The sequence below is a fragment of the Salvia miltiorrhiza genome, chromosome 3 (genome assembly GCF_028751815.1).
Source record: "Salvia miltiorrhiza cultivar Shanhuang (shh) chromosome 3, IMPLAD_Smil_shh, whole genome shotgun sequence".
In the NCBI taxonomy this organism is placed as follows: Eukaryota; Viridiplantae; Streptophyta; class Magnoliopsida; order Lamiales; family Lamiaceae; genus Salvia; species Salvia miltiorrhiza.
Genome location: NC_080389.1, coordinates 44,129,078 through 44,273,256, shown reverse-complemented (window position 1 = coordinate 44,273,256; position 144,179 = coordinate 44,129,078). Strand labels below are relative to the sequence as shown.

Below are 144,179 nucleotides of genomic sequence, written 5' to 3'. Positions count from 1 at the left end.
CGTGGCTCACTTAATGCCTTCACTCAAGTGTAGGCACATTAGTCAATAAGAGAGAAAATTCAAAAGTAGGGAAATTAGATGAAAGAGCCGACCACCAAACTTCCCACTAACTCCACTCCACCAACTCCACTCAATTATTCATTCCCTTTATACTATCAGCCACCACCCTTTGCTCCCCACCCAACAAATGCAATATTCACTCTCATTTCATTTTCATCCAAAAGTTCAGAGGATCAGTTCCAGTTCATTTCAGCCGAAGCTCTCAAGGTAAGGCTTGGCTTCAATGCTTTCTTCTCCTTTGATTAAGTTCATCCTGCAATTGTTAAGCAAATAAGCAATTTATTTCAGTTTCTATCCACTGATTCAATAGCAACAAACAACCACCAACAACAAGCAATTACAGGTAAACACTAGGCTCAGCTCATTCAATCCATTCGTATTTCATTCAACAAGCATGATCGATTAAAGGATACTAAGCATACAATGAGTATATTCATAAAGAGACTTAGCAAACTCATATAATCTTTAGGCAGAAATCAGTATGTATATGTATTCTTTTCATGAGATATATATGCATGAGAACTTTTATGATGCAGTAGCAAAGCCACACGCCATTAATCCCTTGCATAATCGACAATATAGAAACTAAGAGAGTTGAGTTATGTACTGCCAGACTAGAATTTCCTATTAACAGTAGAGTATTACTAACTTAGCAATTAAGAAGAAGAGGAAGATAGAACAAAGACTTAGCTTATGGAAGAAAAGAGAGGCCGACTTCCTTGTTCAGTCCAGCTGCAACGACGGAGATAACGGCGACAAGCTCCTGCTACCTCATCGTAAAACGGGAACAACAGCAGCGGTAGCAGGCGGCGACTCCGGCGAAACAGCAGCAGTCGGCGGCGACTCCAGGCGAAGCAGCAGCCACTCCCAGACGACGACCGGCGCCGTTTGAGTCGCCGGATTCAGACGAGGATGTGACCGCGGCGCTGATTCCAGAGATAGGGATCGGCTGAGTACTGCGCGGAGAGGGATAGAGGACGTCGCCGGGGTTCGACGCGTCGGCAGTCGACGCTGACCGGAGAAGGCGGCCGGAGACGATGGTGGCTGAACGGCTGAGGAAGAGGAGAGCCAATTTTGAGAGAGGGATGAGCAGATTTTGGGAAGGAAAGGGAGAGAGAGATCCGACTAATAGGAAAAAGGGAGGAGGCACGACCTTGCCGGGCTTAGGCGGCGGCGACGCCGGCAACCTCGTCGGAGCCATGAATCGAGAGAGAGAGCTCGATTGGATTTTCAGCGAGAGAGAGAAGAAGAGGGTGAGCGGCTCTTGAAGAATAGAGAGAGAGACCGAGAGTTGTTAAAGGGAGAATGAGATTTGGGCTTTTACCTATTTTAATTGAGTTGGGCCAAAATATTTGGGCTTTATTTATTTTAATATTTGGGCCAATTTTAATTAAAGTTTGGGCCTTTATTGTTTTTCCTTGGGCCGAGTTTATTAATGAAAGCCCAACTACATTTTATTCAAAATGGGCTTTGAGTTGAACTGTTGGGCCATTACATTGGGCTCGAATTTTTTTTAAGGAGTTGGGTTGATGCATATTTTATGATGGGCTATTATTCTAGTCCCATTTATATTTCGTTGGGCCAGTTTAATTCATCATTTTGGCCGATTAAATTGCCTTTTTGGGCTAAGATTAATTCTTTTCAGTCCACATTAATTATTATTTGGACCCCTATTTTAATTGTTTTGGGTCGAAGACTTTTTAAGTTGGGCTTTAATTCTTTTAAAGCTTGAGCTGAAGTTACTCCTTTGAGCTAAGCCTAGCAGTATCAATTTTTGATGGAGCCCAATTATTTATCAGTAATGAGCCGCCCAGTTTATTAATTAATGTTTTTGGACTTCCGACTTTAAAGCAAGCCATTATTGTTTATTTCATTTAAGCCACTGGTTTATTTAATTAATTGGCTACTCTCTTTTGAGCCTATTAATTATTTGAGGTTACGCTAGTAATGATGCTTCTATCGAAAAGCCCGATAATTTCTACAAGGTCACACCTCGTTTAAAGCCGAGTTAGTCCTTTTTCAATCAAGTACAAATGCGAGGTTTATTTCACGACTAGAATATTCCGATGAGGAAGGAAGAATCACAGTTTTATTCGACCGCGCTAGACGAGAATTAGCTAAATCTATTAACGAGGATTAATAGTAGAATTCCCGATTATCGCTCAGAGTATTAGTTCATGCATACCAGATTCATGCATAGTTAAATTACGCTTTCTCATTAATTAAGAATTTTCCTCGAGGCAATGTCTTATTTTATATTCTCGTGATTAAGGTCAAGCGCGAGAGTAAGAACTACACAAGGAGTTAGAGTACCTTAGCAAAACTTTGCTATCAGGTGGGCAATTTCTTACGTGTAAATAAAATGCTATGCAAGTGTTATGCTTTAAAATGCAAATTGGATCTTCAAGTATGGTATGCTTTATTACGCTTAAATGAGTTAAGCTTTATTATGCTGCACGTTACATAATTTACGATGTGCTGTTTATACTATTTACGCCCTATGTAATTTACGCTTGATTACGCTTATTTACGCTTGAATGCTTTACGCTGATAAGTTTATGCTTATGTGATTGATGCTTGCGTCTGTTGGGGGAGGCCTCCCTCAACAGTACGATGCCGTGTCCGCTGAGGAGGGCCTTCCTCACGGCGCGATGCCCGTGTCCGCTTAGGGAGGCCTCCCTAGCGGCGCGATGCCAGTATGCAGTATGCCAGTATGCCAGTATTACAGCGTCTATTGGGGGAGGCCTCCCTCAATAGTACGATGCCGTGACCGCTGAGGGAGGCCCCCTTCAAGGTGCGATGCCCGTGTTCGTTGGGGAAGGCCTTCTCCACGACACGATGTTTGTTAATGAAGATTGATGATGAAGAATGCCCTTATGCTATTTATGAATTTGGAAATGTTAATGAGCAAAGGATATGAAAGAAACTCATGCCTCTTATGCGATATTGTGAAATTGTTAATGATGTTATGTTATATGCTTGGCAACTGCCCACTAAGTACTCTTGTACTTAGCCCTTCGATGTTTATGTTTGTGCAGGTTGAGCTGTGATGGGCGATGAAGTGTTGTTGCTGAGTGGAGTTTTTGTCGAACTTAAAGTAGGCTCAGAAAGGATACATGTCTTCATACATGTATCTCAGTTATGCATTCCGCTGTAAACACTGATTATTTCAGTTACGCCTTCCGTTGCAAACTCTGATAATGTTTTAGCCAAGCCCCTAACGATGCCTTTTTCCTTTTAAGGAATATAACGCGTATACAAGTTCTTTGAGTACCATTTTTATGCGAACTATGCCTTTTTCCTTTTTAAGGAATATTTCACGCGTATTCAAGCTCTTTGAGTATTCTTTTATGCACCCCTTTCTAAACCCGCTTCTTAATTTCCCTTCCCCAGTCATGGTTTTCCCGGATTAATTATCCTTAATTAAGGCCGGTCGTGACAGAGTGGTATCAGAGCAGTTCGTTTGCTCTGAGCCTAAGAGTTTATTTAAGCCAAACTTAGAATGGATCACTAAAGTGTCTAAAGTTCAATCGACAAAGCTCAGCACTTCATCGCATCACACTCAACGAAGCAGAATGGTAAGCTATTCCAAGTTTTGAGTTAATGTTTACGAAAAGTGAGAATTATCGTAATAACAAAGTGAGAAACTGTAAATAGCTTTGTTATGTTGTTATTGAATGAAATGATTTACGCAAGTGCGATTAAGTATGCCTATGGAATGAATCCCTATGAACATAGAGCTATTAAGTTATGAGATCACCACTACGACAGAACATAGAAGCAAACATAGAAGAAATTAGATTGTATCTTTTGGTGGCTATAGTGAAGGCAGCAAGATAAGTGATACGTATAGAATAATTCTTAAGCTCATGATTTTATAGCCACTATAAATCTCCATGACTTATGCTTAAGTATCCAGTTTAGATGATGTGATATTATATGCTTAAGGATTGTTATGACTCATAGATTTGAGATGCTAAGGACCCTTAAAGCTTACTACATCAATGTTGTCATTGGAGTTATGACTTGTTTACAAGTTAGAATAAGTTAACCTGTACAAGAATTCTTTTGAGGCTTGTATTAGATTATGCTAGAATGTGTTAATTGACACATCCCTGCTATCAGAATGCCGCCTAAGATAGGACGCCCTGCGAGAAACAATAACAATCGCAGAAACCGTAACGCTGTACCCGAAGAACCACAAGATGCTCGAGGACATAACCCATTCCCTCCGCCCCCAACTAGGAGAGTCGAAGAACTCTTTTTAAGGCAAAACCCACCTACGTTTGACGGAATGAGTGAACCGGCTGAAGCTGAGATTTGGTTGCGTGCAATGGAACGCATTTTCAACTTTCTACGTTGTACTAATGAGGAGCGTCTATCTTGCGTCTCATTCCAGCTAACAGGATCAGCTGATTTCTGGTGGGAAGCACGACGAAAAATTTTGACACCTGAACAATGGGCAAGTTATACTTGGGAAGATTTTAAGACAGGATTATATGATAAATATATTCCGAAAAGCTATAGGAAGAAAAAAGAAGCTGAGTTCTACGAGTTGAAACAAGGAAAGAAACATGTGGTTGAATACGACAAGGAATTCTGCAACCTGTCGAGGTTTGCTCCACAACAAGTGGACACAGATGAGAAGATGGCAGAGAAATTTTGTGCCGGTCTGCGGTACAAGATCAGTATGGCTCTAGCAAGCCACGGAGGACTCTCATACACGGAGTCTCTGAACAGGGCACTTGACGTTGAAGCTGCAATGCCGTCGGACAAATCAGCCCCATTGTTGATCTCAACGCCAAATGATCCACCAGTAGCCTCACATACTCTCAAAGGGAAGCGCAAGTGGGACAACAACGAAGACAATATCAATCAGACTAGTAAGAAAGTATGGCAAGAATATGAACGGGCCGAACAGTTTATTCAACCAAGGCACGAGGCACAGACTAACCTCGAGTCAACTGGAGGTAGCCAAAGTTAGAGAGGAATTTCACCTTGCCCAAATTGTGGTAAGATGCATAGGAGTGTTTGTCGATCTGGGACTAACGGTTGTTACAATTGTGGCCAAAAGGGTCACTACTCCACGCAATGCCCCAACAGACAACGAGGTTCATCAATTGAGAACACCCGCACCCCTTGCCAGCAATACGTGGACACTTGCGAAATCAGTCTCAATCACATCAGTGAAAATCTTATGGAGACACCGCAGACAAGAGAAGCTACGTGGAAATTTGAAGACAAGATGAAGGAAAAATACCCCGAACTGTTTTAGCAGAGATATGCAAATTTCGGGACGAAATTTTTGTTAAGAGGGGTAGTATATAGTAGCCCGCTCTTTTAATTATGATTAAAACTAGTAAATGCAATTTTTATAAATGAATCCAGTTTATGGTCCTGATCAGAAACGGAGTTATTATTTTAGCTTTATACTTTTATAACATATGAGAAAAACGCGACGAGGATTATTGAACCATTCAATAATTTATTATCCAGTTTAATAACTGACTTAGCAAAGTCAAGTTATTAATTTATATGCGATAGAAATATTATTTCTATTATTTACTAGAAGTCGAGGAATTATTCCGACTGCAACGCAGATTAAATCTACGGATTTAATTTAAGTTATATTACAGTTTATCAGCAGGCAAGGAAAAAGATATCAAGCAAATACAGAAATGCGATGATTTAAAATCGAAGCCAGTATTTATTTACAGTTTATAGATTACAGGCTAGTTCCCAACTTGGGGAAAATCGTTTAGTATATTACAAAGGATTGGACTCTACGTGGCTCACTTAATGCCTTCACTCAAGTGTAGGCACATTAGTCAATAAGAGAGAAAATTCAAAAGTAGGGAAATTAGATGAAAGAGCCGACCACCAAACTTCCCACTAACTCCACTCCACCAACTCCACTCAATTATTCATTCCCTTTATACTATCAGCCACCACCCTTTGCTCCCCACCCAACAAATGCAATATTCACTCTCATTTCATTTTCATCCAAAAGTTCAGAGGATCAGTTCCAGTTCATTTCAGCCGAAGCTCTCAAGGTAAGGCTTGGCTTCAATGCTTTCTTCTCCTTTGATTAAGTTCATCCTGCAATTGTTAAGCAAATAAGCAATTTATTTCAGTTTCTATCCACTGATTCAATAGCAACAAACAACCACCAACAACAAGCAATTACAGGTAAACACTAGGCTCAGCTCATTCAATCCATTCGTATTTCATTCAACAAGCATGATCGATTAAAGGATACTAAGCATACAATGAGTATATTCATAAAGAGACTTAGCAAACTCATATAATCTTTAGGCAGAAATCAGTATGTATATGTATTCTTTTCATGAGATATATATGCATGAGAACTTTTATGATGCAGTAGCAAAGCCACACGCCATTAATCCCTTGCATAATCGACAATATAGAAACTAAGAGAGTTGAGTTATGTACTGCCAGACTAGAATTTCCTATTAACAGTAGAGTATTACTAACTTAGCAATTAAGAAGAAGAGGAAGATAGAACAAAGACTTAGCTTATGGAAGAAAAGAGAGGCCGACTTCCTTGTTCAGTCCAGCTGCAACGACGGAGATAACGGCGACAAGCTCCTGCTACCTCATCGTAAAACGGGAACAACAGCAGCGGTAGCAGGCGGCGACTCCGGCGAAACAGCAGCAGTCGGCGGCGACTCCAGGCGAAGCAGCAGCCACTCCCAGACGACGACCGGCGCCGTTTGAGTCGCCGGATTCAGACGAGGATGTGACCGCGGCGCTGATTCCAGAGATAGGGATCGGCTGAGTACTGCGCGGAGAGGGATAGAGGACGTCGCCGGGGTTCGACGCGTCGGCAGTCGACGCTGACCGGAGAAGGCGGCCGGAGACGATGGTGGCTGAACGGCTGAGGAAGAGGAGAGCCAATTTTGAGAGAGGGATGAGCAGATTTTGGGAAGGAAAGGGAGAGAGAGATCCGACTAATAGGAAAAAGGGAGGAGGCACGACCTTGCCGGGCTTAGGCGGCGGCGACGCCGGCAACCTCGTCGGAGCCATGAATCGAGAGAGAGAGCTCGATTGGATTTTCAGCGAGAGAGAGAAGAAGAGGGTGAGCGGCTCTTGAAGAATAGAGAGAGAGACCGAGAGTTGTTAAAGGGAGAATGAGATTTGGGCTTTTACCTATTTTAATTGAGTTGGGCCAAAATATTTGGGCTTTATTTATTTTAATATTTGGGCCAATTTTAATTAAAGTTTGGGCCTTTATTGTTTTTCCTTGGGCCGAGTTTATTAATGAAAGCCCAACTGCATTTTATTCAAAATGGGCTTTGAGTTGAACTGTTGGGCCATTACATTGGGCTCGAATTTTTTTAAGGAGTTGGGCTGATGCATATTTTATGATGGGCTATTATTCTAGTCCCATTTATATTTCGTTGGGCCAGTTTAATTCATCATTTTGGCCGATTAAATTGCCTTTTTGGGCTAAGATTAATTCTTTTCAGTCCACATTAATTATTATTTGGACCCCTATTTTAATTGTTTTGGGTCGAAGACTTTTTAAGTTGGGCTTTAATTCTTTTAAAGCTTGAGCTGAAGTTACTTCTTTGAGCTAAGCCTAGCAGTATCAATTTTTGATGGAGCCCAATTATTTATCAGTAATGAGCCGCCCAGTTTATTAATTAATGTTTTTGGACTTCCGACTTTAAAGCAAGCCATTATTGTTTATTTCATTTAAGCCACTGGTTTATTTAATTAATTGGCTACTCTTTTTTGAGCCTATTAATTATTTGAGGTTACGCTAGTAATGATGCTTCTATCGAAAAGCCCGATAATTTCTACAAGGTCACACCTCGTTTAAAGCCGAGTTAGTCCTTTTTCAATCAAGTACAAATGCGAGGTTTATTTCACGACTAGAATATTCCGATGAGGAAGGAAGAATCACAGTTTTATTCGACCGCGCTAGACGAGAATTAGCTAAATCTATTAACGAGGATTAATAGTAGAATTCCCGATTATCGCTCAGAGTATTAGTTCATGCATACCAGATTCATGCATAGTTAAATTACGCTTTCTCATTAATTAAGAATTTTCCTCGAGGCAATGTCTTATTTTATATTCTCGTGATTAAGGTCAAGCGCGAGAGTAAGAACTACACAAGGAGTTAGAGTACCTTAGCAAAACTTTGCTATCAGGTGGGCAATTTCTTACGTGTAAATAAAATGCTATGCAAGTGTTATGCTTTAAAATGCAAATTGGATCTTCAAGTATGGTATGCTTTATTACGCTTAAATGAGTTAAGCTTTATTATGCTGCACGTTACATAATTTACGCTGTGCTGTTTATACTATTTACGCCCTATGTAATTTACGCTTGATTACGCTTATTTACGCTTGAATGCTTTACGCTGATAAGTTTATGCTTATGTGATTGATGCTTGCGTCTGTTGGGGGAGGCCTCCCTCAACAGTACGATGCCGTGTCCGCTGAGGAGGGCCTTCCTCACGGCGCGATGCCCGTGTCCGCTTAGGGAGGCCTCCCTAGCGGCGCGATGCCAGTATGCAGTATGCCAGTATGCCAGTATTACAGCGTCTATTGGGGGAGGCCTCCCTCAATAGTACGATGCCGTGACCGCTGAGGGAGGCCCCCTTCAAGGTGCGATGCCCGTGTTCGTTGGGGAAGGCCTTCTCCACGACACGATGTTTGTTAATGAAGATTGATGATGAAGAATGCCCTTATGCTATTTATGAATTTGGAAATGTTAATGAGCAAAGGATATGAAAGAAACTCATGCCTCTTATGCGATATTGTGAAATTGTTAATGATGTTATGTTATATGCTTGGCAACTGCCCACTAAGTACTCTTGTACTTAGCCCTTCGATGTTTATGTTTGTGCAGGTTGAGCTGTGATGGGCGATGAAGTGTTGTTGCTGAGTGGAGTTTTTGTCGAACTTAAAGTAGGCTCAGAAAGGATACATGTCTTCATACATGTATCTCAGTTATGCATTCCGCTGTAAACACTGATTATTTCAGTTACGCCTTCCGTTGCAAACTCTGATAATGTTTTAGCCAAGCCCCTAACGATGCCTTTTTCCTTTTAAGGAATATAACGCGTATACAAGTTCTTTGAGTACCCTTTTTATGCGAACTATGCCTTTTTCCTTTTTAAGGAATATTTCACGCGTATTCAAGCTCTTTGAGTATTCTTTTATGCACCCCTTTCTAAACCCGCTTCTTAATTTCCCTTCCCCAGTCATAGTTTTCCCGGATTAATTATCCTTAATTAAGGCCGGTCGTGACAGATATGGTATAAACTGAGGCTAGTGCCCCGAATTCATACCACTCCTTGACCTCCTGAGGATTGGCTCCGGTGGTCATCCAGATACGAGGATATTTTCCTCCAACATCAACCCGGCTGTATCCCGGATTGATACCCTTTCTGGTATTGATCTTCTCCCATCTAGACTGGTACAACTGCCAAACATGAGATATTTCAATAGTGTTAATATCAATCTTAGATTTGCCTGTCAGTGGCCTAAGATTGATCTCTCCCTCTTTTACCCCAGAGGTGGAGGGTTGACATGTTGGTTCGGGCGGTGAGGCCTTAGCAACATCTTTTTCTAGAGGATTTGGTTTTGACACCTTAGCCTCAGAACTTGTGCTAGAGGTATTTGAATCCCCTTCTACCGGTAATCCGGCCGGTACGGTAATGCCTGCTTCGATCAGGGGAGCCCTGATCCCGCGCAGGAGCGGCTCGTGGATTGTATCATGAAGATTTATCATCTTCTTAATACATTCTCGTATACGGTCGGATACTCTGGTTTCATCATCCATTTGTATCCTTCCAGCTTGTTTGGCATGGAGTACACACTCTTGCCATTCTTGTTGTAGCATCTCCATATTTTCTTGGAACTGCATCTGGTTTTTGATGATGACGTCAACCTCAGTTGGCTCCATCTCTTGTTAGGAAATCTGCAAGAACATTATCATTAGATTTCAAAATGATAATATCAAGAATGTCAAGATGCAGTTAATAAGGTGTTCTCTGCTTGGGATGAAATATCCATCGAACTCAAGAATGTCATTAATTCCTTTGTAATTAATAACCAATCTTGGCTTTCCTCGCTTGATCTCCCCATGATTTCTCACCAGAAAATCCAGGACTACTGTACGGCGAATTCCCTGGTTCGATCAGCTTTAAATCAAGATGTTCCTTGATTATACTCCTCATATCCTGTTGATCTTGGGTGTTCATCAGGATAGGTCTGAACCTTACGAACTCATGCTCCTTTCCAGTTTTAACTTTCAAGGTAGCTTTGAGCTGGTTCTTGTCCCACCATGCTAAAGGATCCTCGTGATAACACTTCTGGATTTTTCTTTTGACATCGGCTATGGACACTTGTTCTTCTACCCTAATATCTTTGTGTGATATCAAGGAAACTTTGAGAATTTGTGTTTCTTCCTCGGAGAGATATGGGAATCCCTCAGCCCTGCATTTGAGCAGAACGTCTCTGAATCTCCGTTGATCCTTCATTTGTGGTCTCCGGAGTCTACCATCATCACCACGCTTGCTGCAGAATTTGACTGGCATCGAGCGATTAAAAGCTCATTCGAGCCTTTGCACAATGATTTTGTGGTCACAATTGGTTGTGAACACCAGCCTTCGAGCTTCATTGTCCTGTGTATACCTCTTGAAGGTTTACAGAAAATTGTTGCCGAACAAAATATCTGCTCCAGTATCATGAAAATAGATTGGTGGAGTCCTAACCTTGTACCAAGGTGTTTGTCCTGCTCCACCGATCAATATTTCTGTTTGTTTTACTCCTTTTGATAAGAGTAAAATTTTCTTTGAGAAATCCCTTCCCGCAATTCGAGGCAGTTCTTCTTCAACTTCTGCTGGAAAGACTCCTCGTTTTGCTGTACAGATTCCTGCTCCTGTATCGACATAAGCAGTAAAATATTCTGCTTTGAACTTTTCGTATAACATTCCTACAGAAATGTATATCGAGAATGGACTCGTCATTGGATCAGCAACCTTCTTCCACTGATTGTGATCTCCATTCCACTTGCTTTCCGTGGATGATAATTGTCAAGGAAATCACGTCCTAAGATTAGGATGTCAGCTTCTTGTCCGGCTTTGCCTTCGACCTGGATCTCAAAGCCTCCGATTTCCAGAATTCCGATATATCGGTTGCTTTCTGGATTTGCCAAATAATACAACATTTTGCAAGGGAACTGATTTTTCCTTTCAGTTGTATAGAACCTTGTGAAAACATTTCTCCATCCTTCGGGGCATTTGAGTTTTACTCTTATGCCAAGGGCTGATGTTTCCTGGATCGCCCTTCTCTCGTATGAGTGAGAGAAACTTCTTTCTAAAGGCCTTGAGGTCAGCCTATCTCATTGGAATGATAGCATTGGTGCTCCCAATCTGAGATTTTGATCATGTTTCAGCACCTACTTATCTCCCACTTGGATATCAATTTCCCTTATCAAGGGAATCTCGACTCGGTCAAGGCTTACTGCCTTGGCTACTTCTTTGAATATCTCGGGGACTTCAATAAAATTCTTCCCCAGAAATAAATCCGTGTGGTGGGAATTTGATAGGGCATACGAGACTTGATATGTGATCGAGTATGGCCTATTTCCTCCTGTTAATAGATCCTTCCTCTTGAAGTTCTGTTAGAGTGTCAGGGCTCGACTGAAGGATGAATCTTGAAGATTATAAGCGATTTGTGGATATAATTCGGTTATAATCTTCTTGGCGTAGAGATTGCCTGAAAAGGCTCCTAGTACTGAATCTTTCACATTTGTGACCCTCTTGTCACAAAGTGCAACATCAATTGGCGTATCCGTCCCTGGTTTAAGACCGGACTTGATTACCAATTGGATTGCTCCAATATGAATCCATTTCATCGTTCTGGCGACTTCTGGCTTTATTTTTCTGAGATCCCTCCGCACATCTTCTGCTGGAACTAATTGGATCTCCACCTGGTTGTTTGTTATTTCAATTGGAAGTGCCAATTCCTGACTAGTAGTGCCGAAAAAGACATGATGCTTCATTTTGAATGGACTCAAGCTTTGTATAACTTGATTTATCCTTCCACTTGAAAACCCTTGGAATGTTTGTACATCCATGGATTTGTCTTTGAGTTTCTTCACAAGCTTATCCACCACCTCTTTTTGGGGAATCAGGAAATGGCTGGTAAATCTTTCCTGATCCTCTTTCTGAAAGTGGGTAACCTCGTCCTCCTCCTTAGTCTGACTCGTCTCCGGATGATCCATCAGTCATTTCCGAATCCTCAGAGCTAAAGACTTCTTCCTGCTCGTATATACTCTCGTCAGAGGATATATCTTCGAATTGATATACAGGTATCAGTTCTTGGTTGTAGAGGGCGTCTTCGATATCTGGTGTGGATTCGAACTTCCCTATCCCTCTTTTTTCGTTGTCTGGGCAATTGGTTGAAATATGCCCCTTTGCACCGCATGTCCAGCAGTTGCAATCTTTGAAACTTTCATTGGTTTTGGCTTGGGTACGCCTGAAAGTTTTCCTCACTGGGTTTTGCTTTTGAGATGAAAACCGGCTCCTCGATGGTCCGCTCCGTTGACCTGATTTGTAGGAGCGTGCCTTTTGTCTGGTCCACAGAGTTCTTGGTTTCCAAGAACTCCGCCTTTTCTTCTCATAGGGTTGATATCTATGTTTTTTCTTTCTCCTTTGGTGATACAGCAACTCAGCTCCAATCTCTGTTGGGAGATCAAGATTGTTGCACATCAATGGAGATTCTTTATTGAGTCTTCTCAATTTCTTAAGATTTCTCTGGTCCGCCGCCTTTTGGCACCATTCGGACAACTTCTTGTAAACATATGACATCCTTCTTGATGCACTGTCAAGTGGATAATCTCCTGGTGACACGTACTCGTTGATGAGCATTTCCCTCCATGGGCTTGGGAACTTTGTGAAAAAGAGATCCCTGGCGGTCTGATCATCAACCAACCCCATATGTGTATATAGGGCATAAAGGCGCAGAAACTCATCGAGAGCTTTTGGCTCCAGCACTACCAATCTTAGATTGTAAAGTGCTTGTCGATATTTTTTGCGCTTCTCCTCTGCTGAGGCTTCAAAGAAACCCATTCCACGAAAATGGATTTTAACCTGGTGTGCGGCATTTTCGAGGATCTCCAAGGCTGATTCTTTATTGAACAACTCATTCTTGCCCTCCGTTGATGCCTTATCCCAAAATTGTTTTGTCATCCCAGCAAAACTTGCCTCGAAAATTTTGATAAATTCATCTTTATCATATTCGATCGTGGCAATCATAACCTTCATAGCTGAAGCCCAGTCATCGATGAGAACTTCCCAATCTTTAAAGCTGGCTTCATCGAGGTTGAGAATCAATCCATAAGGATGGATTGGTTCGAGTGTGGCCTTCCCTACAGGAGTATCCTGCATCTTGGGCCGGCGTCTTCTGGTTCGTTGATATTGACTCGATTCCTCACGAGCGGCACCTTTCCTGAATGATTCTTCTTGTGGGTGTTCGGTCTTGGGCACCTCTCCTCCTTGGTTCATCTTTAGATCAACCATTTTTAAGTTAGCAAATGACTCTGCTAACTCTTGTAGATCCTCTAATCCGATTCGATCAAGGTTATTCATATTTTTTCCCTTTCACGATTCGGATTATATCCTCCGGCTGCAGTTCCTTGGGCGCTGCATTAAGTGGTATTGGATACGTCGGGTCTTTAGACCATTTATTCCGAAGTTTTCCGGAACATGGTTTCCGCCTTTCGATGTCTTCCACCCTCTTCTGAATATCACGCAAGAGTTTTAAAATTTCCTCTTGTTTGAGTGATATTTAGCTCATCTCTATCGGTAGATTGTATAGCTTGATGCCATAGTATTCCACCGTTCTCTGGATCTCCCGCAAGTTGACGTTGTCGGAAGAATTTGGCTCGATCTTTTGGTAGCTAGGATAAGCTACCCCCGCCTTGTCCTTTCGTTCCATCAATTATGTAGTTGGTGGAGGTTGGCTCTGGTTCGTTCATTTGCCGATTTGGCTTCGGCAATCTCTAGTATGGCATCAAAATATCCCCTAATGTACGTGATAATCTCACAAACAGTCTCCTCGTCCTTAGTAATATGAACCGCAAAGGCTCGACAATACACTCGTAGTTCGCCAAGTAGGTGACTGTTTTCTCTTTCCAAATATTAGAAAGAAACCTTGTATACAAGACATCTCGGACACTCGTCCGAATCCATAAAATCTAATGGAGTCTCCTCCCTCATAGGTTAATCATAAAATAATTTAAATATAATATAATTCCTCAAAAAACCCGCTCTGATACCATTTCTGGCGAGCGTGGGTATGCATATGTTATAATTAGGGTAATAAGAAGTTCCAAAATTGGGGTTGTTGTGCAATTTATTTTGTGATGGGGTCAATTTCAAATATTCAAGATAAACAAGGGTATAATTTTAAATAGTCAAGAATAAAACCATGGGCAATTTGAACACATATCAAAGTATTTGATATAATTTGGATTTTTAGAAGTTCATGGGGAAAATGGATTTTGAGCATAGTTGGTGATATTCCATGCAATTATCCCTAATATATAAGAGTACCCACTTTTATATAGTAAAAATAAATTTTACCCACTCAAATAAAAACATAAAAGAATACCCACTTTTTGTGTTAAATGACTAAATTACCCTTCTATATAAATAGGCAAACCCTAGCCTCCTCTCATTCTCTCATTTCTCTCTCTCTCTCTCTTCTCTCTCTACACGCTCTCTCCTCTCTCTCTCTCTACACGCTCTCTCCTCTCTCTCTCATTCCTCCCCCCGCCAGCGCTCTCGGTCTCTTTCTCTGCCTCAATCAAAATCTGATCGTACTTCACGATCGGCCAGAACTCATCTTCACCGCCGCCATCATCTCCCTCCCCACCGGAGCCGCCGCCTCCTAGAGGAAACCGCCCATTCCCACCATCTCCATCGCCACTGTCGTCTAGTTTTGTTTCCTCAAAATCCTCTGGAAGACTAACCTTCTCCGTTGCGGCGTCCGGCGCGGCGTACTGTATCTGGAACGGATTCTCCGTGTCTATCCTTAATGACGGCTGATTGGAGGGAGAAAAGTTGGCAAAAATGTTAAATTTCAGTGAGACGTTTGTGCAAGCAGGTTGGTGCGGTGAGCTATGGAGCTTCGGAGTGGTAAATCCGCCGGTCATAGGACAAAGGGACATCGTTTCAATCGAGAAATCGGTAGAAGAAGTTGGTGCGGTAGAATTCCGCCAGCGGCGTCGCCGATTGTGCTGGTTTTTAAGATTAGGGTTAATTTTTATTCAAAGAAATTATCACTTCTTGAGAGATTGAGATTCTAAATGAAGAGAAATTTGAGGAAAAGTTGAATTCAATTTGATGTAATCGAAAAAACATATAAGTAATGAAGAAATTGATGAAAATCGCGCAAATTTTGTACAAATGTTCTTTAATTCACAATCAGGTTTATGAATTCACAACTGAATTATCAGCGTTGGTTGTGAATTCACAATTGAAATAGTGTTGGTTGTGAATTCAAGTTTCATTGGTTGTGAATTCACAATTTGAAATAATGTTGGTTGTGAATTCAAGTTTTATCGGTTGTGAATTCACAACTTGAAATAGTGTTGGTTGTGAATTCAAGATTTAAAATCCTTGCAATTCTAGAGCTTCTAGCTTTTAAAATATACATTCTACGTGGCAAATTAATTCCACGTATATATTATTTTTATTTTATATTTAATATTCAAATATAATAGATTCAAGAAACATTTTATCACATCTCATTCTCCAAGCTCCTATCGTCGCCGCCCTGAACTCCGGCGAAAGATGCCGACGACGAACCACGCAAGAATCCTTAAAACCTCACATCTCACCCTCCACTTTTGTTCTCTAAAACAGCAACGCAAGAATCCTTAAAACCTCCGCTGCTTCCTTCCGCCGATCTGCGATCTGCCTCCCACCGATTTCTCCGATCTGCCTCCTACTCCACCGATTTCACTGATTTCCCTTCGCCGCGCCAGCCACCGCGGAGATATGCCACCTCCATTTCCCCCTGCTGGCGATTCGCCCCACAGGCCCCAGCCGCGATCTGCCACCTCCCACTGCTACGCCGCTCCTCTTTCCGCTCCACCACCGTCTGCCGCCGCGGTAACCCTTGATAAACATGCATTTTTACCTCTTGGTGTGTCATTTTTGATGCTTAGTTGTGAGGATTTTGTGTGTTTGATGGTCTATTTGAGCTTATATTCGTTTATGGTCAAGAACTTGTTACTTACTTGTATTTGAACGAATTTTCAGAAATAATGAAGCAGAATTTGGAAGAATTGTCTGAAATACAAGTTGTATTTCGTCTCAAGAGGAGTTCGTGAGCGCAAACGGATCATAAATCTGAGTTCGGACGAGAGAGAACGAGCCAAAACAAAATCGCTGCGCAAAGCTGTCAGGAGTTCTGTTTCGTCACGCGGGCCAGCCATGCGGCCGCGCGACGTGGCCGCGCGAGTCGCCGTATTTCCGCCCAAAATTCATTGTTTTAGCGATTTGGGTATTTTTGAGAGCTACAAGACCTAGGGCATATAAATAATCCCCAAGAACTTATTCTCTGCACCTTTTTATCATCTTATATCATATTTTACTTTTCCTGAGAGCTGTGAGAGACGGAGAACAGAGCAAGAGCAAGATTGAAGATTCTCAACTCTACTACGGTTTTATTGTTGAATGTTTATTTGTATTTTTGAGATATTGATTTTTAGTCATATGTCTATGTGTGGCTAGAATCCTTTTTCCCAGAGTTTAGGGAGTAGACATGATTTGAATTTCTGACTGTTTGATTCAATTAATTGAGATTGTATTTTCTTTTTATGTTCTTGTTACAATTGTTTGCTTTATTGATTGGCCACCAATTTAGCATAATCATAGGTTTTAATTTGAGATCGGGAGATGATAATTATTACCTGAACTAAGAACATAGAACACATATATTTAATTCTAAAGGGAATTTATATTTGTGAGGGCGTTAATCCTATGAGCTATTAGGAGTTGCATGTTAGAAGTGCGATCCGGGGACGGTAGCCTTGCATGTAATCAACGGTTTGTATGCCACGGGAGTGGGTATGAACTAGCTTAGAGATTGTCTTAGGAATCATCAGATTAATTGAATTGAACATGTTATTTAGGAGAATCTGTTGAAACCTTTGCCTTGGGAAATCTTGTCTTATGTGTTTCTCTGTTTCGCAGCTTGATTTATTTTCTTTCCTGTTGTTTTGCTTATTTTGTTCTTTAAAAACAAAACTCTCAATTTCGTTTGTCCAGATAGAGTAGAATAATTTAGGATAGGAATTTGTTAAATCAGTCTCTGTGGAATACGACCTTGCTTGCTACTGTACACAATTGCACTCGTACACTTGCGGCGTGTTAAAAGAAATTAGCGAACAACCCTCTCTTCAAATCCCTTCCAGCGTCGGTTTATCGCTGCCTCCTCTGCTATGGTAATTGGTAAGTATTCTATTAGGAAAGATTAGAATTGTAAATATAGAATTATTTTTTTACTTTATAAAGAACAGATTTTGGAAAGATTAAAAGTATATACAATGATTTAGGTAAATGTTTAACAATGAAAACTTTAAAACCTAGATTTTTAGTTATAAATTTATTAGTTTACTGTCAATTCTGCCGCATCCACTCAATTTTTGCTAAAAATCAGTTATTTTAGTTCTGCATACCTTGTGTTTGATAAAATGCTTGAGAGAACCTGTGAATTTTTTTCTTCACTTTCTTGCTGATTCTTTATGTTCTTAGACGTTTTTCATTTTTTTATATATATTATTATGAATAACTGAAATCTATCATAATTTGTAGAGAGTTTCTGCTCAATACTACCGTTTTCAGAGAATTAACATAGAAATCAGTTACCTTTTTCTTTAATTAGTTTCAGAGTTGAGGCCAGTGCCGGTGCTCTCACTAATTTTGAAGTGCTTGACCTTTTGAGATCAAAATGGGCTGGAAAGGACGCGTCTCGAGCTGTTGCAACCGTATCTCAATTTGAGTTCAAGGTTGGGAATTCGTAGTTATGATCATCAAGTTATGTTAGAAATTTATCGCATCTCTCATATTTTTCGTTTTTCGTTTAGGTTTTTGATTTTCTAGAGGGATTGTTGCTCGCAATCAAACAAGGGAAATTATTGGTAACTTTGTTGAAGAGTGCTAAAAATTTGACCTGGCCAACGCAGATATGTTAGGTCCGGAGGGTCTCGAATAGGTGTATGGGGGAATACACCTGTAGGCTATTTTGACTTCAAAAAGAATCAAAATGAAACTTCAAACACAAACTCACTCAACTTGTTTACTGAAAAGAGTTTCGACCAAAACAGTGTTGACTACTGATACTGAATACTTTTTAGTAAGGAGTTATCAGTTAAGTCAAAGACCTTAACTGATACACGTAAGGCTTCAGTCGAGTTTGATAAACAGAGATATGTTATGTATCTTGCTGACTATCAGAAGATAGATCAGTTAGACTGATAACATACGCAGCGGAAAACTTTGTTTCGAAATAGCCTTTGTAATTAAACACGTTGTCAGTCTTTAGGTTTCTCTTTGCAATTAATCAGTTTTCAGTTTAAGGAGATAAGAGCACAAGTAAGAAAGTAAATACTGAAAGTTATAAATAACACAAAGATTTTTACGTAGTTCGGAAAACACTTCCTACATCCACGGTCGTTTGATCAGACCAACAACTTCACTGGGCAAGTGCTTACGGGTGCACTGCAGACCAATCTTCGTGCTTACGGGTGCACAGCAAACCTGAATGTGTGCTTGTGGGTGCAAACAAACTGAAACAACTGAAGATCCAATCTTCAGTACCAACGCACCTCGTTGGATTTCTCACTCCTAGCACACACTGGGCACTAGGACCTCACGGAGACAGACCACATGTCTGAACTCCTTTTCGGCACAAACATGCAATTCGGTTGGTTGAAGAGAGGTTTGAAAACTTGCCAACTAAACCACAAAGAACAAGTTCTTTGCAGTCAGTTTTACCTAGGCTTTGGATAAACAATATTTGCCTAAGGTCTAAGAGAATGTATGTAATCAGCAGTGACTGATTTTTGGCTTTGTAATTCTCTTCTTCGATTCAAACTTTGGAGAGGCTTGGCTTTAGCTGAGCAACAATTTTGGCAGCGTTTCAGCTTATGTCGTTGAATCGGTGAAGATTGAAGTGATCCTCGAGCGCTATTTATTGGAGGCGTCTTGAATAGATCTGTTGGCGGAGATGGTCTTTAAGATTTCTTCCGTTAAAGAGTAATTTGAACTTGGGCTGAGGCTTCAATATTCGAGGTTCCTTGTTTGGTGAGAACGACTACTTTGAAGAGCAGGAGATGCGACATCTCTAAAAAGGTAATCACCGAAAATGAATAGCCTCTGCAGAGAAAGGATGATCCTGAGATCTCTACATTTAATGCGGCTGTACTTCTGGAGTGCGTGGCTTCCTTTGAACGTTGGAGGTTCAGTCCGAGGAAGAATGTTTAACTGATAATTGACTTTAGTATCAGTCCGCTGTATCCACGTGGCATGCATTAAGTAATCAGTCGAAACTGATCCTTCGACTGATACTTCAGTCGTCATCTTCAGTCTTCAGTCCTTCGTTCTTCAGTCTTCAGTCTTTAGAACAACAACTAAACTAGAAAAAGAACTCTAACACTTGAGTTCGAACAGTTCTAGTCTATTACACTTGAAGCCTATTGATTTTGGTATCATCAAAACTAGGATTAGGATATTTCATTAAGTTCCCAACAAGATATTCTTAATATTGTGAGTATAAGACCAAAAAGTGAACATGAGCTTTTCCCGGTAGTCTCTGTCGTTTGTTGTTATCGATTTCCTTTTCATTGGTGTGCTTTTAATCCTTGTTGAGTTGTGAATTGCCATGAAGATACTATTTTTCTGAATCAATTGAAATGTTATGTCTTTGGTTTATGAAAATGTATGACGAATTTGATTGAGATAGCTGCCAATTATTTGGAGTTAGTTTGGTTTTGGGCAGATTTTGGTATTATTATTTTATTTTATCTGAATTTCAAATTTCTGATGGGGCTAAAGTTTTCTGTTTTCTTCTACTCCTTATCTTTAATTATGGGGGTGATGGATTTATTATTCATGTAGAGGATATGTTGCATAAATGTGATATATTTCCGTTTATACCTCATAGTGATACTTTGTTCTACTTGATTGTGTGGCTGTAAAAAAAAACCTTAAATCTCATCAGAAATTTGAAGTTCAAAATTTTAGATTGTGAACTACAATGAGAGGAGAAACATAAGCAGAATCAGTGTTTTTGTCTTGGGTAATATTGGAACTAACTATACAAGTTTCGGTGTTTTCTTCTTTTGTTTTAATGTTTCCTTCTTTTTTTAACTTTATGGATCAAGCTCAGATGTGTTGTTTTGCATTTCATTCTTTCTTTTTTGTAATTGTTTTGAATCTCAAGATGCATTTTCGCACTTTAATTGTCTCGAAGTGATTGATACATTATGTTTTCATTGACAAATCGGTTTTGGCTGTACAACTTAGATAATTTTTTGGATTTTCTGTTTCTGACTTTGTACTTGTGTTATGACCAGTAATTTTTGTTCGATTTCGGAGTTGCTTGTGTTTAGCGTATTTTAGTCTTGAGTAAGCGTCAAACTGTAAAGATTAGGGAGATTGGATTTGCAATTTGTAGCGTTGATTCGAAGATATAGAAGTCAAGTTGTGAAGATATATTTGATTGAACAAATACATTAACATATTACCGTTTTTTAGTTTTCTCTTGGCTATTTGTTTCATTCCTTTAAATTTATCTTCATGTTTACGCAGCCTAAAATTCATAATTGCTCTGTCGATAATTATGATGTCCGATTGTCTCATGCATGTTATAGTTTGTAGCTTCCTAAGATAAATTTCGGTTATTTTCTGCAAAGTAGTTCTTTTGAGTTTTGATGCATAACGGAAAGTTCTTTTTTACAATCTCTAATGTCTAATTGCATGATCATTCTTAGGCATCCTTCGGCCTTAATGCTAATCCTGTCAAGTTTCAGCCAAGTATATTCGGGGCTAATTTGCCAGTGGAGTCTTCCCCACTACAGTTCAGTGAATGTTTTTATTATTAGCTCATTGTTGTTATCATGATTGGATATCTCAGTTGAAACTAAATTTGGAACTTGTAGGAAGATTAGTGTCCGCTCTGTTCGTCCTGTTAGAGCAACAGCAACAGAAGTACCTCCCACCATCCATAGTAAGGCATAATGGCCTATAAATCTATCCTTCAATTTTTTTCAAATGATCTGATTTTTATTCTCTTTCTGATACATTTGCTTTATCTATCCTTCAATTTTTTCAAATGCTCGAGTAGAAGGCAAAATTGAAGGAGAAAGCAATATAAATATTCCATGTTCATTATAGTCCCCAATAATGGTTATTAATGGGGACTATCGAAAATCTTAAAGTTTGTATTATTCTGATTTCGCTTTCTCAATTTTATATTTGATTATTCTCATTTTTCTGCAAATCGATTGTACAATCACATGTATTTGATTTGATTGAAACATACACGATTAGTCCATTAGCATATGTGAATGGATACACTTTTAGTGGAAATATCCATTTCAATAATAGGTAATGCTAATTTTGATATCTTATTATATTTTACCAACGTAATTGTTTTTTTTATAAAAAAGTGCAACAATGCATGAACCGATGAACTGTTACATAAAGCAGAAAACTTAAATGATAATTAGCATAACATAGTTTCATAACTTTTAAAATTCAGTACTTAGTTTCATAACATATTATTATTATGGTGATAATTAGGCATTGAAAAGTAAACCTAGGATGAGAATAAGGGGAAGTGTTCCAAATGAATCTTTATTGAGTCGGTTCCTACCCACACATCAAAATTATAACTAGGGATGGCAATCCACAGGTACTCGACCCTAATAGGTGAGGGGCATTTAGATTTAAATTCTGATTCGCGGGTGGCGGGTATCCACGGGTGACGAGTGTAGGTGGCAGAAAGAACCCGTCGCGGGTCACGGGTCAGGTAGCGGATACTGCCTTGGCTCGCGGGTACGGGCAGGTGCGAGTTTGAGGGGCATTTGATATCCATGGATATCTTCGTGGTTAGAATTCATTATCCATTTAGTTCACGGGTACGGGTTTAGATACTAAGTATCCGTACCCGCGAAACCCGTTTACCTGCAAAAAATACTTACGAAACCCTATTACCCGTGAGTTAATACCTGTAAATAATAACCTTAGTCAGCCCGACCCACCCCTAATGGGCTTTGTACGTGGGATATGGGCTTTGTATGTGTGGTGCATAATCCAACATGAAGTTAATTTTATTTTTTGTGTTAAATTTGTTATTAATTTAATTTAAATTCTGATCCGCGGGTAGCGTGTATCCGACGAGTAGCGGGTTAGCAGATACTCGACGGGTGGCGGGTATCTGTGGGTGACGGGTGTAGATGGCAGAAAGTACCTGGTGGACGTCGCCAACCACCAAATAATTCCTGCGGAATTACCAAAATAAATTAGTATATTGGTAAGCAGGGTCGATCCCACAGAGAGCAGTTAAAACTCATTCAAATCCCTAAATCTATAAATTCGGTGATGCCACCACGCCTTAACTTTAAGAGAAGTTAATTAAACTAAGAATGCAGAATTAAATAAAATACGCTTGAAATAAATCAATAAAAAGGTAAATCGGCTCAAATAAATCCACTCTAATTCAACTATGATCCTCGACGCAATAATTAATCAATCCCTATCAACCAACCAGTTATAGGATACCGTGATATTCACTGACATACCCCAATTCCTACTTACTATGTCGAGAGACAGCTAGATACACTAGTCTTGTCTATTTCCCTTATTAAAATATAACCTAGCTGGATACGCCAGTCTTAGATTTAATATTCTAATAGCATTAAGAGGAAGGAACCCAATTTAGACCAATTATCCTAGATACGCTAGTAATAATTAATCCACCAATTTATTCCTACTACAAACATGGTAGTTTTGTCACTAATCAGCCCTATTCCAACAATTACGGATTGGCGGTGCTAATTGACTATAATCCAATTAAATCTAAGTTGATCAGACTTAAATAAAATCAGAATTATCATTGAACCTAGGAATTAATCAGAATCAATAGTAATCAATTTTAAACCAATTAGGTCTCACAGATAATTAAACTAGAGTTTCATTATTCTCGCCGAATTAAAAGTTTAGCTACTCATGCTTAAATTAAGAACAAGCAAAGAAATAAAGGTAAACATAGAACAAGAGAATAAATTAAAACGCAAGGAAAATAAAATAACTACTCTGGAATGAAAAGAGAAATCGTCTGTACTGAAAGCTAAAGCAAAAGTATGAACGTAATCAAAGTAAACCAATAAGTCTAAGTCTAAAGTTGCGGCTGCCAAGGGAAAGATGATCTCCAGGAAAAAAAACGAAAATTAGGGCAAAGAATTCTATATGAAAGACGAAAACTAGGCCCTATTTATAGACTTCATATCCTTCTTGATCACTATGGAAGTTGCCATGCAAAGTAGAACTCTAAAGGCAATAAAATCGTGCAAGATAAGGCAACTTCCAGCTGGCGTACTCAGCAAGTAATCTCCACTCTGGTGGAAATCGCGGCTCTCGCCAGAGGAACGGCTGTCGTCAGAGAAACGGACCTCGCCAGAGAAATGGCTATCGCCAGGGGAACGGGTTGCGCCAGAGAAATGGCGATTTCTCTGTCACGCCAGAGAAATGGTGATTTCTCTAGTGATTGGTTTCTCTGCTCTGGAGAGTTGACTTCGCTGCTCTGGACTTTGATTTTGCTGCACTGGCGCTTTGATTCCTCTGGAATTTCTCTCTGCTGCTCTGGCTTGTGATTTCGCTGCTCTGGATTGTAGCGCGGGCTTCGCTTCTCTGACTTCTTGATTTCTCTGCTTTGACTATCCATTTCGCTGCTCTGGAGATTGGTTTCTCTGACACGGGGCTTCGGCTGACTTCTCTGGTCTGGTCTGGAGCACGGGCTTTGGCGACAGAGCTATGCCGCTCTGCTCTGGCTACAGAGTTATGCTAAAAACACTCTCTTTAGCCCCGAAATCTCCAAAATTGTATTATTCCATCTAAAAACCTAAATCTCCTGCAAAGCATCAAACAAGCCATAAAACGCACCAATTTCCAGAAGATTCTCTTAAAATAAAGCTCATATGAACCCCAAAATTTAGCACAATTAAGCATAAATCAGTACCCATCGCGGGTCATGGGTCAGGTGGCAGATACGGCCTTCACTCGCGGGTACGTGCATGGATAGCCACTATCCGTGCTCGCCGTACCCGATTGCCATCCCTAATTATTACTGATTATTTTTCAAGTTCATTTGACAACTTTTCGAATATATGTTTTACTAAGTCATGTTAGGGTGGATGAAAGTCCTCTTTAATATACTTTTTATTTTAATTTGACATGTTACGTAGACCTATGTCATGTTAACACTTATTTTTGAATAATATCCATCAATTATAAATATATTATTTGTGTTAATTTCTACATTTTCTTTTATAAATTATAACATCAACTAATACTCGTCGAATTTCGACGGGTTACACACTAGTATTGAATAAAATCGAACGGTCTATAATTAATCAATGATAGAAAAAATAGTCAAATTTCTTATTTTTCGTAATTTAGATACCCTGCCACCACCCTCCACCATAAGCAGCGTGAAAGCTCACAACTCCAGCGGTAAAGTTTCACATTCCTCTCTGTGTCCACAACAGAGAAGTTAAGGGCTTAATGTGTTGTCATGGTTGTTTCTGAGGTTGAAGAAGAAGAGCAAGAACGCGCGAGTGCGAAGAATTGTTTCAATTGAGACATCGTACAACAACAGAAGCGACAACAGCCACGACGACCGAAAGGTCCCAAGCTTTACTTGTTCACCGCCACTTCAACCGCCGTTGGGATGGGGAAGACGAAGCGGGTTGGAAAGAAGGAGTTTCAAATTTTAGATTTTTTTTTTCAATCATATGGGGATCTATGTCATTTTTCTTTATCCAACATGGATTTTTATTTAATTATTTGGGATACAAAACAATGTTATGTAGTGTCATGTTAGAATACATCAAACCATACGGCGAGCCATGTCAAGATTTTAAAATTGAAAAATTGAAACATGAGATTCTTAGTATAAAATTGATGGATCACGATTTAAGTAAATATTCTTTTTTATAATTCAAGATATATATTTTTTTAGAATTATACGAGGTGTCTAATATATAATCAAATAAGCAACTCGCACGCAGACATGACCTCTACACCACACAAAAAGTTAAAAAATAATCGTACGCAAGCGGAACCACTACTCACACAAAAGTGCAAAAATTACTCGCACGTAGACGGAATTGAACCTAAGACTTCTCACAAATGAGAGTTTTTGGGTGCCTCAGCTTTGTCACTTGAACTAGGCCTCACTGACTTTATAATACAAGATGTTAAACTATAAATTGAACCATATTTGTGAATTATGAAACCGTGGAGAAAACATACATTCCATAAATCTATGTAGCCCTATTTATAGAGCTTTTACAAGAGAAAATGGTGCACGAGAGTGCATGCATATGAGATAAATATCTCGTAACTAACTATGCCAGCTTAAGCTATCAGATTGGCTGGTCTAAGTGCTACATACCTTATCGTCTAGCTATTATTCTCTCTGTCTCATTATAAGTGGCACAAAATTTTTATGCTCGCAAATTAAGAAGAATGTATAAATTAGTTAAAAGTGGTACATTTTTAAGGGTTAAATTTTGTTATTTATGAAAATAGACCACTTATAGTGGGACAGTCCAAAATGAAATACATATCACTTTTAATGGGACGGAGGGAGTATTACTTTAATACAACCCCAACATAAACGAACTATCCCTTTTCAAGAGACAACTTGGTCACAAGTTGTTGAAATCTTGAACTATAAACTAGCTTGGTAAATATATCTACAACTTGCTCATCAGAGGAAATATATCGAACATCTAGTTCCTTCTTTATGAATTTATTACGAACAAAATGAGCATTATTTCGATATGTTTGGTTCTGGCATGGAGAGTAGGATTTGCAGCAACAACAACTAGGGCTGTAAACGAACCAAGCCGCTCGTGAACTATTCGAAGCCTGACTCGTTTAAATCACGTTGAAAATTTGTCCATCTTCTAAACGAGCCGAAGTCAAACCAAAAACCAAGCTCGATAAAATTATCGAGTCGAACTTGAACCTGCATATGTTTAGCTCGTAAGCTTGCGAATATGTTCACGAATAAGCTCATGAATAGGCTCGTGAATATATTCACAAATAGGTTCATGTAAATAAATTTTTATATTATCAATTAGTGTATTTATTTTACTATTTAATTATCAAAAACTTACTCTCTAAATTTTTATAACTGTATATCTATTTTTTTAATCAATTCTCAAATAATATCATCAATATTTAATTATCAACAATGTTAAGGTTTTCATTATAAGCGTGTTGGTGTGTTACCAACATGATATGAACATGTGTTTGTTGGTGTGTTACCAACAAGTTTTGTTGTTTGTTAATTGGCTAACTAACAAATATGAATTGTTAGTTGACTAACTAACAAACATGAAAACCATTACTCATTTTTAACCACTCGAATTTTTCACCCTTTAGGTTTATTTAATCAGTTTATCTTCCTATTTTGTGTATCTCTTTAATATACGGTTTTATAGGTTATACAATAAAGGGGAGGAGCAGTTTTAAAAGAAGTGGGCAACGGCGGTTATGGAGATCATGGAGATAACTACCGAAAGAAGTTACCTCAACTCATGCAACTGATTATCCACGAAGTCCACGATCTGTGGAACGTCTATAAATACTAGAGAAGACCTCATTAACGAGGTTATACATTTGGAGATTCAGAACCCTTGCTGCAAATTCAAGAGCTCCTCCAAGTTCATCATTCTACCTACTAGTGTTAGCTGCTGCATCTTCCGCCAAAGGTGTTGTGAGTCCAAAACAGATTATGAAATCCGTGAAAACTTCAAGCCCATTTCTTGCAACGTTTTAAAGGAGCAACACATGTGTAGGTGGTCTTAACTTGATTAGTCGAAGACTGATTGATAACACTCATGTTTCCATAGTTTTTAATGTTCATATGATGTTAATTTTATAGGAAATTGAGTGTTAAGTTATTTTGTGCTTAAATTGCTTTATCTTGTGAAATATGTTACTTGTTCGTACTTTGGTGAATTTTACAGAAATGTGGGGTTCGAATTTGGACTATTGGTCATAATAAAGTTGTAGATCGTCTCGATACAAGTTCGTAGGCGCAAACGGTTCGTAAATCCGAGTTCGGACGAGGAAGATATGGCCAGAACAAGAAAGTCGCGCGCAGCAGTAAATAGTGCCCAACGGGAATTTCTGAATTTTCGGGATTTTGCGGAATTTTCGGATTTTATCAGTATTTTCGAGCTATGTACTGTATTTATCTCATGTGCCTATATATAGGTCCTTTTCTTGACCTAATAGACACATCTCTTTACCTCTTTTTACTTCTTTTCTTCTTCTTTTTATTTTTAGACTTAGAATTTTATTGCTTCCATACATTAGCTTTATTTTTTCCTAAAAGAATTCAGCTGTCATTCAACAACCTCAAGAGTCCCCTGACTCTGCCCTCCTTCAGAAGATGTTTAGTGATCTTCAAGAGCTGAAAAGTCGACTTCCTCCCGATGATGCCAAAAGGGGGAAGAGGATATAATGAAGCGCATCCGAAGGGAAGAGGAAATGATCCCTTCATACTTTAACAGGGCTGAAGAGATTATCTCAAAGGTTGCTCCTACCATTTCCTCAGTCGAACTCAACAGGAAGAGAGGCAGAGAAAGCTCCTCAAATGAGCCAGAGCTGAAGAAGACGAAACTCGATTTCGTATCAACTCTAAAGGAAGGTCAAAAGCTCGAACACTACTTCAGTAAAGGACTGATAGTATCATATTTGGAAAAGTTTGAGCGACCAGACAAATGGATACCGTCTGAGTTGAACGACTGGTGGGAGAAAACTAAGGAATGCTACACCAAATGGATGGTTTTTGCAAACATCCAAGGTGACAGGGATTACAGGAATGATGCCTGGAAGTATTTCCTGTTGCAGCTGCAAGAACGAGATTTGGTCTTACAAATGCAAGATGCTCAAAGGAAATTCGGAAAAAGCATTCCTGACCCTCAGAAGAAAATTGTGACTCCACCAAGGATTAAGAATGGAGTCAACAGAGACAGAATCAAGACAGAATTCAGAGCCATATGCAAGATTTGGAATTTGCATCCAGACTTCAGTGAAGCCAGAGAGATCTGGGAAGCAGTCTTCAAGCTATACAATCAGAAACCGTGAGTCTCTTGGTTGTCTTCTGTATTGTTCTTTTTCGATTCCAAATTGTAATTTAGACTGATGGCTTATCAGTCTTTTATTAATGAAAAGAACTTCTTTTTGATCTCAACCTGAAGACAATGACTCTTTGTCCAGGCTCTGATTATGTTTTTCTGTCTTCTCCTTGTTCTGTTTTTAGAACTGTTTCGTTCTTAACTCTAAGTACAAGTTTTTAGGTTCTATTGTTAAGGGGAACTGTTTTCACCCCAGGTTTAGAACTTGTACTGTGAGTTCAGTCTTTTTGTTGTCTAGAACTGCTGTGTGGTTTTGGCATCATCAAAAAGGGGGAAATTGTTGGGAACCTTGTGGAATATCCTAACCCTTGTTTTGATGATACCAAAATTCATAGGACTTAATTGTAATAGACTAGAATTGCTTTGAACTCAAGTGTTAGAGTTCGGTTCTAGTTTAGCTTGCGGTGTCGAAGACTGAAGACTGAAGACTGAAGACTGAAGAACGAAGGACTGAAGACTGAAGACTGCAGATACCAACTGAAGTATCAGTTGAAGACGGCTTACTTAATGCGCGCAATGGATTGATACTAAAGTCAAGTATCAGTTGAACATTCCTCCTAGGACTGATCTTCCAATGTTCAGAGGAAGCCACGTACTCACAAAGTACAGCCGCATTAAATGCAGAGATCTCAGGATATCCTTATCTCTGCAGAGGTCATTCCTATCTGGTGGTTACTTTTCAGAGACGTCACATCTCCTGTCCATCAAGAGAGTCGTTTCCACCCAGACAAGGAACCTCAAAGATTGAAGCCTCAGCCCAAATTCGAATTGCTCTCCAACGGAAGAAATCTTGATGACGTTCTACGCCAACGGATCTATTCAAGAGTTCTCCTACTAATAGCGCTCGAGGATCACTTCAACCTTCACCGATTCAACGACATAAGCTGAAGCTCTGCCGAAATTGCTATTCAGCCTAAAGCTTAATCTCCCCAAAGCTTGAATTGAAGAAGCGAATTCCAAAGCCAAAATCAGTCACTGCTGATTACACATATTCTCTTAGACCTTAGGCAAACCTCTGTTTACCCAGAAGCCAAAGGTCAAACTTGCTTCAAAGAACTTGTTCCTTGTAGTGAAGTTGGCACTCGTTCAAACCTCCCCCCCAAAAGAGTGTTTGAGTGATTCGGAGTTCAGGAAGGTACTCTGACTCTGAGTGAGAAGTCTTAGCACGGGTTGTGCTGAGCAGAGAAATTCGACGTGAGTGAAGCGTGGGTCCTGAAGAAGGGTTTTCTTCAGTGGTACGGTTGTGTGCACCCGGCAAGCACACGGTTTGATTTGCAGTGCACCTGTTAAGCACTTGCGGAGTGGATTGTTGGTCTGATCAACCAACTGTGGATGAAGGAAAGGGTTTTTTCGAACCACGTAAAAGTCTCTGTGTTGTTTACAGCTTTCAGTTTTACATTCTTACTTGTGTTATTTCAATTGATAAACTGAACACTGATTAACTGCAAAGAGTAACCTAACAACCAACAACGTGCTCCACCAAGGCTATTGCGAAACTAAGTTTAATTTCCGCTGCGTATGATATCAGTCTGATTGATCTATCTTTTGATAGTCAAGAAGAGTGTTATCATCTCTGTCTTAGCAAACACGACTGAAGCTCTTACGTGCATCAGTTAAGTTCCAACAACTTAACTGATAACTCTTTACTGAAGAGCTTTCAGTATCAGTCGTCAATCCTGTTTGGTCAAAACTATTTTCAGTAAAACAGGAGTATGTGTTTGCATGCAAAGTTTCGTTTTGATCTCTGACTGAGATCCCTCTGATTGAGGATTTGAAAAATAGCCCATAGGTGTATTCCCCCCCCCATACACCTATTCGAGACCCTCTGGACCTAACAGTTAGTACCTATTTACCTTCCAGTTTATGATTCATAATTCCTGGTGCTTGAATTCTTGTGAATTATCTAATCAATAGTTTGCATATGTAGCTATTTGGTTTGAGACCTAACGAAGATAACTGTTTAGCGGATTCAGGAATGTATGATATAATCTTAACCTTGAGACCTAGCGGAGATAGGTGGATCATAGGGAGCTATTCTTAGGAGCTATTGGGAGTTAGTAGATTTTCTTGAGACCTAGCAGAGATAGAGAATTTACTAATCTACGATCGTTTATGCTCTAGCGAGAGTAATTGATTAATTAAGCGATCTCTCATCATAACTGGATTAAAATTGGTTAATATGATTAATAGATTTATTATGTGGATTTAGTTAATGAATTTACCACCCTATGACCAATTGTCTTTATTATTTGATTTTTCTACGTGATTTTATTTGCTGCTGTTTGAGTTTAGTTTTGATTACATCTTCCTTATATTCGTTTGTCTGTCTACTGTTATAGTTTGTTTAGGAGATAACTAAAGTTATTTCATTGTTTCAGTCCCTGAAGATACGATACTCGATTGCTACATATATGCTACAATTACACCGTGTTAGTTGCAGTTTAGTTGCTAAGTAAATTAGTGATCACTGATCATGTTTTTCATTGAGAATGACTTAGGCAGTTTTATGGCTCTAAAGTTGTTCTCAATTGTGCTTTTCTGCCTGCCTGCGTTAGCAACTCCATCTTCTGACAGAGGCGCTGTTAGTTCGGACAGATTGTGCAATTTGTGTGATTCGAACAACACGAGGGTAGGTAGCCTTATTTAGATTGTTCCTAGAATGATCTTATATTTGATTTGAGAATTTCTTAGGCAGATTTTATGTCTGTAAATTTTGTTCTCATTTTTGTATGTTGTTAGACTAGTCTAAACTTAGATTAGTTGTTATTGTATATTCTCCGAGACTAGGTTGTAGGATCTAGAAGGTAGAATATGTTTGTTTGAGAATTCCTTAAGCAGATTTACGTCTGTAAAGTTTGTTCTCTTTGTTGTTTGTTAGTTCAACTAGTCTAGACTTAGATTAGTTGTTATTGTATATTCTCTGAGACTAGGTTGTAGGGATCTAGAAGGTAGAATATGTTTGTTTGAGAATTCCTTAAGCAAATTTACGTCTGTAAAGTTTGTTCTCTTTGTTGTTTGTTAGTTCAACTAGTCTAGGCTTAGATTAGTTGTTATTTTATATTCTCCGAGGCTAGGTTGTAGAATCTAGAAGGTAGAATATGTTTGTTCTACTATGTTGATTCGTCATAGTAATTTACCGTCATCATGACAACCGCAGATTTATCAATGTTGACAAATCTGCACTAAGTATTTCTGGGGTCATTTTATTTTCCGATGTTTGTTATTTACCGTGTTAGTAACACTCATGATGACACATGAACTTTCAACTTATGTTTATAAGTTTGTTTTTACGAAATTAGTATGTTTTGTACAAAACATGTTTTTGTAGTAAATTTAGGCACTAAAGTTCTTTCAAAAAATGAATTTAATTATATATTTTCATATATATTAAAATGAAAATCATAAAAATCAATCATTTATCGTTATAATTTGAAAATAAGATGCATATATATTATAACTTATAGTATAAGATAAGAATATTCATAATAATTGGATTAAGGTTAATACCGATGGTTCGGCAGCGGGGGCACCGGGTAAGATTGCAGTTGGGGGCGTTTTTCGGGATAAATATAGTGTGGTGCATGGTTGCTTCCACAAGAAAGGCGGGATTGGATTTGCCTTTGAAGCAGAGTTGCTTGAGATCACCACGGCGATCCAAATTGCTCATGATAGACAATGGCACTATCTTTGGGTGGAGGCTGACTCTACTTATGTCGTTCGTCTGTTACAAGAACATTCTTCGTTGGTGCCTTGGCGTTTCCTGGCATTGCGGAAACGTATTCTTATCTTACTTTAGCATTTTCATCTTCATGTTACACATATTTTCAGAGAAGGCAATACCGTTGCTGACATTTTAGACGCCGATAGTATGGAGGAAGGGTGGTGGCCGTTTGAAATTGACATCATCAAGACAGCGGTGCGCCGCGACATCTCCAACCATAGTTATGTTCGCCAAATCCGATAATTGAAGTCTCCAGAATTTCTGCTTTGCGATCGCTGCTCAGACCTCGGCTTTTCATTGGTGTTCTGGTCTGTTCGTGTTTCAGAACAGAGCCTTCAGAACTCAGTGGACAGATCAGAGCTTGGATTCAGCTCTGGACTTTTCAGAGCTGATTGGTCATAGCAGAGCCATTTCGCCCGAGCAGAGCATAGCAGACCGTTTCGCCAGAGCAGAGCTGATTGGATTCAGCTCTGGACTTTCCAGAGCTGATTGGTCAGAGCAGAGCCGTTTGCCAGAGCATAGCTGTTTCGCCAGAGCAGAGCCGTTTTGCCAGAGCAGGGCCGTTTGCCAGAGTAGAGCCGTTTAGCCAGAGCAGAGCATGCCGTTTCGACAGAGCAGAGCATTCGGCATCCAGAGGTCAGAGCAGAGCATGGCTTCAGCTCTAGTCTTTCCAGAGCTGGATGTTTAGAGCAGAGCAGTTTTTCTATGCCAGAGCAGAGCAGTTTGCCAGAGCTGAGCTCCTGGTTCCTTGCAGAGTCAGCGTTGAGCGCAGAGCTCTTGCTGCATTTTTAGCTTTTGGTCGGCAGTGAGGGTGTTGACGGTGACAGCGTCTCACCGGCCGTGTATTTACCCTTGCTGTTGGGTTTTGGCGGGGTTGGGTTGGTTGTTTCTTTTGGGGGTACAAACGGCGACGGCGTATAACCGGCCGTGTAGTCTCCCTTCTTTTGTTTGGGCTTGTTGGTAGTTGGCAGAAGCGACGGCGTCTCATCGGTCTTCTGCCTTCTGTGTTTTTGTTTGTTTGTTTGGGTCTGAGCCGAGATTGTTTGGGGGCGATGGTTCGGCCGGAGCTCCGGTAACTTTCTTTTCCGCTCTTTCCTTTTTTTGTTTTCGTCTGGTAGACGAGTACTCTTTTTCCTTTTTATGGTTTTTCCCTTTGGGTTTTCTGTAAAAAGGTTTTAATGAGGCTCGGCCCTTAGTCTGCTTTTCTTGTGTTTTCAAGGGTTTTTTAGGTTTTTTCTTTTCCTTTTTTAATAAAATCGCAGTTTAATAAGATAAGAATATTCATATATATTTTTAGTATTATATAATATATAAAAGTTAAAATAAACAAAAATTAAAATATTATATTAGATGAAAATAGTTATCAATCGAGCCTGAGCTCGAGCTCGAATAACAGGTTCTATATTTTATTCACGAGCCGAGATCGAATTCGAGCTCGAGTAACATTTCACGAAAAATTGTCAAGCCAAACATGAGTCGATGTGGATCTCGAGCTCGCTCTAATCGAATAATTATCGAATCGAATTCGAACCAAGCTCGAACTCAATATTTATCTGTCAAGTCGAGCTCGAGCTCAATTTAAGGCTTGGATTCCAACTCGAACCTAGTTTGAACAGAATAAAAATTTCACAAACCGAGCCCGAGCTTGAAGGTATTCGAGTCAGCTCGGTTCGTATACAACCCTAATAGTAGAAGTGTTCTTTTTGTTGCATGAAATAACGTGTTGGAAAATTATTGAAATATCCTAATCCTTGTTTTGATGATACCAAAATTTATAGGCTTTAATTGTAACAGACTAGAACTGTTCGAACTCAAGTGCTAGAGTTCTTTTCTAGTTTAGTTTGCTGTTCTGAAGACTGAAGGACGAAGGACTGAAGACTGAAGACTGGAGTTACCAACTGAAGTATCAGTTGAAGAATCAGTTCGGAACTGATTACTTAATGCGTGCCATGTGGATTCAGCTGACTGATACTAAAGTCAAGTATCAGTTAAACATTCTTCCTCGGACTGAACCTCCAACATTCAAAGGAAGCCACGTACTCCAAAAAGTACAACGGCATTAGATGCAGAGATCTCAGGATCATCCCTCTCTGCAGAGGTCATTCCTATTTGGTGGCTACTTTATCAGATATGTCAAATCTCCTGCTTTTCAACATAGCCGTTCTCACCAAACAAGAAACCTCGAAGATTGAAGCCTCAGCCCAAATTCGAAAAGCTCTCCAACGGAAGAAATCTTGAAGACGTTCTCCGCGAACGGATCTATTCAAGACCTCTCCTATAAATAGCGCTCGAGGATCACTTCAATCTTCACCGATTCAACGACATAAGCTGAAACTCTGCCAAAATTGTTTCTCAGCCAAAGCTTAATCTCTCCAAAGCTTGAATCGAAGAAGAGAATACCAAAGCCAAAATCAGTCACTGCTGATTACACACATTCTCTTAGACCTTAGGCAAACCTCTGTTTATCCAAAGCCTAGGTCAAAACTAACTCCAAAGAACTTGTTCTTTGAAGTTTAGTTGGCAAAGATTTCAAACCTCCCTTCGAGTTACTGAATCGAGTGTTTGAGTTGAAAAGGAGTTCAGGAAGGTACTCTGACTCCGTGAGATCCTAGTGCAGGTTCGTGCTAGGAGTAGAAAATCCAACGCGAGTGAAGTGTTGGTACTGAAGATTGGATCTTCAGTTGATTCGGTTGTGTGCACCCGGCTAAGCACACGGATAGGTTTGTAGTGCACCAGTTAAGCACTTGCGGAGTAAAGTTGTTGGTCTGATCAACCGACCGTGGATGTAGGAAGTGTTTTTCCGAACCACGTAAAAATCTCTGTGTTATTTACAGGTTTCAGTTTTACATTCTTACTTGTGCTCTTTCCATTGATAAACTGAACACTGACTAAATGCAAAGAGAAACCTATGACTAACAACGTGCTCAACAAAGGCTATTACGAAATAAAGTTATTTCTGCTGCGTATGTTATCAGTCTGACTGATCTATCCTCTGATAGTCAGGAAGACTTGTAACATCTCTGTTTTAGCAAACTCGACTGAAGCCTTAACGTGCAGTTAAGTTCCAGTAACTTAACTGATAACTCTTTACTGAAGAGTATTTCAGTATCAGTCATCAACCTTGTTTGGTCAAAACTCCTTTCAGTTAACAGATGTCTAAGTTTGCGTGTAAAGTTTCGTTTTGATCTCTATCTTGAGATCCCTCTGTTTTTTAGGAAAACTAGCCTATAGGTGTATTCCCCCCCCCCCCCCATACACCTATTCGAGACCCTCCGGACCTAACATAACGAACGTGTGTGGCAACGTGTAGCCAAGTTCATGTAGAAGGGACTTGATCCAAATGATTGACCACTACAACAGAATTAATCTGCAACAACACGATACTATGATTCTATTGAGTTGCGGTAGACAACATTTAGCTTCTTAGAGCTCCAAGATAGCAAATTTTAACCAAGATAAACTAAATATCCTCCTGTAAACTTTCTATCCTCCAGAGATCCAACACATTCATCACTAGAGAATACATTTAGGTGAAGATAAGGAGATGAGTGAAAAGCAAGGTTGTGATTGATGGTGCCTTTGAGATATTTGATCATTTGCAGGCTTTCCATTGTAGTTTAGCAGGAGCTTGTAGAAATTGACTGAGTTTGTGGACTTTGCATTGTAGTTATAGCAATGTTCGGTCTACAAAGAGTGAGATATTGAATGACTCATATTGTATTACAAAAAGTGTGTGGGATAAGAGAAAAAAACATTATCATTGGCATGAAATTTTGAGCCACTGCCGTTTATGGTGAGAGATGAGGTTGGTTGTTACTAAGATTGGTTTTAGCAAGAAGTTTTCTTATATACTTTGACTGATTTAGGAAATAAGAATGAGAGGAAGTTTTGGTGACTTCTATGCCTAGAAAATACTTGACCAGGCCAAGAGTTTTAAGAACAAAGTCAGTGGATAGATGATGAATGAGTTCAAATACTAGATTATGAGCTTCTCATGCGATTAAAATATCATCAACGTAGACCAAAACCGGTATTAACTCTCCATTCTTGCGCATATGAAACAAAGAGTGATCAGAGGTGGAGAATTTGAAACTAGATTTCATCAAGTATTGTTCCAATTTATCATGTCAAGCTTGAGGGGCTTGCTCAAGATCATATAAGGACTTTTTGAGTCTGCACATATGATTTGGGAATTGAGGGCACTACTAGAAAAATGCACAAATATAACAAAAAAAATGCACAAATATAACAGAAAAAATCCATTATCTATGCCTCCAAAACACTATCATATATAATGGTGTTATGTATGATGCACTATATTTATTATATATATATATATATATACCATTATGTATTATATATATATATATATATATATATTTCTTACCGTTATGTATTATATATATATTCATCATATTTAATGATTTTTTGTACTTTACATAACAGTTTGAACCGTTATATTTGTCATAATACATAACAATTTTTTCACTACAAAAAAATAAGTGATTACCGGCGGCATTTCCCGCCGGTAAAAAAGGGACGGCCGCCGGCGATTCAATTACCGGCGGCAACCTACCGCCGGTATTCATCTCGTCGGAGATGTGAATCCCGGCGGCGAAGCTCAGCCGCCGGAGATTGGCGGCGGCCATACCGCCGGTGGAGTTTCTCGGGAAGCTCAGGTGGTTTCCCGAACGTTTACCGGCGGTCTTTGCCGCCGGTAATCAGCGGCGGCTACATGCCGCCGGTAACCAGCGGCGGTAGCTTTGCCGCCGGTGATCACCACCACTACACCGATGGTCGTCGATGTTTGGAGATTACCGGCGGCCCTGTGCCGCCGCCAATTACCGGCGGGATAGTGCCGCCGGTAATGAATTAATTATTTAAATTATTTAAATTATTTATTTATTTATCTCCACTAATATTTTCGTATTTATACAATATTTCAAACCTGAGGCGAACTTCCCAGTGGGTCACCCATCTTAGTTGTGCTCTAAGTCAAGCACGCTTAACCTTGAATTTCCTTTTGAATTGTCCCCAGTAGAGAACACTCGTATAATTGATATATCTATTGCCTATTAAATCATTTAAAGGCTATTTCAATATACAATATATATCATATATTCATAACATTTGAATATGAGGAGATTATATCCAAGTAATGTTAATTACGGACCAGTCTCGTGCCGCCCGTATTTTTATGGCAAATAAATATTTATTTTTTAATTTTTTTTAATTTTTTTTAATTTTTTTTTTATTTTTTTTAATTTTTTTTATCAATATAGTTTATTAATCATAAGTATTTTAATTTGATAGTTTTAATGTATTTTTGAATTCATTTGCATATATGTCTTTATTTTTATGTCGAAACAATATATCTATTTATTAATCAATATGTTATTAATTTTTTTTTATCAATCTACGTTATAGAATATAAGTATTTTCATTTTGTAATTATAATGTATTTTGAATTCATTTGCATACCTTGAATTCACTCACAATAAATAGAACGATTTGAAAACATAAAACAATTAAATTGTTCAACAAAACACAAATGTTAAACAAAGTTCAAGTGTAATTGTATTTGTTCAGAAACATAACATAAAAAAAAAAGTTCAACATGATATAGATACATAGAAGTGATGCTCAAGGTAGCTGACCCGACCGCCTCAGTATCTCCTCGAACTGACTCATCCGCTGCTCAAGGGCCTCACGTGCTGCTTGTTCGGCCTCACGTGCTGCTTCTTGGGCCGCCCTATCCTCCTCAGCCTTTTGGAGACGCTCCTCCAGTGTGGAGATCCGAGTCTCATACATCCGCTGAGACATCTGGGAAGAGCATGTACTGTTGGTAAACCCCCTACTGAACTGGCTCACGCCGGCACTTCCAGTGCCGTACAGTCGTGACCTACCGGGACGTACGAGCTCCAAGTAGACCTCATCGAGTCGGTCCTCTCGTCCTGTCTCAGCAGCAACACGATGAATCTCAGCCTAATTCATACATAACAATACACAATTATTATAAAATAAATACATTTTACTATGTATTACTAATATTTGTTCAAACTTAAACATTTACATCAAGGTTGGCATCCTTTTCTGACACAAAAGTTCCATCTGCGTACATGTGTGGGCGGAGGAAAGTGTTGTAGTTAGATGCAGTTGGGGGGACTTCACCATCCACGAGCTGTTCATGCATTTATATAAGAAAAATAAGGTAATATATATATATATATATATATATATTAATATTTATATTTATTAGATAAATACTTAATCGATAATTACTAACCAGACTCTGCTGCAGAATACGACTCGACTGAGACCCTCCAACGTGCCGACTGATCCCTGTACCAACTCCATCGGGCTCAGAGTATCGGTTCTCACGTGCGCGCCTAGAAACGGCCTTAACCTCATCTTGATCCCAGTATGCCTTTAGTCCCGTCCAAAAGGTGTCGGACATGCCCAGCGGTGTCTCCATGATCTCCCCTGCCTCGGTCTTCTGCTTGAGCTGTCTCTTATACTCGCTCATGTTGTCACTATACCTTTTGCGGGCCTTTTCTAACCACATGTTTTTCACATCAGCCTCATCATCAGGGTTCCAAGTAAACTCTTTCTGTTGAATATATTGGTGAAATTAATATAACATTTTAACAATATATAATGCTAAATTTATATATAGTAGAAATTCATTTACCTTAAATTCCTCAAAATACAACTCCTGCACCGTTGGCGGAGTTAACTTCCACGTGTACCCGCCTGGGTTCGGAATCCTCTTAAACGAGTTCGTGCAGCAGGTGGAGATCCCCGGGGGCTCGATCAACTTACTGTACCAATACAACATGCAGTTATTAACGCAACAATCAATCTTCTCTACTGGCAAACCCAACCCGCGCAGATTTCTCTTCGTACTGTAAAAGCTGTCAGGGCAGTTGTTATCCTTCGGTAAAGCCTTTTGAACCATCTCAGATATCTGATTAAAACATCTCTCTGACATGTGATTTTCAACCTTTATGCTCATCATATGTGTCATCCAGGATAACTGTGAGTAAGTATCACAGTCTGGGTATAGAGGACTATCGGCTGCGTTCAACATGTCATAAACTTGTTGAGCGTCAGGATTAGGCGGCTCCTCAAGATTTGGAGGATCTTGATAATTACTAGGTCCAGCATGATCATGCACCATCCTTTGGTAATTACTGTATGACCCATCATCCTCATCCATTATAGTATGTTCTGCTGGCATATACACTGGTGCTTCCCCTTGATAACACCAGTTCGTGTAATTGTGGACAAATCCACGCCTAGTAACATGTTCTCTGACTGTAGGTACAGATGCAAATACTTTATTCTTACACTTCCTACACGGGCACCTAATGTTACCAATTCCATCTGTATACGCTGTTTGATTTATCGCAAACTCGAGGAAACTCTCAAGTCCCGTTTCAAATGCAGCACGATCATTGTATCTCGCGTACATCCACGATCGATTATCACTCATTCTTGCAAATTCTAATTGAAAATAAAAATAAATCAAATACAATAAATTACTTGAATCTAAGAAAATTTCGACAGCATAACCCCACTATCCTAACTACCAAGTGCTCGACTCTACCAGCAACTATAGTGACCATAGTGGTCCTAATTTACTAAACCTATACTAGGTCTACCCGGCCCCCCAATGTCGAAACAATAATAAAATAACATATAAAACAATAAAAAAATAAGGTAATAAAAGCAAACACAATCATTTGTTGGGAGAAGATCCTTAAGAAATAATCAATTTCTATCCCAAATGGAGAAGATCCTTAAGAAATTGATTAAATCTATCCCACAATATATAATAACATATCATTTCATCCAAAACAGAAAATCAATTTAAAATTAATCTAATTAACAAATTAATTTCAATTAATCTAATTAACAAATTAATTTCAATTAATCATACTTTAAACATCCTATAAAGTAACTATAGTTAAATCAATTCATAATTAATCTAATTACCAAATTAATTTCAATTAATCATACTTTAAACATCCAATAAAGTAATTATAGTTAAATCAATTCAAAATTAATCTAATTACCCAATTAATTTCAATTAATCATACTTTAAACATCCTATAAAGTAATTAGAATTATGTTAATTTTAATCAAACAAATAAATAATAAATAGCGAGGGGGGGATCTGTTCTGGAGGAGAGAGGGTTAGGGCACCTGATTTTGGGCTTTAAAATTAGCGGCGGCCCATTACCGCCGCTGAAGCCCGACCCGCACTCTTTTTACCGGCGGCAATCTTACTGTCGCTAATCACCGGCAGTAGGTGTCGCCGCTATTTGTTAAATAGTAAAAAATAAAATTAAAAAAACAAATTCCCGGCGGCCTGAATATTTACCGGCCGCTATGCCGCCGGTGATCACCGGCGGTGACGTTGCCGCCGGTATCAACGCCATATATTCAAAAACTACGGGTCGGCAGCTCCGCCGTCGGAAAGCCGCCGGTAATCGCCGGCGGCGAGGCTGCCGCCGGTAAATCCTGCCGGTAAATCGGCGCTTTTTTGTAGTGTTTACGGTTATAATTTTTCTATTTCAGATGATAATTTTTGGTTCCGCTACAACATTCAACATATTTAATATTTTTTCCAATTATCATTTATTTATCTCAAAAAAATAATAGATAATTCTAAAACAAATGGATATCATATACTCCCTCCGTCCACTAATTCAAGGCCTAGGAGATGAAACACGAGTTTTAAGAAAAAAATGTATGTTTATTAGTTGAGTGGAGAAAGAGACTCACATTTTATTAAAGTCAAACCAAAAGGGCGTGAATTGAGTGGAGAAAGTGTACATTTGTGATTAAAATATGAATAAATACTTACTAAAAATAGATAGGCCTTGAATTGGTGAACATACCAAAAAGGCAAGCAAGCCTTGAATTAGTGGACGGAGGGAGTATTATATATCATTCCTAAACATTCATACATTATCATCTGAATATAATGAAACATCACAAATGTTCTATTCAGCTATATGTCTTAATTAAAAAAATAAAAACATATTATCAATGTGCGCAGCTTGCTAGACATTTGAAACGACGTATGTTTCTTCGTGCTCGTACCGTTTTAGAAACCGTAGGAACCTTCATAGCATATCATCTTCACGATAGCATCCAAGGTGCCCGCACATTGTGAAATACAGCTCCTACTCATCACGTCCAAGTTCATTGAAAAATGAAATTAATCTATTCTTATACTTGTAGATGTATGTTTGTAATGTAAGCTACGGAATAAGATTAATGCTAGTTGTGAATTCGTGAATAATTGTTAAGTTTTTTATGTGAAGGGTAAAATGGTAAGTGTGACCAATTATTAATTTTTTTTATCTTAGTGGTCAATTTTTATTTTTACTATTCTAAAGTGGATATTTTCAAAATCCACTCTTTACTTTATGTCTCTCTTACTTTTTGTCACTCTATCTATCACTCTCCTCATTTACTTTATCTACATTTACGCAATTTATGTACCCCATTTTTTAGGACGTTATTACTGGGATGGAGGAAGTATTATTTTAACATTTTTATTCACTTGACTATAATTTTCTATTATTGTATGTCATTGGCACGGCTACTATGAAGTGCTACCTCCTTACATAAGCCCAGGTCTGGTGTCGGATTGGTGCAGTAACCAACCAAAAAGCTTTGACAAATTTTTTTAGCACAATTGAAGCTTAAGGGTGTGTATTCGGTTTTCGTTTCCATTTTTTGCTGAAATCAAGCTAAATTAAATTTATATTAGATTTTTAAAAAAAATGAATCCAATCGAATTAACCGAATGAACCGAACCAAAAAATTAAAATTTTTAGAACAAAAATCGTACCAAACCGAAAAATCGAAACAATTCCAAAAAAATGAAATAAACAAAAAAACAAAAGCAAAAAATGAAAATAAAGAAAAAAGTAAAATTATATTGTATTTAATCTCAAAATTATATTTATATATATAAATATATATAAAATTAATATCAATATATATATATATATATATATATATATATATATATATATATATTCAATGGAGAAATGCAAATGTTGAAAGAAATGATAAACAATCTCAACCATTAAAATAGTTCAATCAAACGGTCAATAATTAAGAATAAATCTCGTGTCCAGATTTTGATGAACATATCAATAATTGTGATAAACATGTCAATAATTTTTTATGTGATGAATATGTCAATAGTTTTTTATTAACGAACGTATTTGTTGAAAATCTCGCACTCCAAGATTTGAACTCTAAATGTTCAATAAAATTATTGGTATGTTCATCAGAAATTATTGACATGTTCAACGCTTCTAAATTTAACAAAAAAATTAATTTCTCCATAGAAAGTTAGAAACTAGCTAACCACACACACACACACGTATATATATATATATATATATATATATATAGGGTGCGGTTATAATGAGAACCACATTTATCGTTAGAACATAAGAACAATTAAAATCAATGCATATGCTATATAAATTAATGCATTCGCTATTAAATTTAATGCATCCGAAAATAATAAAATTTTTGCTCCCTTCAGGATTCGAACCCAGGATCTGCATTCATCCACCAAGATGATGCATCCACCGTAGATCTTGATGATCGAATGGCTTAAAATGGTTCTCCGTTCTAATTTTATTTAGTGGTTCTTATTTGAACCTCTCCCTATATATATATATATATATATATATATATATATATATATAGGGGCGCGCTCCAGTGAGACCCCCTATTTTTCGTGTAACATGAGTACAATGAATAAGACATATAATACTAATGAACAAAACATATATCTAATGAACAAGATGTATATACTGATGAAAAATAAAATTTTAAAAATTCGTAATGAATAAGACATATAAACTGATGAACAGAGTCGTATATACTGATGACCAATGCAGTATATACTGATGAATAACAAAATTTAAAATATTCTGCTCCCTCCAGGATTCGAACCCTGCGAAAAAAAATCACCCTCCAGATACAATATCAGCCATAGGATTGATAAAATAAACGCACCAGATCGTGCCCTAGATCTCACTAAAATTAGAGGGTCTCATTGGAACGGCCCCCTATATATATATATATATAAATATATATATATATATATATATATATATATATATATATATATAGGGAGAGGTTCTTGAAAGAACCATAAATAAAAGAAGTCCGGAGAACCATTTTCAGCCATTCGATCATCAAGATCTACGGTGGATGCATCATCTTGTTGGATGAATGCAGATCCTGGGTTCGAATCCGGAAGGGAGCATTTTTTTTAAATTTTTTTAGTGCATTAATTTTAACAGCGAATGCATTAATTTTTACAGTGGATGCATTAGATTTGATGGTTCTCCCGTTCTCACAAATAATGTAGTTCTCTCTAGAACCACACCCTATATATATATATATATATTTCAGTTTTTTTTTTCGATTTTTACAGAATCAAATCGAATTCTTTTGAAAATGAAATTGAACCAAATTGAAAAATCAAAAAAATCGAACCCTATTTTATTATTTCGATTTTGATTACTCCCTCCGTCCCACGAAGCATGACACAGTTTTCTTTTTGGTCTGTCCCACGAAGCATGACACGTTTCTAAAAATGGCAAAAAATTTACCTTTTATTTACATTTTCACTTTTTCACCTACCACACTTAACACAAAAAATATCAATTTCTTAATTCTCGTGCCAAAAAGAAGTGTGTCATGCTTCATGGAACGGAGGGAGTATTTTACTTACCGCTACTGAAGCTGCATGAATAATTTGTTTGAATTTTGTCCACACCAGCTGGGCAGTGATGTCCTAATCCTACCTTGAAACAACAAACCTAATATAATTACAATACTGATTGATAAAATTAAGTTTAATTAACCGGAAAGTAGAAGATTGTCTCACGTGTTGCATTCGCATCACATAAAACGTAACCAAAAATTTCATTTCCATCTGTACATGTATAGATGATTGTTGCTTCTAGGTACAACAAAGAATGAATAAATAAATTGAATGGGGTAGAAATGTAGGATACAATTTGTACACCTCTCTACTTAAACACTTCATCTTCTGTGCAATTTCTCACTACTTCTTTCCTGAAAAGCTTCCCTAGCTGCATTTTTAAGCTTCAGAGACATCGATGCCAGCCTACAAGATTGCTTGGCAAGTTGGCACAGAGATGAAGATCATAACTGCTATGATCAAATGGGATGCAAGAACTCGTGTAGTGACGAGTGAGATTCCTAGAGAATTTAGACAGCGGAGCGCGACGTCGTGCCATTGCACATGCACTCTGGGATCGGGTACTTAGTGACATCCCTCCCAGATTTGCTGGTCCTGAGCTCCGGCTGTCCCATGGAATCCTGGTGCAAGTCAAGAATCACTCTATTGAACTCGGATTCGGGAAGCGAAGGGTTCAAGAAGTATGGTATCATCTGTCTTTTGTTAGGGATAATAGTCTTCTTGTGCCCTGCATAGGCTCTATGCCCCTGAATAGCATGCCCCATATTCCCACCATGCGAGGCCATGAACACATCACTATTCTCAGAGACTATGTCGTCCACAGCTGCCAGAAGGGAGGGCTTGTTTGCTATCGGCTCGAGTTCACCGGCCAATGCAAGGTCTTCCTTGTTGTAGAAATAAGGAAACTCTGAGGTGAGTGGCAGCAGGGCTTCTTTTCCACCCAACGGAACGCCTCCTGCCCAGTAGATTCTCGTGCTCTTGGGGGCTCCCAGAGCTTTAAGCAACCTGAGCATACGAAATGCCGTGCATATGTTTAGAAACAACAGTCATAATAAGGAATTTTACGCCATTTGTGAATTCGAGCAGTAGAGCAAGACTTACCTAGCAACTTCCAAAGCGTTCAAGGGGCAGAGGCCTGCGAGTTTCCTGTCATGATAGGTCATGTTTGATCTTGAAGTCAAGAGCTCGGGGCGTGCCTTTCGTTCATTGTTTATCATCTCATCGTAGTCATGAGTTAGGCCAGGAAGACAGCCAGTCCTCACCCACACATCCTTCTCCATTCTCAAATGAAGAGCAAGATAAGGTCCCTTGCTTCTCATTCTCTCTGTAAGTTTGTTACCAAGTTCCATGATACGAGGGGAGAACCGCAAAGCATTAAAAGCCACCTACATGTTGCATAGGATGAGAACATACAAATCTCGAAATGTACAGCAACAGAATAAAAAAGTACAAGTATGATGTCCACAAAAGGCAGTTGTTTCTTCAAAAAATACCTTGCAACGAAGCTTTTGGAGATCGGAAGGAAGATCCTTAGAGAGCCTCGAATCCAGGCCGCGTAGAAGTAACACACCTTCCCTTCTAAGCTGCAAGACACATTACTCCTTTCAATAATTTGTTATTAAGTATACCAATATTTAAGTTTGTACTCAATTTCATCATCACCTTTCTTAACATTCTAATATGAGTTTCAAAATATTGGAAGAGTCAAAATACATTACTAGAAACTCCAAAAACGTCTAGGCCGGCCTGTCGAAATAGGAGGCTTTATATCATTTAATAAATTAGTGATCAATACCACTAACTTGTCTTGGCCAAGTTGTCTTCTTTGAACGATTCAAACTTTAGAGTCATCTCAACAACTTTTGCAGCTCAAAATTAAGTTCAAAACTGATAGCAATCCAGATAATAATACTAGAAACCTAGCTCTAGTCTTAACACAAGTAGATAGTAAGACCAAGAAACATAATGTGATGACATGGAAAGAAGTAGAATAAAAGAAATTACCTTTTTATGATAATGAGAGCGAATCCAATCAGGCGATGCATGAAGGGGAGTCCTCTTCTCCTCGACCGGCCTCGTCATCAAATGTGTCGACGGAAGAGATGAAACTATTCTCACATCATTCGCCAAAACACTCTTGAAATGATCCAAATCGAATATATCACCAAACTCACTGCAATAACCCCAAAAAAAAAAATCAAAATGGAAAAATTATTGCGAAAAACACAAATAGGATTTGAAAATTGGTGAGAAAAGCAAACCTTTCGTCAGCCCAAATAACATTCTTTTGTAAAATGGGCACAACCAAAGCTGCACCAAGAATCCTTGAGATGACAACAGCATCAATAATCTGATTCCTCTGCTGATTCATGCCTCCAGCAACCACCACCATCAAATACTTTGTCCTGTCCTTGACAATCTCGCCGCTTTCTCTTCGATATCTGCCGCTGAAATCCAAACAAGGCCTGTACCCCATTCCGTCAGGCTGCTTCCAGAACTCACTCTCATCACCATTTTCTAACTCAGAAATCGAAACGCCGTTTGTGATTGCCGCTTCACTCTCTTGAGATACAGAACAAGGAAACTGCGAAAAGGGCATCGAGGCGTCGAAGTTGAACAGCATCTTCAACATCCAGAGGAAGCCCAGCAGACAGATGAGGAAAATGAAGAATCTTGAGCTCTTGAGGAAAACCCTAAGCTTTGAACATGAAGTTTGCTGCTTCTTTTTGGGGGGCTGCAGCAAAGAATCGAGCGATGACTGCGAGATGGAGTTGATGATCTGCGAGGGAACGGAAATGTAGCTCTTCTTGTTGCTCTTGGACACCGCCATTGCAGAGTTGATGAAGAAACGTGTGGATTTTAGGAGGAGAAAATGGTTGGAACAGTTTTAGATGTGACTGTAATTAGTGATTTATTAGTGTTGAGGATTTTTGTTGAGCTTTCTAGGAAATGTTTTAAGTTGACAGAGAAAGAGAAAAGCGAAGTCCCAATAAAAAAGAAAGAAAAGGTTGGCAGAGTGAGGAAAGTGGTGGCGGCGGGAACGCGAAAACCTGTTGGATTACGCGTTGGGTCTCTGTTTCGTATTGGTTAATTAAATCGCATTATTAGGAGAAGGGTGTGTGCTGTCACAACTCTCTCCTCGATTTTTATTTTTATTAAACTACCGTCACAAAAAAAAAAAAAAAAAAAGTGTTAAATATACTTAAATATTTATTTTTCATTTTTAGGCGATTTTTATCCCTAGGTATTACTCCATTTTGGGTCAGAATAATTCCGATCAACTAATGAAACTATCTATTCTAGCAATTTTACTGATTATAAGTGCCTTTTAGAATTTAAACATAGTACACCACGTTTTTATTAGCGATTTAAACAAACCATTGGTTGCAAACAACTCGATTCGAAAAAAGTTTATTTAAATTCATTTAGTGAAGTTGACAAATAAATAAATCAAATTTAAGTTTGATAGTATTCAGATCGTTAGCTCGTGAACAAGTTCGTTAACTGACTTAACTTGAAAATTATAAATATTTGTATTTATTTATTAAAATTAATAATAATTGTATTAAAATATCTAATTAACTATGTTTATTAAATAAAAAAATTATCATTTTGAATGAAATATTTCATTTTCAAAAAAAAAATTAATATTTTGAATATAACTTTAGAAAGTTTGTATAGACTCGATTAAACTCATGAACATCAAAATATTCAGTAAACAAAGTTTGGGATTCGATTCAATATTAAACAAATCAAATTTGAGTATATACCGTTATCCGGTTCGTCTTGATTCGACTGTACCCCTAATTTTTATCATTATTTTTTCGTTTTGAAGATGGAAATCATGCGGAAACTTTGCTCTCCTAGTAATTAACTAATTATAGTGTCTCTACATCTTTAGATTTTTACTGATATTATTGCATTATTGAATATTGAAGATGAATCATTATATTTTCTTTTTTTTCACTTTTGCTCTTAACAATAGTCAATAGCTCTTTAAACTATAGTCCTTGCTGATATCTTTGTGCGCTCGCTTTTAACCCACTCAATATTTATTTATATGTTATTTAAATTTTATAGGGTTAAGGTACAGATACCCCCTAAACATGACCCCCCTAGAGCGTATACCCCCCCATTCTCCAACTTGGTACAAATTACCCCCCAAACTCGACGGAAAGTATACATTTAAGTCCAGGCGTTATACGGACGTCTAACACCGTCAAGAAAAAAAAATTGCCGCTGCAATTCCGGGTTTGGGATCTTCGCCGCCGCGTCGCCCCCTTCTGAACTCCGGCGAGGGGTCGCTATCTCCATCTCCATCCCATCTTCATTTATCCTCTCTCGAAATCTACCGAAGAAACGAAGAGAAGCCTCAAATCTGAACTCGAATGGAGCCCCAGTTTTCCAAAATTTGGGATCGCCGCTGCAACTCCCGGCCATCTCAGTCGCCGACGGCGTCGCCTCGAGGAATCTGGTATTGTCAGTCGTCATTCGTCCTCCTCTCTTTCTCTCTGGACCTAGCGCCACCGATTAAAAATGATAGTGTCTCCGTTCTTCATACGATTTCCGGCGAAGCTTATAGGTGTAGCTCCCTTCTTTATTTTCACAGCTGCCTGCGTTTCTCCGGCGAGCGGAGAAAGGTCCATCATTGCTACTTTCTCCTGGTCGATGGCTCGACGCAGCCGTGCTGCTGCTGGATTCGGGGATGGTTACGCCGCTGCCGCCGTTGAGGACCTTCTCCGGCGAACGGTCAGCCCCGTTGCTCCACTTCCGGGCCCAGCATTAAATTAAAAAAAAAATATTTTCTTAACGGCGTTAGACGGACGTCTAACGCCTGGACTTAAATGTATACTTTCCGTCGAGTTTGGGGGACAATCTGTACCAAGTTGGAGAATAGGGGGGTATACGCTCTAGGGGGGTCATGTTTAGGGGGGTATCTGTACCTTAACCCAATTTTATATATGTTTATTATTTATAACTTAGTAACAAAATAATTTGACAATTATTTATTATTAATATAAAAGATAGTAATAATTATTGCATAAATATTATTATAATAAAATTAACAAATAAAAAATTATTTAAAATTAAACGTACACCACAAAAATAATTATATAAAGGCATGCCACTCAAAATGATTTAGAAGAAACGTGCATTTCATTTAATTGCTTTGGTTTTTTTTTTCAATTAAAAAAAAAGAAATGAAATAAAAAGAAAAAGTAGCAAAAAATTAATAAAAAAATTACATGAGCCCAATTTCAAATGATGCAATACCATCCATATCCCCTCTCTCCTACAACCACCTGCACAAATACTAAGTGTGCATATGATAGTCTATTAGTAAAATGATTAATATCTAATGTTAAAAATCTTAGTATTTATATTCATCATAACACAATTTTTTATCTTTTTTATTTAATATTAATTTGTTAAAAAATACCCCTAATTATAATTTTTATTTTTGAGAATTCCCTAATGAGAATTTTTGGGGATGCATGATGCATCTACCCAGCATCCCTTATTGAAGATGGTCTTGAGCGAACAGCTGCAATTGATGCCACCTTTGTTGATGAATCTATGAATTTCCTTATTCGCCCTTTGAAAAGAAAAACATTTCATCGTTATGTTTGTATCACATGATTCACATTGATAAGTTTTTTATTTGTATAATTACATCTTCCTATTAAACAAAAACCCTCAAATTATAGTTTAATTTCTTATTTTAATTTTCTTGTGCAAGTTTCGTTGAGGACATTTGATATTGGCTTCTCAAATACACTAAAATATCTAAATAACATACTTTATTTAATTATCCCATGAACTTCAAAAAAAAAAGTAATGAACGTTTACTTTGATGGATAAATTATCCATGGAAAATGATAGGTAACAAAAATTTAGGCCTTTAAATGTCTCCTTTCTTTTCCCACATTTTACACAAAAGAGAAGTTCACATTTTTTCCTTCTTTATTTTCACTTTAAGGATGTATAATATTATTTCTCCAAAAATTGAGGGATAATATTATCCATCCTTGAAATGAAAATAAGGAAGAAAAATGTTTTTGTGTCAAATATTGAAAAAGAAATGAGATATTTAAAGGTATAAATTTTTGTTATCTATATTTTTTCATGGATAAATTTATCCATCAAAGTAACCGCAACTTTAAAGTAATTATAATAACTTACCATTGAAAATTGTGCGTGCTTGGGTGCTACCGTGCTAGTCCCTTAAGGGCTTTTTAATTGATCCCCATTCTTAGATAGTCTTTCTTTAACATTCAAGTTCAACATTCAAGTTCTCTTAAATTAGGCTCTCTAATTTTTACTTCTATCTTTTTTAATTTAAATATATTCCAAAATTAAATTAAATATTAAATTTAACAACAAAAATGTCATAAAAATTAAACTTAGACTTTACATTAATTAAAAAAATTACAATTATAAAAAAATTATTACAATAACTAAAAATATTACATATTCCATTCTTTCTGCCGACAGTAAATTTTCATAGCTAGATTTTTGTGGAAATCAAATTCTTCTGAACTCATTCTAGACGTATCTTTGCTCATAATTTGGAGTCGGCTAGGTTGTATTGCTCCTGGCTAAAAACATCTATAGATTTTGCCACGTTTTCCATGACCGCGACGTATTTATCATTTTTTCCCCTTTCATTGACGACATACTCGACTTTTTTTAGGGGTTAAGCAGACCCAACTTGTAAAAAAACGTCAACCAGTATCTCATATATGATGATGTCCAAAAGTTACAACGTCCAACGGAATCAACAAGGGGAAGAGGGGAAAAAAGGATAGAAGGCATACATAGGTGTGTCTTTTACCTTATATCGCTTGACCGTCTTTTAACCTATAGGGCTTGTTGTGATGCATGAGTAGGAGGACGTCATCGTGTACCCCCCCTTCGAACGCTTCGAAGAATGGACGTTGTCGCCAGTGAATGCGAATATTTGAGATTTGCAGAGAACACGCCACGCCCCTCGGGTATTTGAATAGATCCTCATGTTTGAATTGGAAAATTTCTTACGTCGACGTCGTCATTTGGTCATCACTCATGTTGCTCCCCAAATTGACTCGACATATTTCGTGGATGGACTCCTAAATCTTGATGTATTTTTAGACACGTTGAAAGTGCGACTTAATTTTCTTGTTATGACATATAATTATGTTGGGAGGTCGTTGCTCGTTAAAATGAGCCAACAATTCTTTCTAAACTACAAAAATAAAATAATATAAACATTAAAACTTTGGCCAAATGAGTTATTCAATATTTTAAAAATTTTGATTGGGCCATGCAATTCACGCGCCTCGTCTCAAGCTCCCCCGTAGCTCGCGCGCGCCAACTAGATGCTTTGAATGCCAATAGTAAGAGCAACTTGCCTGAGAAAGTTACTGAATTTGCAATATTTTTTCATTTACTATTAAGGGATAATTGCGTGAAAATACACAAATTTTGCCAAAAATCCATATTTGACGCGAAGTTAGGCTTTTACATTTTAATACACCAACTTTTGTTGTCGTCTAAATTTGACACGACTTATTCTTAAAAATTCAAAAAACAACCCATTTTTGTAAATAATTATACAAAGACCCACTTATGCTATTATTTGGGACATTTAAACCAAAACAAGATATTTCCTTATGATGTTTTCTTTTAATCTTTGATCCGCGCCTAAAATGGATTAAAAGAAAACATCATAAGGAAATATCTTGTTTTGGCTTAAATGTCCCAAATTATAACATAAGTGGATCTTTGTATAATTATTTACAAAAAGGGATTGTTTTTTGAATTTTTAAGAATTAAGTCATGTCAAATTTGGACAACAACAAAAGTTGATGTATTAAAATGTAAAATCCTAATTTCGCGTCAAATATGAATTTTTGGCAAAATTTGTATATTTAGGTGCAATTTTCCCTACTATTAACATCGATTTCGTCAAAGATTGCTCTAAACAATAATTAAAAAAAAAAAGAAAAAAAGAAAAGGGATTGCTCTAAACACTTTTAAATGAGCTTTAATATTGTCAACGAGGGTAGAAAAAAACATGACATGAAGGACATTTCTGAAATTTAACAAGGTTTAGTAAGTAAATTTTGATGGGAATGTGGGTTTGTCGAGTCGAGAAGAAGCCAGCTGTATTGCACTATTCTACTTTGACAGCCATGCTCTTTTGTTGGGTCTATGTTGCTTTCCTCTTTGACCCAAACAACCTACACCAATTATTAAGTTGTTAGCCCTAATAATTTTGATGCCTCATTAAAAAAGTACTAAGTAATAATTTTTAGGGTTAATAGTGTTTTACGTCCCGAACTTAATTTCAACATTTTTAATAAAATGTCCCGAACTTTCATTTTTTCCTAAAACGTTCCAAATTTTCAATTTTTTCCATAAAATGTTCCGCTATATAAAATTCGGTGATGAAAAGATGACAAAAAATTTCGAACTTTCAACATTTTCCACCAATAGTAGTTCCTACTATGATTTTTCAACAATGAAGATTTTCAAAATATTTCATCCACGCAAGATAAGTTATCTTTCTGTTACCAAATTTTATATAGCGGGACATTTTATAGAAAAAGTTGAAAGTTTGGGACTTTTTATGAGAAAATGAAAGTTCAGGACATTTTATGGAAAATGCTGAAAGTTCGGAACATAAAACAATATTAACCCTAATTTTTATGCATTTTTAAATAAATAATAAAAATATTTATTTTTTATTTTGAGTTCCATCCGTATATCATGACTTACAATCTACTCCCAATGGATAATAGGTTCATAAGTTGATATTTAAATCCAATCAGTATGAACTTAGGGGGGTGTATTCGTTGTGGAATTTGATGGATTTCTATGGATTTTAAAAGTTTGGGTGTATTCGTTCAAGACTTTTAAAAGTCTGCAGAAATCTAGGTGTATTCGTTCAAGACTTTTAAAAGTCCATATAAATCTGGGTGTATTCGTTTTAGACTTTTTAAAATCCCTACAAATCTAGGTGTATTCGTTATTCCATTGACTTAAAATCCGGAATGACTTTCATGGATTTCATCCAAAAAATACACACGACGAAATCCGGCCAAGAACCATGAGAATTGAAATCCATGAAGTTTTAGGGGGGTGTATTCGTTCCGAATTTTTATAGATTTTAAAAGTCCGTGGATTTTAAAAGTCTATAGAATTCTGACAGATTCTTAATGATTTTGAATGAATTCTTGATGAGATTTTTAATGAATTAGCGAGAATTTGACGTGATAATTTCGGATTTGAATTCCACAAATGCAGCGAGCGCTGGGCACCCACGGGCGATAGAAACGAAGCCAGCGGCCGCTAGCATACCACGACCGCTGGATACCCAGCGAGCGCTGGGGTCCAGCGAGCGCTGGCATTGTGTTATATATATATGTTTGAGCGGCCGCTGGGTGCCCTAACTCTATTTTCCTCCTTTTCCATTTGCGCCGCAGCCTTCCTCCCTTTCCATCCGCGAACCACAGCTCTCAGCCACCGCCATTTTCTCCTTCTTTCCACTTTGTCCGCTGCCTCTCATCTCCACCGCACTCCACCCCACGCCTAATTTTGTTATTTTCTCCAACTCCAAACGCAGCTGCACACACCTCCTCTTCCCACCCAACCCAACGACCTTCACCACCGATCTCCACCGCGCAAACGCTGCCACCCAGCCCAACGACCGCTGACAACAGACAATATGCCGCCGCGAACAAAAAATGCCAACATCAGGAGAGAGGAAGATATGGAAGAGGAATATTCAGAGCAAGAATATTCGGAGCAGGAAGAGGAGGAGGAAGATCTCTCAGAAATGTACATGTGTCCCTTTCAATTGAATTCTGAATGGGAGGGTGAAGTATTTAAAAAGTTTAACGAATCAGAGATTACTACTCCTCATTATTTAGATTTGGAGTTGATTAAGGATCTTCAACTTGATGGTAAAGTAATGAGATTGCTGAAGAATTTGGGAATGGATACTTTTGCTAGGAATATTAAGTTTTCTGGATATGATCCTCTCTGTTATGAATTCTTAACTACTATGTCTGTGCGTGGTGATAAAAAGAAGATTACAGTTAGGATGAATGGGAGGGACTATACTGTTAGTTTGGCAAGAATGAAAGCTACATTTGGATGTTCTTCTAGTGGGCAATCTGAGAGACCTCGGTCATTCAATGCAAATCAAGCTTGGATTGAATTGACAGGGTTTGATAATTGGAATTCGTCTGGTATGCCGAATGGATACATTAAAGATCCGGCATTGGTCATAGTGCACAAATTTCTTGCATATAATGTGTCTGGAAAAGAGCAGGCAAATAAAGTGAATGCAAATGAAGTGTATTTGTTGTCTTGTGCTTTAAATGGCACAAAAGTTTGCATTTCACAATTTATTTGGTCAACTATGACTCAGATGCAGAAACGGTCTTCTGCTCATGCTTCTTTTTGTCCCATTGTCACTGGTTTGGCATTTGCATTGGGAGTTTTAACTAACACCGAGGTCGCTCAGGATGGTCATGAGGAAATCAAGCCTGAATTAATTGATTTTAGTGAGCTGAAAGGAGCTCAGTTGATTTCTGATAGATACACTATAGTTCCTCATGCAAAAAGGCAGTGTGTTAGATCGTTTGTTCACTCCGAGATTGCAGCTGGCCGTCGTCCTCCCATTTTTGGTGATTCTGGGGCCGGCACATCATCCGCAGCTAGTGGGAATGAAGAAGAAGATAACGAAGACGAAGATCAAGAAGAAGAAGAAAGGGGCAATGAAGATCAACAAGCTGGTGGTTCAATGTCGGGAGATTACTATCAACGATTTCATGATGATTTGACTTCATTCCGTGATCATTTCGACGCTTCAATTGGATCATTGAGGCAAGATATGAATGCCCGATTTGATGCACAAGACCAGCAGATAGCCGAGTTACAGCGTCAGTGGGAGGCGTGGAGACCTCGTGGGTGATTCGTTTAAATATTAAATTTGGGATGAATGTTTGGATTTTTTTATTATTTTGGAGGATTATGTTTTTTTTAATTTGAGTACTGTATCTTGATGCATACCATAAGCTGTGGTTGATTTTGTTTAATATTTTGGCACTTTGAGTACTGTTCATTTGATTTTGAGTACTGTTCTTTCGATTTTGGCACTTGATTTTGAGTATTGTTCTTTCATGTTCATATGATTTTGGCACTTGATTTTGGGATGAATGCCACTTGATTTTTTTTTATATGTTATTCTTGGCATGTTGCTTTCAAGTGATCTTATTTTGCTCTAAATGAAATTCTTACTTGTATAAGTGGCTTATTTTTACTACAGAAGTTATGTGATGTTATTGAGTATATTGTTGGTGAAACATTCAAAGTTGCAAGCTGCCAAAACATTTTGCGATTGCACCCCATGACGGTTATGATAACTGCTTACGTCTCTGCCTATGACCGTGGCTGGGATATGAGTTCCTTCTATAGCTCCGATACAATCCAAAAATAAAGTGAATATGTTATACAAATAAAGCACATAAAATTGATATACTACAATAACTTCAATATAATATCGAAATAATACATACCTTAAAGAAAGGATAAAACCGTGTACTTTCCCGAATTTTAGCTGGAATTGTTGTAGTCGGCTTAACCATCATGTCCGGTGCTATGGTGTTCAATGCTCTCAAGATTTTGTTGAAGTTCTGACTAGTAGCAAAATACGAACGACCAAACCTTTGACGAACATTACAATAACGATCGTTGTGTCCAACAATGATCAAGAATGTTGCCACCATTTCTTCAACAGTTGTGTATCGTGTATCTTGAACATGAGTTTTCTCTCTAATGATCTGGCATAATTTGAGAAAGACATCCGGATACATTCTATACAACTGTCGAAAACTATTTGGATCTCCATCGAGCATATTACGTACAAAATGGAATCCTTCCCTAGTTTTTGGTCGTCGCATCAAAGAGTTGTCAATGGTCGGAGGCATCGTCATAATTCTTCCCAATAAAATGATAATTGTCTTAGTTGCCTCCATCAAAAGCCTGACCTGATCATAATATTCAAGCTCCATTTCTGTTTCAATTTCATCTTCAAGTTCATCTTCCATTTCATCTTCAATTTCATCTTCAATTTTATCTTCATAATTCATGTTGTAATATAAACAATGAAATAATAATTGAAATAATAATAAAAGCAATTGACTAAAAATATTAAAAAAAAAATACTTATTCATTAATGAAGAAAATAAAGTCTTAAAATAAAAAACCAACAAAACAATGTACTCATATAAAGAGGGTATAAAAAACGATCACTATTCCCTACGCTGTCTAATCTTGAAAGTTATCCATCTTTTACGTTCATCAACAGTCATTCTCAAAAATCCATCTTTTTTGGTCTTGGTATCAAGCAAGTCAAATGCTTCGGTGCGAACGTCTTTAGTCAAATCTTGGATTTCTTTGATAGCATCCCAAGTTGTATAAGTTTTTCCCCTTTCTTTCTTCTCTATCATAGTATCTCGTTTCACCAAGAGGCTTTGAACTCCTTCTATTGTAGTAGTGATTTTCTTGATTTCTGCCATGACTTCCTGATTCGAACTATTTTCAATGTGACCAGAATTTATCTCAAATTGACCTCTACTTCTTTTGACGGGAGCTCTTCTCTGACTGGATTCCACAGACACTTCAGGAAATACCAAAGGTGATTTGGAACCGGATGATGGCGGATCGTCTTGAGTAAGTCCTACAAACGTCTCAATTTCAGCATCATAATTCAAATCCTCTATGTGCGGAACACTATTTTCCTCAGTTCCTAGTGTCCTAGCATCAGTAGCACTGCCCAATCCAATTGAGTTTTTCCCTACCGCCACACCGTTTCCAACAGCAATTTCCAAGTCTTCATAATCCGAACAATTCCCATGGCGCAAGTATGCATCTTTTGGGTGAGCCTAACATAATAAAGAATATATTTATTAATTAACTATATTATTTAAATAACATTATTTTAAAAGTATAATTCCTAATAAGTTTACCTGACAGTATGCATCCCAAACTTCATCCGGGGCCGTGAACTTTTTAGCGGTGTTGTCATAGCCAAAACCAGAGTTAAACTTCATGAGTGTTGAATAAGCAGTCCAACGGGTCTTAAACCATTTGATACGGCTTAGGTAGTGGTTACAAGTCTTATTACACCCAAGTCTTTTATTAAAAACAGGTAGTATTCTTTCTTCAACAGTTGCTTTGCTAAATATACCACTATTATCACGCCATTCCCGTTTTGCAGACTCAACCAAAATTTCTAATAATACATCGCTTTGTTCCTTAGTCCACGGTTCATAGACTGCCCTCTTTTTCGTGCCTTGTTGTTGAGAATCTCCCATGATTGAATTACTAGACACAAAATATATATACGTATATAGTACTATAACAATGAATAAAAGAAAGTATAAATATAAATAACAAAAACTGTAATCAACTCACATGCAATAAAAAAATAGAATATAGCTGCTAACAAATTATAAAGATACAAGGTTTATGCAATAGACAAATTGAATACCAAAATAGTATAAAGATACAAGATTTATGAGAGAATACCTTGATAATAGTTAATGCAGAACCCTAAAATTCTGTTTTTTCTCGAGTCTGGATCGTGATTTGGTGTGAGGAAGAAACTGACGGCTATACGAGTATTTATAAAGTATTAGCTGGGCCCAGCGAGCGCTAGGGCCCAGCGAGCGTTGGATCAGCAGCACCTTGAGCCCAACGAGCGCTGCATGCCAGCGATCGCTAGCTTCTCCGAGCGCTGAAGCCCAGCGCCCGCTGGCTTCGTCAGGCTCGAGCGCTGGGTCCAGCGGCCGCTGGCTTCTTTGCCGCGGGCGCTGGAACCCAGCGAGCGCGTGATTTTGGCAGATTTGTGAATTCTCGTGGTGTGTCGTCGGATTTGTTGATGCCTATTTTTTGAACGAAATCAATGAAAGTCATTCATTCTTTAAAGTCCATAGATTAACGAATACACCTAGATTTTAAAAGACTTTTAAAAGTCTTGAACTAATACACCCAGATTTTAAAAGTCTTGAACTAATACACCCAGATTTTAAAAGACTTTTAAAAGTCTTGAACTAATATACCCGGACTTTAAAATGTTAGCCAAAACATGGAGGCTCCACCACCACAACTTCGAGAAAGTTGTTTGCCACCACCACAACTTTGCCACCACCAAAGTGGAAAGTGCAGCCCCATTAACTTTGAGAAAGTTGGGATGTGAGGTGGAATCAACTTTGAGAAAGTTGGGATGTGAGGTGGAATCAACAAATGGAGGCTATAAATATGTGCATCGCAGCAACTTGAATAGCATCCCAAAATTCACAAAAGAAGTCTTGTGAAAGAAGTGCTAGAGAGTGAGAAAATATTGTGAGAGAAAACTTCAGTGTGGAAGTTAAACACGAGTGATAAAAGTGAGTCGAGAGATAGCCTATGTGTAGGCAAGATACAAAATACAGTGTGGTATTTTTGTACTCCTCATTTTGTGAGATTCTCTAATATATTGGGGTGGGTCCGTGGACGTAGGCAGTTTGGCCGAACCACGTTAAATATCGGTGTCATTATTTTTCCCGTCTTAGATAATTTATATCTTTGATATTGCTTTCGATTTGATAATGGGTGGAATTATTTGTGTATATTTCCCAACAACTGGTATCAGAGCCACGTTTGTGGCGGTCTGATAATTTTCTTGTGCTGTTACTATTCATCGTGAATAGTGATTTCGTTGTGAACAGTGATTGTTCTTTTGTAATTCTTAGTATGCTCTGTGGTTGCAGTAATTACTGAACCTCCACATCAGAAAAGAATTACTTTGAGAAAATTATCTTGTTTATCAATTGGGAGCAGTTACGATGGGCGACGGAAAGATTACGATTGAGAAGTTCGATGGTACGGATTTCGGTTTCTGGAAGATGCAGATCGAGGATTATCTTTATGGAAAAGATCTACATCAGCCCCTCAAAGAAAAACCAGATAAGATGGATCCGGACGAGTGGGAGCTGCTGGACAGAAAGGCGATGAGTGCAATACGTTTATCGCTGTCCAGGAACGTTGCCTACCACACGACTGGAGCAAAGTCAACAAAAGAGATGTTGGCGATTCTGGCGGAGATGTACCAGAAACCATCAACTGCAAACAAAGTACATTTGATGAGACGATTGTTCAATCTAAAAATGTCCGAGAGCACACCAGTGCAGAATCATTTGAACGAGTTCAATATGATCACCACACAGCTGAGCTCGGTGGAGATCGAGTTTGATGATGAAGTTCGTGCCCTAATATTGCTATCTTCTTTGCCAGAAAGTTGGGCCGGAACAGTGACAGCAGTTAGCGCTTCATCAACAAAGGCAAAGTTGCGCTTTGACGAAGTAAGAGATCTGATGATCAGCGAGGAGATTCGCAGGAAAGAATCTCCATCTACTTCAGGGTCAGGGACTGCACTGAACACGAAATATCGAGGAAGATCGAAAGGAAGGCAGAACAGGGGAAGGTCAAAGTCCAGAGGAAAGAGCCAATCCAGGACGGATAAGGGTTCAATCCAGTGCTGGAACTGTGAAGAGTTCGGGCACTTTAAGAATCAGTGTAAAGCGCCACCGAAGAAAAAGGATCACAAAAAGACAGCGAACGCAGCCACAACAGAAGATGTAGGCGAGGCGTTGGTCCTGAGCGTGACCAGTCCGATGGAGTCGTGGGTGCTGGATTCTGGAGCGTCTTTCCATTCATGCAGTAATGAAGATATAATTGAAAATTATGTCTCTGGCGATTTTGGACAGGTGTATCTTGCTGATGATGAGCCCCTGAAAATCGTGGAAAAGGGAGATGTGCGAGTTGTGACATCCAACGGATTCGAGTTGAAGCTGAATCAAGTCAGACATATTCCTGGACTGAAAAGGAACTTACTTTCAATTGGGCAGCTTGATGCAGAGGGCTACACAGTGACATTTGGCTGCAGTAATTGGAAGATAATCAAGGGAGCTATGATTATAGCTCGTGGAAAGAAGGAGGGCACGTTGTATATGACAACTAACTCCAAAGATTGCATTGATCTTGCAGGAGGAGTGAACAATGCAGATTTGTGGCATTGTCGGCTTGGCCACATGAGCGAAAAGGGGATGAAGATAATGTGTTCGAAGGGTAGGCTGCCTGGCCTGGAAACTGTTGAAGTTGGCCTGTGCGAGGATTGCGTGTTCGGAAAGCAGAAAAGGGTAAGCTTCTCGAGAGGCGGCAGAACCTTGAAGACGCAGAAACTGGAGCTGGTCCATAGTGATCTATGGGGACCGGCGCCTGTAAAATCCCTTGGTGGCTCGGAATACTACATAACCTTCATTGATGATTCCACTCGAAAGGTATGGGTTTATTTTCTTAAAAATAAATCCGACGCATTTGATACTTTCAGGAAGTGGAAAGCCCTTGTAGAAACTAAAACAGGGCTGAAAGTAAAGTGTCTACGATCCGACAATGGAGGAGAATATGAACTTAAGGAGTTCAAAGACTACTGTGCTGAGAATGGGATTCGCATGGAGAAAACCGTGAGAGGAACTCCCCAGCAGAATGGTGTAGCAGAACGGATGAACAGAACACTAAATGAGCGAGCAAGATGCATGAGGCTGAAAAGTGGGTTGCCTAAGATGTTTTGGGCAGATGCAGTTAACACAGCTGCATTCCTAATCAATAGAGGTCCATCAGTTCCATTGGAGTTTCGGATACCTGAGGAAGAATGGACAGGAAAAGAGGTAAACCTATCTTTTCTACGCATCTTTGGATGTGTTGCTTATGCTCATATTGATCATGTTAATAGAAGCAAGTTAGATGCTAAATCTCTTAAGTGTACGTTCATTGGTTATGGTGGAGACGAGTTCGGTTATAGGCTCTGGGATGAGCAGAACCGAAAGGTTATTCGAAGTAGAGATGTGGTTTTCAATGAACAGGTGTTGTACAAGGAAAGAGTGAAAGCATCTAGCCCTGGCAATTCTGATTCCCAAGTAGTCGAGTTAGACATCTCAAACTCGAGTGGGAGCAAGGAGAGCCAGAATTTTGAAGAGGTTCCAGATGAGGAGCCAAGAACCCCACCACCAAACAATCCGCTGCCACGACCGGTTAGAGAGCGACGTGCACCTGATAGGTACTCGCCCTCTAACTTTTATTTACTACTTACTGATGGTGGTGAGCCTGAATGCTATGCAGAGGCAGATACTGGTAGTAATAAGCGGATGTGGAGAGTTGCTATGGATGATGAGATTGCATCTCTTATCCTAAACGGCAATTGGGAACTTGTAGAGCTCCCGAAGGGGAAGAAGGCATTGCATTGCAAGTGGATCTATCGAATCAAGATTGAAGCTGATGGTAGCAAACGCTACAAGGCAAGGCTGGTTGTCAAAGGGTTTGAGCAACGATACGGTATTGATTATACCGATGTGTTTACTCCTGTTGTGAAACTGACCACTATTCGTTTAGTGTTGAGCATGGTAGTTGCAGAAAACTTATTGTTACATCAGATGGATGTAAAGACAACGTTCCTTCATGGTGATTTGGAGGAAAACTTGTACATGACACAACCCGAGGGATTCGTGGTGAAAGGAAAAGAAAATCTTGTGTGCAAGTTGAAAAAGAGCTTGTATGGCCTGAAGCAAGCTCCGAAGCAGTGGTATAAGAAGTTTGACAGTTTTATGTTGGAGATTGGCTACGCGAGATGCCACGCTGATGATTGTTGCTACTACAAGAGGTTCGACAAAAGTTATCTTATCCTTTTGCTATACGTTGACGATATGTTGATCGCAGGAGCTGATGCAAAGGAAATGGATAAGTTGAAGAAGCAATTGTCTGAACGATTCTCCATGAAAGATCTTGGAGAGGCCAATCAGATTCTTGGCATGAGGATCAAAAGAGACAAGGCGGCAGGAAAGTTGTATCTTTCACAAGCCAACTACATTGAGAAGGTATTGGAAAGATTTAACATGCAGAATTCAAAGCCGGTGAACATCCCGTTGGGTTGTCACTTCAAGCTGTCGAAGAAGGAGTCGCCATGTACAAAGGAGGAACGTGCCGAGATGATAAAAGTACCTTATGCATCGGCAATAGGCAGCGTTATGTACGCCATGGTGTGTACAAGGCCAGATATTGCACATGCAGTGGGAGTAGTGAGCCGATTCATGGGTGATCCGGGCAAGCAACATTGGGAAGCAGTCAAGTGGATTCTTCGTTACTTAAGAGGTACCACGGAAAAGGCTTTATGTTTTGATGGCAAGAGTGCCAAGTTGGTTGGCTATGTTGATGCAGATTTGGCATCAAATGACCTGGAAGGTCGGAAGAGTACAACCGGGTATGTATTTACTTTTGGTGGTACTGCTATTTCTTGGTCTTCTAAGTTGCAGAAGATTGTCACGTTGTCTACTACGGAAGCTGAGTATGTAGCCGTGACGGAAGCAAGCAAGGAGATGGTATGGTTGCAGAATTTCTTGGGAGAACTTGGGAAGAAGCATGAGAATAGTACACTCTTTAGTGACAGTCAAAGTGCTATTTTCTTGGCTAAGAATCCAGCGTTTCACTCAAGGACAAAGCACATTGAGTTGAAGTATCACTACATCCGTCACCTGCTGGAGATGAAGATCTTACAACTTGAGAAGATCCAGGGAAGCAAGAACTCAGCCGATATGTTAACCAAGACAGTTGGCAAAGAGAAACTGGAGTTGTGCTCAACTTCAGTTGGTCTTCTACAGTGAAGACAGTAAGGCTGCTGCGATGATCAAGGTGTGAAGACAGATTAAAATCAGTCTTCAAGTGGGAGATTGTTAGCCAAAACATGGAGGCTCCACCACCACAACTTTGAGAAAGTTGTTTGCCACCACCGCAACTTTGCCACCACCAAAGTGGAAAGTGCAGCCCCATTAACTTTGAGAAAGTTGGGATGTGAGGTGGAATCAACTTTGAGAAAGTTGGGATGTGAGGTGGAATCAACAAATGGAGGCTATAAATATGTGCATCGCAGCAACTTGAATAGCATCCCAAAATTCACAAAAGAAGTCTTGTGAAAGAAGTGCTAGAGAGTGAGAAAATATTGTGAGAGAAAACTTCAGTGTGGAAGTTAAACACGAGTGATAAAAGTGAGTCGAGAGATAGCCTCTGTGTAGGCAAGATACAAAATACAGTGTGGTATTTTTGTACTCCCCATTTTGTGAGATTCTCTAATATATTGGGGTGGGTCCGTGGACGTAGGCAGTTTGGCCGAACCACGTTAAATATCGGTGTCATTATTTTTCCCGTCTTAGATAATTTATATCTTTGATATTGCTTTCGATTTGATAATGGGTGGAATTATTTGTGTATATTTCCCAACATAAAAGTCTGCAGAAATCAGTAAAAATCCGGAATGAATACACCCCCCTTAAGCGAGCGCTGAGTTCCAGCGCCCGCGGCCAAGAAGCCAGCGAGCGTTGGAACTCAGCAATCGTTGAGAGTGTCCAGCGGCCGCTGGGTGTGCGAGCGCTGGGAATAATCATTGTAAAAACCCAGCGACCGCTGACTGTTAATCTGGCAAACAGATTCTGAGTTGCGCGGATGTGATCAGTAGTAAAGGCCAACACAATGTGTATTCGCATGAATTATGAAAATCGAATCCACAAAATCTGTAGAAGTGGAAAGCTTGAAGGATATCTTCTCATCCAACTGGGGATTGTTGAGCATCAGCAGCTTATTGCTGTTCAATATAGCTTGAGCCAGTAGTTCTTTGGCCTCATCATGTTTCTTGCGTAGGATGTCGCAAAGCTGCAAGCAACAATGATCACAAATGAAGGAAAAAAAATGAACTCCACAAATGCTAGCTTCTTCAAAACTGGAATCATACAAAAAGGGCAATCATTCTTACGTCATCAAGTTCCTTGTTGCAAGCATCAACCAGTTTAATGTTGCTCTCACTTTTTGTCGAGGATGATATCTCTACTTTTTGAGAACCTTTTCTGTTGTTTCCAAAAAATTCCTGCGTATTTCACAGATCATCAGGCGTGAGTATATAATCCAGAAGGTCAATGCTTATAATCTGCTTATAATTCTTACTGAAAATTGGTGATTTTGTTGAATCAATGCTTATAATCTGCCAGTTCATTATCAATGATTATTCCCAGCGCTCGCTGGAACCCAGCGGTCGCTGGGTTTCCAGCGCTCACTGGAACTCAGCGGTCGCTGGGTTTCTTCTAGCGGGCACTGGTTCTCCGCGGGTCCTGGTTTCATGGAATTCAATTCCAAAATTATCCCGTAAAGTCTTCGAAAATCAGTGAAAATCGGGGTGAAATCCAACCAAGAATTCTTTGAAAGTCGTCTGAAATCTATGTGAATTCCATGGACTTTTTAAAGTCTGTGGAAATCCACAACGAATACACCCCCTTAGTTTGATTATAAAAAAAATCAAGTGACGAACAAAAAGATATTTTCACGGATTAAGCAGTAAATACATTCCTAATATTTGTAGAAGAAAATAAATAGAGTATTATTATTTGTGCAAATAAATCCTTAAGAGGGTGTTTGGCTGAGCTTATAAGCTCCTTCAAAGTGTTTGACAAAATAAGCTTCTAAAGAGCTTATAAACTTCCAAAAAAATAAGTTCTTCTACCCCAATTTATTTTTTTATAATCTCATATGCAACAATCCTTTTACAAATATTTTTCAACTATAATTTATTATTTTCAACATATATCATTCAAGTTCATTTTTCTTCGATTCTCTCTCTAGCTTGTAAGCTCAATTATTCAAACACTTTGATACTTATAAGCTTTTAAAAATTACATCTTATAAGCTCCAAGAGCTTATAAGCTCTTTAAAATAAGTTTAGCCAAACACCCTCTAAGTATATAAATTGGGGCAAATAAATTTCTAATGTTTACAAATTAGAGCAAACAAACCCCTATTTGCCTCAATTTATAAACTTTAAGGATCTATTTAATTCACAATGCAAATGTTACGAGTGTTTTTGCTTCTTAATTATATAGATAAGAAAAGGTTCAATGGAGAAATGTAAATATTGTTAGAAAGGATAAACAATCTCATCTACTCAATTAACATAATCTAACGGTATATGATCAATCCTAAATTCAGTGTCCAAATTTTGATGAATGAACGTTGTTGGGGTCCTGGACGGTTGACTGACATGTGTATGGGGGGGGGGGGGAAATACACATGTGGGCTATTTTTCGCAATCAAAACAAACTTAACTAATTTCTAGTTAGAAAATAGGTTGTAGACAGATACTGAAGATGCTTCAATAGATTGACATCAGTCGAGCGCTTGAGCTTAACTGATGTCCATGTAAGGCTTCAGTCTATAGTTTGTAAAACAGAGTAGAGTTATTAATGGTTGTGACTATCGGTTGAGTCGTCAGTAGGATTAATAACTCAGCAGTGGAATTTAAACTTAGTGCGAATAGCCTTTAGAAAAAGTTTGTCACTTGTAAAATCCTTAGTTACACTTTTCAGTTAATCCAGTTCAGTTGAAAACAGATAAGCACAGATAAAAGAAGTAACTGAAAGCAGGTAAAGAACACAAGGATTTTTAACGTGGTTCGGAGACATCTCTCCTACATCTACAGCCAAATTATTTGTCTGACAAACATTATGGGCTTATGCTTAGAGGTGCACAGCAAACCTTCCAATCCACCCTGAATTGGATTTAACACTTAGCACCCCCTGACACTGTCGTGCCCACTCAACTAATGCTAAGGTAATTAGAGCCAACACCTTTAAGCTGAACTCCCTCTTGGCTTTCTGGGTGCTAAGGAAACCGAACGGTTTAGTTTTGAACCGCTACTAAACCACAACCAACAACAGTTTAGTTTTCTAGTACTAAACAACAACCACTCAAACTCACTTTTCTCTCGGTTGAAAAGGGGTTTGAACTCTTCCAACTAAGATTACTGAGAACAGGCTCTCGAGTGATCCATTCTAAGCTTAGGATAAAACATGAAGTGCCTAGACTTGAGTTTAGGTAATCAGCTAGACTAATTTTACAACGTTGATTACTCCCTTCTTCGATTCGAAATCTATCTATGAAAGTGTTGGCTCTCTAATTCGGTAGAGCTTCAGTGTATGTCTTCGAATCTATTTTTGCAGTTGTTCCTCGAGCTCTATTTATAGGCGAAGTCTTGAATAGATCCGTTGGAGAGATGATCTTCAAGGTTTCTGCCGTGGGATGTCGCTTCTTGGGCTGAAGTGGCAATCTTCGGATACTCCATTTGACCGAATCTTCAATTGTTTTCTCCTCAGAGTATGGTGTTTCTGCATCTTTACACGTAAAGGGGAGCTCTGGCATATGTACGAATGATCTCCAAATCTTCAGCGATTGAAATGACGTATTGTGATTTTGACAACTCCTATCAGATGCTCCCGTTATATTTGTGTATGCGAGATTGAGTAATCCCGACACGTTATATGACATTGAGACGGATGCACACGACGAGTTCCAGCATATGTTTGTTGCTCTTGGACGTAGTGATTGATACGTCTGACATAACTTTGCATGTGCGGACGTAACCAAGTATAACGAGGCTGCTGCAATGAATTAAAAATAATTAGATTCATCAAATAATACAGAAAAATACACCCCGTGCACGGAAAAAGCCAATCGTGCACAGTAGGACAAACCGTGCATAGTATAACCCTACACTAAAAACATTTTCAGTGTATAAATGCAACAATTAAAGGGTATAAACATCAAATAAACAAGAAAAACACAACCATGTTCAAGTAAACCCAAACTGTGCACAACCGTGTATAGAAGAGAACTAACTGTGCACCCATGAACCAACAGTACACGGTTAAATCGTGTGCAAAATACTCATTTAAGTGTTTATTCGTGCTTCCCCTTCAAAAATAAAATGTTTATTCGTGTTTATAAACATTATAGGAAGCATAAAAACACAACCATGTACCTAAAAGAACTAACCGTGTGCAACTGTGTCCTCAAGAACTAACCGTGCACGGTTAGTTCAAAACGTATTCTAGGTTCCAGATTTCATACATAAACACCTAATAATCAACTACCGTGCACTAATAAACATTACACGACACTGAAATTCAAGTTTTGTAATAGCTCGGCTCCAGACTTGACGGCTGCCCCCACAGACCAACACGGGTCTTTTTCTAGCGTATTTTGTCCTCACTCACACGCTCCCTGAGAAACTTCCCAGGGGGTCACCCATCCTGGAATTGCTCCAAGGTAAGCACGCTTAACCTTGGAGTTTCTTCCACGTGGGCACCAGAAAAGAAGATGCACCTTGTTGATATGAGTAGCCCAATCAAATCATTTAAGCTCTCCTCGAATATGCAGTCTCATACCTGCATATTCTCAGAATCCCTCTCGTTCGGGTGTGTTCCGGTTCATCCCTGTGCCCCTCTGCTTGGAGGTCTTAATCGGAGCCGCTAATTGTCCGTGCCTATTTGCACTGGCGATCACTCCGTACTTCGTCCCCGGGCGTCACAAGTTTAACAATATACATTTTGCGGTTACTTACCGGAGGAGGTGCTGGATATCACTACAAGAAAACAATACTCATGCGACCAAATTTAACGACCGAAAATTTCGATCGTTAAATCCTCGGCGTTCACGACCGAATTTTAAAATATGACGATCGTTTTTATTAATTTTTTTTGTTTTTTATTTTTTTCAATATTAACGACCGAAAATAAACGCCCGTTATTCACCCAACGATCGTTTTAACGATCGAAAACTGGTATTTAGCTTTTTAAATTTATTTTTGATTTAATTTTAAGTTAACGACCGTTTGAAACGGGGGGAGGTCGAGAGGCAATTGGCAGAGCTGCGTGAGATACAGAGGGAGGTCACGCCCGAGGACGTGGATCGTGTCTTCCAAGAGGTCGTCGCTCCTGATTCGAGGGGGCACGTCATGGGATTAGGTCATTACTTCGTCCCATGACACCGACACGAGCACGCAGCCCACCAACACCTCCCAGTTTCCCCCTGGTGTTGCTTCTTAGGCTGAGCTCTCTAGATTGAGGGATGAGTTAGAGCAGAGCAGATGAAATGAGGAGGCTTGGAACGAGGTTATCGCGCAGATGCAAGCACAGATCGCGATGCTCATGCGATCATATCGACCACCGGATTGCTCTGATGCTTTGAATGCGACTCACCCGGATCTTTGATGGCTATTTTTGTTTAGTTTGATTTATATTGTTATATAATTGGAAAACAAGAAATATAAAAACTGAAATAATAATAATAATAATAATAATAATAATAATAATAATAATAATAATAATTAATTAATTAATTAATATATATACTTGTCATTTTAATTAACACAAAATTACTACAAAACTCATAGTCTTATGGAATGAAATATAAAATTTATACATGGATTGGGCTATATATATGGATTTCGGCCTGATATTATTAAATTGGGGTTTATTAAAAAGTGAAAAGGAAAAAACATCCCTTGAAAGCACAAGATGCAGACTAAGGGCAAAAAGCTTAAAAAGCAAAGGAGAACAACTCAAAAAGGAAAGTCAGGATCATTATCCAAATCATCCGACCAACGCCTATGGACGACATTATTCATTGCAATCATACTAGGCCTATTGGTGACGTCAACCACAAACTCCCTCGGCTTGTTACCCATTTCTTCCGCATTCCTGAGACGACTTTTAATACAACCTTCCGGAATTGCATGTATAGGCTCTCGTCCCTTTACCGAGCCCTTTGGACGACCACGTCCGCGCTTCTGCTCCGAGAGCAACTGCATCCCCTGATTAACTTGCTCCTCTAACCTAATAATACGACTCGCCATGTCATCCGGAGAAGAAATGAAATTATTATCAAAATCAACTTCCTTAATCGGCGAATTAACCCGCTGGCTCGCTGAATCTTCTGCCCCAACTACCGGTTGTTGCTCTATCATCGCTCCACTATTCGTTCCAGAATACAACTCCAAAGTCTGCACATTATAGTAGTAATAAATTAAATGAATCAAAATAGTAGTAATAAATTAATAACTACACATTATTTGGTTATTTAATTAATTTGTCTTCTACCGATTTCCATGTGATTGATAGTTGAGTCATTTAGTCATTATTAGACGACAGCTGCCCCATCCCTCCTTCCCTAAATTCTGTATTTAATGGTGGATGGAATGAGATGAGAGTTTCACATCAGAAACAGCCATGCCTTGTCTTCCTGCCATCTTCCTTGTATTTTTGGTGTCTTCATCTTTTGCAGGAACAGCTTACGCTCACAATCTCAGTCGTAGCAGTTTCCCGCCTGCTTTCATATTCGGAGCTGCCTCCGCTGCCTATCAAGTACTCCATTTATTAATCCTTTCAACTTTTTTTTCCAATACTTTATTATACACATTTGTCAAAACAAGAATTAGCAGTATACAATATTAATCGACGTAATCATACTTCTAAATTTGGAATTTTATTTTCCCATTTTCTCGGTATATATCAAAAGTATGAAGGCGCTGCATTTGAAGACGGGAAAGGAGCAAGTATATGGGACACTTTCACCCACAAATATCCAGGTGTTTATATCATTTTTACAAGTTTTTTGTTTACAAAAAAATTCTTCGATCTACTTTTTTTGTGTTTCCTGGTTATGCAAAGCTTAATTTGCTATTTTATTTTTCACATTTAAGATTCAGAAAACATTGCTCAAATGGATTTATAATACTAATACCAGTACTTGGTTACACTGAGTAAAAGTTAAAGGTGTAAGACGCACATGAGGCTAACACACTACAAAAAAACGCGCAAATAGCGACGAAAACTACCGACGGCGGCGCCGCCGCCGGCAATTACCGACGGCACCGCGGCGGCAAAAACGGCGACCCGCCTTTTGACTATTACCGGCGAATTACCGACGGCAAAACGGCCGCCGCTAATTAGCGGCGGTTACGCCGTCGCTAATTTAAATATATATTATTTATTACCGACGGCATTTGCCGTCGGTATTTACCGGCGGCAATCGGCCGCCGCTAATCGCCACCGCCGGTGACATCCGGCGATAGCACAACCGCCGTCCGGCCAACGTTACCGACGGCATTTTTCCGCCGCTAATTACCGACGGCAAATGCTAATTACCGACGGCAAATGCCGTCGGTAATTAATTTTATTTTTTTTAATTTTTTTTTTATTTTTTTTAATTTTTTTATTTATTTTTTATTTTTTTTTCATTTTTTTTCTTTCATTTATCATCTAATAAATTGATCAAAGATAAAAATACAAAAACATTGAAATCAAATATATATTGAAATACAAGTGAAAATTTAAACATTGATTATTACTAATCTAAGATTATTACTAAGAATTCAAGATTCTTAGTAAGAATCTTATAATTATAACTTAAGAATGTTAATTTGATTAGTGATTCACTCATCAATCATCACTAATCCAAGATTATTACTAAGAATTCAAGATTCTTAGTAAGAATCTTATAATTATAACTTAAGAATGTTAATTTGATTAGTGATTCACTCATCAATCATCACTAATCCAAGATTATTACTAAGAATTCAAGATTCACTCATCAATCTCGCCGCCGCTAATTACCGACGGCAAACGCCGTCGGTAATTTTCCGGCAAGTCTCCGCCGTTCAACGGCGGTATTTAACGGCGGAAATGCCGGCGGCTTCGCCGCCGTTAATTGCCGGCGGCGGCCGATCGCCGTCGGTAATGGCGTTGCCGACGAACCATTTAGCGACGGCGAGTTGCCGCCGGTAACGCCGCCGGTAACACTATTTACCGGCGGCCGTCTTTTGTTACCGACGGCATTTCGCCGTCGGTAATCAACGATTTTTTTGTAGTGACATAGCTAGTTCGGTGTGTGAAGAAAATGGGGTTGTTTATAGAAAAACTATCAATTTGATGCATTAATTTCACGCTATTATTGTCATAATTATATGAGCATGACTCTCTCTCCTCCTGTCTACGAAAATGTTTATAATTCCATAATAGCACGAGTTTTAAATAATTGAATGTTGTTAATATCTTATTTTTATTGTAATTTTAAATTAATTAATTTAATTGAATGATAAGTTTAATAATGACAATATCGATAAAATAAGATATAGAGTTATGATTAAGTGAATTATGGGGATAGAATAAGAATATACTTTTATTATAATTTTAAATTAATTGATTCGACTGATAACGATATTTAGAGGTAAATGGTATTAGTAGGTACTGAATGTTATAGTTACTAGGTATACTCTTCTTTCATTTTTATTTATAAAATCTCAATTTAATAATATATATATAGTTAATAGGTATACTTGTTAAGAATGAAAATATGGAATTAATAAGTTTTTTGTGGATGTATCAAAATAATCAAATGAATTATATTTTCACGGATGATAACCTATAATATATTAAAAAGATAACTTTCAATTGGAAATTAAATTCAAAATGGAATGGAAAATTTGTGATTATAATATAATTAAAGGTTAATTTATAAACTATATATTTTTACTATTTTCAATTTTCTTTTCAACTTCTTACTTTTTCTATTTTCTATTCTCTTTTAACTTCTTATTTTTTCTATTTTATTTATTTTCTAAAATTATGAAATTTGATTAATTATAAAATATTTGACATGCATATCAAATTAGAAAGATGATGGCAAAAGCTTTAATTTGATATATGCTAATTAAATATTTGATTTAAAATGTAAAAATTAAATTTATTTCAAGATTAAAACTTAATAAAATTATCTCTCCTCTCTCTCTCTCTTTTGAATAATCTATTTTTTAATTTTATTTTTATTTTTATCATTTTTTTTCTTTTTACTTACATTATTTTCTTATTTATTTTTTCTTTTTCATAATATCAATTGTGAATTCTACTTTATTTTTTATTTTTTATAGTAAACTCAAATATATTTAGTTAAAATTATAATATTTTTTATTATATTTATAATTTTATACATAATAATTGAATTGGTATAAATTTTATTTATATATATACACTAAAATATAAAAATATTTTATGTGCGTTGCACGGGTGAAAATGCTAGTAGTATGTATAACAAAAAGATATATTCTCTCCGTCCATGAAAATTGTAATCTTATTACTATTTTCATTCGTCCACGAAAATTGCATCATTTTTTAGAAACTACCCTTTATATTTAAACATCATTTACACTTGATATTTACAAAAATATCAGTCCTTAAATCTTTTGTTTTCGTGAGCCCAACACCACGAAAGGACAAGAATGACTACTTTTTGTGTGAACTTTTTTACACTAAAAAATACGCTTCCCGCTTCCGAAAAACATGCACAATTTGTCATTTTGGAACGTCTCCCAAAAACATTCACTTTCTAATTTTGGACATCACTCCACTCACAAAAACGTGGGACCTATTTTTCACTCATACACATTCATCTAATATTTTTTAAAACTCGCATCACCATGAGTACACATGTCTTTTAGGTCCCCAATAATCTTGCATCGGGGGCAAAACAGCGGGAAATTCTCAAAACTAAATTCCACAGAAAAGGAGCAATTCCCCCCATCGACAATAAGCGTTTTCGGAATCGGTTGCGTCAAATCCATCTCAACAAGAACACGTACAAATTGGCCAACCTCGCCACTCAAAGACGCAACGTCAGATTTAAGAGGCTGTCCGAGAATAGAAGCAATCCCAACGATAATTTCAGGGTGCCAACATTCCACAGGCAGATAGTAAATACGCACCCAAAGCTACGCATACGACGAAGAAGCTTTATATTAGGGGAGATGGGAACCGAACGAAAACTCTTAGGCGAAAAACCTAGCTTCGCCTCTTGACACAGCCGCCGCTTCTGCCGCCGATCATGGACTCCCGGTCGCCGGAAAGTTTTTCCAACAAAGGGGCGTTGAACCTCTCTCCCGTCTCCGCGAATTTCGACTCTCACAGCAATAGAACTCACGGTAATTCTCTGATATTGGCCAAACCTCCACACAAGTCGGGCAACCATCAGAAGACTGGGTCTTCGAGCGCTGACGCTGCTGGGGACTGCCCCGCCTCTCCACGCCAGTTCACAGGCGGCCGAATGACCCCCTCTGATCAAGGGAAGGCTTTGGACGGATGTTCGGGCGATCTGCACACTCAGGATGCTCATGGGCCTGCCTCTAAAACATATGCAACTGCTACATCTCGGAGGCCGTTGAAAATACCGAATTTAGTAGCCTACCAGTTTCATGATTTGCGACCAACTGAAGAAGGGGATCACTTCTCTCTCAAAATTCCAAAAGAACTTTATCTAAGGAGGTGCAAGCGTTTCAATTCGCTTTGACGGGATGTTTACTGCTGAGTAAAGGCGACAAGCCGAGATCAACGTTGGAATTGAAAGAGGAGCTTCAATCTCTATGGAATATCTCTTCCACTTGGCAATTGATTCCGTGAGGTAAAGGATATTTCACTCTTTGATTTACGACAACAGCGGATAAGGCGATCGCGAAAGGGAAGACGATATGGGAGCTATCAAAAGGTCATCTCCGGTTACGTGAGTAGACACGTAACTTTGACCCTTTCAAAGAAAATTCACCTCTGGCGAATATTTGGGTGCGTATACATTATCTTCCTATTGAATATTGGAACCCACAAGTTATTTCGGGCATTGGTCGATATCTGGGACACCCTTTACGCATTGATAGCGCCTAGGCGGGGCGTGATTTCGGTCAGTTTGCTCGAATCCTCATTGAAATAGATATGTCTCAAGCTTTACCTTCTTCACTTTTAATTGATGGTGGCGAATTCTCTTTTTACGTTGAGTTTGTGTTCGAAAATCTACTCCTATATTGTAACCATTGCAAGATAACGGGGCATGCTCATGATATATGTCGACGTAACAAGGCGGGCATACAGGCGGTAACCCCTGATGATGGTGTGGTTATTAAGGAAGGTATGACTCCTCTTCCTCCTGCTAGTAAGACGACAGCCTCAAATGGTAATCATTGGCATATTGTTAAAGGGCGAGAAAGGGTTTTGGAAACTCCGCATGCTCCTGTTGAGGGTGTGGCGGTGGATGCTCTTGTCACTACTGTGGAGAATTCTTTTGCTGTTTTGAATGATAATCGTGGTGTGGATGGTTATGAAGGTGCGAGGGAATTGGTAGGCGGGGTGTCGGGATTGGGAGTGGAGAAGAGCGCGGCGGCAGGCGCTGAGCATGATACGCCGGCTAGTAGTGATGAGGAGGTGGACAAGGATATTGAGATGGAGATGCCGATTGGGGATCCGGCTGTGATTGTTACGACTGCTGCTGATTTGGAGTCAGAAGGCAATAACTCCCAGACTAAGAGCTTAACTCTTGCAAATGAAGCTCAAAAACTTGAGCAAGTTGGAGAGTTGGTTGGTCAGTAGGCTCAAAAAGTGGATGGTGATTTGGGTGGGCAAAGCAAAGACTCGCCCACTCATGCTCCAGAAGATATTGATAGTCGTATCAGTCGGTTAGAGGAGCAGGTTAGCCAAGGAATGCAAATGCTTGTTGATCAAGCACCGCCTAAGCGACGGGGACGTCCTCCAAAGGGTATGGAGCGTCCGCGCGTTCCACAGCTTTAGGAAGATAACATAAAAAGTCACCTCAGAAATGCAGAGGAAATGGGTCAGAAGCCGAGGGACTTTGTCATTGATCATAGCAGAAGTGCTAGTTTGCGTGTTATGAATAATATCGCCAAAGGCCGTTGGTCGGAGGAAATGGAGATGGACGATTTTATTTATTATTAGGCGTTCTTTTGAATGGGTTTTTAGAGTGCTGAAGCTTTAGGCTAGCGTTTTTCCTTTTTTGCTTTGTTCTTCTATTTGACGAGCTCTTTTTCGAGTCTCGGACCCCTAGTCTGCGTTCTTATGCTTTCAAGGGTCTTTTTTTTTTTATATAAAACCTCAATTTAATAAGTACACATGTCTTTTAAGAGATGATCAATAAAACATATCTCCCAAATACTTTTATTAAAACTTGTGTCCTCTATTCCACAATACATGCAATTTTTATAGACGGAGGGGAGTATAATACTAAGGGTGTGCTTTCTTTAAGGTATAAGTGGCTAAACCCAAAATAGAAATGTTTAAGCCCTTTTTATTTGTTTAATATGTTCCTAATTAAAACCTATTTCTATCTTTCTACTTAATCCTAGCAGCACTCAACTTATTCTCACATTTCTCTCCCGTCTCACATTTCCCTCTCCAATTTTCCTTAAACTCACGGTTGTACCAGCCTTCTCCCTCTCACTCAATTTTTTCCGTCCACAAGTCAGCCGTCAGTTCCCCCTCTCTCAAACTCCGCCACTGCGGTCTAAGTTCGGTGAGGCCTCTCTCTTCACCTCTTTGATTCACAGGAGAAATTTCGGTGAGGCTAGCGCACATCAGTTGACGATATCGTACCCATGCCGCCTCTTTCTTTCACCTCTTCGACCACAAGAGAAATACTCACAAAACTTGTACCCTAAATTCGACGCCCTAACTCTCATTCATCACAGACCGCCGTCGCCGCCGCCTTGCTCGTTTGCCACGCTGTCATACCTCTGGATTTGGCGGAGAAAGAGCGGCCAAAGACGCTACCGCCATCGACAGCAGGAGCTTTGGCAGTCGCTGCTGACAGCAACAGCCTCACCTAGAGCCGCCCCTTTGAAGTCGACACGTGTGGGTCTTACGCCACTGCCTCTTTGCAGTCGACGAGCCACCATTTAACATCTCACCCTCTGGATCGACGGAATGTATTGTTGAAAAAATTGGTTTGGTTATTAATATATTAAGATAATTACGACATTTAATAATATTAAATTCTAGTGGGCCACACTCAATTAAAACAAAGTCATCTTCTTAATCTTCGTGTCCAAAAGAAAGTGACCATTTTTATTGGGATGAAGGGAGTATTTTTTAAGTACATAAATTACAAAAAAGATAATAATTAAAAATATTAAAAATTATAAAAAAAATACAATATGGAGAAAACAATAAAGCTAACTAAATCCTTTTTAAATTTTAACAAATATTTTTAAATAAATTAATGTTGAAAGTATTTAACCTTTTTTTTCTGAACATATCTTATGCAAATAACACTACTTATTTTAATTTGTTGCGACACTTTTCTAGGAAAAATAGCTGACAGGAGCAACGGGGACGTGGCTAACGATTTCTATAATCGATATAAGGTATTATAAATTGATTCCCTTTCTTTTTGAGTAAATATCATATTAAACATCAAATTATTAGTTTTGTATCAAAAATATCTTGAGTCCATTTTTCGATCTTCGGAATTATGATGTGATTCGCTGGATGCCATCGTGTAATTTAAATTTTATTATTTTGAATGACATGACACAAAACAACGTCTTTTTGTGCTATATCATTTAAAATAGCGACATTGTTTTGTGTCACATGAGTTGATTCAAATCGCATTGAAGGTTAGTTTATCCAACGTCGACTTAATTTTTTTAAACGATATGGCATAAAATGATGTGGTTTTATGCCATGTCATTTATAAAAATAAAATATAAATTATACGATGACATTCGATAAGCCACATCATGATTTCGAGGACCGCAAAATGGACACAAGATATTTTTTATACTAACCTAATAGTTTGGGGATTTTAAAAATATTTCTTATAATTCGGGACATTTTTTATAATACGGATAAAATTTGGAGTTTAATATGATATTTACCATTTCTTTTTCTATTTTTGCGTTTCTTATCCCATTTTTATTTTTATTTTTGTTTTGTTTTGTGAAATTGATTATACAACTTAAACAAAAGATGAGCAATTCTCATTTTATTTTTCTTATGTCTTAAGCAGAATAATTCAACCAAGAAAATTATCTGCTTATTGACTGTTTAGATTGGTTTTGTAATTATAATTTAATTGTTAGGAATAAAAATTAACTTGTCTCACCCATTGACTGGTTGCTATAATTAAATCTAAAACTTGTTTGTAAGTTTAATCAAATTAGCTACACTGAAAATACAACTTGTATCTGAAACCGAAATTAAGCTAAAAGAGGTATATGTTGTCGTAAAATAATATTATTGGGGTGTGTTTGCTTTTTATCCCTCTAAATATAGGGATAACAAAAATTTATATCTTTAAATTATCCCACATTTTACACAAATACCGTTTTTCTTCCTTATTTTCACTTCAAGGAGAGATAATATTATCCCTCCATTTTTGAAGTTTTACTCACAAAATTTTAATGAAGCTATAGAGTTCATCTCCTTTTAGGTGCCGGGAGTATTTTCGTGTGCCGCTCTTTTGAGTTTTATTGCCTAAGGTTTGCCTTGCTGTGTTTTTATCTCTTGTACCAAATAAAAATTAATTAAATCCTGAAAGTGTAAAAAACAAAAATGAAATATTGAATTCCATCACAGTAATCTAAAGTTGATACTAATAGTTCAAACCAAAATGATTTATTTTAATATAACTTTAATGGCATTGGCATGTTAAACTTATTTTAATATTTTGATTTACTGCACTGCTCTTATGTTTATTTATTGGGCAGGACGATGTGGAGACTTTGAAGTCCATCGGAGTGGATAGTTTTAGAATGTCTATTTCTTGGTCACGGATATTACCTCGTAAGATTATTATGAAAGTACTTTTATGCTTTATTTTATCTGTTTTACGTAATTCCACTCTCGAATGAATCAGAAAGAAGGATAGGATAAAACTTCACAGAAAACGTTGAGTACCAACCTCTCCTACCAAATTAATTGCTCATTTGAACAATAAACAACTAACAATTTATTTTTTAATGATTTAGAAGGATGGAGTGGTGGTGTTTGAGTCTTAGAGCTTACTGCTTACCAACTGAAGTTTGAAGTTCGAACTATTTAAATATCCCCTTCTGTACTAGAAGAAACATTTCCAATGATTGAAATTAACAACAGAAAATTTCGATCGTTAATTTAGCCACTCTAATGACTGACTAACGATTGTTTCATGATCAATTTTTTTAATTTTTTTTAACTATCGAAATTTCGATCATTATTTGTTTTTTAAGTATTTTTTTATTTTTTTAATGGCTGAAAATTATGTCGTTAATATTTTTTTAATTTTTTTAAAATTTTATTATTTTTTAACGATAAAAAATTCATTAATATTTATTTATTTGAATTTTTTTTAAATTGTTTTAATCACCGAAATTACAGTCAGTAATATTATTTTTTTTATTTTTTATTTTTTTTATTTTTTTTTGTTAAAGACCGAAAATTCGATCGTTAATATTTTATTTTTTTTATTTTTTTATTTTTTTAACAATCAAAAATTCGATTGTTAATATCAATTTTTTTAATATTTTTGTAATTGGTCGTTATTTCGGTCGTCAATTCGATCATTAATATTATTATTTTTATTATTTTTTAATTATTTTTATATTTTATTCTTATTTTAAAATCATTGAGAATTTCTTAAAATTGATCGTTATTTTTTTACAATAATATTTTCTTTTTCTAAAAAATATTAACGATAATATTAATTTTTTGATTATTTTAAAATCGACTGTTATTTTTATCATCACTCTTTCACCAGCACCACAAGATCTTAGATACGCATGTTCTATACGGGTGACTAATCGAAAGAAACTTCAAGGTTAATTGTGTTTGACTTAGAGCATGCACTATTTAAGACGAGTGGGTGACTTACTGGGAAGTTCGTCAAAACGTACGCAATTAAATCCAAAATACATTAGAAATACTGAAATACTTGTAGGTTAAAAACCTAGATTGTTATTAAAAAATAATAATAACAATCGAATTTTCAATCATTAAAAATAAAGAATAGCCAAAAAAAATACAACCAAAATTAATACTATAACCACCAAATTTTCGGTCGCTATTGGGTTGTCAAACTTAACGATCGAATTTTCGGTCGTTAACCGTATTACTGATCGTTTTTTCGATTTTAAAGCCGCATTTTCTGGTAGGGTAAGAGCTGCAATTTATAGAATTGCGATTGTGTGTATTGATGTGGCCACCCTAATTATTGATAATTATCAATTAATAATTTTAAATATGAATCAATAAAGTTTTACTACGCATGGATTACTAATTCTTTTATAAATTTAATTAATCTCAATTAATTAATTTAATTAATACTAATACTTAAAAGGCCGGTCATACATGAGTCTTTTATCTAATTTTAAACGCAAATTCTCCTGTGCACCCGGGTGTGTATAGTGTCATTTTGATAACATGATAGTGTCATTCAATATAGTGTTAGTGTCATTTCACGACAGTGTTATTTATATAACATGATAGTGTCATTTGTAAAATAAAATAGTGTTAGTGTTAATATCATTTAATGCAAGTGTTAGTGTCATTTTGCACTCGGGTGCATGGTACACCCAGGTGCACTGTAGACCACCTCAATTTTAGATACCTTTTTTAGAAGGTCTAATTTAAATACCTGAAGATACGAGACCTTTACAACATAAGGCAACTTAAAAATTAGTTTAAATTGAGTAGTTTATATTTTTTATAAAACATACTTATTTATTTATTTTTGTTTATAATTAGTGCAATCTAAAATAAAATATTTTCAATCTTCAAAAACAAATAATTCATATATATATAGAGTTAGGTTCTAGTGAGATTGCTATTTTTCGTGAGAAATGATAATAATGAATAATCCAATGTATAGTGTTGAACAATGATATTTAAAAAATTAGTAAAATTTTCACTTCCTCCAAAATTCGGACCAAGGTAAAAATTTTCCTTCTCCAAATAAATATCAGCAATACAATACATTAAATCAACACTTACAAATGAATCTAAAATCTCATCTTATATGAAGAATCTCATTGGAACGATTCCTTATATATATATATATATATATATATATATATATATATATATATATATATATATAGGGTGCGGTTATAGTGAGAACCACACTTATCGTGAGAACATAAGAATCATTAAAATCAATGCATCTACTATATAAATTAATGCATTCGCTATTAAATTTAATGCATCCGAAAATAATAAATTTTTTGCTCCCTTCAGGATTCGAACCCAGGATCTGCATTCATCCACCAAGATGATGCATCCACCGTAGATCTTGATGATCGAATGGTTTAAAATGGTTCTCTGTTCTAATTTTATTTAGTGGTTCTTATTTGAACCTCTCCCTATATATATATATATATATATAGAGAGAGAGAGAGAGAGAGAGAATGGCATGTATGTGTCTACATATAGCGAGAGAAGAAAGAGAGAGAGAAGATAGAGAGAAAGAGCGAGGGAGAGGAGAGAGAACGAAAGGGAAGAGAGCTAGAGAGAAACGAGAGAGCGAGACAGAGCTTCCCACTTGAAGGTAAAATAAAAATTATAATATGGATGTAAAAAAAAATCCGAAATCGATGGGCCAATTCGAATAGATCGATAAAAAAGGTAGGTTAGGGTTGAAATTTTTTAGCCCGAACCGAAAATAGCCTGGCCCAAAAATCGAGTGGGTTGACCCAATTAATCGAACATTTTTTTTAATAATTGATTTTTAAGCTTTAATGCTTCCTTCGTCCCCCAAACATCTTCCTAATGGAGGGTGATGCGGTTTTAACAAATGTTAATTGTGTATTTGATGAGTGGAGAATGAGTCCCACAAAAAGTGAAGATTGTAAGAGTAAAAGTGAATGCAATTATTTCCAAAAGTATGTTAGAATGATGTTTTGGAGACAGCCCAAAAATAGAAAAAGAGGAAAATGTTTGAGGGATACTTTACTTTTTAATTTGATAATAAGATTTTGATACTTGTAGAATATGTTTAGGTTTTTTCCAACGGTTAATAATAAACATTTATGTTGGGGTCCCGGAGGGTTGACTGACAGGTGTATAGGGGGGAGAATACACATATGGGCTATTTTTTGCAATCAAAACAAACTTAACCAGATTTCAGTTCGAAATAGGTTGTAGACTGATACTGAAAATACTTCAGTAAATTGACATCAGTCAAACACTAAGCTTAACTGATATCCAAGTAAGGCTTCAGTCTAGTTTGTAAAACAGAGTAGAGTTATTAATCTCTCTGACTATCTATTGAGTCGTCAGTAGGATTAATAACTCAACAACGGAATTTAAACTTAATGCGAATAGCCTTTAGAAAAGATTAGTCACTTGTAAAATCCTTAGTTACACTTTTCAGTTAATCTAGTTCAGTTGGAAACAGTTTGGCATAAGTAAAGGAAAAACTGAAAGCAGATAAAGAACACAAGGATTTTTAACGTGGTTCGGAAACATCTTTCCTACATCCACAACCAGATTATTTGTCTGACTTATGCTTAAAGGTGCACAGCAAACCTACCAATCCACCTTGAATTGGATTTAACACTTAGTACGCCCTGACACTATCGTGTCCAATCAGCTAATGATAAGGTAATTGGAGATAGAACCTTTAATCTGAACTCCCTCTGGTTTAACTGGTACCAAGGAAACCATCTTGTTTAGTTTTCTGGTACTAAACAACAACCACTTGGCTTACCTGGTGCAAAGGGACCGTATAGTTTAATTTTCTGGTACTAAACAACAACCACTCAAACTTACTTTTCTCTCGGTTGAAAACGGGTTTGGACTCTTCTAACTAAGACTACTGAGAACATGCTCTCGAGTAATCCATTCTAGGCTTAAGATAAAGCAAGAAGTGCCTAGACTATTAAGAGAGTTTAGGTAATCAGACAGACTGATTTTACAACGATGATTACTCTCTTCTTCGATTCGAAATCTATCTATCTATGAAAATTGCTGGCTCTTTAATTTGGCAGAGCTTCAGCGTATGTCTTCGAATCGGTGAAGATTGCAGTTGTTCCTCAAGCTCTATTTATAGGCGAAGTCTTGAATAGATCCATTGGAGAGATAGTCTTTAGGATTTCTACCGTTGTGAGAGGATGTCACTTCTTGGGTTGAGGTGGCAATCTTCGGATACTCCTTTTGACAGATATTTGAGTTGTCATGTCCTCGGAGTATGATGTTTCTGCATCTTTACACACAAAGGGAAGCTCTGGTACTTGCAAAGACGATCTTCAAATCTTCGCCAATTAATGTTGTTGTACTTGAGCATTTAATGTGGCGTGTTTGAAACTCTTCACTTTAGTCAGATGCAGAATGTCGACTGGTGCTTGATTAAAGCTTCAGTTCAATACTGATACTGCATAGCAAGAATATCTTTGACTGGTGACTGATGACTTCAGTTGGGATGTATCCTTCTGTTTGTCCAGCTAGGTATGCTTCAGTTGTGCTATCTTCGACCTTCAGTCTTTGCAGCTTCAGTCAGAGTTAACGAGGACCAACACACTTGGATCTATAAGAGAGAGATAAACAAGAGAATCTTTACAAATGATTTTGGTATCATCAAAATTAGGACAAGATAATTCATTTATTTCCCAACAATTTATGACATAAAAATCAAAGAAAGATAGTCATTTATGTTAAATGTATATTTAATTCTTATCGGAAACGAAGTTAACACTAGTTATTTTATAAACTTACATTAAAATAACACTAATCTTTGTGTTTAAAACAAAGGCGAAATGTGTTGATTTAAAACATACGGCATATTTTTTATTACAAGAATATGAATATCTGTAAAAAAAATTAAACATATAAAAAAATTCGTAAATTTGCAGGCCCGACGAGCTAGCTCGAAATCGAGTGGGTTAGGGTTAGGGTCAAAATATTTTAGCCTGAAAAATAAATAAATCGATTAACTCGAAAATAATTTGAAATCAAATGGACTGGCTCAAAATTGAGTGGGCTGACCCGATTGACATCCCTAATTGTTGAATTGTCCAGAAAATTTTTCTTTCATGTTCGAATTTTTTTATAACTAAAACAATGCATGAAAATAGTGTAGAGAACCATAATATTTCACATTTTTCCATAAAAGAGAATGCAACCTTATAGAATTCAACTAGTTTAGAGATCCATAATATTGTCGAAGAAGTTACCTATTTTAACATCCAAAAAAATCCAACCAAGTTTTTGAATGACCAAAAACTTTTTCTTTTAATTTTCAAAGAACACTTTGCAATTTCTTGTATTTTTGTTTTTAATCAGGTGGGAAGCTAAGTGCCGGAGTTAACAAAGCAGGGATTACCTTCTACAACAATGTCTTCAATGAACTCCTTGCAAAAGGTGAATCTATTTAATTTATTACCACTAAAAAAAGTTCATAGTTGTATACTTTTTTTCTCCGTTAAATAATTCTACTGATTATAATAAGCTTCTTTTATTTTGGATAAATTAATTTGAAGGTATAATTCCATTCGTGACAATATTCCATTGGGATGTTCCTCAAGCACTAGAGGATGAGTATGAAGGGTTTCTAAGTCCTCTAATTATGTGAGTTCATTTCACAAGACATTGTTTCTTATAATTATATGACCAACTAAATACATACATAAGAATTATAAAAGTAAAATAAATATTTTGGTGACAGTGATGATTTCAAAGACTTTGCGGAGTTATGTTTCAAAGAATTTGGTGACCGAATTAAGAATTGGATTACATTTAATGAGCCATCGATTTTCATTAACGGTGGTTATGTTGGAGATGTTGGAAGCCTAGCACCAGGAAGATGCTCCGATAGAGCCAAATGCGCACAAGGCAATTCAGCAACTGAGCCTTACATTGTTGGACATAATCTACTTCTTAGTCATGCACAAACTATCAAATTATACAAGCAAAAATATCAGGTTAATTAATTTTTACTCTTATCTAATTATTGAATAATTTATTATCTTTGTGCACATATCAAGATATTATGACAAAAATTTGTTATAGGGAGATCAAAAGGGAAAAATAGGGATAACCTTGTTGACCGAATGGTTTGTACCATATTCAAATAGCAGGCTTGATGTTGAAGCATCACAACGAGCACTTGACTTCAACTATGGGTGGTAAGTAAAATTTAGTTGGACTATATTTTTAATTATATGATATAGTATTACTTAATTATTTTCTTTAATATTATTTCATCCTCAGGTTTATAGATCCTCTAGTTTATGGGGATTATCCAAAGATCATGAGAAGTATAGTGGGAAATCGATTGCCAAAATTTACTAAGGAGGAGAAGGCATTGTTGAAGGGATCTTTTGACTTTTTGGGATTGAATTATTATACTTCAAATTATGCAGCCCATGAGTTATCTCGCAATGGAAATATTAGCTATACAACAGATATCATGGCTCGCCTTTCAAGTAAGTACTCCATCCCTTCTCATAAGAGAATTCACTTCTTTTTATTTTGGGACATTAATTCCACAAGAGTGTACATTTTTCACAAAATAAAATTTGACCATTACGCATTCCTCCCTTCATAATAAAGTGGATCACTTTCTTCATTTTCAATACACTCATCTAATATTTTAATTAAATTTGTGTCATCAAAAGTGATGCACACTCTTTTGGGATACAGGGCGGGAGTATATGTTTTCAAATTTAACTTTAAATTTATTTGATCCAACCTAGCGTAACCATTTAACTAATTCAATGAATTTATAGGATTTTCGACCATTGAAGCAATTTGTATATTATCATAAAATTATGTTCTATGTGTTCGAGATATATAATATACTAGTGACTGAGAAATTAAATTTTTTGAAAAGAATTCCAACTTATAAAGTAGTTGAATTAGAAGCACATTTAAAAATTGATAATGGGGTACATTGAAAAATAAACACTTTTTTTTATGGTGGTGTCGGTGTTACGATGGTGAACGAAAGAGTCAGAAAAGGGAAGTGGAAGAAAACAGATATATTGAAGTATTTAGTTTTATTTTTCACTTGCATCGCACAAGTACAGATACAGTAAATTTGTTTTAACTATTTAATCATTTTAAACTTATTTAATTTTAAATTGGACTTAATACATTATACGAATATAAGAAGAAGAAAAAAAATCTATTTACATATATATATTTACAGTAAATTTAGACATGCATGTTACCATTTGATTAATTAAAATAGTTCATACCATGTCGTAATTTAATTTATGTTTTTACTATTTTATTTTAGGTTCCAAAAACGGTGTGCCTATTGGTCATCCTGTAAGTTTTCATCATGGTGTGTAAATACATAAACTTTGGATCAATTTTAATTTTTAACATAATTTTTTAGAAATATCAAATAATAAACTTTTAATTTGTTTGAAATTTATCACGGAATAAATTTTTCCCAAATTAAAACTGACATGAAATAGAAATTAATGTGGCAAATTCAAACTAACGGTTGTTTTGGTTGTCACTTTAGTTTCAATTTGTTATGTCAATGCCACGCGGATTTCAATTTGCATATTAATGTCATGTTAGTTACAATTGGGAGAAATTTTACTATGTGAAAATTTTCAAACGTGAAAAATTTCAAATAAATTAAAAGTTAATGTATTTTTAAAACTTTTTAAAAATTTATATTTAAAACTAAAATTCGTTCAACGAGGATATATTTACAAGCCAATAACTTTAATTTCATTTTCCATGACATTGTCACGTAAGTTTCACTTTAAAGAAAACTTTATTTCGTGATAAACATCGAACAAGTTAAAAATTTATGTATTATTTGACATGTTTTAAAGTTAACGTTAAAACAAAAATTGGTTCAAAGTTAATGTATCAATAATTCATTTTTTTTTAATTAGTTGTTTCATTTTGTTTAATGATTATTATAATGTCTTAATATTATATCTCAGACTGGATCGAGCGCGTTTTATGTCTATCCCGAAGGATTTTATGAAGTTTTAGTCTATACGAAGGATAAGTACAAGAGTCCTACCATTTATATTACGGAAAATGGTATGCAAAATACTTTTTAATAATTATTAAATTTATTCTTAAGGTGCGTTTACTTTTATGGAAAAGGAGAGAAAAAGTATATTTTTATCCATTTTCCACCATTTTCACATGTTTACTATAATGGAAAATTTTCTTCGGGTAAGGTGGAATATTTTCTCGGGCAGCTCTTTTTCACTCATTTTCTCTCCAATGTTAGATAATATTATTCTATGGTAGAGGTGTGAAAATATTATCCAATATTTTCTCATCTTTTAATCTCTAGTAAACATATGATAAAATAAGGAAAAAAAAAATAATATTTTCTCATCTTTTCTTATCCATCTTTTTCCAATGAAAATTTTACAACCAAAGTAAACGCACCTTTACAGTGATTTAGTTTTACTTTTAACTTTTTGAATCCATTAGTTTATCTTTAGAGCATCCATATTGGTTGAGTAAGACATTGACTCATTCATGCTCCAGGATCACTTTTGAGTCAAGGCATGCATTGATTTGACTCATCCTGCTCATTCTATAAAATTAGCTTTGATTTTTGGCTTTTTAATTTAATTTAAATGACGATAGTTTAAATAACACAATTCCTTAAATTAAAATTGCATTAATTTAAATTATAAAAATTAAAGTAATTAAGAAAATTGAAAATTAATCATAATGAATATGATGGATCATTTTAAAGTTTAGCAAAAGTTCAAACTAATTCATCATTTTAAAGTTCAACAAAAGTCTAAAACATCAAAAACCCATTACTTTTAACTCAAACTAACAAAAATCGTAAAATAATTATTTCTCTCTCTTCAATGCCGCTTCACCATCTTCTCTCTATCTTTCCTTCTCTCCATTAATGGCGGCTACTTCAGTTCAGGTATGTGCTTATTTTTATTTTTATTTTCTTTTTAGCTCGTATAAACACACATATATTATTTTCGCCGAACGAGCCAAGCTCGTTGAGATGAGTCGTGCCACCATGATCTGCATCGAGAGGCTCATCGTCATGGCTGACTCAAGCCGGTAGATGAACCTCAACGATGTGGATGTTTTATTGAGTCAATACATACATTCGAGGCATCAACAAAAATAGAGTACGAGTAGGTAATAATTTAATCTAAAATTTTCTATCACATAGAAGATCTACCAATTAAATATCTCAAATATTAAAAATAAAAAATAAAAAATCATTTATCTCATATTGTTGTACTTTGTGTATTTATATTTGTTTCTAACATGTATGTGGAATATGTGCCTTCGAAGTCCCAAGTCACCCAACGATACCCTTTTGTTGAATTTTAATATTTCATTTATTTATCATTTAATTTTCATATTTTAGTGTCTTTAATGTTCTATTCAGGAATTCCGGATCGCAATAATGTTACCATCAAACAAAGCATTCAGGACCCACAACGAATTGATTTTTACATTCGCCATTTACGAGCTCTTCAAAAAGCAATTCGGTATGTATACTCAACTCCAAAAAAAAACATGAAGAATTCGCCGATACTTTTTATTCTTTTTTTAGAAAAGAATTCCCTGATACTTAAGTAAGAGATTTTCATAAAACCTTGAATTTAATGTTAGTTCAGTGGTGGTGAGTCAAAGTGGGTGGCCGAAACATTTCCGAAACACGCATGCTCTCTCTCTCGTGAGTCAAAGTGGGTGGCCGCCCACCAGCTTTGATTTTTCCGTTTCGCGCCGCTGACCGGCGCTTCACACCCGCGCGCAGTCGGATCCCGGCCACCAGACCTTGACGCTTCACGGTCTGCCGCCACCGAAGGAAGATCCGGCGCGACTTGCAGATCGGCAGCAGCGGCGAACGGCAGAACGAGCAGCAGCGGCGACCGGCAGCGCGGCGACTTGCAGATCCAGCAGCAGCGGCGACCGGCGATCCAGCAGCAGCAGCGACTTGCAGAGCGGCGACCAGCAGTCCAGCCGCAGCGACTTGCAGCGCGGCGACCGGCAGATCCAGCAGCAGCGGCGACTTGCAGAGCGACGACCGGTGCAGAGCAGCAGCGCGGCGACCTGTGCTCCAGCAGCAGCAGCGTGGCGAAGGCCCGGCGTTGACTACGCCACCACCCCGACGCTGCTCGCCGCACGCCTGAACCGGTCTCCCAAATCTCCGCCTCCGGAAGGCCTTCTTCGTCGGAGATCAGCCATGGTTCTCTCGCCGACGCCGCTCTCCGGCGCCGCTAAGAGAACTGCTTCCTCTCTGTCGCCGACTGCTTCAGGAGCCCGTGGTTTTCCTGAGAAACCTGATAGCCTTCGCCTGCCACAAATCTCAAACAACTTTTATCAACAGCCGAGGGATTTGGAGCATGGGAATTTGAAACTTGTTGAGGTTTGTTTATCGGATAATCCATCAGGATCTGGAACTACCTCTACAATTACGTCTAAAGGAACAGCTTCGGTGCCTAACTTCACAAAACAGCCGCCACCAGAGGGTAGGGTTTCATACGCCTCGATCATGCAACAACGGGTTGATCGACCTCCAGATTTACCAGCACATAAATTCTCAGCTCTTAAGGCTGAGAAACTCGCCGATGGGTTCTCTCTCACCATTCCGAAACAGATGTATCAAAAACGTATTGCTGAATTCGAATTCTCTGTTATTGGAAGGGTATTACTACGGAAAGGAAGCAAGCCACAGGCGACACATCAGTTGAAGCTTGAACTCAACAATTTGTGGGGTATCCAATCAGAGTGGAAGCTTCTCACTCTGGGTAAGGGTTTTTTCACCATGAAATTCTCTAATCTTGAAGATAAAAAACTTGCGAAAGCTAAAATTGTTTGGGATTTGGCTGCGGGTTCCATTCGCCTCCGCGATTGGGTTCCATGTTTCAATCCCTACAAGGAAGTCTCTTCTATTTGTCAAGTTTGGGTTCGGATTTATTACCTTCCGAATGAGTTTTGGGATCCTGAGGTAATAACAGCAATTGCTAGAATTATTGGTTTTCCAATAAAAATTGATGGTGTATCAGCTCATGGAGAGGTCGGCCATTTCATTCGTGTGCTAATTGAAGTGGATCTCGCTCAGCCATTGCAGGAATCGATGCTTATAGATTGTGAACATCCTTTCTATGTCGAGTTTAGCTATGAACAATTGTCTTTCTTTTGCTCGAATTGCCGCATCACTGGACATCAGGTGGAAAAGTGTACAAAGCTTAAGCGGAAGGACATCCAGGACAGTAAAGAAGCTCTGATCGAGTCTGCTACTGATTATGAAAACAAGAGCAAGAAGGTTAAGCCTAAAGCTCAACTAGCTGATAAACCTGCTACGGCTTGGTCAAAGGTTACCGAACAGGCGGTAAAAAAACAGATTGTTGTTCAGGTTCTTGAGAAAGAGGCTGTTGAGACGCGGAACGCATTTCAGGCTCTTGACTTGGAGAATAATGCGGAGACTGTTTTGGATATGGGCGTTGATCCTATTTCTGGAATGTCTTTCGGGGTTCATTTATCTGGCCCGGATTTGTTGGATAAAATCCTGGTTCCGGTTCAGGGGGTTAAAGATGTGATTATTAAAGATAGTGACTTAGTCATTAACGAGGAGGACTCGGATGTGGAGGAAACTTTGGAGATGGAGGCTCCGAATGGCGCGGGTTTGAACAGCCCGATTATGGACGACACAGTTGTTGATCTCGAACGTGACCCAACTTTGGACAAAAGAGGGGGTGTTTCGCATGAAGGTAACAAGGATTTGTCCGCTCTGGGCCCGGACAATATTGCTAGTCGCATTAGTCGGTTAGAAGAGCAGGTTAATCAGGGGATGCAAATGCTCTCGGACAAAACGACCAAGCGGGGACGTGGCCGCCCAAAGGGCACGGGAAAGGGCATGGGAAAGGAGCCGATGCAAGCGGTTCCGGAAGGTAGCATAAAAGGTCGTCTCAGGAATGCGGGTGAAATGAGCTACAAGCCGAGGAACTTTGTAGTTGATTGTAGCAATAGTGATAGCATGAGGGCAATGAATAATATAGTAAATAGACGTTGGTCAGATGAGATGGAAGACTATCCTGAGTTATGGGATTGCTAGTGTCTTCAGGATTCTCAGCTTAACGATCTCTTTTCGAGTTTCGTGCCCTTAGTCTGCGTTTTGTGCTCTCAAGGGTTTTTTTTTCTTTTTCTTTTATAATAAACCTCAATTTAATAATAAATGTTAGTTCAGTGGTATTTATTTGTTGTGCAAGAGTCCCCAAAATTAGTTTTAACAGGGTGCATTTACTTTGATCGTGAAATTTTCATTGAAAACGATGGATAAGAAAAGATGAGAGAATATTATATATATATATATATATATATATATATATATTAGGGTTAATAACTGAAAAAGACACGAACTATCACCAGATTTGCTCATTACACATGACCTTCAAAAATAGCTCTACAATACATCACCTTTTAATTTAGTTGCAATTTGCACACGGCGAAAGTTTCGGTAACTCTTAAGTTTGACCGGCGATGACGTGGACAATATTTAACATTACATGGCATTACTTGTGGCTTTTTTTACACGCTGACAAGCCACGTGGGAAAAACGACGTCGTTTTGCTATATTTTGAAAAAAAAAATCAAAGCCGATTAACGAACACCCATGTTCTTCGTCTCAGCAACCAAAGAAAATCAAAGAAATCAAAGAACCGGAGAAATCAAAGAAATCACAGAGTTAACAACAACTAAAGAAATCACAGAGTTAACAACAACTAAAGAAATCAACAAATCTGAAGAAATCATAGTTAACAACAACCATAGAAATCAAAGAAATCACCGGAGAAATCAAAGAACTGGAAAAATCAAAGAAGAACCGGAGAAATCAAAGAAATTGACCCCGACACCAGCGTCTCAATCCGCACATTCGCGCCGCGCCAATGAGCTCCGCCACAGAAACTCCCACTCGTCGTCTACATCCACGGCGGCACCGATCCATGGCTCAACGAGTACGCCGACTTCTGGACAGAAATTTAACTACCCACCGCCCAGCCTTCCCCTTTATCTAGAAAACTTCAGTAACCCTACCTCAGCCTCCCTCCCCCCTACAACTCCGACGTCGACGCAGCAGACCGGCGCCCACCTCCCCGGCTTCTCCTCCGCCGCCAACAGACCGACGACACCGCCCCTCATCTCTCATTCTGACTCAAAACACCAAAATCCCCAAAAATTCTCCCAATTTCAGAAACCCTTCTCCTTAAATCCCTGAATCTCTTTGAAATTCCCTCTCCTTTCTGTCACACGTCAACAGCCAATGGTTGTCGCCGTTTCACCCTCGATTCACAGTGAGAATCGCTGCCCTACTCTCATCCGGTGAGGGTGTCGAGATTTGGTGCCTGAAGATTTGGGGGTTACTGTATTGAGAGGGAAAGAGATGATAACGTTTTTTCTCTTTTTTTTTAAAAAAAAAATTATAAGAGCTTGACAAAAAGATGTCGTTTTACTACATCGTCGGTGTGTCCACGTCTGCAAAGTCCGAGAGCCACGTCAACACCGATCAAGGTGGTGATCAACGCGTGTGCAATTTACAATTAAATTAAAAGGTTATGTATTCTGGATCTAATTTTAAAGGTGATGTGCAATATAAAAATCCGGTGATAGTTCATGTATTTTCCGGCTATTAACCCTATTCTTCATCCTATATTTATTAGAAATATAAAGATGAGAAAATATTGGAAAATATTTTCACACCACTACCCAAACATAATATTATCCAAGATTGAAGAGAAAATTAATGAAAATAAGCTGCTTAGAAAATATTCTACCCTACTTGAAGAAAATTTTCTATCATAGCAAACATGTGAAAATAGTAGGAAAAAAAGTGATCAGATATATCTTTTCTTTTCCATCGTAGTAAATGCACCCCGGTCATTTCTATCTATATGTGGTTCATGATTTTGTAAAAATGATCAAAATCACTGTGAATTATATGACAATAAGAAATTATAGGAATAGCTTGGACACACACACACACAATATTAATCTAACAGCTACATAATATTTTCTGAATATTTATATATATACCAATATTTGTCATGCTAGGAATGGAGTGAATGTGAAGGGGTTTTTTGCATGGAGTTTTCAAGATGATTATGAGTGGAATTCAGGATATACACTATTATTCGGCTTTTATTACGTGGACCGTAAAAATGGACTTCAACGAATTCCCAAGCAATCCGCATTTTGGTTCAAAATTTCCTTAGCAAGAAGTAAAACAAAACTACTCTTGCCTCCTAAATGTTCTTATTTAGAGTGGCTTGTGACTTAAGTTTGAATCTTCCTTTATGATGATTATATATAGTGGTCAGTGAATTGGCACTATATTTGAAAGGAGCTAGCATTATGAGAAAAGAGATCTACATACACTTTATGTTCTACATGATCCTAAGAAACTCAATGTTGCACGTTTTATTATTCCATATATGAATGTGATTTGTTGTAATAATTTTTTCCTTATTTGTGATCTTTTACCTACTTATGATTAGTTGCATGTTTTTCTTTTCTCCATATTAGATGGAGCATATCATTTTCACGTACAAATTATGTACTTGTTTATATCGTGATTGCCGATTGCCATGAACACAATAGCTAATAAAATCATGTTCCAGTGCTTAATTTGTAGTTTTCACGGGAAAGACTTTTTTTTTAATAAATTGTTGAAATATATTGATGTAAAGATCAATTAAGTATTTAATACTCCCCCTCCGTCCTCATAAAATGTATAAAATTTGTCATTTTCGTCCACCCACATAAAATATACCTAGTCTATTTTTGGTAAGTTTTCTACTCACAATAAAATGGGATCCTTACTCTACTTACAACACATTCAACTATTTTATTAAAAACCGTGTCATTTAAAATGAGATACTCCCTCCGTCCCACAAGTTTTGAGTCATTTCTTTTGGGCACGAGATTTAAGGAGTTGAAGATTAGTGTTTTAAGTGTATAGGTAATAAAGTAGAAAAGTGATTATATATGTAGGCTTGGTATTTTAATCCTTTTTTATTTTATTTTTCAAAATTATTTTTAATAAACTGAATATATAAATTTGAATTACATTTTTGTTTTTTTTTTAATGCAGAAAATATTTTTTTTATATAATTCCAGAATCTGAAAAAAGAGCAAAATATAGCAAAATTTCAACATTCAAAATTTAAAGAACAACGGACGAAACCTATGATTCAGTGGCAGCACAGGGAAAAACCGGGTAGCGTCGGGGATTTGAGAGAAGGGCAGCGGACGCTGCCCCTACTTGTTGACTGGCCACATATAGCTAAGGGGGAGGAGGCACTGACGGCCAAAGCCTCGACGACTCTCAAGGCATAGGGACAACGGCGCGGTGGCGGCTGACGAGCTCCAGATGGCGAAGTTTGGCTTGAAGGTGGCAACCATGAAGAGTCAGTGGCAGTGAACTCGAAGGAGGGGGAAATTAGGGTTCAGATCGTGATATGAAGATAAGAGCTTGGGAGAGGGAAAAGGAGAAGGGGGTGGCGCCTAACTGCGTGGACCAATCACCAAATTTTTAGAGGCGTAGGCGACTGGAATCGAAGAGAACAGGGAGGGCTAGGGCTCGATCTGATATTTTGTTGAAATTAAGAAATGGGTACGCTGAGTTGTCAGTGTGAGTAAGATGAGAGGGAGGAGGAGAGAGCGGCGCCTAATGGACACTTAGGGCGTGTTTGGTTTCCTGGCTTTAATGTAGCAAGATTAATTAAATCTACCTAGTTTCGCTAGATAACTCAAGTTTAATTAGTCTTAATAGTGTGTTTGGCTCGCTTGATTGCTTCATAATATTCATTGTTAACCTATTTGGTTTCTAGTGTTACACTCTTAATAACAAAGTAAACTACCGATTCTATCCTCGCAAATATTTCATAATGCCTATAATACCCCCGTTCTTTTAAGAATCTCTAAATCTAAATTTTTCCCCCGATTTCTTCATTTCCGTAAACACATTTTGGCGTGAATTGTTCTTGGCAATTCAGTTGTAGGGCACAATTTTTTCCCGCGTGCATAAGTTCTTCACCTTCGATCGGAGATGAGTTCAACGACGCAAGGTGTTGAGAAAAGAAAGATATATTTAAACCCTTATATTTTGATGATACCAATATCACCCAAAGGTACACTCTAGCTAATGATGCTCCTATGATCCTAACTGTCTTAGTTCGATGTATAGCTTGAAGGATCAAGAAAATTGAAATAACTGAAGACATCATCTCGACTGAAGAAGTGTTTGACAAAAAGACTTCACACGAGTCTAGAACACGCGGAAGATGCAGACACAACTAAAAGCTCCTAACAAAAGGAAAATGCATCAAGAATGACTGAAGAAAGGCCACATGAATAAATTCCAAGACACACCGCAGTCAATGACTTTAAAAGAAAATGTCGTTGTGCCTGAGCCAGAAAATAGACGTTATCTCCCAACGGTAGGATTTGAAGAAGAAGATCTCCGCCAACTGATCGATTCCTCAGAGACGCTTATAAATAGCTCAGAAGATCTCTCAATCAAGAGAGAGAGAAAAAGAGAGAAGAGAAGATTCCGATTCAATCCTCAATGCCAAAGCTACATCAGAAAATCAAATAGAGCTCAAAATTCCTTAAGCATTGAATCGATGAAGAGAGGATTTAAATGTTGTAAAATTAGTTTCACTGATTACTTAAACTCTCTTATTGTAACTAGGATTTTCACATAGATAAATCACTAGCCTAGTTACCGAGTACTTGAGATTATGTACTTAGTAATCCTAGTTGGTATATTACAATACCCCTTTTTCAAAAGAGCGAGAAGAGTGTTTGTAATCGAGCTTGAGACTTAGACCAAGATCAGTGGTTGTTTAGTACCAGTAAACTAAACAGTTAGGTTACTTAGCACCTGCAAGCTAAGTGTGTAAATCCAACTCAATGAGTTGGTTGCTGTAAGGAGTTTCCTTTCAGTATAGGTTACTTTGCACCTGTAAGCACTGCAGATAGGTTTGCGTTGCACCCGTAAGCATCGTGGTTAGGTTTGCTGTGCACCCGTAAGCACATGCCCAGAGTGTTTGTCAGACTAATTATCTGGTCGTGGATGTAGGAACGTTGTTTTTCGAACCATATAAAAATCCCTTGTGTTCGTACTTGCTTTTATATTCATTACTTGCACATATCTCTGTTCCTATAATACTGACTAACTGAAAAGAGTAACTAAGGGATTCTCTGTGAAGAAAATCTTTCAAGGCTATTTTACTAAGTTTAATATTCCGCTGCTAGAGTTATAGGTTTAACTGATTAATCTTTCGATAGTCAGTTAAATAAGTAACTCTAGTATGTTTTTCTTACGACTGAAGCTTTACTTGGACTGAAGTTAATTGACCAGGTCAATTAACTGAAGTCACCCACTGAACCTTTGTTTCAGTATCAGTCGCCACCTCTTGTCAACTGAACCGCACATTTTCAAAGCAGTAAAACTGTCTTTCAGTACAAAGGTGTTTGTTCTAAGTAAATATTTTAAAAATAGCCTACAGGTATATCCCCCCATACACTTGTCCTTTCAACCCTCAAGGACCCAACAATTGGTATCAGAGCAGGTTGTTCAAAAGAACAATTTGTTTTCATCAAAGTTCTACTGAACCAAATTCTGAACAAAAAGGGTTGTCAAAAGATTTCACAAGTTTTCAAAACTTTTTACAGAACTCTTCTTATGTGCTATGTGCTCTTATTTGTCTATGTTCTTTTGCTTATGCCATAGTCACTAATCCGCTCTTTCAGCTCTCTATCTCTCTCTCTCCGAGATCGACTCAACGACTGAAGTCAAGAAGAAAGTCTACTCACACTGATGGCCGGATCAGTCATCAGAAAGGAATCTGTGATCTAAAGATTTTATTTCTAATGGATTTCTCAGTGTATTGTCACGCAGATGAGATTGTTCTAACATCTAAAGGGATGATCAATAATCAATGAAAGGCTAAGGAATGAGGAAGCAAAATGCATCAAGTTCATTCACACACACTCATTCAGCCGGAAGACGTTAGCTCCATAGAAGTCAAGCTTTATCAAAATCTGAAGAAAAAAGAGCTGACCAAGAACCACTTTAGAAGATGTCAGAAATCCAACTGAAGGATCAGAAACATAAGTCAAATCTACCAGCTGCATCTTTCAATTATCTAAAGCAAGTTCATCAACTGAAAGAATGTTTAGTCACCGCAAGTGAACACTCATCAGTCAAAATCACCCCGTAATCAGTTAAGGGAGAACCAGAAGAAGCCACCTAGGATTTCATAAGAGGTATCGACTGATTACAATATTCAGTCGACGAGTAAGTATTTCTATTCCAAACATCCTAAGTGTTGTTGCTAAGTTGAAAAATATATTTTCAACTAAAAGGTGCGAATTTTATTCTAATATTTTTAACCCGCCCTTTTTGCAACTTATGGATAAAAAGATTTTCAAAATTTTTCCACTGTTCACCCACGTCAGCACGTTTTAACTAGCTCCACCTTTTTAGGCTCATGATTTTGACGACTGTTTAATGCGGACGCAAAAAATTTCTTTAATCGAATTTAATGGTCAAATCCGAACCGTCTCTGTCAAATCATTTACCCTTATGCCTCTTTACCTTCTTCACTATTTTACCATGCATGTTCACTTTCTCTCATTAGTCTCTCCCTTACTTTGAAAATTCTCCTTCCATCTGAAAATTTCTCTTTGAAATTTTCTCTCGTCAGACTAACCTTTCATATCCACGAAATTCTTGTGAGATCACTTTCATTTTCTCATAAAGGAATCATCATGAAGCCAGAAGAAAAGAAGACATTGGTTCGATGGAGTTATAATCCACAAGCGCCAAAAGAGCATCTTCTCAACAAGCGTGATGAAAACCTCTCAATGCAAGGGACAGAAGCACTACAGATGGAAGATACAGATCAGTCATGTGCAGCACGCTCTAGATGAGATCCGGACGAAGGCATCATGCCCATCCTAATGACAATCTCAAGGTCGCAAATCCAACCTCACGCACATCCCAAGGACAAATTAGCTTCATCCAAAGTGCTTGGGATGTCAAGTCCTTCAACTGCTGAACAATCCATTATGCAGAAGTATCCTACCCAGTCAGAAAGTTGTGAAACCTCTTTTTCATCTCGAAGTGAGTATGAAATAAGAGTGGTTCGGGAGGAATCATTCTCCCAGGACGTAGGGCTACAGTCTATCTCCAATGCATCTGCTAGGCCGCCCCTACATTTTTCCTTTCACAACCATCATCTCGCTGATTCTTCCTGTCTTTCTCTCCCAAATAAGAATCAGCAGAGTCAAAGCTGTGTGGGCTTAACCTCACAGCAAAGGTTGTAGTAGTACCCTATGGAATCATCTTCCAAACTGCAACCATTCCACCTTCCCATCCCTACCTTGTCTTTTCACACTCATCATCTTCCCACTCGAGTGTACCAGACATACTCTGAGGTATTCCTCACGAATACATCAGCTTCTTCTCTTTCCAATTCATCAACCTTAGAGCCCAGCATTCTTCGCTCTGGAGAAGAACCTTCGCAGCACGAGCCTCTCTCCGAAACCCTGCTCAAGCGTGCTCATCAGACTATTCATCAGCTCTCTTTCACGCTGAAAGTCTCTGAGACCCCTGACCAAGATCTCTATAGCAAAAAGTCTGAGTCCAACTCTTTCTTCATGGACTTATGAACATCAAGAAGATCTGGCCCCACGAGCTTGTGGGATGACTTGCATGCTTTGAAGAAAATGCAAGTTAGACAAGAGGACGTGGATCAAGAAGAAACATCCACTCTTGAACTTGCTGGTCACAATGTTACTTTTACTGAAGAAACTGAAGATGAGCAACACACTGACGAAAAGGCTGCACTAAAACAAAGAAATCTTCAATTAAACAGTGACACTGAAGAAGCACAGCATTCAGAAGCTGCTGCTGATGGGGATGATAATGTTGCCCTTGTTAGCTCTTTCGACTGGTTCTTAGAGGAGACTGAAGTTACCTCTAAAGAAGAAGAAGACGAGATGGATGATGCTCCAGAAAATGAAGACATCACAGAGAAAACTTCCACTGAAGACATTGACACGAGAAGGAACTTGACTGAAACTAATGTTCCTACAGTGGATATGACAACTGAGGATACATCCACTGAAACTTGTAAAATGGTCACTGCTGATTTGCCAACCGAAGCTGATTCATCCAAGGCAATGCCGACCAACTCAACCTCAACTAATGATCAATCATCATCACTTGAGAATCACCAATTGGGAGACAATGGCTCAACTGAAACAAATCAAAAGCCACCTGAAGTCTTCTCCTCCATTCCTACTGCTGCTAAAGAGATGCCTAGAACTGAGGGGGAATTCATCAGTTCAAAGGCAATCAATCCATTCAAAACGGCGAAGAAGTCCTACCTGGAGAAATTGATCTTAGAGAAACAACAACAGATCAAAAATCTACAAAGGTTACTTGAAGAAAAGACTGCATATGCAACGCAACAAGTTCAAAGACTTCACAGAGTGGAAATCCTTGTCGAGGACCTTTTCAGGGACTCCATAAGTGAGAAGTGCATGGTCGGTCAATACCTACGATTTTTAGATAACCAATCAGAAGCAGTGCAAGAGAGTCTCTACACTCACATCAAGACCATGTTACCAATCATCGAAAACTTTCCACAACTTGTTGATCAAGTAATGTTCGCCAACCAAGAGCGCACTGAAGCAAATCAGAGGGAGTTTGAGAGGTACATGGAGATCAACGCACAACTCAGCCATCTGCGCCACAAGATTGCTTCCTTCATCACTGAACAAGATGTCAATCAATCAGTGAGAAATGCTCTTCATGCCTTTACTGTGCAAGAGATGCTACCGATGCAGAAAAGACTACATTCTCTGGAAAAAAATGTCAACGAGATACAGCCTACTGCTGATCACGCCAACACTAGCAATGCACGAAGATATTCTAACTCACAGTGGCTTCCCGAGGTTCATCTTTTTGATGATGCCAAAAAGGGGAAAATGATAAATGAAAGTTCAACTGAAGAGAAAATAAAAGGAAGACTGCGACCCCTGAAGAGCTTTGATTCTCCAGCTCAAGAAATTGAAGAAATGATGGAGTTCATCCAGACCAAGCTCAAAGCCAAAGACAAAGGAAAGCAAAAGCAAGTTTCAACTGAAACTGGAATGGCCTACAGGTCTACATCTCAAGATCAACGGAAGAAGAGGCAAAGAAGTGGTGATGAGGAGAGCCCACATCAGTCAAGGAGACGATTGGAACTAGGCAAGATTGCCTCACCATTTACACCGAGGCTACATCAAGAGCTTCATGCTTATCGGGACTCAGGGCTTCTGATTTCCCATCTTCATGGAAATCAACTAAAGAACCCTGACATTTGGGTTCCAGAAGAGATAAGCAACTGGTGGATAAGAATAAAAGAAATATTCACCAAGTGGTTCATAGCTGCCAAGTTCAACCAGAAGAAACATCAGCCTGATGCTTTGAAATTCTTCATGAGAAACTGGGATGATCAAGCTCAGTTCAAACGACTGGAACAAGCAAGGAAAGCAGCTAAGATGGCCTTTGTCCCTCCTCTGCTTCTCAACATCATCACACCTCCAAGACGAAAATGACTCACTGACATAGTCATTATTGAACGAGAAGTATGAAGTATCAGTGAAATTTGGAGAATCACTGATCCAGAACTCTATGCTCAACGGAGAAATGCCCTCTACCAACTCTACCACGTTAAACCGTAGAGTTTATAGGTTTGCTTGTACAATTGCCTTAGGCAGTAAGGAAAATTTCTCACCTACTAAGTACAATGTACTCTTTGATAAGCATTCTCGTCTATTCATTTGAATACAAGCTCTTTTATCTCCTATTACCTTTGATTGTCAAATATCTGGCATACTTTCTTTTGTGTTCTGGTACCTCATCCTGCTGAGGTTGATTTGTTAAATGTGCATATGTTCTATCTGTTTACGCTTTTCAATCATATGAGTTGCCTGTGCTTTTGATTCTTATGTGCAAGGTTTCGGCAACATCAAAAAGGGGAAAATTGTTGAGAAAAGAAAGATATGTTTAAACCCTTATGTTTTGATGATACCAAAACTACCCAAAGGTACACTCTAGCTAATGATGCTCCTATGATCCTAATTGTCTTAGTTCGTTGTATAGCTTGAAGGATCAAGAAAACTGAAATAACTGAAGACATCATCTCGACTGAAGAAGTGTTTGACAAAAAGACTTCACACGAGTCTAGAACACGCGGAAGATGCAGACTCAACTAAAAGCTCCTAACTAAAGGAAACTGCATTAGGTATGACTGAAGAAAGGCCACATGAATAAATTCCAAGACACGCCGCAGTCAATGAAGAAGTCAAAAGCATTGACTTTAAAAGAAGATGTCCTTGTACCTGAGCCAGAAAAGAAACGTTATCTCCCAACGATAGGATTTGAAGAAGAAGATCTCCGCCAACGGATCTATTCCCCAGAGACGCCTATAAATAGCTCAAAAGATCTCTCAATTAAGAGAGAGAGAAAAAAAGAGAAGAGAAGATTCTGATTCAGTCCTCAATGCCAAAGCTACATTAGAAAATCAAATAGAGCTCAAAATTCGTTAAGCATTGAATCGATGAAGAGATGATTTAAATATTGTTAAATCAGTTTCACTGACTACTTAAACTCTCTTATTGTAACTAGGATTTTCACATATATAAATCACTATCCTAGTTACCGATTACTTGAGATTATGTACTCAGTAATCCTAGTTGGTATATTACAATACCCATTTTCAGAAGAGCGAGAAGAGTGTTTGTAATCGAGCTTGACACTTAGACCAAGCTCAGTGGTTGTTTAGTACCAGTAAACTAAACAGTTAGGTTACTTAGCACCTGCAAGCTAAGTGTGTAAATTCAACTCAATGAGTTGGTTGTTGTAAGGAGTTTCCTTTCAGTATAGGTTGCTTTGCACCCGTAAACATTGAAGATAGGTTTACGTTGCACCCGTAAGCATTGTGGTTAGGTTTGTTGTGCACCCGTAAGCACATGCCCAAAGTGTTTGCCAGACTAATAATCTGGCCGTGGATATAGGAACGTTGTTTTCCGAACCACGTAAAAATCCCTTGTGTTCTTACTTGCTTTTATATTCAATACTTGCACATATCTCTGTTCCTATAATACTGACTAACTCAAAAGAGTAACTAAGGGATTCTCTGTGAAGAAAATCTTTCAAGGCTATTTCACTAAGTTTAATATTCCGCTGCTAGAGTTATAGGTTTAACTGATCAATCTTTCGATAGTCAGTTAAATAAGTAACTCTACTATGTTTTACTTACGACTGAAGCTTTACTTGGACTGAAGTTAATTGACCAGCTCAATTAACTGAAGTCACCCACTGAACCTTTGTTTCAGTATCAGTCGCCACCTCTTGTCAACTAAACCGCACATTTTCAAAGCAGTAAAACTGTCTTTTAGTACAAAGGTGTTTGTTCTAAGTAAACATTTGAAAAATAGCCTACAGGTGTATTCCCTTCCCCCCTACACCTGTCCTTTCAACCCTTAAGGACCCAACAATTGGTATCAGAGCAGGTGAAGTTCGCAATCTTATTTGTGCTTAACCCAAACTTTCAACCATCTCAAAATTCATAAAGAGAAAAAAATAATTAATGCTCAGCCTTTTGCCAATTCTACGTCTATTTTGATCAACCAAAAAGAAAACCATGATTTAATAAGGAAAACTATTACTTACTCCTCCGTCTATAAAAATTAGTTTTTTTTTGTCATTTTAGAACGTTCATAAAAATTAATTTTTTTTAAAAAACTTTATATCATATGGTGGGCCTTTTTGTACCCACCCACGATACAACTAATTAATTATTATTATTAACTTTATTTTTTAGTGAGACCCCTCAACTCATAATATATTTAACTATTTTTTTTTAAATTCGTGTAGTTCCCTTCTAGAACAATTTTTTTTGGATGGAGAGAGTATTTTCAAAGTCTATGAATGTCACTTTGAATTAATAATGGGTCGGATGATCCCTATTTGTAGTTTTAGAATATTGAAGAAATTGTTGTTTGCTAGATTTTAAAATCAAATGAAACTCTAGCTAGGAGTTTGCAAATACTTATCCTATTTAGAGATAAAGATGCTGGCACACATGTTTTCTTTTTCCATTTATCAATTTGGGCTTAAACAATTTAACAGGGCTAGTCATAAATAATATTTTGACTAAAGGGTGATGCCAATGTATGAGATTGGATGACATAACTTGCCGCAAGTTATCAATGTATTAACATATTTATGGTTCTTTACCCATCTACATATATATATCTCCTTGCATGTATTTAATATCTCCTTTTACTATCTATTTAATGGTGCATCAAATGAGATGAGAGTTTCACATCAGAAACAGCCATGCATCCTCTTCCTGCCTTTCTCATCATCATCACTGCTTTACAATTCCTTGTATTTTTGGTGTCTTCATCTTTTGCAGGAACAGCTTACGCTCACAATCTCAGTCGTAGCAGTTTCCCGCCTGCTTTCATATTCGGAGCTGCCTCCGCTGCCTATCAAGTACTCCATTTATTAACCCTTTCAACTTTTTTTTCCAATGCTTATTAACAGGCTATATATATATATATATATAACCTAACCCTATATATATATATATATATATATATATATATATATATTTACGTGTAAATAGACGAAATTTTAGGATTCTTAATTTTAATTATCCACAAATTTTTATTTGTGAATTCAAATACACGAATATAGTGCTAGTCTGAGTTTTACCATGGCGAATAATTTACAAACTAACTTGGCTTTTAAATAACATATTATTGTACGTCTATATAATATACGCGTGTCAATACTACGGGGTAAGGAAAAAACTATGTTGTATTCATAAGTAAAAAATGACATCGTTCTCCCATTCAATTGATATAATTACATTTATATTTACGTATGTTTAGGAAAAGTCAAAATTGTGTCGTTTTGATCATTTATCAATCTAGCCATATTGGGAGGTTCGATAGATACGTAAATATCAATTTCGGGAATAATGAAATTTCGTAGGAAAAATCGGACGAACAAAAATTCGTATGTTTTGATTCAAAAATAAAATAAAATTAAAATATGTAATAGGATATTTGTGAGTGTCCTATTAGAATGTGTAATTAAAATTTTATTTTTCAATTTTCTCATTTTCTTATTATCGATTTTCTTTTTATATTAAAAGTATGAAGGCGCTGCATTTGAAGATGGGAAAGGACCAAGTATATGGGACACTTATAGCCACAAATATCCAGGTGTTTATATCATTTTTGCAAAGTTTTTTGTTTATCAAAACAATGTTGTCTTCCTAGTTATGCAAAACTTATATGTTATGTTATTTTTTTAACATTTAAAAATAAAAAATAACAAGTCAATTTGATTTTTAATATTCTTCTAGTTTTATGTTAAGCTTATTATTAAAGAATCAGTTAGTTAGCTTTAAAATCTGTTTTAGCTAGTTTTAATCTGTTAAGCTGAGTCAGCTAAAAACAATTAGTAGACTAGTCAAAGATAGTTAGGTTAGCTAGAACTTTCCTTCTTTGTATAAAGCATCGAGCTTTAGTTTTGTAAGCCCAAGTTTTCAGATCTAAATGAAAAATATCTTCTACATCTCTACTGCTTTGCTTTCTTCTCTATTTCCCATGCTTTCTCTATATTCTAAAATAGTGTGCACACTTTATTAAGTGTGTTAATCGAGAGTGTGTTGTGAGCGGAAAAAAAAAGTCCCATTATTTATGTTATTGTGAACGAAGAAAATAATCCACGGTTAGTATTTGATATAAATAAGTTGAGGTATTGATATTAAACAAATAAGGAATAGTGTATAAAAATAAAAATTATATATTTTTATGGAAAGAACGAAAATAAAAAGTGTGTATAATTTTATAGGACATAGGTTCCAACATGTTTGAAACAGATAAATTAGTAATTAAATCAAATATAGAAAATAACCCCCTAAAAAAATCAAATAGAGGGAAAATACTAAGTTAATGTGTAAAGACGTCTTTAATTTAATCCATTAATTCTTAGTATTAAGTAATTATATATATTCACCATTTTAGCGGAAAATTATTATAGGATATGGTTATCCTTTTAATATATAGACGAATAATCCACGCTTGAATTTAAAAAATCCTAAACATGTAAAACTAACTTATAAGAGTGTTTTAAAATCCAACCTCTAAACAAACAGTTGTTAGTGCTTACATTTTTATTTGAATTTGTACCTACGAAAAGATACATATAATAAGGACTAAGGAACTGCTTTTCATGCGAACACATATACCTATGCTTACCATCGTAACAGTTGAACTATTATTTTTGTATATGATTTAATTATTTTTGTATATGATTTAAATTTGTTGCGACACCTTTGTAGGAAAAATAGCTGACAGGAGCAACGGTGACGTGGCCAACGACTTCTATAATCAATATAAGGTGTTATAAGTTTATTCCTTTTTTCTTTTTCTTTTTCTGTTTTTTTTTTCTTTTTTTTTTTGTGGAATTGATTATATAATTTAAACAAAAGATATAGGTATTCTCATTTTATTTTATGGCTTAAGCATAATGATGCAACCAAGTAAATTATCTGACTTAGTGATTGTTTAGCTTGGTTTAATTTGTTAGTTATAATTTAATTGTTATGAATTCAAAGTTATGTCTAGTTTGCTACAATTGTATCTAACTTCTCTCTAAATTAGTCTAATCAAATTAGCCGCATTGTAAATGCAACTTGTATCTGGAATCAAAATTAAGTTAAAAGATGTGTCTGTCTGTCACAAAATAAATAATATTGAGGTTTTACTCACAAATTAAATCTTAATAAAGCCATAGAATTCATCTCTTTTTAGGTTTCGAGAGTAACTTCCTTCCATACTCTTTTATGCTGTATTTAGTGTTTCCCTAATTACATTGCATTTTATCTATTGTAATTTACCCAAATAACAAAGAAAAAGAAATATTGAATGGAGTGGTTTTAATTCACGCCTTCGTAGAAAAAAATTATAAGCATCAATTCGATCAACAATCTAGCTAGAATAAATAGTAATAGTTCAATATATGCCAAAATGATTTTTACTCAGAAGTATAATAATATTTCTTGTTTTGTCAAATCAATATCTAGAATATACTTTTTTTCGCGTGTCCTTTAATATTATTTAAATGGCATTTTAAACTTTTATTTTATCTTTTATTTAATTCCACTTAATATTTTAAGTTCATTCATTAATTGGGCGTTGTCAATGGAATCCTAAATTGGCAGGACGATGTGAAGACTTTGAAGAATATCGGAGTGGATACTTTTAGAATGTCTATTTCTTGGCCACGAATATTACCTCGTAAGATAATTATAAAAGTACTTTTATCATCTGTTTTATTCTTTTTTTTTTTTGTTGATAGGTAACATAGTAAGCTAATCATTTGTTTACTTTGATGGATTGAAAATTTAGGAGAGATATTCCAATGTCCTTGATTATTTCTATTATTTAATCTAATTTTGCTTGATTTATATCCCATTAAAATGATGAAATTAAAAAAATCATACTCTTGAAGATAAAAATATTCAATCATACATCTTCTAATCATACAAAGTAAACGCCCCTTAAAAAAATGAAATGAAAAAAATATACTCCCTATTATCAGGTGGGAAGCTAAGCGCGGGAGTTAACAAAAAAGGGGTTACCTTCTACAACAATGTATTCAATGAACTGCTTGCAAGAGGTAAACGAATTTAATTTGTTACCATTAAATAAAGTTAATAACTGTACTACTTTTATTCTCTACTTAAATTAAGTTTTAATTAATAATTTTTCTTTTATTTTGGATAAATTTGAAGGTATAATTCCATTTGTGACAATATTCCATTGGGATGTTCCTCAAGCACTAGAGGATGAGTATGAAGGGTTTCTAAGTCCTCTAATTATGTGAGTGCATTTCACAAGATATTGTTTCTTATAATTATATGACCAACTTAGTGCATACATATATAAGAATTAAGTAAAATAAATATTTTGGTGACAGTGATGATTTCAAAGACTTTGCGGAGTTATGTTTCAAAGAATTTGGTGATCGAATTAAGAATTGGATTACATTTAATGAACCATGGACTTTCATTAACGGTGGCTATGTTGGAGATATTCTTGGAAGCCTAGCACCAGGAAGATGCTCCGATAGAGCCAAATGCGCACAAGGAAATTCAGCAACTGAGCCTTACATTGCTGCACATAATCTACTTCTTGCTCATGCACAATCTGTCAAGCTATACAAACAAAAATATCAGGTTATTAATTACTATTACTCATCCTTATATACTAGCTTTCCCCGTCCACCATATGAGTATCGATTTGAAAATGACACAGATTTTAAGAAATTGATTAAGAGTGTGTGAATGGAATAAGGGTCCCACTTTTATTGTAAGTATGTAAGTAAGTTGTGTGGGGTATACTTGCCAAAAAAATGAAATTGGTACTCATTTGATATATAGACGAACCAAAAATGAAATATAAATACTCATAATTAGGTGGACGGAGGACGTGGAATATTTTATTATCTTTGTGCACATGTCAATATATGATGGTAATAAAAAAAATCTGTGTACATCCAGATGTATCCATTCTAATTAGGATGTATTAATTTTCAATTAAATTTATTAATTTCTTGTTATTTATTAATCACAATTTAAGAATCATTAGGACGGATGTGTCGTATATTCGGATGCATTATTACATGTTTTGACATGACATAGGGAGATCAAAAGGGAAAAATAGGGATAACTTTAGTGTCAGATTGGATTATACCATATTCAAAAAGCAGGCTTGATGCTGAAGCAACACAACGAGCACTTGACTTCACTTATGGGTGGTAAGTAAAACTTAGTTTCAACTTTCTTTTAAAGAGGTGGTCTTGGGTACACTTGAGTGTACCGTACACCTGAATTGATCCATATCCAGATCCTGATCCGCATTCTGATTCAAATCTACATACTGATTCAAATCGTGTAAATGACACTGTTCAGTTATACAAATGACACTACTTTTAATTGACACTATTCTGTCATACAAATGACACTGCGTATAAATGACATTATAACATTGTAAATGACACTGTGTATAATTGACATTATTCAGAAATATAAATGACATTTTCTGTAATTGATACTATAAGATTGTAAACAATACTATATTATTTTAAATAACACTATAAGATTGAAAATGACACTATAACATTTTAAAATGTTAAAGTGTTATTTATATAGTTGAATAGTGTAAATTATAAGCAGTGTTATTTGTATAACTGAATAGTGTCATTTGCACGATTTAAGTCAGGATGCGGGTTTGGATTAATATACGGGTCAGAATTTGGGTACGGGTCAACCCGGGTGTACGGTACACCTGGGTGTATAGGAGATTTTGTGTTTTTTAAACTGAAGAAGTATGTTAATGGTATATGTCACTTATATATTTTTCATCAATATTATATCATTCTTAGGTTTATAGATCCTATAGTTTATGGGGATTATCCAAAGATAATGAGAAGTATTGTGGGAAACCGATTGCCAAAATTTAGTGAGGAGCAGAAGGCATTATTGAAGGGATCTTTTGACTTTTTGGGATTGAACTATTATACTTCAGATTATGTAGTTCATGAGTCATCTCGCAGTGGAAATATCAGCTATACATCGGATATGATGGCTCGCTTTACAAGTATGTTTAAAGATATTTTAAAATTAACTTTTAAATTATTTGATCCGAGCGTAACTATTTGACTGATTCAATTAATTTATAGGACATTCGATCATTGTGATTCATATCTTTGTAAGTGTCCAAAATACATTTCAAACGTGGTATATAATTATATGTGGCCATCGAACAATGATTGGCATACATTTCATTGATTTCAAATCTAATATGCCATGGCACATCGGCCATTGCACAATGATTGGGGTACATTTCGAATGTGTGTGTATATATATATAGATAGATATATGGTCCATTGCACAATGATTGGGAATCTGGGATACATTTCAAATGCAATATAAATATGGCCCATCGCACGATGATTGGCATATGTAATGCTCCTTCATCCCAGTAGGTCACACAAAGCTGGTAAAATTGGTTCGACCCCATTCGTAAATTTAGGATTGATTGAACTTGATAAAATAAGGCCTAAAAGATCAAGTCTAAAAAACCCTCTAGTCGATGGGACTTTGGGGCTAAAAAAAGCTTGAACTTTTTAGCTTGCTCGATTTTTAAATTTTTAAATTTATTATTAAAATAAAGTTTTATATAAAAAAGAAAAAGAAAAAACCCGTGAAAGCACAAGGACGCAGACTAGGGGCCCGAGACTCGAGAAGGAGCTCGTTAAAAGAAAGAAAAAAAAAATCCAAAGGAGGAAACGCAGGAAGCCTAAACTTCAGCGTACAGAAACTCAATCGCAAGAATCGTCCATCTCCATTTCATCCGACCAACGTCCTTTGGAGATATTGTTCATAACACAGATACTAGCACTTCCGCTATTATCTATAACAAACTCCCTCGGCTTATAACCCATTTCCTCCGCATTACGGAGTCGACTCTTTATGCTGTCTTCCAAAGGTTGTGGGACGCGCGGACGCTCCATACCCTTTGGAGGACGTCCCCGTCGTTTAGGCGGTGCTTGATCAACAAGCAATTGCATTCCCTGGCTAACCTGCTCCTCTAACCGACTAATACGACTAGCAAAATCTGGAGTAGGAGAGTCTTTAACATTCTTCCCAGCCGGGGTCTCCATCTCAAGCTCCTCGTCCACCTCCTCGTCACTATTAGCCAGCTGAATAATCTCAGCCATCTCGCCTGATTGCTCCGCCGCCACCAAAGGGGCTAAGTTCCCAGACTGTTGCTTTCCCGTGGTCTGCTCCACTTGAGCACGCTCCGTCAGAGCTAGACCTCACCTCAACAGCTTTAATAACTTGCAAATGATCCGAGGAATCAGTAGTATCTACCACCTCCAAAGCCTCAGTGTTAGCATGCAACACCGAAGCTTGCACCACCGCCTTCCCAACAGCATGCCATTCCGGTCCTTTGTCCCCATTTTCCACCTCATCTGTTGTCTTTCGCTGTGATTTGTCACCCTTGCGACATTTCTCTACCGAATGGCCCGTAATCTTGCATCGATGACAAAAAATAGGAATATATTCATAACTGAACTCCACCGGAAACTCGTAATCCCCTCCATCAATATTAAGCGATTCCGGCAAAGGCTTTGCCAAATCAATTTCCACCAACATACGCACAAAGTGTCCTACATCTTCAGTCATAGAGTTTCCATCAATTTTCAACGGTTGTCCAAGCCAACTTCCAATACCCGAAATAACTTCAGGATGCCAAAACTCCACAGGCAAATAATAAATCCGAACCCACACCTGAGCGAGAGAAGAAGATTCCTTGTAGGGATTAAAGTAACGTACCCAATCACGTAACCGAAGCGATCCGACAGATAAATCCCATAAAAGATTAGCTTTGGCAGTGGCTTTATCCTCGTGTGACTGAAATCTGAGAGTATAGTAACCCTTTCCCATCGGCATCAAGTGCCAGGGAGAAGAAATTTTCCAAAGCGATTGAAGCTCCGCCTTTAATTCCCGAGATTGCCTCGGCTTATCGCCTTTATTCAACAAGAGTCTGCCTATAAGAGCATGCTTAAACTTATTCAATTGAGAAACCTGAATATCACGTGGTATAACAAGAGTACCCTGATCACCATGCCTAACCGGACGGAGGGCACGAAATTGATGCGCTGGTAAATCCGGTTGTCGAACCGTTGGAGGTGCAGTAATCCGAGCGTATGAAGTTCTGTTGCTCAGCCGATTTCACAGAAATAGGTGCAGCGGGTACCACCGTGCTCCTAAGATTAACTTGAAAGTTTTGCTTAGTAACCCCATTCAGAGAGGGTTTCAGTTGTCGTTCAAAATTTGCAGAAACCGAAGGGAGATTGAGGGCGCCTCTGTCTGCTGTAGGAGAGGCGGAAGCCATGATCGGCGCAGCAACTGCGCTGGAGCCTTCAACCTGACGCTGAGCAGCAGGATGAGGGAGCTTCTGAAGAGAAAGAACAGTCGGGGAGCGCTGCTGAAGAGACGCGCCCGACGTTCGTGGAGAAACGTTGCCGGAAACCTCCGCCGTCAACACCATCGCTAGTTCTCCTTCGTTCGAACTCCGATTTACGATCCGTTTGCGCTCACGAACTCCTATCGAGACGAACTACAACTTGTATTTCAGCCAATTCTTCCAAATTCTGCTTCATTATTTCTGAAAATTCGTTCAAACAACAAGCAAGTGACAAGTTCTTGACCATAAACCAATATAAGCTCAAATAAATCAACAAACACACAAAATCCTCACAACTAAACATCAAAAATGACACACCAAGAGGTAAAAATACATGTTTATCAACCCCCCAAACTTGAACTATTGTCCGTCCTCGGACAAAACAAAGATGAACCAAGAATGAATCAACAAGAGCGTATGGAAAAGTAGATAACATTGTGGCTTCAGATTTGTCAACAAAATTATCAACATGCATTTGTATCTCCTATTATCAAGATATCACAATCATGACAAATTCAAATTATGGTCTCAATGAATTGCAATCCTCACCAAAAGGATAAAGAAAATAAGAATTCTCAACTCTCAAGTGTATCAATCAAAAAGGACGTGTATACGCTCAGTTCAAGCTAAACAAGTACTCATCCATAAGCTTGTCAATCGTCTCACCTCTCCATCACTAAATGTGTGCTCCTATAACCAAGATAAAAAAGGTCTTTATTGAGGGTTGTAATGTAGGCTCTTTGGTAGGGTAGGATATATTTGGCTAAGTGACTAATAAATACTCTCACTGTAGCACAATCACCAACCTTATAGCATTCTTACTCAGCACAATTCTCCACCTCCCATAAAACCAAAATTTTCAATACAAAATCATCACAACTCATCAATTATTCCTCATGACATTATGACTTTCTAAAGCATCCTATGTATCTCTCTTTTTTTTCTTTTCTTTTCTTTCTTTTTCTTTTCTTTTCTTCTTCCTTTTTTTTTTCTTTCAAACAAGTCAGGATACTAGGATTTTTTCCAATCAAGATCAAAGTTCATAAACCATAATCACGCATCTCCACAAACCAACTACCCCATCACAATAATCTTCAAGCTCCCACCCACGGTTAAACCAAATGAAATGGAAAATAAAAGGCTCAAAGGGGCGAACTAGGATCATAAATAGTAATAGGACAAAAATAGGATATATAGGCTAGCAAAGACGGCCTTCTATCATCTCAAAGTTATTAAGCACACTATGTGACCTTGAGGGAGAAATCAAGACAAGTTCTAGTGAGACACATGCAAGCTCGAACAATCACTCAAGAATAAGAAATAAGACTGTAAAAATAATGACAGTCAAGGCTCAAATCTCACAGCTTATTTCATTGATTGCAAACACATAGAGACCATGCTTATCATTCATCAATCATGCTCAATCACAACAATATCAACACAAACGCATGCAATGTCACAAGTTTAAAGCAGAAATCATCATGAGCCAGTTATCTAACCAATCTCTACACTACTCACATCTTCATCAAGGTAACATCATAGAGAAACCACCAAAGCAAGACTAAACAACTCAACGACGACACAAACAAAAACAACCAACAAAAATGCACCCACAAAGACACATCCCCCCAAACTTATTCACCACCAAGGAGAATAAGTTTGAAAAGGATTTGTGGGGCACGAAAACAAACAAACAAACAAAAAGGAACAAACTAACCAAAAATTGGGTTGCCTCCCAATAAGCGCTATTTTTAACGTCGTTAGCTCGACAGAACAGCAACCTCTTCAAGGTGGCTGGTGCAAGCAGTGCTGCGACCAGCTGCTTCCTGCTCCATTCTTTTCATCCAAAACTCCTCCTTTAAACTTCCGATCACCTGGGTCCTTCCATGAAAAATGATCATTATCAAATGTATTAAATACATCTACACTTACCTTTCCCGGATCCTTTGCTTTCTTGGGCACTTCTTCCTTGTGGATGCAGTATGGTTCATAGACATAGAAAGTTTGGCTCTCATTATGAACTCGCGGAGTAAGCTCCCCTTTCTCCACATCAATCAAAGCTCTTCCCGTTGCAAGGAACGGGCGCCCCAAAATCAGCGGGATTTTGTTGTCATCTTCAATGTCTAGAACCACAAAATCGGCAGGGAGAATAAAATTCCCCACCTTCACAAGCACGTTCTCCACAATTCCACGAGGATAAGTGACCGACCTGTCCGCCATCTGCAGCCTCATAGATGTCGGCTTTAACTCCCCAATCGCCAGCTGCTGGAAAATAGATAGAGGCATAAGATTTATGCTCGCCCCCAGGTCGCAGAGTGACCTTCCGAAATGATGGCCTCCAATAATGCAGGAAAGTGTGAAGCTGCCCGGATCTTTGACCTTCGCCGGCAGCTTCCTCTGCAAGATTGCGCTGCATTCTTCATTGAGATTCACAATCTCAAACTCTCCCAGCCTCCTCTTCCTCGAGATAATGTCCTTCAGGAATCTAACATACTGCGGCATCTCCTGCAGTGCTTCCACCAATGGAATATTAATATGTACTTTCCTGAAGATCTCTAAGAATTTGGAGAACTGCTCTTGTCCCCTCTCTTTCTTCTGGCGCTGAGGGAGAGGTGTAGTCACAGTTGCTGGCGAAGTAGCTTTTTGCTTTTCATCATTCTTTCTGCCAGAAACCTCAACAGTGACCTCCTCAGCTCTTTTTTCAATCAGCTGTGCACTCCCAAATTTTGCTGTCATGGCCCCTTCCTGTGTAGTCCTGCTCGGCAAATCAACCATCTTAAAATGACGCTGGGGAAACGGCATCCACCCCGGAGGACGCAGATGATGTGGGAGTCGTCGGCCTTCCTCATGAACTCTCCACGATAGCTCTTCTTTCTCCATCTCATGAGATTCATGGCTGCAATCTGAGGTGACTTCACTCTTTAACCCAATGGCCATGCACTGCTCCTTGGGATTCACATTGGCATTGTTTATGAGATTGCCCGACTGTTGGAGTTTGTTGACGGCGGTGGCTATTTGACCCAATTGGGTCTCGAACATCTTCATTTGAGTCCCCACAGCAACGGCATTGGACTCTAGCTTTTCCATCCTCTCATCTGCCTTGGTGATGAACTTCATCATCAGCTCCTCTATATTTGGCTTCTTCTCTTCATTAATGATTCCATTCGTAACAGAGAAGCCTGGTGGAGGTTGGATTGCATTGTTGGGATTCCCATAAGCCAAATTGGGATGTGGACGCCCTCCATGATGAAATTGTTGTCCACTATTGTATCCACCCTGTTGCCCATGCTGAAAGTTCCCATAATTTCTGCCATTAATGTAGTTGACGTCTTCTACGCCTATCGGGATCTCTACAGCTGGATCAGAATTGCCAACAGTCATAGCATTGATTTTCGAGTTCATTTCTGCCAGCTGAGTCAAAATCAATGCCATGGGATCTGAGCTGGACGCAGCAGCAACTTTCTTCAACTGAACTCTCTCGGATGGCCATTGATAACTTGTAGTAGCCATGCTTTCAATAATCTCCATTGCCTCCGAGCTCCCTTTCTTGAGCAGAGAACCTCCAGCTGCTGTATCCATAAACATTCTCGCACGCTCACCACACGCATTGTAAAACATGACCACCAGAGTCCCCTCATCAAAGCCATGGGACGGGCATTTCCTCAGCTTCTCCTGGTATCTTTCCCATGTTTCAGCCAAAGTCTCTCCATCAAATTGCTGAAATTGAAGAATGTCCATCTTCAACTTCAAAGTAAGCCCAGGAGGATGAAACTTCCGTAGGAAAAGATCTGCCAGGTCCCTCCATACTGGATTGGCTCCCAGATGTAGAGTTTGATACCACGACTTTGCTTTATCCCTGAGTGAGAATGGGAAAAGGCGGAGTCGTATAATGTCATCAGGGACTCCATTCATCTTAACAGTGCTGCACAGCTCCAGGAATTGCGCCAGATGCGCATTGGGATCTTCCACAGCTTTGCCTCCATACTGGTTTTGCTGCACCATCGTGATCAAACCAGTCTTAAGCACGAAATTATTCGCGTTGACTCTTGGAGGCTCGTAGTACTGATACTGCGGAGTGAACGCCTCATTGATCGGAGGCTGCTTCTGAACCTCGCGGTTTTCCTGCGCCTCAATCAAACGCTGCAGTTGCTCCTTGAGAGCACGAACTTCTTCTACGGTAGCCATAGAACTACCTAGCGAACTTCATAACCAAAAATTAGGACCACAGGAAAAAAAAATAACAGAATTTAAATAAACAGAAAAAAAAATCCAGATTAGTATCAAATAATTAACAGATAGTACTGATAAAAATCAGTCCCCGGCAACGGCGCCAAAAATCTGCACTTATGCCAAAAATCTGCACTTACGCCAAAAATCTACACTTATGGCACTGATAGTGCCATACGTGCAGCACAAATACAGAAACAACAACATCATTTAAACCCTAAATGGAACATCTAAACCCTAAATGGATAATCTAAATCCTAAATGGAACATCTAAACCTCAAATGGATAATCTAAACCCTAAATGGAATATCTAAACCCTAGGGGGAAGTGTGCACTTATGGCACTTATGGCACTAATAGTGCCATAAGTGCCATACGTGCAGCACACAGATCAGATCAGATCTGCCATGGCTGAAATCGAAGGAGGCGGAGATCAGATCTGCCGATGGAGGAGGCGGTGCAACGATCAGATCAGATCCACTGCCGCCGCCTCATCAGACCAGATCTGCCGCCGCCGCGCGCTGGAGAGAGAGAGAGGGAGATGAGAAAGAAAGAGGAGAGAGCGGCAGCCGCTGGAGAGAGAGAGAGAGAGAGAGAGAGAGGGAGGATCTCCTCCACCACCGCCGCGAGAGCTCTGACGAATTCTCCAAGCTCAGCGCCGCTGCCGCGCAGCCGCTGGAGAGAGAGAGAGAGAGAGAGAGAGAGAGGGAGATGAGAAAGAGAGAGGAGCCGCTGGAGAGAAAAAGAGGGAGATAAGAAAGAGAGAGGAGAGAAAGAGAAGGGTAGAATAGTCATGACATACAAAAAATGCCAAAGTTTATATTTTTTCAAATGGTGGACAAAATTTGATGTTGTATGTTGAATAGGGCCATTCGGCCCTATTGTTTCTTACAAAAATCGTAGCAAAATTAGTAAGTAGTTCAAGTGAGATTTCACTATTAATTTTTTGATTACAACTTGATACTCAAGCGTGATAATTTTCACTTCTATATATTTTTCTCATACAGTAAAGTGTATAAATAGAGCCCATAATTATCTTTAATAAATATGCGAAATTTAATTTGTATGGCTTTCTATTACATTGTTTAGGTTATTCATGACATTTTTATTTTGTTGAATGATACACTTCAATTATGTTTTTAAAATTCTCGTAGCATTAAGTTAGTAGGTAGTTCTATATGAGATTTTCACTATTAATCTTTTGATATTAATTTATAGCTTATTTTATTTAATTCAACTAAAAATAGTTTATTTAGTTTGATTTTTATTTCGTTGGATGATGCAATTAAATTATGTTTTTAAAAATTTCGTACGTAGCATTAAGTTAGTCAGTATTTCTATATGAGATTTTCACTATTAATCTTTTGTTATTTGTAGTTTATTTAATTTAATTTGGTCAAATCGCTTATCCCTAAATAGATCCAATAACATTATTCTATAAATTCTACTATACCATTATGAAATACAATTTGAAAATATGACTTAAAGTAGGGGCGTGGATTCCTAGAAAATGAGAAGATATATGCATTATCTAACTTTGATATATATATATATATATATATATATATATATATATATATATATATAATATAAGGAAGGGCAAAAATAAGAGCATTTCTTAAGATATAAAATAAGAATAATTTTCAGCCCTTAGATCATCAAGATCCACGGTTGATTCGTAATCCTGTTGGATACATTTATGGTCCTAAGTTCGAATCCCAAAGATAGCAAAAAGTTATTTTTCACAATTCATACCTTTATACAGTGAATTCATACATGTTCTACATAAAATTCATACATTAAAAATTGCTCTTATTTCTTATTTTAAGACGTGCTCTCACGGTAGCCCACCCTTATATATATATATATATATATATATATATATATATATAGGAAGAGGTTCTAATAAAAACCTCTGTTAAAATGAGAACTAAGAACCTAATCTTGACCTTTTAAATATTATATCTAATGGTTAGGATTTAGTCAACAAAAGAAACCGTGCATCTATTATATTTTACTGTGCACTTAAAAAATATGCAATTTATGCAATTGAAACCAACAATGCAAAATACTCAAGCAAATCGAAATTGTGCATCTATGCAATTGAAACTGTGCATCTATGCAATCGAAATTGTGCATATGTAGTTTAATCTCAGCCCTCTATTTTATTTAAATCAATGGCTTTAAATTGGTTCCTAGTTTTCATCTTAAGAGGGGTTTTTATATTAACCCTACCCTATATATATATATATATATATATATATATATATATATATATATATATTAGGGGAGGACTAGAATAAAAACACTCTTAAGTGTATAAAATATAAATGATTTTCAGCCCTTAGATCATCAAGATCTACAGTTGATTCGTAACCCTGTTGGATGAATTCATGGTCCTGAATTCGAATCCCAAAGGTAACAAAAATTTATTTTTCGCAATTCGTAACTCTGTTGGATAAATTCATACGTGTTCTACATAAAATTCGTACATTAAGAAACGTTTATATTTTATACACTTAAGAGTATTTTTATTCTAGCCCTCCCCATATATATATATATATATATATATATATATATGGGAGGGCTACAGTGAAAACACTTTTTAAAATATAAATATAAAAGTTTTTTAAAGTACGAATTTTATCCAACAGGGTTATGAATTGTGAAAAATAAATTTTTGCTACCTTTGAGATTCGAACCCAGGACCACGAATTCATCCAAAAGGGTTACGAATCATCTGTAGATCTTGATGATCTAATGGCTGAAAATTGTTTATATTTTATATTTTAAGAAGTGTTTTTATTTTAGCCCTCTCATATATATATATATATATATATATATATATATATATATATATATATATCTTATTATTACACAATTATTGTTTACATGCAAAAATAAATCAATTCCAATTACGATATGTCGATTATTTTTCTCAAATACTTAAATTTTGTCCCGACACGTGCCTATATTTTTGCATTATATGGATGATCAAGGCCACCAAAAATCACAAATTATTTGGACATTTTTACCAGTTAAATGACCAAAATTCAAAAATAACATAGAGTAGGTGTTTGTATTATTTCAAAAATATTGTATTTACACTACAAATTTTGTAATAGCAAAAAAAAAAAAAAAAACGATTACAAACATTAGATTTATTGAAATTGAAGTAGATCAACTTATACGACGATGAGATAGCCAAAATTTTGACTCTGATAACAAAATTTTGATTTTGATGATCCAAAATATTGTAGATTTAGCATATGATATTATAAAAAAAATTGATTTTGATATAAATTAGACATTAGGTTTATCGAAATCAAATTTTGGTAATAGTGACAAGTTAGCAGTGCTAGAACACTCCCTGAACCCTGGGAAAATTGTGGTGAATGATATGGATCAAGAAGTCATCAGAAAACCCAGGGCAACGAGGTGATAGACAGAGAGGAGAGAGAAATGAGCTTATCATCTATCGAAAATAACACAATGATGAACTTGAATATATGTTACTCCATTCGTTCCACGAATCTTGACACGTATTCCTTTTCGGGTCATTCCACGAATCTTGACACGTTTCTAAATATAGTACTCCCTCCATCCCGGTTTTTGGTATCCAGTTGAGAACGGCACGGGTTTTAATAAAGTGATTGATGTGTTGTGAGTTGAATAAGGGTCCCACATTTTATGTGAGAATTAAAATAATTAAAGTGGAGTAAGAGCCCCACCTACTTTTACCAAAAATAGAAATGGATACTAAAATGTGGGACAACCAAAAAAGAAAAGTTGGATACTAAAAGCTGGGACGGAGGGAGTAACAATTACTCCCTCCGTCCACGAAATATTGCCCTACTTGCCCATTTTTCCTTGTCCACAAAGTAATGCCCTACTCTGCTTTTTGTACCACTATACCCTTTTTTCTTTTATTTATTTACCATCAATTGCCACTAATGGACCCACCATACAACAACTTATTTCATTTTTATATTCTACTTTATTACACTTTATTACTAGTGGACCCACCACACAACACCTTTAACACTTTAGTCAACTACCTTTATCATTTTAGTCAACTACCCTTATATTTCACTTACAACCACTTTATCAGCTTTCTTAAAACCTGTGCCGAACAGTAAATGGGGCAATACTTTGTGGACGGAGGGAGTATTATATTCTCTCTCCTACTTTATCACTTTATTACCTTCTCTCTCATACTTTATCACATTCTCTATCCTAATTTATCACTTTTATATTTTATTACCTACACACTTAAAATATTAATTTACAATTCATTAATTCTCGTGCCGAAACCAAACGTGTCAAAATTTGTGGGACGGAGGGAGTATTTGGCAAGTAGACATTAATCATTTAACTAATTAAATATAAGCTGTGAAAGTAAGTTTCAAGAGCTTATAAGTTCTCAAAAAAATAAAAAATTTATACTCCAACTTATTTTTTCATAATTTTATATACAATAATTATTTATTATTTCCATCGTAATACCATTTTAAATTTATTTCTATTTAATTTTATCACTAGGCGAATAAACGCACGTTCTGTTGAATGTTTGGGTCATGGACTCATGGCAAATAGGGACGTTGCAGAGTCCACCTAATGATTCTCAAATAATAATGTATTACAGTTTAGTTTAGATTATTTTAATATATACGATGTCATTCGTCCTCTCAAGAACCCAAGGGTCAATATAGCTTTAGTTACCAACTAGGGATAAGAAAAATAATGTTTTGTAGAGTCTTAATAAGAAAAATAATTTTTAATAGTATTCAGTATGTCGTTAAAAAACTAGTTGCCGCATGCATGCTAAAACAAAAATTCTTGTTTCTTCAGAAATTAAACATAGTTCTTGTCATATCCTATATCCATTCGTCTAACAAAGTAGAGTCCAGAAATAGGCCAGAATATCTATCTTTGGAACCTCAGAACTGCGACAAGAAATTAAATAGATTCATTTTTATTTTTATTTTTATTTTGAAAAATATCAATACAATATTTCACCGGAATAATTTGCTCCTTTAATTTACCGATGTCAACCCAGTCAAGTAAATTAATTAACCTGATCTATTCATATTTTAATATCTATATAGGTAACTTATGTGCTTGCATAATGGTACATCTTCCAATACTTCCCAAAATTTTAAATCCTCTGAAACCTTGGCGACTAAGGTTCCGAGAGAGAAGCCTTCTTTTCTTGGAAAAGATTTGCGGTCCTCGATCTGCGAGTGAAGTTCTTCTTACGAGTGAGTGTTGGTGAATCTTACAATGGATCCAGAGGAGATTTTGAAGAGGGTAGCGGCACTAAAATTATCCACGGAGGTGGCTTCGAAATCTGTTACAATAACAAAAAAGGAAGCGGACAGAGGGAATGCTAGGGCTGATAAACTTGTGTTGGGGAAAATCTTTGGAAGGAGACAGCCCAATCGTGAGACCTTGAGGGAAAAATTACCAGATATTTTACACATTCGGGGGGCGTGTGAAGTTGAAATTGTGGGAGGTAATTTGTTTGTCATCACTCTGGATTTGGAAACAGATCGTGAAAGGATTTTGAATGATGGACCGTGGCATTGGTTCAATGATCTTATGTTAATGAAAAAAGTGGATTCGATGCAAACGGCGGCGGTGACGGTGTTTGATGATATTGCTATGTGGGTCCAATTACACAATATGCCACTAGCATGTATGGAAAGTCAAATTGTCAGGAGGATTGGGGAACAAATCGGAACTGTGCTGGAAGTGGACGAAGGAGAAAGGGGGCTGTGCCTTGGCAGATATGCTAGGGTGCGGATAAGGAGATCTATAGAAGAACCACTGGTGCGATGTGTCCCAACCAAACTTGAAGGAGAAAATGAGGAAACTTTGGTGATTATTTTGTATGAAAAATTACCAGATCTTTTTTGCTTCGCTTGTGGAAAAATAGGACACCATCTTAAAGATTGTGGGTTAAGTGATGAAGAGAAGGCGAACCCCTCATTCGGTACATGGCTTAGGGCTGGAAGGGGGGTGGATTACAGACGAGTAACGTACAAAGCGCAACCTAGCATGGCAAAAGAAAACACTTATGGCCCGAGGGCTCCACCACGCAACAATGATAGACAGTTTTACAGGGGAAAGGAAGCTCAAATGGTGGTTAAGGAGGGGGAAGGCAGGAGTAAGGAGATAGTGGTGCATGGTGTTTTAGGGGGGGATGAAGAGATGGCGGATGATGAGCTAGTGAGGGAGGGAGCGAGCGGGGTAGAGGAGAAGGAAGTAGCGGATGGAGAGGGAGAAGTACAAGAGGGGCAGAAGCTGTTGGAAATGAATGATTTGAGGGAGTCGGAGGAGGAGAAAATGATTGACAGACGGACTAAACGAAATGCGATTGATGTGGAATTGAATAAGAAGAGAGAGAATGACATGGGAGAAATTAGAGAGGACAACAAGGAAATTGAAGAGGAGGTGCAACGAAAGCAGCAGATTGAGGCCAGAAAAAAAGAGGACCACAACAGGACATCATTTAAGAAACAGAGCAAGGGCTGGAAAAGGCTTGCTAGGACCACAACCCCAGATACTAGTGAGGGTAAAAAGAGGAATAAGGGAGAGAGTTATTTAATGATAGGCAAGAGAGGTGAGATGGAGGAGAAGGGGGAGGCTGAGGATGGGCGTGAGAATAAGAGAATGAAGGCGGTGGAGATGGAAACGACGGAGAAGACACAATTAACGGCGGTGGCTGCTACGATGCAGCCCCGCCGGGCATTATGAAACACTTAATTTGGAATGCACGGGGACTGGGAAATCCGCGTGCATTCCATGAGTTTCGCCGACTATTAGTTGGCCAATCCCCGGGGGTCGTCTTCCTTTGTGAGACGAAGCTCGTCAAGAATCAATGTAATTTGTGGAGAAGTTTGCTCGATTATGATGGAATCTTTGTGGTGGATGCTAGAGGGCGTAAAGGGGGCCTTATTTTGATGTGGAAGGCGGATGTTAAAGTTCATATTTTATCCTATTCACAGGGACATGTGGACTGTTATGTCATGTGGGAAGAAAAAAGGTGGAGATTTACCGGATTTTATGGGAACCCGGAAACTAGTCAACGAAGATTCTCGTGGGAGTTGTTGAAAAGACTTAGTGACCAGATTCCCACAGAGGATATGCCTTGGCTCGTTGGCGGAGATTTTAACGAGGTGCTTGCTGACTCGGAGAAGTTTGGAGGGAAAGCCCGTCCACGGAGTCAAATGAACACTTTTCGCGATGCCTTGTTTTACTGTAGCTTACAGGAGGTGGCGGCCCCGGACAAGACACATACGTGGATGAATAAAAGAGCGGATGAGCCCATTTTTGAAAGGCTTGACAGATTTTTTGGTAATGACCTTTGGAACAGTGAGTACTCCGATTGCTACACCACGGCAATGGACTTTTTTGGGTCTGATCATAGGCCTGTCATTTGTGTGGAGCAGGAGAAGGAGAGAGTGATTAACTATGGTAAAGGGCGTTTTCACTTCGAGGAGAAATGGTTTACTGAAAAAGAGTTTGTACCGGATTTCCTTTGTGAATGGTCGTCGCTTTACCATGTGGGAGATATGAATACTAAGCTTCAACGGTGTGAACAGTTTTTAACCAAATGGGCTAAGAAGTGGTTCGACTCAATTGGTAAGAAGGTCGCTGGGATGCGGAAGGAAAGAGTTAGACTTTTGAAAGGGCTGGGGGGGAAGGATATTTGCCAAGACATTCTTGACCTCACCAGGAGGATTGAGCAGGCGGTAGAGGCAGAAGCGTGCCATTGGAAGCAACGAGCTAGAGTGAACTGGCTTGCCAATGGAGACCGCAATTCTGGGGCTTTTCACTCCCATGCTTCCAAGCGACGTAAAAAGAATGGTATTAAAAAATTGAAGAATGAGGCAGGTGTGTGGATTGAAGAAGAGAAAGACAAAGCTCAGCTTTTTGGAGATTTTTTCCAGAAACTTTTCTGCTCAGATAGGCCTTCTTATGGGAAAATTGAAGATGTGGTGGGACTGATACAGGAAAGAATTGACGAGGCAGATCGAACCGCGCTTCAGAAACCTTATGAGGCAGAGGAGATTAAAAGAGCAGTTTTCGAGATGCACCCTACGAAGGCACCGGGGCCAGATGGATTCAATGCACGTTTTTATCAACGTTTTTGGCCTGCCTTGGGTGAGTTTGTTACCTCGCAAGTGCTTGCGGTTTTGAATGGGAGAGCCGAGGTAAAGGAGTGGAACGAGACGTTGATTGCACTTATCCCTAAGCTAGACAAACCTTCGATGGTCTCTGATTTCAGGCCTCTGAGTTTGTGCAACACCATTTATAAGATTGTTTCTAAAGTTTTGGTGAATCGGCTGAGACATGTGTTGGGACGGGTGATTGATCAAACACAAAGTGCTTTTTTGAAGGGCAGGCAGATCACAGACAACATCTTGATTAGTTTCGAGTGTCAACATTGGATTAGGAAACGAAAAAAAGGAAAGAATGGGTATGCTGCTTTGAAATTGGATATGAGCAAAGCGTATGATCGAGTGGAATGGGATTACCTGGAGGCGGTGTTGAAGAAAATGGGATTTCCAGATGCTCTCCGCACGCTCATTATGAAATGTGTTAGATCGGTGTCATTCTCTTTTATCTTGAACAGGACGGTCTTCGGAAAAATCTACCCGACGCGTGGTTTGAGACAAGGTGACCCACTGTCCCCGTTTTTATTTGTGATATGCGCGCAAGGTTTTTCTTCGCTCTTTAACTCCTTCGAGCAAAGGAAGATGATCACCGGGGTCCCGATCATTCCGCGAGAACTTAGCATCATCCATCTATTCTTCGCGGATGATAGTTTAATTTTTTTCAAAGCCGAGGAGAGAGAGGCGGCAGCAGTGAAAGACATCATTTGGAAGTACCAAGAAGCATCAGGTCAGCTCATTAATATTGAAAAATCTTCTTTATGCTTCAGTCCGAATACGAACCTTGCTGATGAGAAAAAGGTTAATGGAATTTTGAATGTGCAATCTGGGGTGGGGATTCAACGATACCTTGGGCTTCCTTCCTTTTCTCTAAGGAATAAACGTCTGCAGTTTGGATACTTGAAAGAAAGAGTGGAGAAAAAACTTCATTGTTGGAGCCAACGCGAATTCTCGGCTGGTGGCAAAGAAGTGTTGATTAAAGCAGTGATCCAAGCCGTCCCTACATACGCGATGCAATGCTTTCGAATCCCGGATGCAATCTGTGAGGACATTCATAAAATTTGTGCATCGTTCTGGTGGGGTGACAAGGAAGAAAAGAAAAGGATGCATTGGGCGAAGTGGGAGACCATGTGTGTTCCAAAGGCGAAGGGTGGCATGGGGTTTCGAAATTTAAAAGTATTCAATCGCGCCCTCCTTGCAAAACAAGTGTGGAGATTGATGACGCAACCGGATACTTTGGTTGCAAAGGTTTTTAGAGCTAAGTACTATCCAGATGGAGACGTGATGAATGCTAAGATTCCCCAGAAAGCATCGTTTGCATGGAGGTCTATTGCTGGCAGCAGGGCGCTGGTGAATCGAGGGCTTTTATGGAGTGTTGGCAATGGCAAAAAGATTAGAACTTTCAGAGACAAGTGGATTGGCGGGGTTAATGGGTTGTTGATTTCAGGCAACGGGATGAGAGAGAATGCTTTTGGGGAGGAAATTCACACGGTCAGTGAACTGTTGGCACCAGAGGGAACTTGGAACAAACCCAAAATTGAGTCTTTGTTTGGGAGCTTTGAGGCGGAAAAAATTCTTAAAACGCCGATAGGGGAGCATGGTGCTCAGGATCGGCCACAATGGAAGTATGATCAACGGGGTTCCTTTTCAGTTAAGTCGGCTTATCTTTTGGGAATGCATTTCTATGATGAACACCCTCATCAATGCAGAGAAGACAGAAAACTTTGGAGCAGATTGGTTTGGAGTGCTTCAATTCCGCCGAAGGTGCACATTTTTATTTGGCGTGTGATTAAAAATATTATTCCTGCAGCTGTGAACCTTAAGCACCATCATGTTCCGGTGGAAGGGATTTGTGAGCATTGCCATGACAGATGGGGTACAACAGCTCACGCTACTATTTTCTGCCCGATGGTTCGAAAAGTGTGGAAGAATTCAATGTTCTGGAAAAGTCTGAGGAGAGTGGAGGGAATGGAGATGATTGATATTGCAGAGATGATTGGAAGAGAGTACTCACGAGAGGAGTACGAGATCTGGTGTGTTTTATTATGGCAAACGTGGGATTATGTTTGCAAAATGAAGCATGGGCAGAAAGAGGAATTTGATATGCCAAATGAAAACATGAGTAGAGCACTGCTGGAAACTTTTGCAGATGCTTGTGCAACGCGTTGTAAAGATGGATGGTTGGGAGTGCAGTTGGGAAAAAAGAAATGGGAAAGACCAGCTTTTGGGATTTTCCGCATGGACGTTGATGCGCTGTTTGATCCGGCAAAGGGCGAGTATGGAGTGGGTTTTGTTTGCAGAGACTCGAATGGTTCTCTGGTGGTGGCAGGAACTCAACGGATGAAGCCGGCGTCGACCGCAATGAAGGCCGAGATTATGGCAGTCATTCAGGGAATTTATGTGTGTTTGGAGCATAATGTTGACGCAGTGGAAATTTTCACTGATTCGCTTCTGGCGGCGAGAGCTATGGCGAACGAAAAAGAAGATGAGAATTGCCTCCCTGCACACTTGGCGGAGATCCTTCATGCTGCGAGAGATAATTTTCTTTTGAATGTGCATCATATGTATAGAGAAGCCAATTCCGTGGCTCATTTTCTAGCGCAAAAGGCACGAACGTGTAATGAGTCCATTTGTTGGACGCATGACTTCCCTAAATGGCTTAGGGACCTTGTTTCTCATGATATTCACTAATATATGAGTTTGGTTTTTCCTTCAAAAAAAAAAAAAATGGTACATCTTCCAATACTAATTGTGTTCTCCATGACATATTATAACTATTCATGTCGTGTCTATTAGTAAAACAAAAGAGTGATATTTTTTTGGGTTAATTAATTGTTAATTAATATTGCATGAAACTTTTATTTGTTTTATAATTTTAATATGTTTCCCTACTTTTCAATTTGTTTCAAAACTAACAACCTCAATCTTTTTGTTATAAAATTTCACTCGAATTTTTTTTTAAAAGAAAATATTGGTTCACTCAAAATGCTCCCACCAAATCGGTGTCACCAAAGTGCGGTTGCAATGACTATATATTTTTTTTATATAAATTACACAAATAAATAAATAAATTTAATGACGTACTGTACTATATGGTGAACTCGAACTCAAGACCTTAAGTTTTGGGCATTAATCACTTACCGCTAGGCCAACACACGCACACAATGTCTCAATATTCTCGATTTCACTTAGGGGTGTTTGGCTAAGCTTATTTTAAAGAGCTTATAAGTTGTTAAAGTGTTTAGATAATTGATTATTAGTTTATGAGTTAGAGAGTGAATTATGAGGTGTAGAAAGAAAATTGTAGAGATGCAATTGAAAGAGTATATATGATAAAAATGACAAATCATGATAGAATTACTTTTATAAACTGATTGTTATTTAAGATAATGAAAAATAATTAAGTTGGAGTTAAGGAACATATACTTTTGGAAAAATAATTAAGTTGGAGTTAAGGAACATATACTTTTGGAAGCTTCTAAGCTCTTAAAGCTCATTTTTGTAACTTGCAAACTATTTAGGAGCAATTTAATTTATAAATTATTTTAAGAAACTTATAAGCTCAATCAAACAGCCTCAAGTCCCTGGTAAATGGAAAATATCAGGATCTTATTATTACAAACAAACTAAAATTTAATAATATTATTGCGACTTTTTAAATATTGATTAAAAATTATAAAATTGATAATAAAATCGTATGTTAATCGGCAGTCACCCATTTTTTTTTTGGGTTAATTGCCGCTAAATTCAAAAGCTTTCTAAAATTTCGCGATTTTCTCACCAACTTCAAAATCGGCGTATGAATACACGAATTGAGAATCCGTTCTTAATGTTCCCAAAATTAAAAAATCCCCAAAATTTGAAGCTGACATGGATGACCGTAGTTACAGCGTGGCATAGTCGGCGGCGTAAGGAAACGACGTCGTTTTTAAAAATCAAAACGACGTCGTTTTGATTTCCAACAACATTAAAAAAAAAGAAAAAAAAATGCAGAATTCTCTCTCTCTCGAACACCACCACCGCCGCCGAGTTCTGGACTTCCAGCCATCGTCGCCGCCGAGTTCTGGACTTCCAGCCACCACCATCGCCGAGATCTGAACTTCCAACCACCAGACCACCACCGCCGCCGAGCTCTGGACTCCCACCGTCTCCCTTACTCATCTCTGCCAGAGTTCTGGACTTCCACCAGACCACCACCACCACCACCGCCCATCTCCGCCTGCTCTCAACTGTCAACAACAACACACACACTCACCTACAACTGCCGCCGGTCCATCTCTCTCTCGCCTTTCACCGCCGCTCTGCAAATCGCCTCACCAAATCGCGGCCTCCCTCCTTCAAATCGTCACCCCAAATCCCTCTGCAAATCGCAGCTCTGGGTGTTTGGGGATGGGGTAGATGGAGGAGTCGAAGGGTGAGAAAATCTGTGTACTGATTTGGGCGGCCTTCTTCTTCTCGCGGTGTTGGTCGGGGTGGCGCCGGGGGTTTGGGAGGTGGTGGACGGGGTGGCGCCGAGGGTTTGGATTTGGGAGGTGGTGGTTGGGGGGGTTGGGGAAGGGGGTGTTTGGGGTTGGGGGTAGGTATTTTCTATTTTTTTTTTATAAATTCATTTATTAACATTTTATTAAAATAAGATTAATTAAAAAAATTAAAAAATGACATGTCATATCTATTTGGCATTTAATTGACATGTCACAGATGTTTTCCATGTCAACTCGCCGGATTTTTTAATTTTGGGAACATTAAGAACGAATTCTCAATTTGTGTATTTATACGCCGATTTTGAAGTTGGTGAGAAAATCGCGAAATTTTAGAAAGCTTTTGAATTTAGCGGCAATTAACCCTTTTTTTTTACAGAATTTCATAGAATGACGGTAGTAATCACTAATCAATATATAACAGTAACTGCATATCCATCCCCGCACGGTGCCATTTTAGATTTTTTTTTATATATTAAAGAATTGCACCCAAAATCGTCTTTACATATATACCATTTTTTAAGTGTAGTGTATGAAGAGGAGGATCCTGACCATATACATATACATTGATAGTTTCTTGTTTGTCCTTATCCTACTAGTCGCTTGTACCTACAATGCTTTTTTGTCTGTATCCATTTTTTACTACAAGAAATGACAACAAGATTTCATCAAAATGTGGACATCTTGTTGGTGTTAAGTTCTCATTGGTCCAAGTCTCCTTTTTCCGGGAGATGTATCATCACTTTTCTACACCAACTTTTGTATCATAGTTTGCAAATTTTGTCAGCTGGGCTTATTCTTTTTTGGCAAATTTGAAGCTGCCAATCCTCTTTACATAGCAACTACTTATTACTTTTGCCGATGAAGATGAACAATGATCGATCATCCAGCGGTTTGCAGAGTTTGCGTTACAAACTTTGCTTCTTATCACAGAAAGGTCTCATGCAGCCTCAGTTATTGCAAATGTTGGAAGGAGAAGGAGCCAGAGATGTGAATAACCTGCAGGGTTTTGCAGGTATATATATATATATATATCAAGAATATTAATTAATTTAATCTTTTCTTTGTTAATTAACAAGTTGTGGATTGGTTGCAGATTATGAGCAGCTTGATTCGGAGAAGAATGGCCACAGTTTTGAGTCAAGAGACATTCTACAGTCAGTTGTTCAATCTTGCTCCTGCTGTGATCTTGTTCAAGAATGCAAGCCTCAGATGTTGAGAAATCTTCGTGATATGAATTATCACCAAAATAACATTGTTGTGAGAACACTTCTGGTTTCAATTAATGTATATATATATAAGTCCGATTTATTTAATTTGTTGTGGCAGATGGAAAATTATTACTATAGTTACAGCAAGCCTCAGCATTCATTTGGGAGTAAATTGATTGCTTCAGAAAATGAGGCGGCGAAGCACAAAACACGCATTAGATGGACTGAGGATCTTCACAAGAAATTTATTGAGTGTGTGGATCGCCTAGGTGGCGCCAAAAGTAAGTAACACCGAATCTATACATACAAATAAATTTGAGAATGTTAATTTAATTAAATTAATGCAGAGGCCACGCCAAAGGGAATCCTCAAACTAATGAAATGTGATGGATTGACAATTTTCCATATTAAAAGCCATTTGCAGGTTAATGAAACCTAACCCTTAATTTCAAATTTTGTAATGCCCCTCCATTCGATTTCTGAATAATTTTGTTTTCCATTTTCTCAGAAATACCGCGTTTCTGAACTAATGCCTGAAGAAAAAGAAGGTACTAATCATTTTCCCTTTTTCCATGGTTTGAATGCACTAATTAAGTTTTGAATAAATTATCAAAATATGAAATATCCAATGTATTGAGAAAGTTGTTTTCATGTAGGGAATTCGGAGCAAGTCGACTCAAAAACGTAAGCTATATATATAACGGTATCCATAGTGATGTGCAAAACTTTTGTTAAGAAAAGTGGATTATTGTTGAGAGATGATCCATCATAACAGGGGGATGCAGATTGTGGAAGCTCTAAGACTACAGATAGATGTTCAGCGACAACTGTATGAACAATTAGAGGTACCTTTTCCTATCTCTTCTTTCATTGTTCAATTGGATCAATTTTTTTGAATATTTTGGGTTTTGTTTAGAGCCAGAAGAAGTTGCAGATGAGGATTGAAGAACAAGCCAAGCAGCTTCAGACAATGCTCCAATGTCAGTTGAATACCAAAAATTAGATTTATGTATTCATGAATAACGTAGTTAGCTTAGCTAGCTAGCTTTTTTGTAGTACGTTCATATAATTTTTTTCTCAAATAACTTCTGACATTTTCAAAGGATAATCTTTTTTTTTGCCTGCTTGCATCAAAAGAAAACAAAAATTATTAATTTTTTGTAACAGCCCGGCTCCAGACTTGATAGCTGTCCCCACAGACCAATACGAGTCTTTTCTAGCGTGTTTTGTCCTCACTCGCACGCTCCCTGAGAAACTTCCCAGGAGGTCACCCATCCCGGAATTGCTCCAAGCCAAACACGCTTAACCTTGGAGTTTCTTCCGTGTGGGCACCAGAAAAGAAGATGCATCTTATTGATATGAGTAGCCCAATCAAATCCTTTAAGCTCTCCTCGAATATGCAGTCCCATACCTGCATATTCTCGGAATCCCTCTCGTTCGGGTGTGTTCCGGTTCATCCCTGCGCCCCTCCGCTTGGAAGTCTTAACCGGAGCCGCTCTTTGTCCGTGCCTCTTTGCACCGGCGATCACTTGCTCCAAGGCAAGCACGCTTAACCTTGGAGTTTCTTCCGTGTGGGCACCAGAAAAGAAGATGCATCTTATTGATATGAGTAGCCCAATCAAATCCTTTAAGCTCTCCTCGAATATGCAGCCCCATACCTGCATATTCTCGGAATCCCTCTCGTTCGGGTGTGTTCCGGTTCATCCCTGCGCCCCTCCGCTTGGAAGTCTTAACCGGAGCCGCTCTTTGTCCGTGCCTCTTTGCACCGGCGATCACTCCGTACTTCGTCCCCGGGCGTCACAGGCCCACCAGCTTCCGCTTGGTTCGTCCCCGAACCACACCGTAGTGGGAGAGGTTCGGCTTTGATAACACTTGTAACAGCCCGGCTCCAGACTTGATGGCTGTCCCCACAGACCAATACGAGTCTTTTCTAGCGTGTTTTGTCCTCACTCGCACGCTCCCTAAGAAACTTCCCAGGAGGTCACCCATCCCGGAATTGCTCCAAGCCAAACACGCTTAACCTTGGAGTTTCTTCCGTGTGGGCACCAAAAAAGAAGATGCATCTTATTGATATGAGTAGCCCAATCAAATCCTTTAAGCTCTCCTCGAATATGCAGTCTCATACCTGCATATTCTCAGAATCCCTCTCGTTCGGGTGTGTTCCGGTTCATCCCTGCGCCCCTCCGCTTGGAAGTCTTAACCGGAGCCGCTCTTTGTCCGTGCCTTTTTGCACCGGCGATCACTCCGTACTTCGTCCCCGGGCGTCACAATTTTGGTATATGATTTATATTTTTTACTTTGATTAATGATGAGTATATCAGTTATGATGTAACAGATGCATACGAAACGAAAGGCAGAAACACCATGCTTGTTGGATTACACACGATTATGAAACGTGATATTTTAAAACCTATTGAATTTCTCAAACATCAAGCTATATTAGAGCATTGATAACGCGTTACACGATCCACACCCTACTCGTGACTCGTGTAAGGCTGAGATCGTGTAAGGCGTTGCAGCCTAGCCTTACTCGTGTATTACACGATAGATCGTGTATACACGATAGCCCCCAAATTTCGACGTGTGTTCTACACGCACCCGAACAAAAATAATACTAAAATTCGAAATTTGAAATTTAAAATCAGCTTTGATCACCTCGATCTGCGGTCCATGACCGTTTGAAATTAATTTTTTTATGTAGTTTTAAATTATGTCTTTTTTTGTAATTTTTAGGATTTTTATTTTAATGCAATTTTAATTATTAGTAAAATATGTTATTTAAATTTGAGCAATTAAATTAAAATGAAAAGCATAAAAATCAAAACTAAAAAAATCATGTAGACTATCATATAACTCCAATGCAACCTCCTTACTCAATGTGGTCCCCCCCTCATCAAGTAGGCTATCATGTAACCCATTGCGGATATATGCTCTTAATATCCCACGTCCAATGAAGAATGAATGTTTGAGAGTGTATGTATAAGTTTAAGAGCATTTGTAGTGGAGAGCAAATGTGAACTCTTACAAGTGGTCCCCACCATTTAGCAATACGAGGATATGTAGACATTGCTAATTAATGGCTCCACATTGCTAATGGGAGCCATTGCGGCGCTATAGTGCTATGAGCCCCCCAATCCCGTGGACTCAGGGTCACACGAGCCCCCATCCCATGGGAGTAGGGGGTTGCACTTTCCAAATTAACATTCTATAAATTGGAATGAAGAAGATGACACTCCATCGAGTTTAATGAATTCCTTATTTCCTTTAGGCTTGAAAATTTAACGAAAATACAAATGTTCAATGCAATGCATGCAACAGATATAAGAGTATTTCTTTTTATTTAGACTTAAAAATTTAACGAAAATTTTAATGTTCTATATAGTCAAATTATGTGAATCCTTACAGTAAGATCCTAAATTAACTGACATGGTGTTATAAGGTCTCGGACCATAACAATATGTTGGGAAATTAATGAAATATCCTTGTCCTAGTTTTGATGATACCAAAACCCTTAGATTTTCTTTCAGTAGACTAGATCTTTTTGAACTCGAGTGTTAGAGTTCAGTTTACTAGCTAGACTAAATAATGAAGTCTGAAGACCGGTGGACTGAAGATCGAAGAACTGAAGACGCTTGACAGAAGATTGGAACTGAAAAGGCACAAGACAAAATACTAAAGTATTTTAAAGGACGAACTTTCACTGAAGATTCAGTGATTGAATACTTGTGCTTGCCACGTGAAAATAGCGGACTGATACATAAATCAAGTATTAGTAAACATAATTCCTCGGACTGAAGACTTAAGTTTAAAAGAAGCCACGTATCCACGCCAAGTACAACAGCATTAAATGCAAAAGATATGAAGATCGTCCTCGCCTGAACAGAGTTTCCCATTTCGTACTAACTTTTCAGAAGCACCATGCTCCTACTGCAAATGACGCCCAATCCTCAACCTATTAGGAGCCTCGAAGATTGAAGCCTCAGCTGAAGATTCAAATCTATCTCACAACGGCCAAATTCATGAAAACCATTTTACAAACGGATCTATTCAAGACTTCACCTATAAATAGAGCTCGATGATCACTTTTAATCTTCACCGATTCAAACACTTAAGCTGAAACTCTGCCAAATTTGCAACTCAGCCTACTCACTGTTTTCCAAAGTTTGAATCGAAAAAAAGAATATCCAAAGCCCAAATCAGTTCACTGATTACCTAAATTCTCTCATCATCTTAGGCAACTTCATTGTAAACCCTTAGCCTAAATTCTCTTATCATCTTAGGCATCTAGTTGGTATTCGAACCCTTTTCAAAAGAGCGAAAAAAGAGTTTGAGAGAAAGAGTTCTAGACTGTTGTCTGAACTCGAGAGTTCTTAGCCCCCGCAAGCAAGACGTATGTTGTCTTTGCAACTGCAAGCTAAGAAGGAGACGAGAAGTGCAATACAGTTTTAGGTTTGTTGTGCACCCGCAAGCACAATCCTAAAGTGATTGTCAGTTTGATTAGCTGGTCGTGGACGTAGGAACTTATTTTCCGAACCACGTAAAAATCATTGTGTTGTTTATCGATTTAAGTTATTTCCTTTCTTGTGTTCAACACTACTGAAAAACGCTCATAGATAACAGATTTTTTTCGTTATCTATGACAAAAAAAACCGTTGTGTATACTACCGTTATCTATGATACGTATCATAGACAACGGTTAAAAATCGTTGGGCATGTTTGATATGTAAGGCAAGACTATGCTCGACTAAATTAAACAAGAGGGCCCATTGTACACTATGCTAGTTTATTAATCCATTTGTGTGTTTGACAGCTTAATTAATTTGGCAGATAAAAGTTGCTCAATGTTTGATAGGCGCCGCCACTCATTAGACTAACAAACGGAATGACATTTATGCCATCAAATAAATTTAATAAAGACACCCATATCCTTTCAAATATCATAAGAAATCGCAAAACAAAAAATAAAAAGCAAAGGAATAAAAGCAGCTATTTGGAGCGAAACCTTTTTTCGCAGAGTCGAAATCCCACCAAAAAATTCATGGTTTCTGTACGCCGTAGTCTTCTACAGTCGACGGATTCCTGTTGCCGCATCGTGCCTGATTTTCCAGCGCTCATTTTCATGGCTTCAACCCAACCAGGTAATGTATTAGCAACACTGTGCAATGAAAACATGGGAAAAAAAAGAACAGTAGAACCCTAGAAATCAAAATCGACGACAAGAAAATAGAGTCACCAGAAGCGAGGTAGAAATAGATATGTGAAACAGATTTCAATTTATGCCATCGCACATATTTTCTGTAGCTCGGAGATGATAACCTTTACCAGTTCGAGAGAGGTGGGGATGAAGGTGCTGATGGAGTTTTTCTTGAATATAGGATGTAAATTCACATTTGTGGGGGCAATTTTGAAATTGGAAAATTAGTCTAGCACATCAGAAACGGTAACTGGCCCTCCACAGTGGTTTCGTAACCAAGCGAAAACTAGAGAATTACAACAGGCCAGCGGGCTCCCTCGGGCCGTGTTGGTAATTAGCCTGCAATACCAAACAGCGGGAAGACACAAGATTAATTAACAGTCTAGCGTTAACTAATCTATCAAACATGCCCGTTATGTATAGTAGCATAGATAACGGTACAATGCGCTCATACATAACGGTATGCATCCGTTATCTATAAAGGTTATTCATAACGGTTTTTCACCTTTATGTATTAGAATTTTTTTATGTTTTTTTAATCATAGTTAACAGTTTTTTGCACTTTTTATAACTGTTTTAACCGTTATCTTTGATAGAAATACATAACGAATTTTTGCATTTTTTATAACAATTTTTTGCACTTTTTTATAACAATTTTTTACACTTTTTATAACGATTTTAACTGTTATCTTGGATACAAATACATAACAGTTTTTTGCACTTTTTATAACCGTTTTTTGCACTTTTTATAACTGTAATATATTTTTTAATATTTTTCCTGTTATTTATCTCGAAAATTAAATTAATAGTTCTAAAACAACAAAATGACATTGCCATCGGTAACATATATTATATAACATCCAAAATATTCATACATTATCTCCAGATCACAAAATACTCGTAACTGGGCATGAGCTTTACAATATATCAGAAAACATCTTGAAACTTATTTGACAAATCTAATCTCAAAATTTGTCCCTCTTTTGACACTCGTTTGCATTCGTCCTGAAACAAGCAAACAACAAGTGATAATTAGAAAGACAAACAAGTTTTACTAAAGATTTAGTTATCTTTTTAAATAATGAAAGATGCTCCTCCATAAAAACAAATTGATGTGTCTATTTGATTGCATTGCAGTAAGAAGGAAGTAGTACCATAAAGTTTTGTCCTATTGACCTTAATGAGTAAGAAGATAGAGATCAACATTGTAATAATATACTTACCCTTTCAAGAAATATAACCGTCTGAAATGCATTCCATTTAGGCAACAATGTAGCATCCTAAAAATTAAGAGATGAATTTTGGGAGTTAAAAAAATGTAATAATATACTCAGTTTTGGGAATATTTAATTAGAAAAAAATAACATTTAATAATTGGAGTTAAAAAAAATATTTTGGGTCTCTACAATTGGCATATATACTCAGTCGCTCATCAGAGTAAGACCAGATTCAACACATTAGCGACTAATAAACTGTTCTCAAATCTCAAAGCCAACGAATTCGACATCCGAAGAAACAAAGAGACGAAGAAAGCTGGAGTATCGGATGAAGATATACCATCAGGTTCGAAGGGAGCTGCACTGAAAGCTTCATCGAAGGAGCCCAAGAAGCAGTCGAATGAGTCGACTGAACTGAAGCCAGAAGAATTTTTCAGTCAATATTCATTGTTGACTAAAAGATTTAACAAAATGGAATCCAAGTTCCGGAAGTACAAAAAGTTCCACAAGAAGAACTTCAGAGGCAATGAGAAGGAGTACAAGCCCAAATACTCCAACGACAAGACTGAAGAGAAGAAATCATCCAAATACTCCAATGACAGAACTGATTGCCCTGAACTGTCACACTCAGAGCGCAAAGCTCTTCGTGCTAAAAGAGATCACAAGTACGAGAAGAAGAAGACAATGGTGGCTGGAGATGCTGAAGATTCTGGCTCCTCAACTGAATCATCAGCCAGCAACTCCACAAGTTCAGACGATGAGAGCCAGGCCCTCTAGCTAAAGATGTAGAAAGTGTAGCTGACAACTCCTGCAACAGCTATGACAATGGAATGGATGGGCCTGAGGTAAACTCTCACTCTAAAACTCTTAATACTGATAACTCATTCTTGATGATAGGAGAAAACTCAGAGTCCAAAGGTACAACAATGGAAGAAGTCGATGAGTATGATCAGCTCATGATTGATCATCTAAGGACTATGTTCGAGAGTCTCCTGGAGCAGAATCAGAAATTGAAAAAGGAGATCAGTAAAGATCAGTTCAAGAAGGAGGTGATTAACCTCTACTACCCAAATGAAACTTGTCTTGATGAACTGATCATGGAGAACGACAAGCTTAAGACAAAGATTGACACCCTTCAGTCAGAAAAGAGCAAGCTTCAGACTCAACTGAATGAGACTGAAATTGAACTGAAGCAATCAACGACGGAATGTGAGAAGGCCACATACGAAGTCAAGAGACTCAACTACGAAATGGAGCAGTGAGTCAAGAACTGCATGAAGGAGTCTCCACTGATGGACAACTTCCCTTCAACATCATTAGTGGAAAGCATAAGAGGAAAGTTGACCGCCACTGAAAAGGAAAAAAGAATCATGATCCAGGATATAACTGAAGACTTCAACGACGACACACCAGACAAATCGAAGGATTATGACAAAGAAGAAGATCAGAAGAGAAGGATGATGACGCACAAGAATATTCCTCCTCCCCAAAACTATAGAAGACTAAAGGGGCATTCAACCAACATAACCACCAGAATTTGGTCTTAAGTTCAATGAGTCTATAAGACTTCTAGAATTTGGTCTTCATGCACTTCAACTTTTCATATCTGTTGATCCTTCAAGTTGAGAACTTATAAACATAAAAAACACACTCCCTAATAAGCAAGCTGTTGTCCACAGAATTTCATAAGAAAACATATCACCAATAGAAATTTTGGTATCAAACCAAAATATTCATAAATTTTCCAAGAAGATCAAAGCTATGGATATAATTAACAAAAAAAACTATTATAAATGTATATTTCGTGCATGGGGCTAATACTAACTAATAAAACCAAGAATTCTCCAAAAAAAAAAAAAATTACTTAATGCAAGAAAATAGAGATCCTAACTAAGGATGTCAATTGAGTCAATTCAATTATGGATCATCTAAATATATAAAAAATTCGAACTATAATTTTTTTTATCTTAACCCTAAACTATCGAGTTTCAGGTTAACCCAGCAAGCCAATCGAACTAAAAAGTTCATGAATTTTTTTAATATAAATATATAATTATTTTTGACAATCATATATTTATAACAAATAAATACACATAAAAATGAATGTCATTTCAACTTCGACTTATATATAATTAATAAGCAACTATCCTAAAGATAAGGATCGAGCACACATTTTCCCCGAATAATTATTTTCCTTTTTGTATACATTTTAAATCGAAATGTTTTATACTGAGCTTCAAAGCAGAAAGACATAAATTACAAGTATAATTTTTTGATATTAAACAAAAATACATTTCAAAAGTACTTGAAAAAAAAAAGAACTTTAAAAGTTATTTATTCATTTAATCGAACTAACCCATTCAATTTTTAGATTAATACTATCGAGTTCGTGACACCAACTTACTTTTTTATTTGATTTCAATTTATAAATTTCGAGCAATATTCACATCCTAATCTCAACCTCAATGCCTGTATCGAAATCCTTTCAAAAGAAAAAAGAAAAAATGTTTTTACCAAAATCACACGTGTGGAAATTCTGTCTGAAGCGAGGCAAAAACACTTTGGAACATGGACACAACAAAATCAAAAGAGGCGGAATTCAAACCTTTCATTCCTAAGCCAATTTAATAAACACATTTCACGTCCGCGTAACCCAAAACACCCACAGCGCGCATACGCAGACGCGCGGACGCTGGCAGAAATCAACAAAATTGAATCCCAGCTTGCAATTTCAGTTCCAAAAAGTTGAAAATTTCAAGTTTTCCTGACGCCGTGGAATTGGTTTTAGGGTTTCCTTGTTTTGGGCTGCGAGAAATTGTGAATCTTTGCTCTGCAAAAGCTGGCGATGGACTACGAGCCGTACGACAGTAGTGGTTAGTGATTCTCTTTAGAACCTTAATATTGCGCATGCTAAAAATTTAGGTTTTGCCAGTTACTTATTAAACTTGTTTGGGTTTCGAATGTCAGTGTAATTGGATTAGGGTTTGTAACTTAGATGTATTGGTGTGTTACTGACATTGTGGTGCCTGCAATTATAGTCACAATCCTAATTAGTTTTAGATTTTCAGTTTTTGATTTTTTCTCAAAGAGTGATTTCCATTGATTTTGCTTGCTCACTCCATCGCTTTCTATTAAATTTTTGAATTTGAAGTAATCTATTTGGGAGAAAAATGCTTCTAGGAGCTCAAAAACAAATCCTTTGTTGCTATCGACATGCCGGTCCTTAATTCTGTTAGCTCTAATTTCATGTTGACTTTGGTTGGTTAGAAGTACCTTGTTTGCCATCCCCAGCTCCTAATTTGATCGATATTGTTATTTTTAGTGACTCTTGACAATGTGATTGAAGAATTTGTTGTTCTCTTCAAAATTTTCTGTTGTTAAGGTTATTAAAATTTGGATAGAACTCTTAGACAAGTGGTTTGGACTTTGGAATAGTGCTAGTCTCTAGGAAAAATAATCGCACTGCTTCAGTTATGGGTGTTTTCTCTGCATGGACTGAGAGGTAGATTCTTAACCCGCCTGATAGAATCTTTAGTATGCATCACTGGTTTTGCTTCTGGTGGTTGCTTATGTTTTTGTTTCTAGATGTCGTCAAGGGATAAATATGGAGTTCATGGAGGAGACCGTATTCCACATTAAATTATTTCCTTTTCTTTTCTCTTTCTTTCTGGAGACGGACGCAGAAAAGTAGGATGCACATGATTAATGTTTATGATTAGGAAAGTAATGGGCCAATGGATTTTCAATATATCACTATCCTGGACCCTTGAGTTATTTATCTGTTTTGGCCACATCCCTTTTACTTAGCATCGCTCGAACCTGAAACACTGCCATCCTATTTCAAAATAAATGCATATTGTTGTTGAACAAATACATTTTTTTCTTTAGTAAGGCTAGTTATCTTCTTCACTTGTCTTAAACAATACACAAACCAGTTGGATAACCCACATCATTTTTTCGTTAGATACTCAATTAGGCCAACAACATGGATTCTGTCATTTCTTTCATATATTTGTTATAGTATACTGATATTCTAAAATTATGATTCTTATCTGGATGGGTTATTTCGAGCCCCTAACATTTGTACTTATGTTAACTTAGATGATATCTCTTCAAGTGCCAGACTACTTATTTTCTTTTATCTGGATGGGTTATTTCGAGCCCCTAACATTTGTACTTATGTTAACTTAGATGATATCTCTTCAAGTGCCAGACTACTTATTTTCTTGTTATGTTTTATAGGCTTTGTCCGTGACAACCATTTTTCTTTCTCTCTTTTCCATTGATGTTGTTTCAGGAACTGACGATGATTTTCCTCCACCACATCAAAATAGAATGTCAAGAGGGGGCCACATTTCTGGTAATGGAAGGCCTGCCGCTTTGAATTCTCACCCATTTCCCCGGATTTATGAGGAGACTGACATGGAAGCTAAAATTCACCAGCTTGAGCAAGAAGCATACAGTTCAGTTCTAAGAGCTTTTAAAGCTCAAGATGATGCCATTACTTGGGTACTATTTGAATATATGACATGAATCTAATGTGTCTTGTTTCTTTCATCAGGTCTAAAGTCTTATATGTCTGCTCAATGAAATGTATTTTCTTCAGGAGAAGGAAAGTGTAATTACAGAGCTTAGGAAAGAGTTAAGATTATCAAATGAGGAGCACAGAGATCTTCTCAGTAGGGTTAATGCTGATGAAACAATCAGACGAATAAGGTGTTTTACATAAATCAATCTGTTAAAAAGTCACTGCCAGTTTAATTTTGTAATTGTAAGCGAGCATTTTTCAGTCATGAGAATTTGGGAATACTGTCAGGGAGTGGAGACAATCAGGGGGGCTCCAACAAAGCATTCATGGTGCCAATCAACCAGTTCATGATGCAGTGCTGAGTCCTTCCATCTCAGCTTCTCGTAAAAAGCAAAAGATAGCCCCGCAGTTGCCTTCCGTATCCTTTGGTGGGCCATCTCCTTCTTTTCACCCACAGGCAATTGCTACAACAAACCAGCCATCCTCCTCAGCTGTCAAGCGTGGACCTATGTCAGGGACAAAAGGCAAAAAGCATAAATCTGTGAGTTGGAACTTTAATCACTAATTTTGTCTGATATACCTTAACCGGTGCAGATTTTCAATAATTTTCTTTATTGATCAGATACCACCTGGTTCATCAACGAAAATGCGGCATCCCTCTGGACCGGCTGGAAGAGGTCAATTCAGCAGCCGCATTGGGGCACTTCCAAATGAGCGGCCGCAAGGTTCTTTTGATCCATTGATTGGACGGAAAGTCAGGACCAGATGGCCAGATGATAATAATTTTTATGAAGCTGTTATAACTGATTACAATGCAGTCGAGGTATATACACCTCTCTTATATCTGTGGACCCTTCTTTTCTGTTCATGAATTTCTTAAGATAGCCCTATGTTATTTTCCAGGGTCGACATGCTCTTGTTTATGACATAGGTACTGATTTTGAAACGTGGGAATGGGTCAACCTAGCTGAGGTAGATACCTTTATTTTTTCTACATTATAGAATCTCACAATTGCATTTTTGCTTGTATTATTTATCATGGTTTCTTAGGTTTGCTCTCGTGTAATTGGATTACTTTCTTGAACTATATTGTTAAAGTACCTTGTTATTAGTTGGATTCTAAATATGGATGTTGTCCATTGCCACTGCCATGATCTACTTGCTAGTAGCGTTGCATGGTGCCAATCCACCAATTGAGCAAACTCCATTTATTCCTGTTACTTACTGGTGCAAATTTTGCATTTTTTGTTTACTGGTTTTTTGACCTTCACATCTTGTTCTTCCATTTGATAACATTATTAGGGTGATCAAGTCATGTATTTCCATCAAAGAAATATTTTTATATAATGAAAAATCATCGTTGAAACAGATCCTGAGAATTTTGTTTGAGGCTAATGTGTTCCTCACCCCAAGGTCATTGTAAACTAGATTTTAGTTTTGCAATTAGTTATAACTACTTGTTAGGATGGACTCATGATTAAATACGTGTCTATAGTACCTCCTATTTGCCTTGCACAACTCATGTTAGATAATAGATTTGTAAAAGTTTGCATAACTGGATTTATTAAAGCAACACAAACTTTTGGCTTGTGGTTCTATCTTCTGTAATTCTATGAAACTTTCTCTTTAAAGGATGTCAACTATGAGATAAAGCTTATCTATTATGTATGGAACATATTTCTTATGTTCTAACTAAGCCTTGTAGCAAAATTTAGGAATAATGAAAATTCTCAGGAATGAGAAGAAGATTCAGAAGCCTAACTGACTAGTTAAGTTTGAGGTTATTGACATGTATACTCAATTTAGTGGGAAAATTTGACGTATATTACTCTGTCAAGTTATTTAGTGGGAAAATTTGGCATATATTATTGCATATATTACTCTGTCAAGTTCTTTCTGCCAAGGTGATGTACGTCCGTGGAACAATTAATAGGAGAAAAAACTTGTATGCAGAAGAATTAAAGATTGGTAAATGTTAAACTATCTTCTGGGCATAGTCGCAACCTGATGCTTTTGGATTTCCACTGTAGATATCTCCAGGTGATATTAAGTGGGACGGTGAAGAGCCTGGGATTTCTCGTCATGGAGGTTATGGTGGACCTGCCCGTGGGATCAGCCGACCTCTTGGGCAAGATAATGGTCCAGGTTCCGGAAGAGGAAGGGGAGTAGCCAAAGGTCAGTCCAGGAAAGACCTTCCACCATCCCAAAATGGCATTGGAAAGAAAAGAGTGGATGACATTCAGTTGCTTCATACTGAGACTTTGATTAAAGAGGTATGCAGTGGAGGAGATTTACTGTACACTTATTCAGTTAGCTAATTGTTAATCAAATTGTAACGTTGGTAGGTGGAGAAGGTTTTTAGTGCTAGTCATCCAGACCCTGTTGAAATTGACAAGGCAAGGAAAGTTCTAAAGGTTTGGAAGCGCATCACTCTTTGCAAATTGATATCATGTGTATGTTATCTTTCAGATGGGCTAAAATGTTTAATTCTTATGATACAGGAACATGAGCTTGCTCTGACTGATGCTATTGCAAGGTTTGCAGATTTATCTGATGGTGAAAGTGGTATGCTTTACTGTCCTTTTTAAGTTTTCTTTTTTTCTTAAATCACTGGCTGTTAATATATATCATTTCGCCTCTCCATTCTTAGGGCATTTTATATTACTGACTTACCATTTCAGTCAATATGACATTCCCTGTCAGCTTTTTAAGTTATTCTCAAGGTGGAAAGCTGGTGGGCAAAAGATGTTGTCCTTTGTAGTTGCACTCTTCCCCACGGGTACTTGATGTCTAGATTGGCGAATGAAATTCATCACTTGAAAGGGAATATCAAAATATCAAGGGGAACCTTTTTTTTTTAAAGGAAAAAAGTGAAAATAATTATATGCAAATGGAATAATCAAGTGTACGCTAACCAATCCTATCATTTCAGTTGAAGAAAACAAACCCTTGCTCATTAGGTCATAAATTGATTTTTTAGTTTAGAAGGCAATGAAATTATCAATTATCAGAAATGGGATTGCTCATTACAGAATAATACCTTGGAGAAGATTGTTTTGGCAAATGAATCAAAATGTACTAGTAATTCTTTTCTTTAATCGGCACATAAGCTCGTCTCATTATGTGTTTCCAATATGGCGCTACCAGTGTTGAATTAAGCAAAACCCTGAAGCTTGTCTCTGCATACCCAGCTGAATGGTTTTGTATATGGTATTGGCCCTCTTCCACTGAATGAAACAAATGGATGATAAGAGGAATTGAAATGGCAGTGTTCTTGTAGAATTGTTTGATGATCTTTTAGAAGTCTTCTCCCTTATTCTGTTAATTTTGTTAAAGGAAAATGTGTATAGCCTGCAATTCAGTTTGCTGTGATTTGCACATGTTCCTTGTTTGATGACTCTTAATTTTGCGAACTTAATTCTTGCTTTGTTCAGAAAACTTTAATTTTCTCTTTGTGCGTTATGTCCAACAAAAGGATTTCCTTTATTTGTCTTATGGCGATTGCTTATGACAGACGAAGGTGGTCGCTTCTTACATGGCCAAGCACTAGACAGAGCATAACAACACCCGTGATGATATTTTGGGATGAAGGAAGGAGGGATGGCGATAAATTGTCATTTTGTGTAACTATTATCGATATGGTAGAATACTGATCGATTTAGGGGCTGTTGTATTATGTCATAATTCAGGTTACGTTCCCTAACATAATGTTTGTTAGTCTGGTAATTTAGCATATAAAAGCCAAGTCTGTAGGTGCATGAGCCTTTTGTCCTTAGAATTTTAGTGTCTGTAAAATATTAGAGGTGACATTTAACATCTCGCATGTAAAAATTTTGTTCATGTGGATATTTTAAGTCTCTCCACTTCTTATTCTTCTTGATGCCTTCTGCAAAAACAAAATGGCAATAATTTATGGATATCCAGATGCACTGTCCCCAATTCCTCAATTCTCAATTAGGAATTATTAATCTTCAAGTAGGATTTATTGATTCATAGTTAGGATTTATTAATCATCATTAAGATTTAATTAGGATTGATGCATCATGTATTCAGCTGCACTGAAGTGTGCTTCAGACAAAATTGATAAAAAAAAAAAAAAAAACAATACGAATGTAGGTGATCTTGTTGTAGTAAAGGATGTTTTTTGTTGGATGGATGAGGTAAATAAGATTGATAATATTGATATGATTGGAGAATAATTAAATAATCAATCTAAATTTTAGGTGACAAATAATTATCCAAATGGATGAATAGAGTGCATGCGGTTGAGTTATCCATCACGGATCAAATAATGCAAACCAAATATTTAATTAAGTTGGATTATTTTATTAATCATGCTTTATCATTCAAATTAAATATCTACTTAGGGGCGTTTATTTTGAAGGATTAGTCTTGATAGATAAAAATAGTAAGGCCAATCCATTGTTTACTTTGATGAATTGAAACTTTGAGATATATTAAGACCCTTGATTAATTCTATCGTTTGGGCTAGTTTTACTTGATTCTTATCCCATCAAAAGAGTGAGATTGGAGAAATCCTACTGTTTACTCTTAGAATAAAAATATTTAATCATCCATCTTATCAATAAATGTAAAATAAACGCCCACTTGGTATTCTATTAAAACGTTAGCATCTTAAGCATATTGTGAACATGTAACATTGTGAGTTTTGATAGATTAATCTAGTGTATAATCACATCCAATTGGAAATCTTTTTGCTCTTAAGCATATGCAAGTTATATTTTATAGCTTAAAAAAAAATGGTGATTGTTAATGTTTTCGCTGCTATTCTGATGTGTTTATTGGTACCGTGTTTACAACATTGTTGACAACACCATAATGAGGGAGAGATCATATAATCCTCAAGCCTTAGATAGTATCATAGTATATTACGGAAAGGAAGGGTACAAGATATTCCAATCAACAATACTTTTAAGTTTCAATACACAATTTTTTTTGCATATACAAATCATATTGGCATTAATGACTGGCTACATAATTAAATAGTATTTCGAATAAATACTTATCAGATATAAATAGAATTAATAAATAAAAAATATATGGACGAAGATAATATTAGCTTTCGGATTAATTACAAGTCTTCTCCGCTTGTGAATAGGATTCCTACTAGAAATAGAAAAGGAGATGGGTAGAACCATCATCATATATATATATATATACACATGTATATGAACTCGCATACACGCACCTACGATATTTAGAATTATAGCAGAAGAGATGA

The 144,179-nt window shown here is 37.6% G+C and overlaps 7 protein-coding genes and 3 long non-coding RNA genes across 11 annotated transcripts in view; 6 read left to right on the top strand and 4 right to left on the bottom strand.

Annotated features, from left to right (window-relative positions):
- The window catches only part of LOC131015952 (uncharacterized), a 3,412-nt gene extending 82 nt beyond the window's left edge, over positions 1-3,330 (top strand). Inside the window, exons 1-3 of the long non-coding RNA XR_009098792.1 lie at positions 1-403; positions 2,333-2,395; positions 3,099-3,330. The exon at positions 1-403 is cut by the window's left edge and continues 82 nt beyond it. This is a non-coding gene — a long non-coding RNA (uncharacterized LOC131015952). The remainder of the gene's footprint in view (positions 404-2,332; positions 2,396-3,098) is intronic.
- Positions 3,331-5,764: 2,434 nt separating this feature from the next.
- Positions 5,765-9,236, top strand: LOC131015951 (uncharacterized). The gene is made up of 3 exons (XR_009098791.1): positions 5,765-6,249; positions 8,178-8,240; positions 8,944-9,236. It is a non-coding gene; the product is annotated as an uncharacterized LOC131015951 (long non-coding RNA).
- Positions 9,237-37,918: 28,682 nt separating this feature from the next.
- Positions 37,919-39,365, bottom strand: LOC131018855 (uncharacterized). Its single transcript, XM_057947554.1, has 5 exons — positions 39,160-39,365; positions 38,967-39,096; positions 38,562-38,885; positions 38,349-38,456; positions 37,919-38,260 (listed from the first exon to the last, which is right to left on the bottom strand). Exons 1-5 carry the CDS (start codon positions 39,363-39,365, stop codon positions 37,919-37,921), a joined length of 1,110 nt encoding a protein of 369 aa, XP_057803537.1.
- A 4,867-nt stretch (positions 39,366-44,232) lies between these two features.
- On the bottom strand, positions 44,233-47,110 carry LOC131015950 (O-fucosyltransferase 20-like). The gene is made up of 5 exons (XM_057944472.1): positions 46,313-47,110; positions 46,056-46,224; positions 45,545-45,634; positions 45,153-45,436; positions 44,233-45,056 (listed from the first exon to the last, which is right to left on the bottom strand). Exons 1-5 carry the CDS (start codon positions 46,879-46,881, stop codon positions 44,561-44,563), a joined length of 1,608 nt encoding a protein of 535 aa, XP_057800455.1. The 5' UTR covers positions 46,882-47,110; the 3' UTR covers positions 44,233-44,560.
- Positions 47,111-56,353: 9,243 nt separating this feature from the next.
- LOC131018854 (uncharacterized protein At2g29880-like) lies at positions 56,354-57,418 on the bottom strand. Its single transcript, XM_057947553.1, has 2 exons — positions 57,071-57,418; positions 56,354-56,986 (listed from the first exon to the last, which is right to left on the bottom strand). Exons 1-2 carry the CDS (start codon positions 57,416-57,418, stop codon positions 56,354-56,356), a joined length of 981 nt encoding a protein of 326 aa, XP_057803536.1.
- Positions 57,419-69,119: 11,701 nt separating this feature from the next.
- Positions 69,120-92,248, top strand: LOC131015949 (beta-glucosidase 12-like). The gene is made up of 13 exons (XM_057944471.1): positions 69,120-69,373; positions 69,528-69,597; positions 76,145-76,203; positions 77,548-77,623; positions 83,093-83,170; positions 83,290-83,377; positions 83,475-83,730; positions 83,819-83,934; positions 84,020-84,234; positions 85,050-85,081; positions 85,720-85,822; positions 87,168-87,270; positions 91,835-92,248. The coding sequence occupies exons 1-13, from the start codon at positions 69,239-69,241 to the stop codon at positions 92,058-92,060; spliced, it is 1,557 nt and encodes a 518-aa protein (XP_057800454.1). The 5' UTR covers positions 69,120-69,238; the 3' UTR covers positions 92,061-92,248.
- A 7,340-nt stretch (positions 92,249-99,588) lies between these two features.
- On the top strand, positions 99,589-108,051 carry LOC131018853 (beta-glucosidase 12-like). Its single transcript, XM_057947552.1, has 12 exons — positions 99,589-99,694; positions 99,799-99,888; positions 102,160-102,344; positions 103,012-103,081; positions 104,206-104,264; positions 105,088-105,163; positions 105,468-105,545; positions 105,661-105,748; positions 105,846-106,104; positions 106,570-106,685; positions 107,313-107,527; positions 107,963-108,051. Exons 1-12 carry the CDS (start codon positions 99,589-99,591, stop codon positions 108,049-108,051), a joined length of 1,431 nt encoding a protein of 476 aa, XP_057803535.1.
- A 19,338-nt stretch (positions 108,052-127,389) lies between these two features.
- On the top strand, positions 127,390-129,117 carry LOC131015948 (myb family transcription factor PHL5-like). Its single transcript, XM_057944470.1, has 8 exons — positions 127,390-127,802; positions 127,884-128,047; positions 128,117-128,279; positions 128,346-128,422; positions 128,507-128,546; positions 128,655-128,682; positions 128,774-128,843; positions 128,915-129,117. Exons 1-8 carry the CDS (start codon positions 127,649-127,651, stop codon positions 128,999-129,001), a joined length of 783 nt encoding a protein of 260 aa, XP_057800453.1. The 5' UTR covers positions 127,390-127,648; the 3' UTR covers positions 129,002-129,117.
- Positions 129,118-132,863: 3,746 nt separating this feature from the next.
- LOC131015947 (uncharacterized) lies at positions 132,864-133,598 on the bottom strand. The gene is made up of 2 exons (XR_009098789.1): positions 133,232-133,598; positions 132,864-133,121 (listed from the first exon to the last, which is right to left on the bottom strand). It is a non-coding gene; the product is annotated as an uncharacterized LOC131015947 (long non-coding RNA).
- A 3,322-nt stretch (positions 133,599-136,920) lies between these two features.
- On the top strand, positions 136,921-142,809 carry LOC131015946 (protein EMSY-LIKE 3). Of its 2 annotated transcripts, XM_057944468.1 has the most exons (10): positions 136,921-137,282; positions 138,707-138,918; positions 139,016-139,125; positions 139,226-139,478; positions 139,560-139,760; positions 139,841-139,909; positions 140,968-141,210; positions 141,283-141,351; positions 141,439-141,502; positions 142,452-142,809. In XM_057944468.1, the coding sequence occupies exons 1-10, from the start codon at positions 137,255-137,257 to the stop codon at positions 142,496-142,498; spliced, it is 1,296 nt and encodes a 431-aa protein (XP_057800451.1). In that variant the 5' UTR covers positions 136,921-137,254; the 3' UTR covers positions 142,499-142,809. The 2 variants fall into 2 exon arrangements, with proteins under 2 accessions (XP_057800451.1, XP_057800452.1); XM_057944469.1 differs by lacking the exon at positions 139,841-139,909 and having other exon boundaries at positions 136,973-137,282.
- Positions 142,810-144,179: the final 1,370 nt, after the last annotated feature.

Coding starts and splice junctions, on each gene's coding strand:
- LOC131018855 (XM_057947554.1), bottom strand. CDS start 39,365: ATGTTGAACGCAGCCGATAGTCCTCTATACCCAGACTGTGATACTTAC. Junction 39,097..39,159: donor ACGAAGAGAAATCTGCGCGG/GTTGGGTTTGCC, acceptor GTATTGGTACAG/TAAGTTGATCGAGCCCCCGG. Junction 38,457..38,561: donor GTATTCTGCAGCAGAGTCTG/GTTAGTAATTAT, acceptor ATGCATGAACAG/CTCGTGGATGGTGAAGTCCC.
- LOC131015950 (XM_057944472.1), bottom strand. CDS start 46,881: ATGGCGGTGTCCAAGAGCAACAAGAAGAGCTACATTTCCGTTCCCTCG. Junction 45,635..46,055: donor GCTCTCATTATCATAAAAAG/GTAATTTCTTTT, acceptor TGTGTCTTGCAG/CTTAGAAGGGAAGGTGTGTT. Junction 45,057..45,152: donor AACGCTTTGGAAGTTGCTAG/GTAAGTCTTGCT, acceptor TCGTATGCTCAG/GTTGCTTAAAGCTCTGGGAG.
- LOC131018854 (XM_057947553.1), bottom strand. CDS start 57,418: ATGGGAGATTCTCAACAACAAGGCACGAAAAAGAGGGCAGTCTATGAA. Junction 56,987..57,070: donor TTTGGGATGCATACTGTCAG/GTAAACTTATTA, acceptor TTATTATGTTAG/GCTCACCCAAAAGATGCATA.
- LOC131015949 (XM_057944471.1), top strand. CDS start 69,239: ATGCCTTGTCTTCCTGCCATCTTCCTTGTATTTTTGGTGTCTTCATCT. Junction 84,235..85,049: donor TATCATGGCTCGCCTTTCAA/GTAAGTACTCCA, acceptor ATTTTATTTTAG/GTTCCAAAAACGGTGTGCCT. Junction 85,823..87,167: donor CATTTATATTACGGAAAATG/GTATGCAAAATA, acceptor TGTTCTATTCAG/GAATTCCGGATCGCAATAAT.
- LOC131018853 (XM_057947552.1), top strand. CDS start 99,589: ATGTACTCTTTGATAAGCATTCTCGTCTATTCATTTGAATACAAGCTC. Junction 105,164..105,467: donor TTGGCCACGAATATTACCTC/GTAAGATAATTA, acceptor CCCTATTATCAG/GTGGGAAGCTAAGCGCGGGA. Junction 105,546..105,660: donor CAATGAACTGCTTGCAAGAG/GTAAACGAATTT, acceptor ATAAATTTGAAG/GTATAATTCCATTTGTGACA.
- LOC131015948 (XM_057944470.1), top strand. CDS start 127,649: ATGAAGATGAACAATGATCGATCATCCAGCGGTTTGCAGAGTTTGCGT. Junction 128,423..128,506: donor ATATTAAAAGCCATTTGCAG/GTTAATGAAACC, acceptor CCATTTTCTCAG/AAATACCGCGTTTCTGAACT. Junction 128,683..128,773: donor GAGCAAGTCGACTCAAAAAC/GTAAGCTATATA, acceptor CCATCATAACAG/GGGGATGCAGATTGTGGAAG.
- LOC131015946 (XM_057944468.1), top strand. CDS start 137,255: ATGGACTACGAGCCGTACGACAGTAGTG. Junction 138,919..139,015: donor AAGATGATGCCATTACTTGG/GTACTATTTGAA, acceptor TATTTTCTTCAG/GAGAAGGAAAGTGTAATTAC. Junction 141,503..142,451: donor TTTATCTGATGGTGAAAGTG/GTATGCTTTACT, acceptor TGCTTATGACAG/ACGAAGGTGGTCGCTTCTTA.